At 43.3% G+C, this 144179-nt stretch overlaps 3 protein-coding genes across 7 annotated transcripts; all 3 read left to right on the plus strand.

Moving 5' to 3' along the window:
- The first annotated feature begins 476 nt into the window (after positions 1-476).
- On the plus strand, positions 477-27957 carry LOC135523727 (zinc finger protein 420-like). The gene is made up of 7 exons (XM_064950572.1): positions 477-629; positions 20108-20310; positions 20421-20522; positions 20677-20769; positions 24845-24955; positions 25061-25184; positions 25290-27957. Exons 1-7 carry the CDS (start codon positions 602-604, stop codon positions 27770-27772), a joined length of 3144 nt encoding a protein of 1047 aa, XP_064806644.1. The 5' UTR covers positions 477-601; the 3' UTR covers positions 27773-27957.
- Positions 27958-42124: 14167 nt separating this feature from the next.
- Positions 42125-57220, plus strand: LOC135523728 (diacylglycerol lipase-beta-like). The gene is made up of 15 exons (XM_064950573.1): positions 42125-42862; positions 43361-43512; positions 43751-43925; positions 52977-53244; positions 53335-53457; positions 53559-53686; positions 53882-54008; positions 54118-54201; positions 54287-54364; positions 54473-54553; positions 54637-54764; positions 54879-54947; positions 55423-55495; positions 55632-55879; positions 55999-57220. Exons 1-15 carry the CDS (start codon positions 42768-42770, stop codon positions 56192-56194), a joined length of 2025 nt encoding a protein of 674 aa, XP_064806645.1. The 5' UTR covers positions 42125-42767; the 3' UTR covers positions 56195-57220.
- Positions 57221-59106: 1886 nt separating this feature from the next.
- spag9b (sperm associated antigen 9b) lies at positions 59107-107570 on the plus strand. Of its 5 annotated transcripts, none has more exons than XM_064950575.1 (29): positions 59107-59751; positions 72846-72966; positions 81329-81399; positions 83195-83292; positions 88901-89045; positions 90689-90757; positions 91462-91945; positions 92150-92240; positions 92496-92632; positions 92979-93036; positions 93262-93414; positions 93560-93620; positions 95267-95397; positions 95639-95695; positions 97512-97691; positions 97880-98012; positions 98125-98220; positions 99558-99725; positions 99886-100057; positions 100169-100384; positions 102865-103033; positions 103116-103244; positions 103327-103475; positions 103575-103723; positions 103873-104044; positions 104277-104390; positions 104583-104756; positions 104834-104971; positions 105106-107570. In XM_064950575.1, the coding sequence occupies exons 1-29, from the start codon at positions 59452-59454 to the stop codon at positions 105216-105218; spliced, it is 4248 nt and encodes a 1415-aa protein (XP_064806647.1). In that variant the 5' UTR covers positions 59107-59451; the 3' UTR covers positions 105219-107570. The 5 variants fall into 5 exon arrangements, with proteins under 5 accessions (XP_064806647.1, XP_064806648.1, XP_064806650.1 ...); XM_064950576.1 differs by having other exon boundaries at positions 92153-92240; positions 95639-95696; positions 97510-97691; XM_064950578.1 differs by lacking the exon at positions 90689-90757 and having other exon boundaries at positions 59108-59751.
- The last annotated feature ends 36609 nt before the right edge of the window (positions 107571-144179 follow it).

The following is a 144179-nucleotide window of genomic DNA, read 5'->3' on the forward strand; positions in this document are numbered from 1 at the left end:
CATGGCAGCAACATATGACAACACAGCATGGTTGCAACACAACAAGACAACATGGTAGCAACACAAAACAGGGTACAAACGTTATTGGGCACAGACATCTGTGTCATTGTGTTGCACATTTTCGAGTGGCCTTTAATTGTCCCCAGCACAAGGTGTACCTGTGTAATGATCACGCTCTTTAAATCGGCTTCTTGGTGGATGGATTATTTTGGCAAAGGAGAAATGCTACGAGCATGGATGTAAACACATTTGTGCATAGAATTTGAGAGAAAATAAGCTTTTTGTGTGTATGGAAAATGTCTGGGATATTCTATTTCAGGTCATGAAACCAACACTTTACATGTTACGTTTGTATTTTTGTTTAGTATACAGTATACCGAATGATTCTGAACAATTCGAAGTCCCAATTTTGGCAGGCAAGTTTCAAACTCTCGCGGGAATTTGACATAACTTCGACATAAATTGTATCCCTTCTAGCAACGACCCGCTTCCAGGGAGGAAGAGGAAAATATTTGGCGCTTCACATTCAAGAACTTTGATAAACCTTACAACGTCACCCCCAGTTCCTAAGTATAGACGTGACTGCAGCTTGGACCGCACGATGAGAGGACACGTTTCAGTAAAAAATGGTAAAATGCAGTACAATTTGTATTCATTCTGATCCTAGCTAGTTAGTACAGACACGCTATCGTTAGCTTTAGGAGCTATTTAGCTAACGTTATCAGTTAAGTTCACTTCCTTTTCTATTTGCTAAGTTTAGGGAACAGTTCGGGTCAAATGGCTTTTTTTTAATCAGCGTATTGTCTTACCAGATAAATACAGCTAGCTAGTCATGTATTGGCAATATTATACTATTGGCTGAACCAGACTGTTCCGACCTGATTTAGGCAGCAAATACATCTGAACCTCAGAGTTAGGCCGCGATCCTTTGCCAGGCGTTGCGGACGTATGCCAGCTCTTACAACGCCCGTAATGGTATTTTACTTATCAGCTAACCATTTATGTTATAGCAATCTGTTGCCTGACTGCGCAGTCGATGACGTTGCATGCTACCATTGGTTGACGCATGTAATGCCTGAACAGGGAAACATACCTTTTTAAATGTTATGTATTTAACCTTGGCTATGAACGCTGGTTTAAAGTTCAAGTGAAGTGGGAAGGAGGTATTTAACACAAACAGGGAAAAATCCACCTGAACCCCCTCGAGCTGGTAAATACTACTAATTATCATTCCTGAGCTCTGACTTCTCCCACATGGTGTCCTTTTGACTTCACTTATTAAGGAAATTACCTTACATTTTCAGCAGTTAAATGCAACAACAAAACATATATAAAAATCTATGTTTCTGAACACTAATTTGTTTACCAGCAGTACTTTTAGTTTATGGTTGACACCGCTTGTTGGCCATTAGCCAGACGGGTGTGTTTCTCAATGAGTTCCAAGCACTTGCATTTATTAATTTTATTTAACTAGGTAAGTCAGTTAAGAACAGATTTTTATTTACAATGACTGCCTACCCCGGCCAAACCCTCACCGGGACGACACTGGGCCAATTGTGCGCTACCTATGGGATTCCCAATCACTTCCTATTGTGATACAGCCTGGAATTGAACTAAGGTCTGTAGTGAAGCCTCTTGCACTGAGATGCAGTGCCTTAGACTGGTGCGCCACCTGGGAGCCCTGCAACTGACTGGTGTTTAGGACTTACCACTTGGTTGGCAGAAATTTATCTAAATTAGGCAAAAGAAAAATCACTGATTGTTCCAGCTCTGGCTGTAGCCTGCAGCGCATTTTCTATATTCGTGAGTTAGGATTTGGTGGGGGCCTCAGTTTTTCACTTACTTATATAAATGGGCTATTAGCAATTGGGTGCGGGTTAACAAAAAGCTGATTCTTGCATCGAACCGCATCGATTTGTTCTAACATTTGTTGCATGAACACATTCATTTTCCATTTTATAGTTTTACAATCTGCTACTGTGGAGCACATGAGCTGGGCCTCTGTGCTGGATCTATCTGAGCTTGACTTCTGTGTAGGGCTGGGCTATTTATTTATATATATATATATATATATATATATATATATAGTTTTAATGCATATTGAATTGCACTATTTTTATTTTTTTCTTGCTCATGACTTAAGGGTTTACCTTTTAAATATTTGATTAATATCGTGATTATCATTGTTATCTAATGAAATAAAATATATATATTTTATTTCATTAGATAACAATGATAATCACGATATTAATCAAATATTTAAAAGGTAAACCCTTAAGTCATGAGCAAGAAAAAAATAAAAATAGTGCAATTCAATATGCATTAAAACTGTTAGACTAATGGCACATCACAGTTTGTTGGGGTAGTTGTCTTACAAGCAAGAATGACAAGTCTGTCTACTGTCTCTAGCTTTAATGATAATTATCACAATTTTGATCAAATGTTTAAAAGGTTAATTTCTGCTGAAGACTCAAGCCTGCCTGAATAAACCTTTCATGTTTCAAGGCTTTCATGTTTCTTATTAATTGTCAGAAGTAGAACTCACATAACATTACCTCCACTTTTTTTAAAGCTATAAAGCCTTACAAGTTATGAACAATAAATAAAATAATTGTGCAAGTCAATATGCATTATAACTATAACTAATGGCACATCACAGCTGAAGTTGGGGTAGTTGTCTTACAAGCAAGAAAGACAAGTCTGTCTACGGTCTCTGGCTTTAAAGCTGCCCTATGGCAGGTCATCATGATGCCACCTGTGCTAAAAACACTGAGGGCGAGCTGGTTGCAGGAATGCATAGGTAGCGCTTTGCCAGGTGGCTGACTTTGGGAAAGTTTATTTTGGTGGATATTCCACCAGTCCAGTGGATTGGTTTCACGGTCAGCATCAGTAGACTGAAGGTAGCAGCTGAGTTTTCAGTAAGACCTGTGGTGGTGTAGCATGGCTTTTGCAAAAATCTGCCCGGTGACTCTTTTTAGCTGGCAGTTGAGGTGAAGTAACAGCAACGTCTCCCTGTGCTGGGCTTGGGTTTTCATGTCCCTCATTGACTATCTCTGAGACAGCTTTGCTTTTATGTGGCCCACCTTTGATGTAATGTGTTTTAAACCGAGGGTCGACCAACGAGCCTTTGTCCAGGAGGTCATCTGTGGCTAGGTCATCATATTTCTCTTGCCGATAGTCCATGACCAACGTTTTGATGGTTTGGGTGAGCTCTGTTTCACCATCATCAGGTTTGACTGAGTCCCCAGGAGGCGAGAGCGTCAATGAGCTCCTCTGCTATAGCTTCACCCGTGTGGTTGTCAGGAAAGTATGTTTGAAGGCATTTATTTTGAAGATTCCACCCTTTGTCAATATAGTGTATAGTAAGGATAATATAAGGCTCTGATGTGCGACTAGACCACAGATTGGTGGTAGTAGTAGCAAAATACGTCATCTGTCTTGATCTGTTCCTCAACTATTTCGCTACACTTGGCGTAGAGTTTAGGCAGTGCAGTGTGAGAGAAATGTTTGCGGACAGGGAGCATGTACCCGGGGTCAATTAAATTGATGAACCTCTTAACCTTTGACAGCTAATTGGTAGCATGTCCTTAGCAATGCAATGCATAATAGCATTTGTGATGTCTTTTCGATGTTTGCTCGTAAGGCATAAACGCTGTCAGCGTTGACTGCTTCGGGGGAACATCCCTAGATTGGCTGGTGCTTGGTTTTATCAATATCGTGGCTCAAACTTTCCGCGTGTTAAGAGTGATTTTGCTTCAGATTGTGGAAAAGGTTTGTTGTATTACCAGACTTGGTAGCCACCTGTCTACGGCACAATTTGCACCCAACATTGCTCTGCTCTTTGTCGGACTTCAAAAAGCCAAACCACTTCCAAATAACTGAAGCAGTTTAACCCCTTTTTTATCAATTTCTTTGTTGGAAGCTGCTCCTTCTCCATGGCTCAGTGCTGCTGTTTTTGCCTACCATCATTCATTTTTTGTGCTTAAGTGGCTACTCCATCACTCAAGGTGCTAAGTGGTTTTTAGTGGACGTATACCTTTCCATGCTCATGTTGTCACTTCTCTGCACGTTCCTGCTGCTTCAGAGGTGAAATGGACTACTGTACCTAATTAATGTCGATATAGAATAATATGATAATGTTTTTATATTGTTATTGAGGTAAGTAATTCCCTCTAATTATTGATTTATCGCCCAGCCCTACTTCTGCGTGTGTAAATGGTGTACGCTCAGTAGCAAGTTTAACATCTGGGATATGTGGGACACTTGCGTCCCACCTGGCCAAAAGCCAGGGAAAATGCAGAGCGCCAAATTCAAATAAATTACTATAAAAATTAAACTTTCATTAAATCACACATGCAAGATAGAAAATGAAAGCTACACTTATTGTGAATCCAGCCAACATGTCAGATTTCAAAAAAGCTTTTCGGCGAAAGCAAACAATGCTATTATCTGAGGATAGCACCTCCGTAAACAAAAGAGAGAAAGTATATTTTAACCCTGCAGGTGCGACACAATGCAGAAATAAAAATATAATTCATGCCTTACCTTTGATGGGCTGTTTTTGTTGGCACTCCAATATGTCCCATAAACATCACAAATGGTCCTTTTGTTCGATTAATTCCGTCTATATATCCAAAATGACAATTTATTTGGCGCGTTTGATCCAGAAAAACACCGGCTCCAACTTGAGCAACGTGACTACAGAATATCGCAAAAGTTACCTGTGAACTTTGCCAAAACATTTCAAACTACTTTTGAAATAAAACTTTAGCTATTTTTTAATGTAAATAATCAATAAAATTGAAGACTGGATGATCTGTGTTCAATACAGGAAGAAAACAAACTGAAGCATGCTTTCTGGTCATGCGCCTCTATCTAACAGTACACTTCAAGTGACCTTCGTTCAAGATGGCCGTACTTCTTCATTACACAAACGAATAACCTCAACCAATTTCTAAAGACTGTTGACATCCAGTGGAAGCGATAGGAACTGCAAGAAGGTCCCTTAGAAATCTGGATTCCCAATGAAAACCCATTGAAAAGAGTGACCTCAATAAACAAAACAAAAATCTGAATGGTTTGTCCACTGGTTTTTTTCTGCTAAATAAGTTCTGTTATACTCAGACATGATTCAAACAATTTTAGAAACGTCAGTGTTTTCTATCCAAATCTACTAATATGCATATCTTATATTCTGGGGATGAGTAGCAGGCAGTTGAATTTGGGCATGCATTTCATCCGGATGTGAAAATACTGCCCCCTGCCACCAAAAAGTTTAATATATATATTTGTAAACTTCTATTAGATACACCACCCTGTTCACGAAAATGGTTAGTTACAGACAGCGAGTCATTTATAAAGCATGCAGACAGAGGCATTCAGTTACTGTTCGGTGGAATGTTAGAATGGGCTAAATGAATGACCTAGGCATATACTATGTAGGCACCTTATCAGAGCTGTAAAGGAGATTAGGCATCTACCACTCCACTACCACTGTCAGATTAGGGGGGCAATATAGCCTGTTATTTATTTTATTTTATTTCTTTGTCCCCTTCACTTTGGTTCTGAAATCACCATCACCCACTAATTAACTTGCCACTTTTGCAGATATTTATCCTATACAAATTAGCTATGATATAGATAATGCCTATACACGGAGTGTACAAAACGTTAGGGACACCATCCTAATATTGTGTTGCACCCCCATTTGCCCACAAAACAGCCTCAATTGGGGGTGGCAGGTAATCTAGTGGTTAGAGCGTTGGGCCAGTAAGAGCGTTGGGCCAGTAACCGAAAGGTTGCTAGATCGAATCACCGAGCTAACAAGGTAAAAATCTGCTGCTGAACAAGGCAGTTAACCCACTGTTCCTAGGCCGTCATTTTAAATAAGAATTAGCTCTTAACTGACTTGCCTACTTAAATAAATAAATTGTTGGCATGGATTCTACAAGGTGTCAAATGTTACACAGGGATGCTAGTACCTGTTGACTATATGCTTTCCACAGTTGTCAAGTTGGCTGGATTCCCTTTGGGTGGTGGACCATTCTTCATACACAGGAAACTGAGCGTGGAAAGACCCCGCAGCATTGAAGTTCTTGACGCACTTAAACCGTTGCGCATGGCACCTACTACCATACTTTGTTCAAAGGCATTTAAATATTTTCAAGCCCATTCACCCTCTGAATGGCACACATGCACAATCCATGTCTCAATTATCTCGAGGCTTAAAAATCCTTCTTTAACCTGTCCTCCCCTTCATATACACTGATTTGAAGTGGATCATAGCTTTCACCTGGTTAGTCTGTCATGCAAAGAGCAGACTGAACACAGCAGTGCAGATCACTTCAAGATAAAAACGTAATATTCAAACTCTGACTAAATATTAGCACTTCACTCCACATACTCATGGGTAATAACCTTCAATCTGGATAACAAATAAGGCTAGAGAAATGTATCTACCAAAATAAACCAATCAAACATGTCTGAGAAGCATGGAGAACCAATCCCCAAAAGAACACGAGACTCTTCAACGGACAGACGATTTATGCTTTTTCACCACCCGGAATGCTAAGGGTGGAAACTGATCTGATGATAAACTGGGCATTCTTGAATTAGTCATTCAAGCTATAAAGAAGTTGAAGGCGAGCCTCCAAGATGAGTGACACAAGCTGTGACGATGAAGGAAATGGACAAGCTAAAAGGTACATTCAATAAGATGGAAACGGACTTTTAATGAACTTCAAAAAGGAGAACATCTTTGAGAGATGCCTTGACATACAGACAAGATTTATGAGAGAATCTGTTACTTACTGGTATCAAAGAAAAAGGTGCAAATCGTGGTGAAAGAGTTCTTTCTTAGTGCTGCAGATCCCAGACTATGTTGTAGACAAAATCCAACTCTGAACGTGTACACCGTTTAGGACTGGGATATGAGCACCCAATCATTGCCAATATTTTTTTGTCTGTTTAAAAAAAAAAAAAAAACTGGTTAAAAGCCTGGGTAAAAGACACACTGACACGAAGAGGCATGAATGATCAGTTCCTGAAAGAAGGTGCAGAACGGTGCAAAGTTCTGCACCCACTCTTCAAGGAGAATAGATTAATAGGGAAATGTGTAGCTCTCATAGTCGATAAACTGTATATTGATAACATAATGTTCACACACCCATACTACTCCATGGCTATTCTAAATATTTAAGTTCCCATGGAGTTGAACAATGGAACACCCAATACTATCCATGGAAGGGATTGTAATAAAAATGGGGAAAACAAAATACAACAATTAATAAAGAAATAAGCTACAACTACACCATTCAAGGAATGTTGTAACATAATTAGTATTTGACTTTTTTTTTTGTAATTTTTTTAACCTTTATTTTACTAGGCAAGTCAGTTAAGAACAAATTCTTATTTTCAATGACAGCCTAGGAACAGTGGGTTTAACTGCATGTTCAGGGGCAGAACGACAGATTTTGTACCTTGTCAGCTCGGGGATTTGAACTTGCAACCTTTCAGTTACTAGTCCAATGCTCTAACCACTAGGCTACCCTGCCGTGTTTGACTTAATATTTATAATATTTTATAAATAGATAAGATTTCATTAGAAGAAAGGATAATTAACTAAATAATACATCAAGTATAAGGAACTGGAACAAAAGTACTCAACATGGTAGGGATAAGAACACTGCAAACAGGGCATAAAAAGCACAGTATGTGCAGGTGGATTGTGATGGAAGGTAGGGTGTGTTTTTGCAAAAGGAAAAGTGTGGAGTTAAGTGAATGAAAAAGGAAAATGGTTGCGAATACCAGAGTTTATATGTCTGCGAGCAGGGCTTGTTTATTTTAATTTTACCTTTATTTAACTAGGCAAGTCAGTTAAGAACAAATTCTTATTTTCAAAGATGGCCTAGGAACAGTAGGGTTAACTGCCTGTTCAAGGGCAGAATGACAGATTTGTAACTTGTCAGCTCGGGGTAATGAACTTGCAACCTTTCGGTTACTAGTCCAATGCTCTAACTACTAGGCTACCCTGTGAGAGCTCTTTAAATTTTGTGCAGATATGAGTTATACATTTTAAAATGTAGTTTAGCTATTGTCCTATCATGACTGAACAGTCCCCAACCTTATACCCTAGACACCCACCTGAGCGACCCATACACTAAGGAGAAGTCCTTCTGTTTTATGGGCCTACTGTAAGTAGCCTATACACAGCCAAAACAAAGAAATTCAGAGACCCACTAAAGCACCACCCCTCAAGATTGAGTCTGCCTGGCAGTGTTGGTCCTACAAAGCCAAAGGGTGAGAAACTCCCTTAAGGACTCGTGAGAGGCGACGGTCAAGAGCAACGCATCCTCCGAAACACACAACCCAACCAAGCCGCACTGCTTCTTGACACAATGCCCACTTAACCTGGAAGCACCAATGTGTCGGAAGAAATGCCGTACACCTGGTGACCATGTCAGCATGCACTGCGCCCGGCCTGTCGCTAGTGCGCGATGGGACAAGAACATCCCTGCCGGCCAAACCCTCCCCTAACCCAGACGATGCTGAGCCATTTGTGCGCCGCCCCATGGGTCTCCCTGTCGCGACCAGCTGCGTCAGAGCTTGGACTCGAGCCCAGAATCTCGAGTGGCACAGCTAGCAGTACAATGCAATCAGTGCCTTAGACCACTGCGTCACTCGGGAGGCCCGACCCCAAAGCAACTCTAAAGTATAATACATCCTGTGTGATTTCAACAGATTTGTTAACATTTGTCTTTGGATAATTTCTATCTAACATTCCAACCTCGTTTAGCATGATCTAATTAAATGATGGCGTTCTACTATTTGTATTAATTTGCACCACTGTCAATGACAGACTTTTATTTTGAAGTCTAATTGCAAAGTCCACTATTGTGGCTAGCTTCACATATGGGTCCGACCACCATTAATCAAATAAGAACTGTCTTATGAATTTGGGTTATTTTAGATGACACCTAGCTATATAGTTAGCTAACTATAGCTACTGAAACAGATGTCATTTTGCTATGTTTTTGGGGATGAACATTGTTTGCATCCATGAGCTAGCTAGTTTTTATTTTATGACCAGCATTGTATATGTGGATATATTGAAGAAACATCTCAAGACATAAGTTAAAGCTTGGTTGAAAATGGGTCTTCCAAGTGGATAATGACCCCAAGCATACTTCCAAAGATGTGGTAAAAGCCAACAAATTCAAGGTATTGGAGTGGCCATCAAATCCCTGACCTCAATCCCATAAATATGTGGGCAGAACTGAAAGTGTGTGCGAGCAAGGAGGCCTACAAACCTGACTCCGTTACACCAGCTTTGTCAGGAGGAATGGGCCACAATTCACCCAATTTATTGTGGGAAGCTTGTGGAAGGCTACCTGAAATGTTTGACCCAAGTTAAACAATTTTAAAGGCAATACGACCAAATAATAATTGAGTGTATGTAAACTTATGACTCACTGGGAAGGAGATGAAATGAAGCTGAAATAAATCTTCCTCTCTTCTATTATTCTGACATTTCACATTCTTAAAATGAAGTTTTGATCCTAACTGAACTAAGACGGGGAATTTTTACTTGGATTAAATTTCAGGAATTGTGAAACTAAGTTCAAATGTATTTGACTAAGGTGTATGTCAACTTCTGACTTCAACTGTATCTAGGCAAGTCAGTTATGAACAAATTCTTATTTACAATGATTGCCTACCCCGGCTAAACCCGGACAATGCTGGGTCAATTGTGCGCCACCCTATGGGACTCTCAATCACGGCCGGATGTGATACCGCCTGGATTCGAACCAAGGACTCTAGTGATTCCTCTTGCACTGAGATGCAGTGCCTTAGACCGCTGTGTGTGTGTGAACTATTTAACTGTACCAGAATGCTTAAATGGCCGCATTTAAATATTTAAAAAAATCAGTATTGTTTTTTTTGGCAAGGAAAGTATCGGCCAAAAATGTGTGTGTGTATATTTTTGGCCGATACTTTCCTTGCCAAAAAAACCTGTGTGTGTGTGTGTGTGTGTGTGTGTGTGTGTGTGTGTGTGTGTGTGTGTGTGTGTGTATGTATATATATATATATATGTATGTATGTATGTATGTGTATGTGTGTATGTATATATATATATATATGTGTATGTATATGTATGTATATATGTGTGTATGTATATATGTATATGTGTATGTATATGTGTATGTATATGTGTGTATGTATATGTGTATATGTATGTGTGTATGTATATGTATATATATGTGTGTATGTATATGTATATATATGTATGTGTGTATGTATATGTATATATATGTATGTGTGTATGTATATGTATATATATGTATGTGTATACATACATATATACACATACATATACATATATATACATACACACATACATATGTATATGTATGTGTATATATGTGTGTATATGTATGTATATTTGACTATATTTTGCACCTCCCCCAATATATATATATATATATATATATATATATATATATATATATATATATATATATATATATATAGGGAGGTGCAAAATATATTTCTCCCATGGGCAAAAAAAATCTAAAGGATTGATTATTAGCTATTTTGATCTGTCTGTCCAAACAGATCTGCAAAGTAGATGGATGATATAAGTATGTTATTGAACCATGAACAGATATGGCTCATTAATAGTGGATTATATTGCCACTCCTTTTTGCCATATGTTCAATCGAAGCCTACAATAAAGTGTGTGCCCTCAGGCCTGGGGGGAAGCTATAGTCATTCTGCTACCCAAGAATAGTAAAGCCCCCTTTACTGACTCGAATAGTTGACCAATCAGCCTGTTACCAACCCTTTGTAAACGTCTGGAAAAAATGGTGTTTGACTAGATACAATGCTATTTTATAGTAAAGAAATTAAGACTTTCAGCACGCGTATATAAGGAAGGACACTCGACAAGCACAGCACTTACAAAAATGACTGATTGGCTGAGAGAAATTGATAAAATTATTGGGGGGGCTGTCTTGTTAGACTTCAGTGCAGCTTTTGACATTTTTGATCATAGTCTGCTGCTGGAAAAATGTATGTGTTGTGGCTTTACACCCCCTGCTATAAAGAGTTACTTGTCAGAACACGGAGGTTGTTCTTTAATGGAGTCCTCTACAACATAATCCAGGTAGAATCAGGAATTCCCCAGGGTAGCTGTTTAGGCCCTTGCTTTAAAAAAAAAATTCTAACGACATGCCACTGGCTTTGAGTAAGGCCAGTGTGTCTATGTATGCGGATGACTCAACACTATACACGTCAGCTACTACAGCGACTGAAATGACTGCAACACTTAACAAAGAGCTGCAGTTATTTTTGAAATTTGTTGCAAGGAATAACGTTGTAATTTTTTCCATCAACCTAGAAATACTACCAAAATGAATTTACTGAAACTTGTTACAACTGTAGTCGCCCATGGTTCACCAAATGTATTTTGAGGCAAAGTACTTAAAGCACATTTTTTTTTCGTATGTCCCCATCTCCACTAAATGTAGATAATTGTAAATATAAAGATCTAGTCCATTTGAAAAAAATGGAGGCCTCTTACAAATTTGAGCAAAGTGCATAGAATGAAAAGCTATTGTTGGATATTTTTAATCCTAATCGGTCAGTTTTTTGCATGGATGATACATTTGGAGATAATATAAGACAAGTACTGGAAACAATAGAACACTATGAAAAATCTAGGAAGCCTGGCTTTCTATTCATAGCTGGCTGATAAAGTATGACTGGAATTTACTTATAAATGCCTGGAATATTTCCATTTAGGTGCATCTTATGAAATGGGTTTGCGAAAAGTTATGCATTTTGTATTTATTATGGATCCCCATCAGCTACTCTTCCTGGGGTCCAGCAAAATTTTAAGGCAGTTTATACAAATTTAAAACATTACAATACATTCAGATTTCACGACACACCGTGTGCCCTCAGGCCCCAACTCCACAACTACCACATATTTACATGACTAAATCTGTGTGTTCCCCCCCCCCCCAGAAGTTTACTACGGGTTGGTAACCGGCTGATTGGTCGGTTATTTGAGCCAATAAAGAGGGCTTTACTATTCTTGGGTAGCGGAATGACTTTAGCTTCCCTCTAGGCCTGAGGGCACACGCTCTCCAGTAGGAATACATTGAAGATGTGGCAAATAGGAGTGGCAATATCGTCTGCTTTTATCCTCAGTAATTTTCCATCTAGATGGTCCGATATACTTGGATGTGTAGTGTCAGCGTTTTTGTTGCTGGCATGTCATCCCTATGTTTGCTTATCTTGCCAATGAAAAAGTAATTAAAGTAGTTTGCAATATCAGTGGGCTTTGTGGTGAATGAGCCATCTGATTCAATAAACTGGGGTGGAAGAAAAAGTAGGTGGGCGTGGGTTCCCCAGTAGCTTATGTAGGTTTGCTACTTGCTTGCTAAGAGTAGCTACTTCGCTCCTGTCGTCCTCTGCAAGGAGTTGCTACATTGAAAGTCAACACAGGCCACATTGTCTTGGAACAAAACAAAGTAAACGCAGCTCCTGCAACATTGGAAACGTTCCATAGTGGCCACCGTTTGAGACAGCCGAGCCAGCTAGGCTAGCTGGGCTTTCGCGCCTCTCCCCCTATATGGAATCTGGCAGGATCCCGGGTCCGATAGCAGCGCTCGCAGCAATTTAGCCCAACAGACGCATGATTCAAAATAAAAGTATATAAAAACACTTCCAGCTTTTAAACCGAGGTCTTTTAGTTCAGGTTTCAGCTTTCAACAACAAACATACGTCTAGTAACCCTAGGTGTAAAATAGTAGTTAATGGCTACTTAAAGTATTAAACTGTCAAGAGGAGCAAAACAAGTTAGTTCACTATCAGCATATCTATTTAGTATGGTCATCAATGTTGATATTAATTGTTGGTTCTGATTTTAATAGCTAAGGGCTTAAAAACAAAGGTCATTGTATGCTGATTCATGCGTTCTTTTAAATCCACAATTTGGATCCCTCCACAGCTCTCTAATAGAGGCTCTAGATACTTTTTACAACCAAATTATGATATGCATCGGATCACCAAAAAATAAAATATTTACATTACTGTGTAGTTAATCAGACCATTTTATTGGTATTCTACATATCCTGAAAGAAATGATCTTACAACAAACAGGTCAGATTTTGCTACCATGAGAAGGAAAATACCTGTATTTGTGGGAAAATCACCCTGATTCACTCTAGTCATATCCCAGTTGACCTATTTGCTTATGGTCTTGCCTTCATATAACGACTTGTTTTTTAAAATTATTTTATGAGCAAAGAATACTCACTTATTTGGAACGGCAGGCCAGACAATTTCAACTAGGCATTTTATATAATTAATGTGAATTCGGTGGGCAGAAATTATTATATATATTAAAGCATTAGACCTTTCACTGAAGGTTTCAGTCATACAAAAGTTATTCTTAAATCCGAACTGGTTCTCCTAGCAAATTGGGGTGAGACATTACTATGTTCAAGAATGGCCTTTTTCCTTTTATTCAGATTACAACCTCTCACTTTCAGTTATTTGAAAAGGAAATAATCTCTCAAAATATCTCTTTAAAACAAGCCATAGAAAGTTTGTTGCAATTTCAGTTTAACCAGAAAAGACAGAACAAATAATATAACAAATATAGTGGTTAAACTCAAATATACTAATTTATATTAAAAATTAAAAAAAAAAAAAATCATCTTTGTAAGGGATATCATAAATAGGACTGGTGGCATTGTCACACATGCAGCTGCTAAAAAATATATGGACATGTTTACCAAAATTACAACCAACTAATTGCAGCATTCCCGCAAAAATGGAAGCGGCAAGTAGAAGGGGAGAAAGTAAAGAAGTTGTCTGTCAGCCCTGCATTAAAGACCAAAATTGGGTTCTATTTTTTTTGTTTTTATAAAGTATACCGGCTTCATTTAAGGACAAAATTGGCAGCTGTGCCATATAAATTGCAAAATAGGAAAGAGGATAAGTTCATTAGAGTTACCAGAGTCCAAATTTGAGATTTTTGGTTCCAACCGCCATGTGTTTGTGTGACGCAGACTAGGTTAACGGATGATCTCTGCATGTGTGGTTCCCACCGTGAAGCATGGAGGAGGTGGTGTTATGGTGTGTGGGTGCTTTGTGGTGATGCTGTCTGTGATTTATTTAGAATTCAAGGCACACTTAACCAGTATGGCTACCACAGCATTCTGCAGCGATATGCCATGCCATCTGGTTTGGGCTTAGTGGGACTATCATTTGTTTTTCAACAGGACAATGACCCAAACACACTTCCAGGCCGTGTAAGGGCTATTTGACCAAGAAGTAGAGTGATGGAGTGCTGCATCAGATAACCTGGCCTCCACAATCACCCGACCTCAACCCAATTGAGATGGTTTGGGATTGGTTGGACCGAAGAGTGACGGAAAAGCAGTCAGCAAGTGCTCAGCATATGTGGGAACTCATTCAAAACAGTTGGAAAAGCATTCCAGGTGAAGCTGGTTGAGAGAATGCCAAGAGATGGCAAAGATGTCAAGGCAAAGGGTGTGGCTACTTTTGAAGAATCTCAAATAAAATAGATTTTTATTTGTGGAACGCTATTTTGGTTACTACATGATTCCATGTGTTATTTCATAGTGAGATTAATTGTGTGTCGTCTGCATAGCAATGATAGGAGAGACCATGTGAGACCATGTGAGGTTATGACAGAGCCAAGTGACTTGGTGTATAGCGAGAATAGGAGAGGGCCTAGAACAGAGCCCTGGGGGACACCAGTGGTGAGAGCGCGTGGCGAGGAGACAGATTCTCGCCACGCCACCTGGTAGGAGCGACCTGTCAGGTAGGACGCAATCCAAGCGTGGGCCGCGCCGGAGATGCCCAACTCGGAGAGGGTGGAGAGGAGGATCTGATGGTTCACAGTATCGAAGGCAGCCGATAGGTCTAGAAGGATGAGAGCAGAGGAGAGAGAGAGTTAGCTTTAGCAGTGCGGAGCGCCTCCGTGATACAGAAAAGAGCAGTCTCAGTTGAATGACTAGTCTTGAAACCTGACTGATTTGGATCAAGAAGGTCATTCTGAGAGAGATAGCGGGAGAGCTGGCCAAGGACGGCACGTTCAAGAGTTTTGGAGAGAAAAGAAAGAAGGGATACTGGTCTGTAGTTGTTGACATCGGAGGGATCGAGTGTAGGTTTTTTCAGAAGGGGTGCAACTCTCGCTCTCTTGAAGACGGAAGGGACGTAGCCAGCGGTCAGGGATGAGTTGATGAGCGAGGTGAGGTAAGGGAGAAGGTCTCCGGAAATGGTCTGGAGAAGAGAGGAGGGGATAGGGTCAAGCGGGCAGGTTGTTGGGCGGCCGGCCGTCACAAGAAGCGAGATTTCATCTGGAGAGAGAGGGGAGAAAAAGGTTAGAGCACAGGGTAGGGCAGTGTGAGCAGAACCAGCGGTGTCGTTTGACTTAGCAAACGAGGATCGGATGTCGTCGACCTTCTTTTCAAAATGGTTGACGAAGTCATCTGCAGAGAGGGAGGAGGATTCAGGAGGGAGGAGAAGGTGGCAAAGAGCTTCCTAGGGTTAGAGGCAGATGCTTGGAATTTAGAGTGGTAGAAAGTGGCTTTAGCAGCAGAGACAGAGGAGGAAAATGTAGAGAGGAGGGAGTGAAAGGATGCCAGGTCCGCAGGAGGCGAGTTTTCCTCCATTTCCGCTCGGCTGCCCGGAGCTCTGTTCTGTGAGCTCGCAATGAGTCGTCGAGCCACGGAGCGGGGAGGGGGAGGGCCGAGCCGGCCTGGAGGATAGGGGACATAGAGAGTCAAAGGATGCAGAAAGGGAAGTGAGGAGGGTTGAGGAGGCAGAATCAGGAGATAGGTTGGAGAAGGTATGAGCAGAGGGAAGAGATGATAGGATGGAAGAGGAGAGAGTAGCGGGGGAGAGAGAGCGAAGGTTGGGACGGCGCGATACCATCCGAGTAGGGGCAGTGTGGGAAGTGTTGGATGAGAGCGAGAGGGAAAAGGATACAAGGTAGTGGTCGGAGACTTGGAGGGGAGTTGCAATGAGGTTAGTGGAAGAACAGCATCTAGTAAAGATGAGGTCGAGCGTATTGCCTGCCTTGTGAGTAGGGGGAAGGTGAGAGGGTGAGGTCAAAAGAGGAGAGGAGTGGAAAGAAGGAGGCAGAGAGGAATGAGTCAAAGGTAGACGTGGGGAGGTTAAAGTCGCCCAGGACTGTGAGAGGTGAGCCGTCCTCAGGAAAGGAGCTTATCAAGGCATCAAGCTCATTGATGAACTCTCCGAGGGAACCTGGAGGGCGATAAATGATAAGGATGTTAAGCTTGAAAGGGCTGGTAACTGTGACAGCATGGAATTCAAAGGAGGCGATAGACAGATGGGTAAGGGGAGAAAGAGAGAATGACCACTTGGGAAGGATGAGGATCCCGGTGCCACCACCCCGCTGACCAGAAGCTCTCGGGGTGTGCGAGAACACGTGGGCGGACGAAGAGAGAGCAGTAAGAGTAGCAGTGTTATCTGTGGTGATCCATGTTTCCGTCAGTGCCAAGAAGTCGAGGGACTGGAGGGAGGCATAGGCTGAGATGAACTCTGCCTTGTTGGCCGCAGATCGGCAGTTCCAGAGGCTACCGGAGACCTGGAACTCCACGTGGGTCGTGCGCGCTGGGACCACCAGATTAGGGTGGCCGCGGCCACGCGGTGTGGAGCGTTTGTATGGTCTGTGCAGAGAGGAGAGAACAGGGATAGATAGACACATAGTTGACAGGCTACAGAAGAGGCTACGCTAATGCAAAGGAGATTGGAATGACAAGTGGACTACACGTCTCGAATGTTCAGAAAGTTAAGCTTACGTAGCAAGAATCTTATTGACTAAAATGATTGAAATGATACAGTACTGCTGGAGTAGGCTAGCTGGCAGTGGCTGCGTTGTTGACTTTGTAGGCTAGCTGGCAGTGGCTGCGTTGTTGATACTACACTAATCAAGTCGTTCCGTCGAGTGTAATAGTTTCTACAGTGCTGCTATTCGGGGGCTAGCTGGCTAGCTAGCAGTGTTGATTACGTAACGTTACGTTAAAAGAACGACAATAGCTGGCTAGCTAACCTAGAAAATCGCTCTAGACTACACAATTGTCTTAGATACAAAGACGGCTATGTAGCTAGCTACGATCAAACAAATCAAACCGTTGTACTGTAATGAAGTGAAATGAAAATGTGATACTACCTGTGGAGCGAAGCGGAATGTTGACCGGGTTGTTGAAGTTCAATTCGGTAGACGTTGGCTAGCTGTTGGCTAGCTAGCTAGCAGTATCTCCTACGTTAAGGACGACAAATAGCTGGCTAGCTAACCTCGGTAAATTAAGATAATCACTCTAAGTCTACACACTCTAAACTACACAATTATCTTGGATACGAAGACAGCAAAGACAACTATGTAGCTAGCTAACACTACACTAATCGAGTCGTTCAGTTGAGTGTAATAGTTTCTACAGTGCTAGTGGACGTTAGCTAGCTGCTGGGCAGATAGCAGTGTAGACTACGTTAGGACGACGAAATACGATAATTACGCAATTATCTTTGATACAAAGACGGCTATGTAGCTAGCTAAGAAGAAATTGCTAAGATTAGACAAATCAAACCGTTGTACTATAATGAAATGTAATGAAAATGTAATGAAAAGTTATACTACCTGCGGACCGAAGTGTAGATGCGACCGCTCGCTCCAACCCGGAACCGGAAGTTACACCCAAACAAGGGCACTGCGTTCATCCACCTCTGGCCTGCTCGCCTCCCTACCACTGAGGAAGTACAGTTCCCGCTCAGCCCAGTCAAAACTGTTCGCTGCTCTGGCCCCCCAATGGTGGAACAAACTCCCTCACGATGCCAGGACAGCGGAGTCAATCACCACCTTTCGGAGACACCTGAAACCCCACCTCTTCAAGGAATACCTAGGATAGGATAAAGTAATCCTTCTCACCCCCCCCCCTTAAATGATTTAGATGCACTATTGTAAAGTGGCTGTTCCACTGATGTCAGAAGGTGAATTCACCAATTTGTAAGTCGCTCTGGTTAAGAGCGTCTGCTAAATGACTTAAATGTAATGTAAATGTAAAATGTCTTCACTATTATTCTACAATGTAGAAAATTGTATAAAAAAATAAATAAAAAAACTTGGATGAGTAGGTGTGTCCAAACGTACGACTGTACTGTGTGTGTATTATAACAAAATATATTGGGGATTGGAAATGATGCAATTACATTGATGGAAGCTACAATCTATCTGTGCTATTTAAGCTGATCTGACCCCCCCCCCCCCCAAAAAAAAAAAATGTTTAGTACAACTTTGGATTTCACCTCCCCATCTTGAAATCAAATGGAAGTTTGGAAGTTGAGCTTCTTTTCACCTCCCGCTTTGGCCATGCAGTGTGCCTTGAAAAAGTGATTCCTCGTCATGAAATTATCAACTTTACCCTGTTTATCTAAAAATGACCATATACACTTTGTATAAAGCTAAACTTGTCGATGGTGAACCTGAACTGTCGAAATCAAATCTATTGTAAGCTCCTTTTCAGCAGGTAGGATATGTATCTGGTAGCTGTCTCTGGTAAAACAACAATTTTCGAAAGCACCAAGATAACAATTGCAGCTTTCAAAACAACTCAACTCTGGGGGGGAATAGCTCCGACTGGGGGAAAAATCGTTGGTCATTCAACTCGAAATTCCAAGTCAACTCTGGTATATTTCCAGAGATCGGACATTCTGACTGGAAGATTACCAACATGATTTGACCCTGTATTTTTCCCGAGTTGCCATTTGTCTTGAAAGCACCCCAAAATCTAGAAAATGACATGGGTCAGTCAACTAATAAAACCTAATGTAATGCAAGCCATTGTCACATTTGAGTGCTGAAGGTGCCATGCAGATGATCAGGCTGCCTGCATTGTGTTGGGCATAGTGCGCAGTTTGACTATGTTACTGATATTCCCTAGGGTTGTTTGGCATGCAAAATGATACGTAGATCACTGAGTATCAACACCGTTATATGCTGAGTCTGACACTGAAGGAAAGGATGCATGAGTTGTCACAATATTTCGTATTTTTGGTAGGTAGGTAGGTAGGAAACTTTTATCAGCAAAACATTTGAGTGAATTGGTGATTTGCAACGCTATAATACATTTTTCTGACTGACGCAAGCTAAATTTGGATCGGTTTGGGGTCCGTGGACCGACGCAGTACTCTCAAACATTTGCATCAGGGACTGATGTGTATTGTTAAAGCTGTAACGATTCACCGAGTGGACATGTTTCTAATGTTTGAGGCTATTGATGCCACAAATATACTGACACACAACAAATAATATTAATGGATACACCTGGGTCTAAGGAGATACACTATGTAATGTTTGACTTTTGTTGTTTTGTTTAGGGCCTATACAGGATGCAATTTAGGAAACTTGTTTTTCCAATGTTGGGTCTCAGGGTTAAGGTGGGATATGGCAGGGAAAACTTACCTCAGTCCAGAGATGGAAGATGTCGCTAGCATCCTAAAATGAAGATTGAAATACTGCTAGTTTGTAATTAAACTGCCCTTTTCATCCTCATGCTAGGTAGCAAAGGCCATTTTGGGATAGCCCATATAACTTTGTGCTGAACAACAAAGGAGCCTGTCTGACTATCCTTTGTTGCTCAACGCAACGTGCCATTCTAAAATAGCTGCTGTGGCTTCTGCTACCTAGCATGAGGACAAAGGCAGTTTGAAATACTGTTAGTTTTTAATTAATCTTCTTGATGTCATTTTGGATAATGAGATAATTAGGAGTACGGCGACATCTTCCATCTCTGGATGAGGTATGTTTTCTCAGCCATATCCTGCGCCGGCTCCACACTTCCCTCATTTTAGCAGCCGTGCGTTCTGACCTGAGTTTTTGTATTTACTGCCTGAATCTCAGGTCAGAACGATCTGGCTAGTATTGGCTCAAACACATTTTCTTTTTACCACTAGCACCCATTTTTGCATTGTTCAACCCTGACTGTAACTGAATCAATTGTAACAAAGGGCATTGCTGTCCTCATTAAAACCAAATGCTCTATTTCAGTTCCCCCTCTTCCTCTCCCCGCTCTGCGCCTCATGGTCCCACCACTGCGCCTGGTCTCAGCAGCCATCTGGCAAACAATCCAGCAGAGTCACGTGATGGATTATGGGATGCTGGAGGAGTTTGTTACCATGGTCACAGATGTGGTTCCAGAGCTTCTGACTGACAGTCAGAGGGCCCAACTTATTCTGGGTCTTCGAGCACGGGTGAGAGGGAGGGACGGAGCTAGTGCTCTTGTGCGGAAAGATGAGATGAACATATTTAGTCATGCATGTCGTCCCCTCTACATTTTCTGACTTGGATGCTCTGCTTTCAGCTGGTCCTGGAGTTGTGTCGCTCGAAGCCGTTCACAGACCTCCAGACCATTCAGCCACACCTGGACAGGATAAAGACCCTTACACCTCTCTGGGGGACACAGGTGAGCTCCTCACGGGCAGAGAATCCGCTAATGTCTGTCGGTCATAAATATTTCTGATATGACTGATCCATTAGGTCAAACATATGCAGCATAAATGAAAAGCTATCATTTAGGATGTCCTGATATAAGGCAACATTTATATTCTGTGTTTAAGGCTGATGCAGAGGTGGGATTATCTGAATCCAGCTTCCTGGGGCTGGTTCAAACCCTTCTTAAAGACCCAGATGAGAGGGAACATTTCTTCCAGGTCAGTGGGTATGGAATAGTTGTCAGTTCCATGTGACTGTATGTTTCCACAAATGAAAAATAATTTATTATTTATCACAAATGAAAAAGATTATTTAATAGATGGCTTATATTCCTTTACTCATAGGAATATGAGTAAAAATATCATCCTGACCAACCTGCCTTCTAAATACACCTCTGCTGTCTTCAACCAGGATCTCAGCGATCACTGCCTCATTGCCTGCGTCCGTAATGGGTCCGCGGTCAAACGACCACCCCTCATCACTGTCAAACGCTCCCTGAAACACTTCAGCAAGCAGGCCTTTCTAATCGACTTGGTCCGGGTATCCTGGAAGGATATTGACCTCATCCCGTCAGAGGATGCCTGGTTGTTCTTTTAAAAGTGCTTTCCTCACCATCTTAAATAAGCATGCCCCATTCAAAAAATGTAGAACTAAGAACAGATATAGTCCTTGCTCTATCGTCTTCGCTCTTGACCAGCACAAAAACATCCTGTGGCATACTGCATTAGCATCAAATAGCCACCGCGATATGCAACTTTTCAGGGAAGTTAGGAACCAATATACACAGGCAGTTAGGAAAGCAAAGGCTAGCTTTTTCAAACAGAAATTTGCATCCTGTAGCGCAAACTCCAAAAAGTTATTGGATACTGTAAAGTCCATTGAGAATAAGAGCACCTCCTCCCAGCTGCCCACTGCACTGAGGCTAGGAAACACAGCCACCACTGATAAATCTACGATAATCGAGAATTTCAATAAGCATTTTTATACGGCTGGCCATGCTTTCCACCTGCCTCCCCCATTTCACCTTCACCCAAATCCAGATAGCTGATGCTCTGAAAGAGCTGCAAAATCTGAACCCCTACAAATCAGCTGGGCTAGACAATCTGGACCTTCTCTTTCTAAAATTATCCACTGCAATTGTTGCAACCCCTATTACTAGCCTGTTCAACCTCTATTTCGTATCGTCTGAGATCCCTAAAGATTGGAAAGCTGCCGCGGTTATCCCCCTCTTCAAAGGGGGAGACACTCTAGATCCAAACTGTTAGACCTATATCCATCCTGCCCTGCCTTTCTAAGGTCTTCAAAAGCCAAGTTAACAAACAGATCCCCGACCATTTCGAATCCCACCGTACCTTCTCCCCTATGCAATCTGGTTGCCGAACTGGTTATGGGTGCTGCTCAACCATGCTCAAGGTCCTAATCGATATCATAACCGCCATCGATAAGAGACAATATTGTGCAGCCGTATTCATCGACCTGACCAAGGCTTTCGACTCTGTCACTCACCGCATTCTTATCGGCAGACTCAACAGCCTTGGCTTCTCAAATGACTGCCTCGCCTGGTTCACCAACTACTTCTCAGAGTTCAGTGTGTCAAATCGGAAGGCCTGTTGTCCGGACCTCTGGCAGTCTCTATGGGGGTGCCACAGGGTTCAATTCTTGGGCCGATGTATACATGAATGATGTCGCTCTTACTGCTGGTGATTCTCTGTTCCACCTCTACGCAGACGACACCATTCTGTATACTTCTGGCCCTTCTTTGGACACTGTGTTAACAAACTTCCAGATGAGCTTGAATGCCATACAACTCTCCTTCCGTAGCTTCCAACTGCTTTTATATGCAAGTAAAACTAATTGCATGCTCTTCAACCGATAGCTACTCGCCCGTCTAGCATCACTACTCTGGATGGTTCTGACTTAGTATATGTGGACAACTACAAATACCTAGGTGTCTGGCTAGACTGTAAACTCTCCTTCCAGACTCGCATTAAGCATCTCCAATCCTAAATTAAATCTAGAATCGGCCTCCCATTTCACAACAAAGCATCCTTCACTCATGCTGCCAAACATACCCTTGAAAAACTGACTGTCCTACCGATCCTTGACTTTGGTGATGTCATTTACAAAATAGTCTCCAAAGCAAATTCGATGTAGTCTGAGTAGAGATATCACAGTGCCATCCGTTTTGTCACCAAAGCCCCATATACTACCCACCACTGCGACCTATGCTCTCGTTGGCTGGCCCTCGCTTCATATTCGACGCCAAACCCACTGGCTCCAGGTCATCTATAAGTCTTTGCAAGGTAAAGCCCTGCCTTATCTCAGCTCACTGGTCACCATAGCAGCACACACTCCAGGAGGTATATTTCACTGGTCATCCCCAAAGCCAACTTCTCCTTTGGCCACCTTTATTTCCAGTTCTCTGCTGCCAATTGCAAAAATCACGGAAGCTGGAGACTCATATCTCCCTCACTAACTTTAAGCATCAGCTGTCAGCGCAGCGTACCGATCATTTACCTGTACACAGCCAATCTGTAAAGAGCCCACCCAACTACCCCATCCCCATGTTATTTATTTTTTGCTCCTTTGCACCCCAGTATCTCTACTTGTACATCTATCACTCCAGTGTTTAATTGCTAAATTGTAATTATTTCTATGGCCTATTTATTGTGTCTATATATATATATATATATATATATGTGTGTGGTGTGTGTGTGGTGTGTGTATATGTATATATACAGTGCCATGCGAAAGTATTCGGCCCCCTTGAACTTTGCGACCTTTCGCCACATTTCAGGCTTCAAACATAAAGATATAAAACTGTATTTTTTTGTGAAGAATCAACAACAAGTGGGACACAATCATGAAGTGGAACGACATTTATTGGATATTTCAAACTTTTTTAACAAATCAAAAACTGAAAAATTGGGCGTGCAAAATTATTCAGCCCCTTTACTTTCAGTGCAGCAAACTCTCTCCAGAGGAGCACTGTGCAAGCGATAATATTGAAATGGAAGGAGTATCAGACCACTGCAAATCTACCAAGACCTGGCCGTCCCTTTAAACTTTCAGCTCATACAAGGAGAAGACTGATCAGAGATGCAGCCAAGAGGCCCATGATCACTCTGGATGAACTGCAGAGATCTACAGCTGAGGTGGGAGACTCTGTCCATAGGACAACAATCAGTCGTATATTGCACAAATCTGGCCTTTATGGAAGAGTGGCAAGAAGAAAGCCATTTCTTAAAGATATCCATAAAAAGTGCTGTTTAAAGTTTGCCACAAGCCACCTGGGAGACACACCAAACATGTGGAAGAAGGTGCTCTGGTCAGATGAAACCAAAATTGAACTTTTTGGCAACAATGCAAAACGTTATGTTTGGTGTAAAAGCAACACAGCTCATCACCCTGAACACACCATACCCACTGTCAAACATGGTGGTGGCAGCATCATGGTTTGGGCCTGCTTTTCTTCAGCAGGGACAGGGAAGATGGGAAGATGGATGGTGCCAAATACAGGACCATTCTGGAAGAAAACCTGATGGAGTCTGCAAAAGACCTGAGACTGGGACGGAGATTTGTCTTCCAACAAGACAATGATCCAAAACATAAAGCAAAATCTACAATGGAATTGTTCAAAAATAAACATATCCAGCTGTTAGAATGGCCAAGTCAAAGTCCAGACCTGAATCCAATCGAGAACCTGTGGAAATAACTGAAAACTGCTGTTCACAAATGCTCTCCATCCAACCTCCCTGAGCTCGAGCTGTTTTGCAAGGAGGAAAGGGAAACAATTTCAGTCTCTCGATGTGCAAAACTGATCGAGACATACCCCAAGCGACTTACAGCTGTAATCGCAGCGAAAGGTGGCGCTACAAAGTATTAACTTAAGAGGGCTGAATAATTTTGCACGCCCAATTTTTCAGTTTTTGATTTGTTAAAAAGGTTTGAAATATCCAATAAATGTCGTTCCACTTCATGATTGTGTCCCACTCGTTGTTGATTCTTCACAAAAAAATACAGTTTTATATCTTTATGTTTGAAGTCTGAAATGTGGCAAAAGGTCGCAAAGTTCAAGGGGGCCGAATACTTTCGCAAGGCACTGTGTGTGTGTGTATATTTTATTTATTTATTTATTTCCTATTGTGTTATTGACAGTACGTTTGTTTATCCCATGTGTTCTTTTTGCTGCACTGCTTTGCTTTATCTTGACCAGGTCGCAGTTGTAAATGAGAACTTGTTCTCAACTGGCCTACCTGGTGAAATAATACAATTTTAAAAACTCTGTTTTAGGATGTTTTTCCTGTAGAATTTGGTTCCAGTTATGATGCAGCCATACAGAAACTCATGTGGCAATTCCTTTCGAGACTGGAGAAGCTACTTCCTGTGTCAAACTTCCAACAGGTACTAGTAGAAATACAATTATACAGAGGAACCATGGGCTTGACACTTACGCAATTGTGAATTCTACCTATATTCCTTCTAACTCTGTATTCCTCATTGTGTCAGGCTGCCTTGCTGCTCAGCGACTCTCCCTCTCTTCTGGAGGAATGTGTTCAGTCTGTGTCTCACCCTCAGCAGCTGAAAACCCTGCTTCAGTACCACAGAGACCTTGGCCAGCTGGACAACCATGGTAGGCAATTTCACAGGACCCATATAGATGTTGGCTTTTCTTCTGTAGGGACAAAAACATTTTCACTATACAAAGTTTCTTTCATTTATCCTCTTCCCTTTCTAGATACTCTGTCTTCTTCCGATGGGGACTGCATTCTCTCAGCTCTCTGTCTCCCTCCAGTAGAAAGGGTGGTGATTGCAACTGAACAGACAGATTCAGAAACACACGTATCATCCTTGAACGTCTTTATGGATACATTCACCAAAGAGTTGGAGGTGGACTCTGCAACACTGGCAAAGTACACAGAGCTGGAACCCGGGATGAATGTGGATGTAATAGCAGAGGATAGGGTGGAATGTAAGAGAAAGGAAAAAGCATCCTCTGTTATTAATGACGAGGAAGAGGATAATTCAGAGTTTGCTGAGACTGAAGAGGTGGAACCAGCGTATGAAACAGTGTTGGTTTTAGGGGAAGATGGGAAGATGGCACCTTTAGTCAAAACCAATAAACTCAAAGGGCTCAAAAGAGACAGAATTGACACCAGTGGCATGCCTGATGGAAAAAAACACAGAACACCTAGCCCTCCACAAATGAAAAGCATAGACCTGTCTGATACGATCATATCGTCCATGCTTCACAAGCCCTCAGTGGAGCTACAAAGGATTGACACCGCTAACCTGACGTTGCCCTTAGAACCAGTGAGAAGAAACAGGGGTCGTAAGATGAAGACATTGCTAGCACGAGAATTGAAGCAAACCAAAACTGAATTTTCAGAACAGAAAAAACGTGTCTGCAAGAGAGTTAAAATACCCCAAAACCCCAATATGTGCACAGTGTGTGGACGTGTCTTATCCCGCTTTTCAGACATGAAAAAGCACATGCAGACCCATAAGAACGGTCGCACCTATCAGTGTCGCAATTGTCAGAAGACTTTCAAGCACTTGTACACTTTGCAAACTCACAGAAAGTCATGTCTGTTTGGAACTGGGCAACAAGAGGAGATTCCCTCTGTAGAGGGCAGTAGTGTTCCATTTACTATGTGTGAGGCAGAATTCGCACAATCCTCAATAGACCGTAGAACATGCAAGGTGTGCGGCAAGATTGTGCATCGCATTGGATACTTGAGTACCCACATGAAGATTCACTCTGCGAATCGTCACTATTCACTCGGAGAAGCAAAAGCAGTCCAGAAAGCATCACCTAAGGGAGAAGACACCGAGCCGTCCAGTGGTGTTACTATTGAGGCAACGCCTGAGGACAGTGACTCATCCTCCACCAGTACTCCCCAGGACCCATCTTACGACCCAGAACTCAGCCAGATCAAAAGACCAAAGTGCTCCAGCACAGCAAAGAAGTCAAATCGAAAAACCTTCCAAAAACCAAAACATATGTGCCGTATTTGTGGTAAATACGTGACTGCTGGAGCCTTTGAATATCACATGAGAACTCACTCAGGCGAGCGCCCTTTCTCCTGCCCTCATCCTCAGTGTGGGATGAAGTTCATACACAGCGGAGGTTTGCGGGTCCATCTCAGACGCTATTGCAAGGTTCGGACAGTTGACGCTGCTGAGCTCGACAGCTTCAACATACGTTTTGAGTGTGACAAATGTGAGAAGACATTCACGATCCAATCAAAACTGAGGAAACACAAACTTATCCACGGCCCGCTCTACTGCACAGGGTGCAGGAAGGTATTGCCTGACTTAGAAACTTTAACCAGACACAAGCTTTGGCACAGGCCCGTTCAGTGCAGCATGTGTGAGGAGAGCTTCATGCTCACAAACCTCAGAACACACTATCTGGATGTCCATAAGTTCAGCGGACCGTTCGTCTGCACCCACTGTCCGAAAAGCTACAAGAAGTTCCATTCCCTCATCAAACACGAGATGGTTCACACCGGGAACCTCCCCTTACAGTGCTCCCAGTGTCCAAAGAGATTCATCTACAATTACGACCTAGTTGAACACGAGAAAAGGCACTCTGACGACAGGCCTTGTCTCTGCTGGGAGTGTGGCAAGGCCTTCTGTACCAACATTGACCTGAAACAACACATGCAGAATAGCCACGGTGAAAAATCCACAGAGTGTCGTTTCCCGTGTCGCCATTGTGGGAAACCCTTCAGGCTTAGTAATTCCCGTGCGAACCATGAGAAGACTAAGCATGGTGGGGTGCGCTACCCGTGTACGTACTGTGGCAAGCAGTTTGTTTGTGCAAATGCATTGAAAAGGCATGATCTGATTCACACGGGGGAGAGACCTTTTAAATGCAACCATAAGAGTTGTGATAAGGCTTTCAGGTCGAGAGCTGAACTGAGGATACACACGAGATACCATACTGGAGAGCGGCCGTTCAAGTGCAACGTCTGTGGAAAGGGCTTTGTTCAAGCCAATTATCTCACTACGCACTACCGGACTCATACAGGGGAAAAGCCGTATTCATGTTCCGTCTGTGACAAAAGCTTTAACTACCATGACTCCCTGAAGAGACACATGTCTACACACTCAAACGAGAAGCCTTATAAATGCTTGGACTGTGGAAAAGCTTTCGAACGTAAAACTCTGTTGAATGTACATAAACGATCATGTACATCATTAATGAAATGTTAATCCCTCCTTCCCCCAATTGTGCTTTAATGTAACAAGATGTACATTTGATAAGATTGTGGCCTGAGTGCATTTCCCACTTTATTTTTGTAATTTTTTGTTGTGGCCAGTCAATGTTTTCCCTTTTCAAATAACTACAGTTATGTGAGAAAAGTATACGTGAAACTAAATAAAAGTAGAATAAAATACTTGGGGTATGGTTTTGTGTATGTATAACACTGTTCTTTCAGTTCCTCTCCTTGTCTCAACCTGGTTAGCCATTTCACATCGGCTACTGTTGCCGAAAGGCTGGCAAATGGCGATATTGAGTTGTTTCATCTTACCGTCCAAAAGGAATCAATGCAAGTAGATTCGTAATGAAAGTATGCATGCTTTCTATTTTTTTCACCTTCTCGCCATTAGATCGAGTAAATGAGGAAATCCATACCTTTGCAGCCTGAATGGAGAATGTTTTATGTACAACCCAGCCCACAGGATATGAGTGTACCGGCTACATAAATTCCCTTTGGATGATAAGATAAAACTACTCAAAATCGCTATCTGCTGGCCTTTGGACTATAGATTGTTTTCGTGATGATGTTAGCTAAACCATGTGCGTGCTTCCATGGTGCAGAAGTCAGCGTGTTGTGATTCTGGATTGCTAGCAAGAATGACAAACTGCCATGTGGGGTGGGGTATCGTAAGTGGCTCGTTTCATCATGTTTTTGATACCATGTCTTGTTTTGACTGATTTCATATCAATGCTAATGTGGCTAAATTTAGCTAGCTAGCTAATCAACAACTGTAGTGATATGAGAGAAGTGCTTATTGTTGCAAATGCTTTCAATAAACATTGGAGATGAAATGTAGATTACATGTCAACATTATAAGCCAACCCTGTCTGTTTTTCACAATAGTTGCTCACGAGTTGGTCTTGTTGCTAAACAACCAACCCGTCTATGGCTACATATGCGCACACATCCCTGTCTAGGTTTGTAGTAATCACATGTATGGTGTCAAATCCAATTCAAAAGTTGAACGCGCACAAAATGGGACGTGAGCAAGATGAAACCTCATTGCCCGACCATTGAGAGAGAAGAAATATGATCATGCGAGCAGAGGTGTCCTGCAAGTTGTTAGGGTTGCGTCAATTCGAATCTGGTATCAGGATAAATATGACATTGAGTCACCGATTGTATACTATGTATTTTTATTAGCTAAGCAATAAGTGGTAAATGCAATTTTCGTATATACGGGCTCTCTGTTCCACCTCGCTCGGCAAACAGAACTGACTTGTTCCTGACAAAGATATTATAAATATACTCTGACAGAGGTAGTTCCTGCTTCCGAGCCGACCTGTCCGAGTAGAGACTGGGTGTGGTTGAGACTCACCTAGCCTATCGTTGATTGTTGGCGCAGAGGCTGGTCCCAGCCCCCTAAGCTCTTCAGCGGTCAGTCGTTGTAGTTGTGTAGAATATACAGTTCTCAGGCACCTGGCTCCTGTTATCTAACAAAAGACTGTTTGTTCTCGCAACACTAGGTTCTGAATGTGCCCCCCCAACTCATTGCACAGTTCCTGTCTTCATGTCATTCTGTATTTTTCCATCATGAGAACGGCCCATGGCCCTGAAACTGTTAACAATATCTCAAGTCAGCAATGTTGCATGACACATACATCCACACAAACCAACAGCAAATCATATTCAATCACATATGGTAACGGGCTATAGTGCATAACACAGAACCTGCGCAAGCCAGTCGGGAGTGCAAATTGAACTTGAGAGCTTGCAGTGTGGCTGAGCGAGCAGAACATTGTCACAGATCAACAACAAAAAAGTTCAATTCCACCTAAAACAATGACAAGAGCACTGTCCCAATTAATCTCTGCTCAACTCCTTACTACTCACATCCTCCTCAACTCATTGGAGGAGATCTGAGGCGAGGAACATTGGGTCGTCTCCAATGGGGTTTTAGAAGGAAGCGCAATGGTCAGTCCTTGTATCCATAGCTCTCTCTATGAATTTGAGTGGTTACATTTCTCCAACCCCATCCCTCAGATCCAGTGTAGATCTCCAGGTTCTTCAAGTGGGGCATCCGCATAATCTATAGAGGTCAGAACAATACAGGAGATGGAATTAGATTTAATATGGAGTTGAAATCCAAATTGAGAGTACTTGTACAATCCATAGATCTTGGTCAAAAGGTCAACAAAAGTAGGGCACTGGAGTTTGAGGAAGGTGGAGCAATACATGCAGTATGTGCTGAGTTGTGTAAGACATAAGATGAGTTGGTGACTCACTGGTCCAAACTTAGTGTTCTCTGCCTCATTGGTGTTGTGGTCCAGGGTGATGAAGTAGAAGCCTGACTCCACCTTGTCAAGCATTGTTCTCTCAACACAATGACTGGACTCCTGAAAACAACTGGAGTGAGCGGGAGAAAAAGGAAATGTCACAGAGTTCAATTGGAGTTTACATGTTTTAACACCTTAATGTGCATTCAAGGTAACAGTCCAAGACCGCTATGGATAATAATTTAGCCAAATAAATGATAACTCACGATGTGGGACTGGATTGAGCTGAGCTTCAGGGCAATTCCATGATAACAGAGATGCTGATGCTCAGATTACTTTTCTTTAAAATCTGGCAAACAACCCACACCCCACTCCCCTGTATCTCTCACAGAAATCATTTTCATGATCTCTGCTCTGATACAAAGTAAAACAACCGAGGAAGAGGCTTTTGGCATGAATGCATCGGCCATCACTGGAGAGTGAGCTGCACATTTGAGTCAGTGAAACAAAAGCATTTTTAGGATTATAATGTCCTCGTATCTTACAATGCGTGTTGCCACACAGCAAGGCCTAGGCTATTGATGGAGTCAAGTCAAGGTTGTTTTTTAATTGAGCTCAGATTTTGTGTCAAAGTAGCCTGTGAGGTACTGCACTGACACAAATGACTGACTTGGTTGAAAAATTGATAATAAAAAGATTGTGGGAGCTGCACTGTTAGATTTCAGTGCACCCTTTTGATATTATTAACCATAACCTTGTTGAGAAAACGTATACTACTGTTCAAAAGTTTGGGGTCATTGAGAAATGTCCTTGTTTTTGAAAAAAAAAAGTACATTAAAATAACAGCAAATTTATCAGAAATACAGTGTAGACATTGTTAATGTTGTAAATGACTATTGTAGCTGGAAACGGCAGATTTTGTTATGAAATATCTACATAGGCGTACAGATGCCCATTATCAGCAACCATCACTCCTGTTTTCCAATGGCGCGCTGTTAGCTAATCCAAGTTTATCATTTTTAAAAGGCTAATTGATCATTAGAAAACCCTTTTGTAATTATGTTAGCACAGCTAAAAACTGTTGTACTGATTTAAAGAAGCAATACAACTGGCCTTTAGACTAGTTGTAGCATCAGCATTTGGGGGTTCGATTACAGGCTCAAAATGGCCAGAAACAAAGACCTTCCTTTTGAAACTCGTCAATCTATTCTTCTGAGAAATGAAGGCTATTCCATGTGAGAAATTGCCAAGAAACTAAAGATCTTGTACAACGCGGTGTACTACTCCCTTCAAAACAGCGCAAACGGTCTCTAACCAGAATAGAAAGAGGAGTGTAGTTTGAGGAACAGACACCTCACAGGTACTCATTAAATAGTACCCGCAAAACACCAGTCTCAACGTCAACAGTTTAGAAGGGACTCCGAGATGCTGGCCTTCATCCCCGTCATTCACAGGTGAAAAAGATGGAGATATCGAGGTTAAAGGTCGGGATGCCTTGTAAGGATCTGGCAGCGAGTGGATAATTTGCCTTTACCATTGGTCCTAATTGTCACACCCTGATCTGTTTCACCTGTCTTGTGCACTCTACCTTCTGGATTCTGACCTGGTTTATGAACTTCTGCCTGTCCTTGACCTGCCCTCTTGCTCGCACTTAGTTTTTCAATAAATAGCAGAGGCTCGAACCATCTGCCTCCGGTGTCTGCATCTGTCTCTCGCTCTGTGTCGTTATACTATTAGCCAACGTGCAATAATTGGATTATAAAATAGACGAACTACAAGCACGTATATCCTACCAACGGGACATTAGCTGTAGTATCTTATGTTTCACCAAGTCATAGCTGAATGACGACATGAATAACATACAGCTGGTGGGTTATACACTGTATCGGCAGGATAGAACAAGGCGTGGCGGTCTATGTATATTTGTAAACAACAGCTGGTGCACGATATCTAAGGAAGTCTTGAGGTTTTGCTCACCTGAGGTAGAGTATCTCAAAAGTTGTAGACCAAATATTTACCAAGAGTTTTCATCTATACTCTTCGTAGCTGTCTATTTACCACCACTAATCGATGCTGGTATTAAGACCACACTCAATGACTTGTATACGGCCGTAAGCAAACAGGAAAACGCTCATCCAGAGTTTTACCTCATTTCTACCAGCATGTTAAATGTGCAACCAGAAGGGGTGAAAAAAACTCAACCACCTTTATTCTACACACAGAGACTCATACAAAGCTCTCCCTCGCCCTCCATTTCGGCAAATCTGACCATAATTCTGTCCTCATGATTCCCGCTTACAAGCAAAAACTAAAGCAGGAAGCACTAGTGACTCGGTCAATAAAAAAGTGGTCAGATGAAGCAGATGTTAAGCTACAGGACTGTTTTGCTAGCACAGACTCGAATATGTTCCGGGATTCTTCCGGTGGCATTGAGGAGTGCACCACATCAGTCACTGACTTCATCAAAAAGTGTATCGATGACATCGTCCCACAGTGACCGTACGTACATACCTCAACCAGAAGCCATGGATTACAGGCAACATCTGCACTGAGCTAATGGCTAGATCTGCCGCTTTCAAGGAGTGGGACTCAAACCTGGAGGCTTATAAGAAATCTCGCTATTCCCTCCGACGAACCATCTCACAGGCAAAGCGTCAATACAGGACTAAGATCAAATTGTACTACACCGACTCTGACGCTCGTTGGATGTGACAGGGCATGCACACTATTATAGACCACAAATGGAAGCACAGCCGTGAGCTGCCTGGTGACACGAGCCTACCAGACGAGCTAAATTACATGCGTTGACCAACTGGCAAGTGTCGTCACTGACATTTTCAACCTCTCCCTGTCCCAGTCTGTAATTACCAAAATGTTTCAAGCAGACCACCATAGTGTTCTTGGGCACAGGGACTAAGGTATCCTGCCTAAATGACTACTGCCCTGTTGCGCTCACTTCTGTTGCCATGAAGTGCTTTGAAAGGCTGGTCATGGCCCACAGTAACACCATTATCCAAGAAACCCTAGACCCACTCCAATTTGCATAATGCCCCAACAGATCCACAGATGGTACAATCTCTATTGCACTCCACACTGCTCTTTCCTACCTGGACAAAAGGAACACCTAATGTGAGAATGCTGTTCATTGACTACAACTTAGCGTTCGACACCATATCGCCCCCCTGAGATAAGGCGGGGCTTTACCTAGCATGGACTTGTAGATGACCTGGAGCCAGTGGGTCTGGCGACGAATATGTAGCGAGGGCCAGCCGACTAGAGCATACAGGTCGCAGTGGTGGGTGGTATAAGGTGCTTTAGTAACAAAACGGATGGCACTGTGATAAACTGCATCCAGTTTGCTGAGTAGAGTGTTGGAAGCTATTTTGTAGATGACATCGCCGAAGTCAAGGATCGGTAGGATAGTCAGTTTTACTATGGTAAGTTTGGTGACGTGAGTGAAGGAGGCTTTGTTGCGGAATAGAAAGCAGACTCTAGATTTGATTTTAGATTGGAGATGTTTGATATGAGTTTGGAAGGAGAGTTTACAGTCTAGCCAGACACCTAGGTACTTATAGATGTCCACATATTCTAGGTCGGAACCATCCAGGGTGGTGATGCTAGTCGGGCGTGCGGGTGCAGGCAGCGAACGTTTGAAAAGCATGCATTTGGTATTACTAGCGTTTAAGAGCAGTTGGAGGCCACGGAAGGAGTGTTGTATGGCATTAAAGCTCGTTTGGAGGTTAGATAGCACAGTGTCCAAGGAAGGGCCAGAAGTATACAGAATGGTGTCGTCTGCGTAGAGGTGGATCAGGGAATCGCCCGCAGCAAGAGCAACATCATTGATATATACAGAGAAAAGAGTCGGCCCGAGAATTGAACCCTGTGGCACCCCCATAGAGACTGCCAGAGGACCGGACAACATGCCCTCCGATTTGACACACTGAACTCTGTCTGCAAAGTAGTTGGTGAACCAGGCAAGGCAGTCATTAGAAAAACTGAGGCTACTGAGTCTGCCGATAAGAATATGGTGATTGACAGAGTCAGAAGACCTTAGATAGGCAGGGCAGGATGGATATAGGTCTGTAACAGTTTGGGTCCAGGGTGTCTCCCCCTTTGAAGAGGGGGATGAATGCGGCAGCTTTCCAATCCTTGGGGACCTCAGACGATATAAAAGAGAGGTTGAACAGGCTGGTAATAGGGGTTGCGACAATGGCGGCGGATAGATTCAGAAATAGAGGGTCCAGATTGTCAAGCCCAGCTGATTTGTACGGGTCCCTGTTTTGCAGCTCTTTCAGAACATCTGCTATCTGGATTTGGGTAAAGGAGAAGCTGGGGAGGCTTGGGCGAGTAGCTGCGGGGGAGGGGGCGGAGCTGTTGGCCGAGGTTGGAGTAGCCAGGAGGAAGGCATGGCCAGCCGTTGAGAAATACTTGTTGAAGTTTTCAATTATCATGGATTTATCGGTGGTGACCGTGCTACATAGCCTCAGTGCAATGGGCAGCTGGGAGGAGGTGCTCTTGTTCTCCATGGACTTCACAGTGTCCCAGAACGTTTTGGAGTTAGAGCTACAGGATGCAAATTTCTGCTTGAAATAGCTGACCTTTGCTTTCCTGACTGACTGTGTGTATTGGTTCCTGACTTCCCTGAACAGTTGCATATTGCGGGGAATATCCAATGCTATTGCAGTCCACCACAGGATGTTTTTGTGCTGGTCGAGGGCAGTCAGGTCTGGAGTGAACCAAGGGCTATGTCTGTTCTTAGTTCTGCATTTTTTGAACGGAGCATGCTTATCTAAGATGTGAGGAAGTTACTTTTAAAGAATGACCAGGCATCCTCAACTAACGGGATGAGGTCAATATCCTTCCAGGATACCCGGGCCAGGTCGATTAGAAAGGCCTGCTCGCAGAAGTGTTTTAGGGAGCGTTTGACAGTGATGAGGGGTGGTTGTTTGACTGCGGACCCGTAGCGGATACAGGCAATGAGGCAATATAACAGGCGGTGTCAGAGGAAGGCCCTAAAAATTGTCAAGACTCCAGCCACCCGAGTCATAGACCATCACTGACCCCCTTTCCTGTCTGTTCTCACCCTCTTCTGCCACTCAGTCATGCTGGTCTTCAAAGTCCTACTCCTTTACTAAACCCAGGCATCCTTGACTTCACTACAATGTTCTTAGTTAAACCAGAGATGGTATAGAAAACAAAACCACATTGGCTTTGGTTAAACATTAGCTAACTAGCTAAAGTTAGTTTCAAAGACAGTACAACAACTCTGTGGTTAGTTAGCTTGCTAACGTTAGCTTTCTAGTGAGCTGATATTAACCTATATTGCCCCATCAATAGCGGCTTTAATAGCAGACGTTCAAATAACTACCTATTTTAATATTGAAATCATAGTTGATTAGCTAGCTAGTTGGTAAGCTAGTTTCTCTACTGAAAAACTATCCAACTTAGGCTGACTTCTTTGTCAGCCGTTCACCTTTCACTGTACTCTTTCATCTCTCTGGTAAAAAGAATCTGGTTAAAGAGCAGTGAAGCTGTGATTGGACCAAAAACCTAGCCAATTGTGTTATAGTAGACTGCTACAGGCCATGTTCTTTGGCTAGAATTTCCCCTATTATAAAATTAGAGTAAGCGGTTGCGAGAGCAAATGGATTTTGGAGACCAAACTGGTTAATTGGTGTGAGAGGAAGAAAAGACATCAGTGTGTGGATATGGAATATTTAAATGTGCAGTCATTTCTGAGTCTTGACATGTAAGTATTTCTTTAGGAAAACAAAAATCTCTGTTTTCATTCATTTACTGTGTGTGGCAATGCAGTTCTGCTCACACAAAGTCACACAGATTCTCTCCCTGTGCATTCGCTCCAACAATAAGTACCGTTTATCTTGTCTTGATTTAGCTGGAGGAAGTTGTGAGCAATCCAAGTATTTAAATCACTAATACAGTCGTATTTATATGTGAAGATAAAATCCTCTGGTGACACAGAAATGAAAAGTTGTGTATTGTCTACATAGCAGTGAAAATCAAATCAATGTATTTTGTTTGAGTTGTGTTCACCAAGGTTGACAAAATCTCAACTGGTTAAAATCCCCACCGGGCCTTCATAACTGGACTGCCGACGTTATCTACCCGAAGGAATTATCCGGCTGGCTCCTCCGTCGCGACGTTACCTGAATGCCCATCTGCGGCCTACTAACCGTTAGCTGTCTTATCGGCTGCTATCTGAATAGACAATCGGACAATTTATTTATTTATTTTTATTTATTTTTTTTTCTTCTTGGGCCTCTAACTATATATATCGTTTTTCTTTTTGTTGTTGTTGTGTGATTTGGATTAATCCCCTCTACCACACTAAACCCCACTAATCTACTGACGGAACGCAAGAGGTGGCTAATAACAGACGTCCATCCTATGCTAGCTTGCTACCGATGGCCTGGCTAGCTGTCTAAATTGCCGTGACCCCCAACCAACGTCTCCACTCACCGGACCCTTTTGATCACCCGACTAAGCATGCCTCTCCTTAATGTCAATATGCCTTGTCCATTGCTGTTCTGGTTAGTGTTTATTGGCTTATTTCACTGTAGAGCCTCTAGTCCTGCTCACTATACCTTATCCAACCTATTAGTTCCACCACCCACACATGCAATGACATCTCCTGGTTTCAATGATGTTTCTAGAGACAATATCTCTCTCTTCATCACTCAATACCTAGGTTTACCTCCACTGTATTCACATCCTACCATACCTTTGTCTATACATTATACCTTGATGCTATTTTATCGCCCCCAGTAACCTCCGTTTACTCTCTGTTCCAGACGTTCTAGACGACCAATTCTTATTGCTTTTAGCCGCACCCTTATTCTACTCCTCCTCTGGCGATGTAGAGGTGAATCCAGGCCCTGCAGTGCCTAGCTCCACTCCTATTCCCCAGGAGCTCTCTTTTGACGACTTCTGTAACCGTAATAGCTTTGGTTTCATGCATGTTAACATTAGAAGCCTCCCCCCTAAGTTTGTTCTATTCACTGCTTTAGCACACTCTGCCAACCCGGATGTTCTAGCTGTGTCTGAATCCTGGCTTAAGAAGACTACCAAAAATTCTGAAATTTTAATTCCAAACTACAACATTTTCAGACAAGATAGAACTGCCAAAGGGGGCGGTGTTGCAATCTACTGCAGAGATAGCCTGCAGAGTTCTGTCCTACTATCCAGGTCTGTACCCAAACAATTTGAACTTCTACTTTTAAAAATCCACCTCTCTAAAAACAAGTCTCTCACCATTGCCGCCTGCTATAGACCACCCTCTGCCCCCAGCTGTGCTCTGGACACCATATGTGGACTGATTGCCCCCCATCTATCTTCAAAGCTCGTGCTGCTTGGCGACCTAAACTGGAACATGCTTAACACCCCAGCCATCCTACAATCTAAACTTGATGCCCTCAATCTCACACAAATTATCAATGAACCTACCAGGTACCTCCCCAAAGCCTTAAACACGGGCACCCTCATAGATATCATCCTAACCAGCTTGCCCTCTAAATACACCTCTGCTGTCTTCAACCAAGATCTCAGCGATCATTGCCTGCTTTCGTAATGGGTCAGTGGTCAAACCACCTCCACTCATCACTGTAAAACGCTCCCTGAAACACTTCAGCGAGCAGGCCTTTCTAATCGACCTGGCCGGGGTATCCTGGAAGGACATTGATCTCATCTCGTCAGTAGAGGATGCCTGGATATTTGTTTTAAATGCCTTTCTAACCATCTTAAATAAACATGCCCCATTCAAGAAATTTAGAACCAGGAACAGATATAGCCCTTGGTTCTCCCCAGACCTGCCCTTAACCAACACAAAAACATCCTATGGCGTTCTGCATTAGCATTGAACAGCCCCCGTGATATACAGCTGTTCAGGGAAGCGAGAAACCATTATACACAGGCAGTTAGAATAGCCAAGGCTAGCTTTTTCAAGCAGAAATTTGCTTCCTGCAACACTAACTCAAAAATGTTCTGGGACACTGTAAAGTCCATGGAGAATAAGAACACCTCCTCCCAGCTGCCCACTGCACTGAAGATAGGAAACACTGTCACCACTGATAAATCCACCATAATTGAGAATTTCAATAAGCATTTTTCTACAGCTGGCCATGCTTTCCACCTGGCTACTCCTACCCCGGTCAACAGCACTGCACCCCCCACAGTAACTCGCCCAAGCCTTCCCCATTTCTCCTTCTCCCAAATCCGTTCAGCTGATGTTCTGAAAGAGCTGCAAAATCTGGACCCCTACAAATCAGCCGGGCTAGACAATCTGGACCCTTTCTTTCTAAAATTATCTGCCGAAATTGTTGCCACCCCTATTACTAGCCTGTTCAACCTCTCTTTCGTGTCGTCTGAGATTCCCAAAGATTGGAAAGCAGCTGCGGTCATCCCCCTCTTCAAAGGGGGGGACACTCTTGACCCAAACTGCTACAGACCTATATCTATCCTACCATGCCTTTCTAAGGTCTTCGAAAGCCAAGTCCACAAACAGATTACCGACCATTTCGAATCTCACCATACCTTCTCTGCTATGCAATCTGGTTTCAGAGCTGGTCATGGGTGCACCTCAGCCATGCTCAAGGTCCTAAACGATATCTTAACCGTCATCGATAAGAAACATTATTGTGCAGCCTTGTTCATTGATCTGGCCAAGGCTTTCGACTCTGTCAATCACCACATCCTCATCGGCAGACTCGACAGCCTTGGTTTCTCAAATGATTGCCTCGCCTGGTTCACCAACTACTTCTCTGATAGAGTTCAGTGTGTCAAATCGGAGGGTCTTCTGTCCGGACCTCTGGCAGTCTCTATGGGGGTGCCACAGGGTTCAATTCTTGGACCGACTCTCTTCTCTGTATACATCAATGAGGTCGCTCTTTCTGCTGGTGAGTCTCTGATCCACCTCTATGCAGACGACACCATTCTGTATACTTCTGGCCCTTCTTTGGACACTGTGTTAACAACCCTCCAGGCAAGCTTCAATGCCATACAACTCCTTCCGTGGCCTCCAATTGCTCTTAAATACAAGTAAAACTAAATGCATGCTCTTCAACCGATCGCTACCCGCACCTGCCCGCCTGTCCAACATCACTACTCTGGATGGCTCTGACTTAGAATACGTGGACAACTACAAATACTTAGGTGTCTGGTTAGACTGTAAACTCTCCTTCCAGACCCATATCAAATATCTCCAATCCAAAGTTAAATCTAGAATTGGCTTCCTATTTCGCAACAAAGCATCCTTCACTCATGCTGCCAAACATACCCTTGTAAAACTGACCATCCTACCAATCCTCGACTTTGGCGATGTCATTTACAAAATAGCCTCCATTACCCTACTCAAAAAATTGGATGCAGTCTATCACAGTGCAATCCATTTTGTCACCAAAGCCCCATATACGACCCACCATTGCGACCTGTACGCTCTCGTTGGCTGGCCCTCGCTTAATAATCGTCGCAAAACCCACTGGCTCCATGTCATTTGCAAGACCCTGCTAGGTAAAGTCCCCCCTTATCTCCGCTCGCTGGTCACCATAGCATCTCCCACCTGTAGCACACGCTCCAGCAGGTATATCTCTCTAGTCACCCCCAAAACCAATTCTTTCTTTGGCCGCCTCTCCTTCCAGTTCTCTGCTGCCAATGACTGGGCCGCCCCCAGGTGGTGAGGGTAGGTAACAACATCTCCTCCCCGCTGATCCTCAACACTGGGGCCCCACAAGGGTGCGTTCTGAGCCCTCTCCTGTACTCCCTGTTCACCCACGACTGCGTGGCCACGCACGCCTCCAACTCAATCATCAAGTTTGCGGACGACACAACAGTGGTAGGCTTGATTACCAACAACGACGAGACGGCCTACAGGGAGGAGGTGAGGGCCCTCGGAGTGTGGTGTCAGGAAAATAACCTCACACTCAACGTCAACAAAACTAAGGAGATGATTGTGGACTTCAGGAAACAGCAGAGGGAACACCCCTATCCACATCGATGGAACAGTAGTGGAGAGAGTAGCAAGTTTTAAGTTCCTCGGCATACACATCACAGACAAACTGAATTGGTCCACTCACACAGACAGCATCGTGAAGAAGGCGCAGCAGCGCCTCTTCAACCTCAGGAGGCTGAAGAAATTCGGCTTGTCATCAAAAGCACTCACAAACTTCTACAGATGCACAATCGAGAGCATCCTGGCGGGCTGTATCACCGCCTGGTACGGCAACTGCTCCGCCCTCAACCGTAAGGCTCTCCAGAGGGTAGTGAGGTCTGCACAACGCATCACCGGGGCAAACTACCTGCCCTCCAGGACACCTACACCACCCGATGTTACAGGAAGGCCATAAAGATCATCAAGGACATCAACCACCCGAGCCACTGCCTGTTCACCCCGCTATCATCCAGAAGGCGAGGTCAGTACAGGTGCATCAAAGCTGGGACAGAGAGACTGAAAAACAGCTTCTATCTCAAGGCCATCAGACTGTTAAACAGCCACCACTAACATTGAGTGGCTGCTGCCAACACACTGACACTGACTCAACTCCAGCCACTTTAATAATGGGAATTGATGGGAAATGATGTAAATATATCACTAGCCACTTTAAACAATGCTACCTTATATAATGTTACTTACCCTACATTATTCATCTCATATGCATACGTATATACTGTACTCTATATCATCGACTGCATCCTTATGTAATACATGTATCACTAGCCACTTTAACTATGCCACTTTGTTTACATACTCATCTCATATGTATATACTGTACTCGATACCATCTACTGTATCTTGCCTATGCTGCTCTGTACCATCACTCATTCATATATCCTTATGTACATATTCTTTATCCCCTTACACTGTGTATAAGACAGTAGTTTAGGAATTGTTAGTTAGATTACTTGTTGGTTATTACTGCATTGTCGGAACTAGAAGCACAAGCATTTCGCTACACTCGCATTAACATCTGCTAACCATGTGTATGTGACAAATAAAATTTGAATTGATTTGATTTGGAACAAACTACAAAAATCTCAAACTGGAAACACTTATCTCCCTCACTAGCTTTAAGCACCAACTGTCAGAGCAGCTCACAGATTACTGCACCTGTACATAGCCCACCTATATTTTAGCCCAAACAACTACCTCTTTCCCTACTAGATTTAATTTTATTTATTTTGCTCCTTTGCACCCCATTATTTTTATTTATACTTTGCACATTCTTCCATTACAAATCTACCATTCCAGTGTTTTACTTGCTATATTGTATTTACTTTGCCACCATGGCCTTTTTTTGCCTTTACCTCCCTTATCTCACCTCATTTGCTCACATTGTATATAGACTTGTTGATACTGTATTATTGACTGTATGTTTGTTTTACTCCATGTGTAACTCTGTTGTTGTATGTGTCGAACTGCTTTGCTTTATCTTGGCCAGGTCGCAATTGTAAATGAGAACTTGTTCTCAACTTGCCTACCTGGTTAAATAAAGGTGAAATAAATAAATAAAATAGTTCCTAAACCAATTTAGAACTGGACTGGAGAGGCCAACCCACCTCTTCAAATTGTCCAGAAGGACATCATGGTCAACAGTTTTGAATACAGCACTTAAAGACAAGAGTACAAGGACAGAGAGCTGTTTGGCATCTGGGGGGACAAAAATGCAATTTCAGAATGTGGATGGGACATGTTCCCAGTGAAAGTTGCGCCCCTACTCATAGTAATATATTCAGTGCGATTAAAAAGGTCTGGTTAACATAATAACAACCCTCTTCTTCACCATGCATTTAAAGAGTTTACATCGTCAACATGTAACTCATCTCTGATTGTCTTCATTTCCTCAGGGACCATCAATAATCCGAGCCCAGCGCTCCATCCCGGTGCTGGTGTATGTGCAGGCGAAAAAACAGATTGGAATTTTTCCACATACAGGGATTAATCAACATATTCAATGATCTGATTCTATATTAGATATTTTTTTAAACAATAGTAATGTTACAATCAAGTATTTTTAATTGTCTTGGCCTAGACCACAAAACAGTGGAAGCAACTGATAACGACACGAGAAGCGGAACTTTATTTTCACAGCACGTCGTTCGACAGGTTTTTTTTAATAGACACAATCACTAGAAGAAAACAAAATATTTCGAGCAGCTTTGTTTGCTACTGTACTGGCAGCCTGCTACCTATATTAATTATTTTGGGGAGTTTTTCCTCAGATAAATATGTAAACCAATGTTGTTGACGATGGCTTCCAGGAATTTAATGACCGGTGAAGATTGTGCGCAATAACAATGGTATCGTTAGCCCACTAGCTGACGTAGCAAACCGAATTCAACGAAGCAAAATAATCTAGCTTTATTTTTTATTTATTTTTACAAATCCGTGACATTACAATTAGATTGTGAACAGGTGTGCGGTCATTTAGCTATACACGGGCTCTTATTGAAGGGACATGCTAGCTAGCCAAGAGGTTCTAGCTAATAGCTAGCAAAGCGCGTTAGCCTAAATTTGACTAAAGCAAATGGCAACAAAGTAACGACCTTCCCTTTTACATCAATAACCGTAATTTCACGATCGAAGGTGTTGCGAAATGGCCATCTTAAAAAAGTAGTATTGCTTCTCCGAAAGATAACCGATCAGAACGTTGTCAAGTTAGCTAGCTAGGTAACGTTATTTATCTCTTTCCTGACGGTGGTGTAGTGTAGCTATTTGTCATGCCTGGAATGATAGCGTTTGGTCGGCGATGGGGCATCGCAAGCGACGACCTGGTCTTTTCCGGCTCTTTTGAGCTGTTCGTCAGGGTTCTATGGTAAGTGAACTAAACATTAATGGAACGATATTCAAAGCAAAGGGAGGGATGATGCAAAACATTTTGTCATATCATACCAAGTGCAGTAAATGACAGCTGTAAACGTAGCTGCCAGTAGTCGTAGCTACATAGATCCCCACACTCAGTAGCACCTTGTTGTATTCTCTCATTGTTTGTATTTCACTTTGATTTATTATACAAGCATGAAGAACACAACGCTATCCTCCCTGCTGTGCCCAACTCACAACCTGGTAAAGGTTGCTGCACTGACCTCTATTGGGGTGTATTCATTATGCCGAATAAGTTGCAAAACGTTAAGCAAAAGGAGAGAAACGGGAGGGTACCAACAGAATTTGTCTAATAGAATTTGTCCAATAGAAACTTGTTCTGTTTTGCAAGTGTTTGGACTAATGATTACAGCCCTAGTATTGCTTTGATGTATTTTAATGATCTAAAAAATTTGAATCAATCATGCTGTACCTCTACACTACCCTACAGGTGGATCTGGACGCTGGCTCTGTACTCTCTCCATAAGGGGAAGTTTGACTGTTCTGGTGGGAGAGTTCTACACAGCTACCTGGTGGTTTTACTGGTCCTGTTGGCTTTCATCATCCTGTCTTTATGTGCCATCGTCTACGTCAGCGCACAAGGTGAACCTTGCACTGTTATGACATGTTGAAAGGAATTGACAATCATTTTCTGTATTATACACTGGGTTTAGAATTGGTGTGATATATATTATTTAAAAAAATATATATATACCACTTTTAGTAATATATTCAGTGCAATAAACAGGTCTGGTTATCATAACATATGACATAATCCTCCTCTTCACCATGACTCAGAGTTTTACGTTGTCAACATCTCTGATTGTCTTTGTTTCCCCAGGGACCATCACTAACCCGGGCCCGCGACGCTCCATCCCGGTGCTGGTGTATGTGCGGGCGATGCTGTACGTCCCTGAGCTGATCTGGGCCATCCTGGGGGCCATCTGGGTGTCTGATGACAGCCAGGGCTGTGAGCCTGCTGAGGTGGGGGCCGTCATTGCAGCAGTGGTCGCCAGGTGGGTGGGAAGAATGTTTTTTTCCTGTACGTATACTGTGGTATGATTTTGGGGATTTTCATGAAATTTAATCCATAGAAGGGACCTTTTTTGACTCCATAATGTTTCATCTGTATGTGCTACAAAGGAAAATTGGTGTCATATGAAGCTTTACCACTTTCTCTGTATTATGAGAAATATTTTAATTTCAATAACAATGCCCTTACATTAATATATGGATATTGAAAAATCTATACATAAATATTGAAAATATACAATTTTTGATTAGGAACATATTTCATATTGTTGAACATAATATACTCTACGAGCATATCAAAGTGCGATTTCTGCTAGTTTTTATGGCCCATTTTTATACAGAGACATTTGTATAGTAGGCAATCACAGCCCTCCTTTTATATGTATCAAATCATATTTTCATTGGTCACCAACACATGGTTAGCAGATGTTATTGTGAGTGTTTTGCAAAATGCTTGTGCTTCTAGTTCCAACAGGGAAGCAATATCTAACAAGTAATCTAACAATTCCACAACAACTACCTAATACACACAGCTAAAGAATGGAATAAGAATATATACATAAACTCAGCAAAAAAAGAAACGCCCCATTTTTAGGACCCTGTCTTTCAAAGATAATTTGTAAAAATCCAAATAACTTCACAGATCTTCATTGTAAAGGGTTTAAACACTGTTTCCCATGCTTGTTCAATGAACCATAAACAATTAATGAACATGCACCTGTGGAACGGTTGTTAAGACACTAACAGCTTACAGACGGTAGGCAATTAAGGTCACAGTTATGAAAACGTAGGACACTAAAGAGGCCTTTCTACCGTCTTAGAAAAACACCAAAAGAAAGATGCCCAGGGTCCCTGCTCATCTGCATGAACGTGCCTTAGGCATGCTGCAAGGAGGCATGAGGACTGCAGATGTAGCCAGGGCAATAAATTGCAATGTCCATACTGTGAGAAGCCAAAGACAGCGCTACAGGGAGACAGGGTGGACAGCTGATCGTCCTCGCAGTGGATGACCACATGTAACAACACCTGCACAGGATCGGTACATTCGAACATCACACCTGCGGGACAGGTACAGGATGGCAACAACAACTGCCTGAGTTACACCAGGAACGCACAATCCCTCATCAGTGCTCAGACTGTTTGCAATAGGCTGAGAGAGGCTGGACTGAGGGCTTGTAGGCCTGTTGTTAGGCAGGTCCTCACCAGACATCACAGGCAACATCTCCTATGGTCACAAACCCACCGTCACTGGACCAGACAGGACTGGCAAAAAGTGCTCTTCACTGACGAGTCGCGGTTTTGTCTCACCAGTGTTGATCGTCGTATTCGCGTTTATTGTCGAAGGAATGAGTGTTACACCGAGGCCTGTACTCTGGAGCGGGATCGATTATTTATTTTTTTAAAGGGGGAGGATCCGTTGTGGTCTGGGGCAGTGTGTCACAGCATCATCGGGCTGAGCTTGTTGTCATTGCAGGCATTCTCAACGCTGTGCGTTACAGGGAAGACACCTTCCTCCCTGGTACCCTTCCTGCAGGCTCATCCTGACATAACCCTCCAGCATGACAATGCCACTAGCCATACTAGTGGCTCGTTCTGTGCCTGATTTCCTGCAAGACAGGAATGTCAAGTGTTATGCCATGGCCAGCAAAGAGCCAGATATCAATCCCATTGAGCACGTCTGGGACCTGTTGGATCGGAGATTGAGGGCTAGGGCCATTCCTCCCAGAAATGTTGGTGGTAGAGTGGGGTAACATCTCACAGCAAGACCTGGCAAATCTGGTGCAGTCCATGAGGAGGAGATGCACTGCAGTACTTAATGCAGCTGGTGGCCACACCAAATACTGACTGTTACTTTTGATTTTGATCCCCCCCTTTGTTCAGGAACACATTATTCTATTTCTGTTAGTCACATGTCTGTGGAACTTGTTCAGTTTGGCTCAGTTGTTGAGTCTTATGTTCATTCAAATATTTACACGTTAAGTTTGCTGAAAATAAACGCAGTTGACAGAGGACGTTTCTTTTTTTGCTGAGTTTATACATGTATGGATGAGCCAATGACCGAGCAGCATAGGCAAGATGCAGTAGATGGTATAAAATACAGTATATACATATGAGATGAGTAATGCAAGATAGTTGAAGTCAGAAGTTTACATACACCTATGTTGGAGTCATTAAAACTCATTTTTCAACCACTCCACAAATTTCTTGTTAACTAACTATAGTTTTGGGAAGTCGGTTAGGACATCTGCTTTGCATGACACAAGTAATTTTTCCAACAATTGTTTACAGACAGATTGTTTCACTTATAATTCACTGGATCACAATTTCAGTGGGTCAGAAGTGTACATACACTAAGATGACTGTGCCTTTAAACAGCTTGGAAAATTCCATGATCATTTTGGACTTCCTGTGACATTGGGTGCTGTAGGTGTCCAGGAGGGCAGGTCATTTGCTCCCGGGCAGGTCATTTGCAGACCGCACCACCCTCTGGAGAGCCCTGCGGTTGTGGTTGTTGAAGTTGCCGTACCAGGCGGTGATACAGCCTGACATGCTCTCAATTGTGCATCTGTATAAGTTTGAGGGTTTTAACCTCTCTGGGAGGTTGAAAAGCCAGGGAAAATGCAGAGCGCCAAATTCAAATAAATTACTATAAAAATTAAACTTTCATTAAATCACACATGCAAGATAGCAAATTAAAGCTACACTTGTTGTGAATCCAGCCAACATGTCAGATTTCAAAAAGGCTTTTCGGGGGAAAGCAAACGATGCTATTATCTGAGGATAGCACCTCCGTAAACAAAAGAGAAAGCATATTTCAACCCTTCAGGCGCGACACAAAACGCAGAAATAAAAATATAATTCATGCCTTACCTTTGACGAGCTTCTTTTGTTGACACTCCAATATGTCCCATAAACATCACAGATGGCTCTTTTGTCCGATTTAATTCCGTCTATATATCCAAAATGTCCATTTATTTGGCGCGTTTGATCCAGAAAAACACCGGTTCCAACTTGAGCAACGTGACTACAAAATATCTCAAAAGTTACCTGTAAACTTTGCCAAAACATTTCAAACTAATTTTGTAATACAACTTTTGGTATTTTTTTTAACATAAATAATCAATAAAATTGAAGACTGGATGATCTGTGTTCAATACAGGAAAACAAACTGAAGCATGCTTTCTGGTCACGCGCCTCTATCTAACAGTACACTTCAAGTGACCCTCGTTCAAGATTGCCGTACTTCTTCATTACACAAAGGAATAACCTCAACCAATTTCTAAAGACTGTTGACATCCAGTGGAAGCGATAGGAATGAGAACCCATTTGAAAAGAGTGACCTCAAAAAACAAATCTGAATGGTAAGTCCTTGGGGTTTTGCCTGCTAAATAAGTTCAGTTATACTCAGACATGATTCAAACAGTTTTAGAAACTTCAGAGTGTTTTCTATCCAAATCTACTAATAATATGCATATCGTTTCTTCTGGGGATGAGTAGAAGGCAGTTGAATTTGGGCATGCATTTCATCCGGATGTGAAAATACTGTCCCGTCACCAAGAAGTTAAGTGACAAGCCAAATTTCTCCAGCCTCCTGAGGTTGAATTATAAAAAATAAAAAATGATTTAACCTTTAACTTGGCAAGTCAGTTAAGAACAAATTCTCATTGACAATGATGGCCTTCCCCGGCCAAACCCTGTGCGCCGCCCTATGACGTTAGGAAACAACATCTTCACTTTGCTGATCCTCAACACTGTGGCCCCACAAGGGTGCGTGCTCAACTGTTGCGCCATCTTCACCACACTGTCTGTGTTGGTGAACCATTTCTGTTTGTCTGTGGTGTTTACGCCGAGGAACTTAACTTTTCACCTTCTCCACTACTGTCCCGTTGATGTAGATAGGGGGCTGCTCCCTCTGCTGTTTCCTGAAGTCCATGATCATCTCCTTTGTTTTGTTGATGTTGAGTGAGAGGTTGTTTTCCTGACACCACACTCTGAGGGCCCTCGCCACCTCCCTGAAGCCTTTCTCGTCGTTGTTGGTAATCAAGCCTACCACTGTAGTGTTGTCTGCAAACTTGATGATTGAGTTGGAGGCGTGCATGGTCACGCAGTCATGGGTGAACAGGGAGTACAGGAGGGGCTGAGCGTGCACCCTTGTGGGGCCCCAGTGTTGAGGATCAGCGAAGTGGAGATGTTTCCTACCTTCACCATGCTGCCGTATATCCACAATTTCTGGTTAAGGTAGGTTGTAATTGTCAGTGGGTACAACATATCCTGTGTACTTCCTTATACACCGATTCGGTGGGTGAGTTTATATGTTGATATTTTTCTCTGAAGCTACCCGGGAACATGTCCCAGTCCGCTTGATCAAAACAATCTTGAAGTGTGGATTCCGATTGGTCAGACCAGCGTTGAATAGTCCTTATCCCGGCTCCATCCTGTTTGAGTTTCTGCCTAGAGCAAAATGGAGTCTGGTGTTTTGCGGGTACAATTTAATGAAGCTGCCAGTTGGGGACTTGTGAGGCGGCTGTTTCTCAAACTAGACACACTAATGAACTTGTCCTCTTGCTCAGTTGTGCACCAGGGCCTCCCACTCTTTCTATTCTGGTTAGAGCCAGTTTGCGCTGTTCTGTAAAGGGAGTAGGTCACAACGTTGTACTAGATCTTCAGTTTCTTGGCAATTCCTTGCATGGAATAGCCTTCATTTCTCAGAACAAGAATAGACTGACAAGTTTCAGAAGGAACGTTTTTTGTTTCTGGCCATTTTGAGCCTGTTATCGAACCCAGAAATGCTGACGCTCCAGTTACTCAACGAGTCTAAAGAAGGCCAGTTTTATTGTTTCTTTTAATCAGCAGTTTTCAGCTGTACTAACATAATTGCAAAGGGGTTTTCTAAATATCAATCAGCGTTTTAAAATGATCAACTTGAATTAGCTAACTCAATGTGCCGTTGGAACACAGGAGTGATGGTTGCTGATAATGGGCCTCTGTACCCCTATGTAGATATTCCATTTTCAAAAATCTGCAGTTTGAAGCTACAATAGTAATTTACAACATTAACCATGTCTACACTGTATTTCTAATTAATTTTATTATTTTAATGGACAAAAAATCTGCTGTTCTTTCAAAAACGAGGACATTTCTAAGTGTACGGTAGTGTATATATTTACCCCAAAAATATATGGGGCATTGGAATTGATGCGGACAATTACATTGATGGAAGCAACAATCTATCCTCAATTTTAAAGCTGATCCACCCCCGAAGTTATTTGTTTATTTTAACTTTAAAAAATTGGCTATGGTAACGTTTATAAATTGGATCATAACTCTACATCTAGTAGAGATCCCACTCTGGAACTTTGATATGCCTGTAGAGTATGTTATGTTAAACAATATATTTAAAAATGTGCCAATCTAAGAATGGAATATTCTTCAATATTCATTTTTTAAAATCGAAATCAAAATACTACTCATATTACAGAGCAAGCGTTAAAGCTTCATGACACGTATTTTTGCTTTGTAGCACATACAGATGAAACATTATGCTATTATGTCTTAAGGAGGCCTGGGTAAATTAAATTAATTATTTCTCAATAATGCTTTACGATACAAACTGCAAATATTTTAGGAAGGGAATAACCTGTTTTGGCGATTTTTATGGTATATCATAAAAATCAATCAATCACAGGGAATTTTTACTCATTCAGCAGTTTTTACCAGATTAAGTACAATACCATTGGAAATGTATGTTAAAGTTCTATTTATATTCCTGAAACTTAAGTTGAAAATGATGCTTTTGCTGCTTCCTGTTAACAAGACATATTGATAATAGCCCAATGTCAAAACACAGTTTTAATGTCCAAATCAATAAACGATATTCAGAAAGTTTGTGCTATATTGAAAACCTAAAGTATTCTATTTACACATATAATCATTTTACTTGTATTTTTTTCTAACGAGCAGCATATAAACTGGACACAATCATTTTGTTTTGACAAATGGCAAAAATCACTCATCAATTAGGGGGGATGCGCTGCTGAAACTACCACAACGAAAAAAAACAACAAAAAAACATCACTAGTGAGAGGACAACCTGCAGAACAGTCGGTTACATTTTGAAATGTTGCATTTTGATACGGGCAGTGGTGTAAAAATACTTTAAAGTAATACTTAAGTAGTTTTTGGGGGTATCTGTACTTTACTTTACTATTTATATTTTTGACTACTTTTACTTCAATACATTCCGAAAGAAAATAATAAACTTTTTACTCCATACATTTTCCCTGACACCCAAAAGTTCTCGTTACATTTTGAGTGGCTAGCAGGACAGGAAAAGAGAACATCCCTGGTCATCCCTACTGCCTTTGATCTGGCGGACTCACTGAATGCAAATGCTTAATTTGTAAATTGTGTTGTGCCCCTAGCTCTCCGTACATTAAAAAATAAGAAAATGGTGCCGTCAGGTTTGCTTAATATTGGGAATTGGAAGTTATTTATACTTTTACTTTCAATACTTAAGTATATTTTAGCAATTACATTTACTTTTGGTACTTAAGTATATTTAAAACCAAATACTTTCAAGACTTTTACATAAGTAGTATTTTACTGGGTACCTTTCACTTTTACTTGAGTAATTTCTTTTATTAAGCTATCTTTACTTTTACTCAAGTATGACAATTGGGTACTCTTTCTACTTTTGGTTCGAGCATTGGGCCAGTAACCGAAAGGTTGCTCCATTGAATCCCCAAGCTGACAAGGTTAAAATCTGTCGTTCTGCTCTTGAACAAGGCAGTTAACCCACTGTTCCTAGGCCATCATTGTAAATAAGAATTTGTTCTTAACTGACTTGCCTAGTTAAATAAATAAATTCCACCTCTGGATACGGGGTCACCAAAACAGAAAGGGAAATACAACACTGTTTTGTCAATTAATCCTATCGATTACCACTTTGAAATCAATCGTGCGAGAGGGGGGGATATGAGGTTGCACATCCTGTTAATTAACACAGCTAAAAAAAACACAATCTGGGAATAATTTGTACGTCACTGGTTAGAGGATCATTTTTGGTGTAACACTTACATTTAAAAAAAAAAATCACTTCCATCAATATCACTCTGAAATCAATAAAACAGGCAAACGTTTGTAGCGCTGTTTAAGCTAACACTATTCAAAGGCCACATGGAGTAACCTATACATGTTTGGTTAGATGAGAATTTGTAGAAGGCTTCTATTTATATTTTGGAATGGAGGATGTTGATTTCGGGAGGCTGCCATCACTGAAAAGTTAACTTGTGTTAACTTCAATGAATCACGACCCGCCATAGGATATCAACAGTGACAACGGTTGGCTGTTATTTAAGGGATAGTTGGACTGTCAAATTCGTTTATTGGTGTGTGTGACCAGCAGCTTTTATAAAGAGACCGCCCAGAATTATTTGTACCGTTTGAGAAAGGAATTGATATCTGCATTCTATATCCTGCGAACCCCCACCGCCCCCAGTGCATATGACAAAATCAACAGTACAAAACCAAAGATAAGATCGATTGCAGATCAATGTGTCACCATGTTGACTATAAACTTTTACACTAACATCACCAATCTGAGGTAAATGGGATGTGTAATTCGCCACAATTCAATGTGGTCAAAACGTCAGCTTGTGTACACTGACATAATGTGTCCAACCGACCTCACAGCCGCAGACCACATGTATTGTGTCATGTGGGGGTGAGCGCTTTGCTGATGTCAAAGGTTGTGAATAGAGTGACCCATGGTGGCGATGGGGTTATGGTATGGGCAGGTATAAGCTATGTACCACGAACACAATTGCATTTAATCGATGGCAATTGGAATGCCAATTGTCGTGCCATTCATCCGCGGCCATCACCTCATGTTTCAGCATGATAATGCACGGGCCCCATGTTGGAAGGATCTGTACACAATTCCTGGAAGCTGAACAAGTCTGTTCTTCCGTGGCCTGCATACTCACCAGACATGTCACTCGTTGAGCATGTTTGGGATGCTCTGGATTGACGTGTATGACGGCGTAGTCCAGTTTCCACAAATATCCAGCAACTTCTCAGAGTGGAACAACATTCCACAGGCCACAATCAACAGCCTGATAAACTCTATGCGAAGGAGATGTCGCGCTGCATGAGACAAATGGTGGTCACACCAGATACTGACTGGTTTTCTGATCCACGCCCTTACCTTTTTTTAAGGTGTCTGTGACCAACAGATGCATATCTTTATTCCGAGTCATGTGAAATCCATAAATTAGGGCCTAATGAATTGATTTCAATTGACTGATTTCCTTAAATGAACTGTAACTCAGTAAAATATTTGAAATGGTTGTTTATAATTTTTGTTCAGTATAGTAACACATCATGGAAAGTAGCGTTGTATACATTTTTTAGATATGGCAAGATAATTCAAATGAAAACTCACAGATTTGTTCAATAATCAGACTTCTTACTAATTGAACCATTTAGAGATTAAAAAAAATATCTTATGCACAACTTAACCTGGCATCCGAGAAAGAGCTCCCATAGTGACTGTGCAGCAGCCCATTAATTTGACATCTCTAAATATTTTTTTTATTTAACCTTTTATTTAATTAGGCAAGTCGGTTAAGAACAATTTTTTTTTTTTAGAATGACGGCCTACCCCGGCCAAACTTTCATCTAGACCGGACGACGCTGAGCCAATTGTGCGCCGCTCTAATACACTTCCTAATATTTAGGTGCATGGCCTTTTGCCCTCCAGAACAGTCTCAATTCGTCCGGGCATGGACTACAAGCATAGCTTTCACCTGGATTCACCTGGTCAGTCTTTGTCATGGAAAGAACACTCAGTGTATGTCAACAATCCTTCCTCCAAAGGACCCTTCTATAGATTACATTTATTGAAAATCCAAAACACCACGGTCCTGTTTTGTTCTAGTTTTGCGAGGTATCGCCCGTTTCGCCCTACATCCTACCTGAATATACAGTACATTGGCAGTTTACAATGTGTTTACATTCATCTCCCTCCCTGGCAGTTGGATCTTGCTGCTGTCCACAGGGGTGGGAGTGCTGTTTGTGTTCGACCCACTGGGCAGCCGCCTTCCTGGGCCTCCGACCCAGGAGCAGCTAGGGGTAAGGGACCTGGAGAGCAGTGAGGGCTCCCAGCTCCTGTCCACCGCCCGCTCCGTGGCTGTCAGGGTGTGGGAGAGCAGGCTAAGGCTGCTCTGCTGCTGCCTGCCTCAGGATGAGAGCCACAGAGCTGCCTTCTCCAGCATAGCTCAGCTTGTCAGCGGATTCTTCTCAGTGAGTAAGGGAAACAGGGTGTGTCTGTGTACATCTTGTTGGTCAGTGTGAGACTTTTTAAAAATTAATCATGTTTTCATTGTGTGTTAGGATACAGACCTGGTTCCCAGTGACATCGCAGTGGGTCTGGCTCTGCTACATCAGGAGCAGGATAAGAAGGAGCAGTGTCGGGATCCAGACGAAGTCCTGTCTCACAGCCCCTCATCACCTATCGTAAGTACCGGAGTCAGTCAATAAGTCTGTCAATCCATCCAAAAATAATCAGTGCGTCCATTAAATTAATCAATTACAATTTGTGTGCGTTTGCTCTGCAGGCAGAGGATCTTGAGGCAGAGCTGGAGAAGGCAGCCCACTGTATGCTATTTGCTATAGCAGCGTATGGCTGGCCCATGTATGTCTACTCCAACCCACTCACGGGAGCCTGTAAACTCAGCGGGGACTGGTAAGACTGTTACACCTTTTAATATAACGTGCTCATCCTTCTCGATTTTTGAGCCGGGGTGTGAAAGTAATTTGGCCACTTTGTTAACAGCAATATCTAGAGGAGTGGACACCACTTGCATAACTACATAAACAAAAACACAAGCATTCCTACATATGGACTGTAAATACTTATATGCCCGTCTGTGTGTTTCAGCTGTAAGACCCAGTCTGCTGAGTATGACATTGTCGGAGGAGACAACATGGGCTGCCATTTCTCCTCCATCCTCCACAGCACCGGCCTACAGTACAGAGACTTCATCTACGTTAGCTTTCACAACCAGGTACTTTGACTCAGGGCAAATCTCAAGTGAGATCCTATTCCCCATTAGTTTGCAACCTTTGGCCAGTACTGAATTCTCTACTGATGAAATATAACCCTGTGTGTTCCAGATCTATGAAATTCCATTCTTTGTGGCTCTGGACCATAAGAGAGAGGCAGTACTGGTGGCTATCAGAGGAACACTGTCACTCCGGGTGAGACTCCTTCATCACTCCGTTCCACCTATCTATCTATCGATCTCTATCTCTCACTCACTCGTTCATGTACATTTCTGTGTAGGATTTGCTGACTGACCTGTCTGCAGACTGTGAGAACCTCCCAGTAGAGGGAGTGTCAGGAACATGCTATGCTCACAAGGTGGATAGAATAATTACATTACTTCATCTATTGAATGTACATGTCTATGTATTTCTATCAGAACATTCTTTATTTGTAGATAGGAGCTGTAACCTCTGTGTTTCACAGGGCATGTCTCAGGCAGCCGGCTACATCTATAAGAAACTCCTCAACGATGGCATTCTAAACCAGGCTTTCACCATCGCACCTGTAAGTCTCCTTACCTGTCCTCTCTCTGACAAAGTACATTCGTTGTAACCTTAGAAGCCCTAACTGTGTGTGTGTGTTTTCAGGAGTACAAGCTAGTCATCACAGGCCACAGTCTTGGAGGGGGTACAGCCTCTCTCCTGGCCATTCTATTACGTAGCTCCTTCCCCACCCTACAGTGTTACGCCTTCTCTCCACCAGGGGGACTCATGAGGTACCAATACACATTCAAATAATTCATGCTTAGCATTATGTCAAGTGAGGATTTAAGTTTGTGTAATGTACATAGTATTATTCCGATTCGTTTCCCTTTGTGCTCCCTCTGCAGTAAAGCCCTGGCGGAATATTCCAAAGACTTTGTGGTGTCTGTGGTGTTGGGGAAGGACTTGGTGCCAAGGTGAGGAGAGGAGCCACTTTAGACTGAGATGCCCCCCTCCTCCTGTCATGTGCTCTATACTCCCATGTTTGTCTCAGACAAAAGGTTACCCTGAAACAGACTGTGTTCTATTAATGAGTTTCTCAGTATTACACATTATTATACTAGTACACACAGTGGACCAGGATAGGGATTCGGAAACTCTTGTTTTATTCATGTGTCAGTGTGTCAACTCAAGTGGAAAGTCCTGGTTTCTGAGTCTGAATGTGAAAGTGCTGTGGTGTAGAGGCTATTCCTGACTCTGAACGATGGAGACGCTATATTTAGGATCTGCCCCCTTATTACAGGCACACAGAAAATGAGAGCAACTCTCCCGCCCTCTCACTATCTTTTCCCTCTCGCTCTCCTCTCTGAGTTAGTTCAAGTGCTTGATCTGTGTTTTGGTGAAAGCACAGATATTAATTTTTCCTCTCTCCTCCACTTCCATCTCTCTCAGGTTGAGTTATCCCAACATGGAGGACTTGAAAAGGAGAATATTAAAAATGGTTTCTAATTGCAATAAGCCCAAGGTGAGAACATTAAAATTCAAATCCAAAATTGAGTAAATGAATCAAATAAGTTGGGCAGAATCCTAACTTTGGAGAGGGACCCTTATGATTTCTGATGACTTCTCTCTCTCCCCCTCTCCTTTTCCCTCTCCTTCAGTACCGTATCCTACTCCAGGGCTGTTGGTATGAGTTGTTTGGGGGAGATCCTGATGACTTCCCCACTGAGATGGACAGGCGGGAGGAGGAACTTAGCCAGCCGCTCCTGGGGGAGGAGACACTGCTAATTCGTGGCTCCTCATCCTATCAAAGCCTGGCTTCTGAGGACTCGCCGGTACACTGCGCCCACCTGCCACTTTATTTACCGGGACGTATACTGCACATTACAGAGGACGGCCCATCGCGGAGGTGTGTGGCACAAACACACACACAAAATACATTACACCCATGTCTGCCTTTGTCATTGACCAAAGTTTTTGTCTTCTACTTTTTCTTTCCCTTCCTTCCTTCCTTCATCGCTTCTCCAGGTCCTGTTTTTCCCAGGTCCGTTACCGGGCGGAGTGGTCCAGTGAGACAGCATTCCGGAGTGTTCTCATCAGTCCTAGGATGATCGCCGACCACATGCCTGATGCTGTACTCCGATCTCTCCAGAGTATGACACAGGACAGGCCCTTCAACCTCTGCCCCTCGTCGCTTAGCAACAGCCACCTCAACGTCATCTGAGTCACACTGCAACACACGTACACACACCTGGACAGGGCGAGCCTGACTGTCTGTTGCGAAGGCTGTCCCCAGTCCTTTGGTTCTAGTTTCATCTCTTCCCGCCCCATCTCAAGTCCCCCCCCCCCCCCCACACACACAGTTTCTGTCCCTGTTTTGTCCCTACTCCATGACCAGGATACTCAACAGCGAATACAACGGGACAAGACAATTGGACTCCTCGATTAAAGGACTGTGCAGGTTTGTCTTTCTCATTAGGCCTTTGGAAAGGGTGTTGTCATTTGATTATTTATTTATGTAGTAAACATTTGTTGCCATTTCATTGGTTATTGCTATCTTCTTCTGAGTAATTCCATGAACTGTCATTGTGTCCTTATCATCCATTGTGATCTGTGTACATACCTAGATTGCAGTGTTACTGTAATTCCAAAAGTGTACATTCAGATTTTATTTTATTTTGTATATTTTTTTAATTTAGGCTGCTGATTTTGAGATTATTTTTTGATTATGTATCTATGCTTTGTCTTGTGTGGAATGTCTAAGACTTTTTTTTTTTGCTTGAGGTAGAATTTGTCCTGGACCACAGATCTAAGATCAGATGACCCCCCCTCCCCCTCTCTTTACCCTAACCATAAGGGTGAAGAGCAATATCTGACCTTGCATCAGTGTTAAGAGGACATTTCTACCTACTCAAAAAACCAGGGCCCTATAGGCCTATGCATTGCAGATCAACAAGTCTCACCAATACTCCCAATGCTTGACCAGTTTGTTTTGCCCCATATATGCTGAATGAGTAGTGTATGAAACAAATGAGTTAATTGGCATGAAAACAACTTCTAGGTGATATGAGGTAGCCTAAATGACTCCAGTTTCATGACACATGTTCTGTTAACATGCTATATACATACTTTATAAGGTAATTAAATATTGAAAAATGAAAGTCAAAGTAATGGTTTACATCTTGAATTGTGTATTTGTGATGATGGGGACTCATCATACAAATAAACTTGTCATTACTCACTGCAGTTATTTTTGTATTTGGAGGCTGGTTTACTTACACTACCAGTCAAAAGTTTGTACACACCTACTCATTCAAGGTTTTTTTTTTTTTTTACTATTTGCCACATTGTAGAATAATAGGGAAGACAACTATGGAATAACACATATGGAATCATGTTGAAACCAAAAAGTGTTAAACAAATCTAAATATATTTGATATTCTTCAAATAGCCACCCTTTGCCTTGATGACAGCTTTGCACTCTTGGCATTCTCTCAACCAACCTCTTGAAGGAGTTCCCATATATGCTGAGCACTTCTTGGCTGCTTTTCCTTCACTCTTGTGGAGGACAGGTCATCTGATGCAGCACACCATCACTCTTATTGGTCAAATTGCCCTTACACAGCTCGGAGGTTTGTTGGGTCATTGTCCTGTTGAAAATCAAATGATAGTCCAAATAAGCCCAAACCAGATGGGATGGCATCGCTGCAGAATGCTGTGGTAGCCATGCTGACAGTATCACAAGCAAAGCACCCCCACACTATAACACCTCCCCCTCCATGCTTTATAGTGGGAAATACACATATGGAGATCATCTTCACCCACACTGTGTCTCACAAAGACACGGCGGTTAGAACCAAAAATCTCAAATTTGAACTCCTCAGACCAAAGGACAAATTTCCACCGGTCTAATGTCCATTGCTCGTGTTTCTTGGTCCAAGCAAGTGTCTTGTTATAGGTGTCTTTTTACTAGTGGTTTCTTTGCAACAATTCAACCATGAAGGGGCGGCAGGGTAGCCTAGTGGTTAGAGCGTTGGACTAGTAACCGAAAGGTTGCAAATTCAAATCCCTGAGCTGACAAAGTACAAATCTGTCATTCTGCCCCTGAACAGGCAGTTAACCCACTGTTCCTAGGCCGTCATTGAAAATAAGAATTTGTTCTTAACTGACTTGCCTTGTTAAGGAAAATAAATAAAAATGAAGGCCTGATTCACACAGTCTTCTCCAAACAGGTGATGTTGAGATGTGTTTGTTACTTGAACTCTGTGAAGCATTTATTTGGGCTGCAATTTCTGAGGCTGGTAAAACGAATGTAACTGGGTCTTCCATTCCTGTGGCAGGCCTCATCAGAGCCAGTTTCATCATTGCGCTTGATGGTTTTTGCGACTGCACTTGAAGAAACTTTCAAAGTTCTTAATTTTCCGTATTGACTAACCTTCATGTCTTAAAGTTATGGACTGTTGTTTCTCGTTGCTTATTTGAGTTGTTCTTGCCATAATATGGACTTGGTCTTTTACCAAATAGCCCTATCTTCTGTATACCACCCCTACCTTGTCACAACACAACTGATTGGCTCAAACGCATTAAGGAGAGAAATTCCACAAATTAACTTTTAAGAAGGCACACCTGTTAATTGAATTGCATTCCAGGTGACTACCTCATGAAGCTGGTTAAGAATGCCAAGAGTGTGCAAAGCTGTCATCAAGGCAAAGGTTGGCTATTTGAAGAATCTCAAATATAAAATAGATTTTGATTTGTTTAACACTTTTGGTTATTACATGATTCCATATGTGTTATTTCATAGTTTAAATGTCTTCACTATTATTCTACAATGTAGAAAATTGTAAAAAAAAAGAAAGAAAAAACATTGAATGAGTAGGTGTCCTAAAACTTTTGATCGGTAGTGTACCTTATTTACTAAACATTTGAAAAGTCCCCAAGCAATTTTTAGAGACTACATGTTGAGTTAAAGCAACGGTACAGTGCTGAGGCATGTTGAACAAAGTTGGCAAATTAGAGATATGAACAATATTGATGTGGACAGTGTTATTGAATGAAAAACACGTAAAACGGATTAGCAGTACATTTTCTCCGCTAGATCCCTCCCAGCCCTTTTATAGCGTGTGACGTCACTGTGACGGGCCAGTCATCAACAAGAACACAGAAGCTCATCTGTTGGGAAGTAGGGAGGAGAACTAACTGAAAACCCGGAGCCAAGTAGAGACTTTTCTATTTAGCCCCCCTTATAAGTCAACCGTCCATAGGAGAAAGGGGTCGCAACTTGTTTAACGTCGTTTGTTTTTCTCTTTAAAATAAAGAAAGTAGCTAACGGTAGCTCAGTTAGCTATATTTAAGCGACACTATTTGGTCTCGCTTCACAAATAAGGATAAGGCAGGTTGCTGCTGGCAGGCTTTCTCAAGTAGCTTTTTCCTCGGCTAACCTGCTAACCTTAGTTTGCGAGAAGAAAAGGAGACAAGAAAATGGAGTTGGACGATGGAGTACTCTACCAGGACGACTCTGGTAGTTCGGCGATGATGTCCGAACGGGTGTCGGGTCTGGCGAGCTCCATTTACCGGGAGTTTGAACGGTTGATCGGTCAGTACGACGAGAACGTTGTGAAAGAACTCATGCCGCTCGTCGTCGCGGTGTTGGAAAACTTGGACGCGGTGTTCGCGGAGAACCAGGAGCACGAAGTCGAGTTGGAGCTCCTAAAAGAAGACAACGAACAACTTGTTACCCAGTATGAACGGGAGAAATCGCTCAGAAAATCTGCAGAAGAGGTGGGTTTGAGTCCTCGACTGTCAAAGAAAGGGGGAGAGTAAGACAACTTTCGCAGACAGACCACGAAACTGATCTAAAAACTGCTTACTACTGCTAGGCCACTCAAGCTAGCTTTGACAGTTCAAGCGCAAGTAATGTTCAACAACAAGCACAGACTGTACCCAATACTGTAGCTACTATTCCCATAGGGTTAATTTGCACATAGCAGTGCCTATTGCCTGTGAGAATTTGCAAACAATTATGCATGGACTGCTTGCTAGCTTTAAACCCTGAAAGGCAATGTTGGTAAACTGCACAGGCTAATCTTAAAAAGCTATAGCATTCTGAAGCTAGCAGGACATGTCATCTGGTTGCAACAGCTGATGACAAGGTTACATATTACTCATTTGACACTGTTGCTAATATTTTGGCTCGTGACATTACTTAAGTCATTTGATTCATGGGTGGTTTTGGATGCACATTTCTCTTTTGTAGACTAACTTGCTTAATTTCATGCCCACTGTCCAAACTGGATGCAAACTCCTGCAGCCATGCATTAGTCAGCATACACATGGAGCTACACCCAAAATGAATTACTCTGACAGTATATTCCAAACCTGTCAGTGTTTCTCAAATAATGGGTCAGGACCCAGTGGTGGGTCGTGGCTGACTCCCTTTAGGTCACTGCTCTAGATAGTTTGAACCTAGCCGTACAGCTTTCTGGCTAAAAACATTTGTCTGCTTGACTTGGTAGAGTCAGATCGACCATAAGAGCAGTTGCCAAATGAGATTTGGTCATCCCATCCAAATCCAAAACAGGAGTGTCATTGGAAGTTTGAGTGCCACCTTGTCTCTTTTCTCTCTCTCCTGTTTGTTCTGCCACCACATACTGCAGTCACACCAGACAATGATACTACTCACTTTCTGTCCCGCTCTCGATCCACCCTCTCTCTTTCTCCCCCATCCCCCTGCCTTTCACCCACTAGACCAAGGGTACTCAACTACTATTTGAGAAGGTCCAGTGACATATATTTCCTAGGTGGCAAAAGCCTGGCTTGATTTCATCCATTATCGGTGCTGTGTTACGACGTAGTAACAAACATAGTCGTCTACGACTTAGCAAACATGTTGTTATATAAAGTGTACATTAAATGAGACTAAGAATTTGAATTAATTGCAACTTTATTTTGAATGTAAACATGTGCAACATTGCTGAAGAACAAAGGCGGATGCATAATTGCCATTGCATATGGGCCTTGAATTAAAAAAAATATATAAATTAAATAAAGTGCCTCTTTTCTGGAGAACAAAGGAGAGTTGAACCAAAAATAATTATCTGAATGCACAGAATGTCACTGTTGGCCATGCAATATTAATGTGTGTCACTCTGGGCCTTGCATCAATGAGAAATTACACTTTGTCTCCTGCCAATACTTTGAACCTTGCCACAAATGGTGTGAAAGCAACTCTGAGACACTGATGCAGGTGTTTATTGGTGAGCCTGGTGCGTATTTGTTTTTAATAAAGTTCAAAAAGTTAGGCACAGCGGTCTAAGGCCCTGCATCTCAGTGCTAGAGGTGTCACTACAGACCCTGCTTTGATTCCAGGCGGTATCACAACCGGCCGTGATTGGGAGTCCCATAGGGCAGCGCACAATTGGCCCAGCGTCGTTAGGGCCGGGGTAGGCCGTCATTGTAAATAAGAATTTGTTCTTATTAACTGACTTGCCTAGTTAAATTAAAACTAATGTGGAGAAGGCTGATTCACAGCTGTATGTGGAGCCAAACATGGTCAGGATATATAGTGCCAGGTTCTTGAGAACAGGGAGATCGGCTGCAGGAACCATCCTTTCCCAGAAAGTGACAGGGTCACAATCACCAGCCTACTCCTTCAAAGACACATTTTCTTGCAGCTCAATCAACTCCCTTTGCAGTGATGCAGCATCTTCCCATCTGAAGATCTGTTTTTTGTTTCTTCTGACAACTTTGTCACATTTGTGACCAATAAAGGGTTCTGTGGATGAGCAGCAGCAGCTCTTGTCCAACAGTGATGTCATCAAAGCGAGCCTTGAAGTTATCCATCAGCTTCTGGATGAAATCAACATGGTTGGGAACGTCTTTGTCTCCCTGCTTTTATATGAGAAGATTGGGAAGTGGACACATTTTCCCTCGAGATCATTCTTGAAAAGCTAATTTCTTCTGCAAAGCCTGGACTGCTGTTACCATATCACACACGGTGTTGTCCCGTCCCTGCAGCTTAACATTCAGTTGATTAAGGTGTGATGTAATGTCTGTCAAAAATGCAACTGTTTTCGTCTTCTCCTCATCTTCCAAATACTGAGTTGCCTGCACATTGTTGTGCAGTATGTGGAGTCATCAACTGGTATTGGCCTCTCAGAATGCCTCGTACCAGGCGGTTTGGTAGGGATGCTGTTGCTCTCAAAGTTGATCTGTTTCATCATCGTTGTCATGACTTCCGAATACTCTTTTCCCAGACTGGCACACAGGACAGTGATGGATAATGCAGTGTTATGATATCAGGTCAGGGTGGTCCTCTTTCAAACGTGCAACCAGTCTCCTCCCTCTTCCTATCATGGCTGGAGCTTCATCTGTGGTGATGGAGACCACTGACTTCAGAGCTATCCTCCTTTTTGTCATTATCCCTTTGATGGCCTCATGGGTATCCTCTTCCCATGTTGGTGCTTCTAGATGTTAAGCCCAACAGCTCCTCACAGAATTCCTTCTTTGTTTTGTTATAAAATCTGACAAACACCAGAAGCTGGGTATTGTCAGTGTTATCTGTTCATCCACAGCTAATGAAATGCATGCTGAATTTCTGAATGGCCTGGAAGTTGTGAAGTTACATCTTCAGCTAATATTCCACTTCTCCTCATTGCTGTGGAATCTGACATCTGACAGTCTAATCTTGTTTGTTCTCACCTCCGTGTTCAGGGGATACGTCTGCTCAAAATTACTATGCCTGCTGTCATAATGGCGCTTAACATTGACACTTTTCATGAATGCTGCGGACTCAGTCAAATCTTTCTGTTTCTTTCTGCTTGCTTGTCCCAAGCTTCTGCAGAGGATATTTGGATTGATGTGATTGGGTAAGACGTGGCCTCTAGTATTTGCATATAACCACATGTTTGGATTAGACGTGGCACTAGTAAATTTGGGCGTTGCTTCGAGAGAGAGAGGTTGCCGAGTTAGAGGCCGCGGCGCCCGGTTGATTTTCTTTTTTATAAAGCTGTCCAAAAATAATTTATAGACTTTTTATATAACAAAATGCGATGTCCGGTCCGTATTGACCCGCTTTCCACCCGTTGAGTTTGGCTGCACTAGGCTGCACTAGGCTATCTGCATGTCTGTCTCTCTGTCTCATCACACTGTTCTAGTGCTGTTGTGATTCAAACCCCCCCGCCCCCCCATGTCATTAATGTCTTTATTCCCATAACTGCCAAAGTGAAAGCTCCTATCCTCTCCTAAAGATGGGTTAACAGGTCAAGTGATCCTTTGTTAGCAGCAGCAGTGCTGTAGGCTTGTCCTGCATCTGTGTTTTTAAATCTGTAATTTAGCCATGTTTAGCTTTCTCTCAGCCTGCCAGACAATACTGTACATGAACACGGCTTAGGAGACCTCTGTTGTAGTGTTGGTTATGGCTTGTGTGTGTCAGGTGCTCTGCCCTTTCAACTTCCTTCACATCAGCAAGGTGTGCATTTACAAAAATAATGGATTAGTGTTAACTAGTACATTATGACACAACTTAGACAGCAATTGAAGGTCACAGTGGTAATGTTACAAATCTGTCTGATCCTTCACTTTGTCCTGTCAAAGGGCATTGCTAGCGCTGACTGCTTTCCTTGCCACCAAAATGGGAGCTTATCTAGTACATTGAGTACAAGGCCTAGTTTTGATTCGACATGTCATGATTTGAAATCTAGGGTGGGGCTGGGTGGGGACTGATTAATGTGTTTGTGTCTTCCTGAGGTAATTTGCTTTGCACTGCACAGGCTTGACTTTCTCCTCAGAGCTGCAGTTCAGTGGAGTGTGGAAAGACGAGCTCAGAGTCTGATCATAAAGCTTCATAAGTAGTTAAAGCTGCAATCTATATGTAACTTTTTAGATGACCTGACAAAATTCACATAAATGTGTTAGATCTGTCATTCTCATTGAAAATAAGTTCAAGAAGTGGTAGATCTGTTCTATGCTTCCTGTGTTGTTTTTTTTTGTACACCAACTTCAAACAGCTGAAAATACTAGATTTTCGATTCTGGAAAATATATTTCACTGTGGTTTAGATGGTACAATGGTTTTCTACACTCTACAGTTGAAAAGATTTGCGAAACCAGTTGTCCTGTGTTAGATTGTTCACCTGTGTTAGGCCTAGGTGTTTACTTTGAGGTTGAAAAACACTGTATGCTTAATTGACTTTACACACGCCTGGCTAACTCAATGACATCAGTCATGTTGGTCATTAGGCTCTAGAAAACCATCCGATCCACATGCTCATGGCTGTAAAAACCCAAACACCTGCCTATTAGACTATAAGTAAAGACAATATGGTTCTCAGCCAGTAAACAACACTGCAGACAGATGCCCCAAGTACTTCTTGGGACAACCCATTAAATGCTGTTGTGACTCACCTGCCAGACAAACAGTCCTAGTAAGTCCAGTGTACCACTGATTTCTCCCAGAGCTGAGCCCAGTGTAACTCTTCCTAGACGGACTGTGACTCTACACTATAGACAGGGAGAGGAAGAGGGCAGGGCCAGGCAGGAAATTGCTGGGAAAACAAGACTTAGTGAGTTCCTCTCTGCAGCCAGGATGCTCCTCGCACCCATTCCCCCTGACATCAAAGGGTCACGGTTCAGAATGATAATGTCACAGGGTGATGTCAGTCGTGTCATTCCTGCCAATGTCAGTCAGGCTCTAACCAAAAAGCCCCTGTTTCCTGTGCCAGGTATCTGTTATCACACAGCATTTATCAGGAGCAATTTGAAAGCTTAAAAGCATGTCATTGAATTGGGGATGGAAAACAGAGGTCGGGGGGTGTTTATCGAAAGTGCATGGTTCAAGAGTCAACTGTAATAGGCTACTTCCCCATTCCTTCTCCCAGAAAACAAAACGTGACGTGGATCTTTATTTTTCAAGCGATATCACACTATTTTACATACAGCAGGTTTTTAAAGGAACAAAGAGTACAGTCTGCTTCATGTTTTTATTTTTGCCAAGGAAAAAATATTGAGATACTGGTATTATCACAGCCCTCTATTGAACCCGGTTTATTATTTTAAATCAAGACCGAACCTGTTAGCCCCACAATTGGATGTCACGGCTCAGACCATTTGTATGGTTTGTTGATTTGGACAATTTACCCGGATGTTCGATGTTGATCTAAGTTATGATTTAATATTAAATCAATTAAATGTTTATTTGTCACATGCTTCGTAAACAACAGGTGTAGACTAACAGTGAAATGGTTACATACGGGCCTTTCCTAACAATGCAAAGACAAATAATTAGAAAAATAATAACAGAAGGACTAAATAAACAATGAGTAAGCATATCTTGTCTGTGTACTTGTGGTACCAGTACCGGCTCAATGTGTAGGTAAACAAGGTCACTGCGGTAGATATGTACATATGTAGGGATAAAGTGACTAGGCAACAGGAAGGATAATAAACAGTAGGGATGCACCGATATGACATTTCTGGCCGATACTGATGTTTTCCTTGCCGAACAAAATCCCAATACCGATATTTACAATTTTAGTGTCCTTTTAAGCATTCTAGTACAGTTAAATAGTTACACACACACACACACACACTGACCAAAAAGTTATGTTGTTGGCATTTACCTATGTCCCCATTACCAGTAAAACATAATCAAAACCTATTTCTTTCACTCATTGCTGTGCTCTTTCGTTGTTAATTTGTTCAGTCGTTACATTCTCATCCAGGTTTTCAGCATACATGTCAAGCAGTGACGTTTCAGCTCTGTCTGTGGCCTTTTCTGTCGTGGGTTCTCTTCCCCGGTGCGCACTGGCACTGTGTCCATTTCCGTCTTGTCCAGCTGTGTCTAACATTTCACAAATCCTGTTTCTTGTCTGCATCGAAGTAGCGGTCCTTGTACCTAGCGTCCAGCATGATGGCGACACCGTAAAGAGGCTCGGAGAGAATGCCACCGAATCGCTTGTTCACAGCCTCTACTAGAGTACTTTTGTAAGTTTTAACCTCACGGTCTGTCTGCAGTTTTGTTGAGCAGGCGTTTCAATGCCATGACAGAGAATATCACGTCTCTTCTGCAGGCACAGTTGATGTGCTTATTTCTCCAGCCAGTTGTTCAAACGGAGCTAAGCATATCTGTTCATGTTTTCAATGAGAGTCCATTGATTTGTATTGATTGTTGCAGGTAACTCATAGTCGGTTGCGTACTCGCCAAGCACTTGTTTTTGTTCCAGCAGGCTCTCCATCATGTAGAAAGTACTGTTTCATCTGGTGGAAACGTCTAGCTTAAGCCTTTCTGTTTTCACTCCAAGCTGCTCCTGTATTGCTTGCAGGCGGCTGTATGCTGGCTGTGAGTGTTTAAAATTACACAGTATCTTCATACCTGTTGCCACTGTGTCAGATATGCTGCGTTGGGTCAAAACACCTTCTTTCACAGCCAGTTGCAGTGGGTGTGCCTTGCATGGCAAACTGGCGACTCCGCATTATTGCAAAACCTTTGTCATGTTCCGTGGATTATCACGTAGCACAGCGTGTACTTTGTTCTTGGGGATTTTCCAAGTTTCAAACATGTTCTCAAATGCCATTGAAGTGGCAGCAGCGGTATGACAACCAGCACATTCCTCAGTACGAAATCCTCGTCGACCCACTGTGTTGTCAGACTCCGCATGCTCGTGGGGTCCATCGCTGGTCCAAATGCTAATAGCAGTGAAGCCCATAGCAAGTCGCTCATGGATGTGGTTTTAACAATATTGTGTAACTTCGGTAGGGCAACATCTGAAAAATAGCACCTACTTGGTAGTGTGTACCGGGGCTTGAGGTGCTCGACCAGTCGGCGAAAGCCAACATCATCCACGACAGAGAACGGTTGATTGTCAAGGGCAATGAATTCTATTATCTTGGCGTTAATGGATTCTGCCTTTTGAGTTGTCTCACTGAAATGGTCTTACTCTTTCAAATGACTGCTCGACTTGAACTTGTTTAGTTGTTGGAAGTGTGAGCTTAGTTTTAGTCGCTGAACGTCTGTGGGTGAAGAACTTTGAAATGAGTAATCAGGTTTGTGGTATTGAAATATTTCACTTTCTCCCCTCTGGAAATAATAGCAGCACAAACGTTGCATATGGCTTTTCTGTTATCTTCCTTTGAAATGTCAAAATAGATCCACACAGCAGACATTGTGGACTAGGTTAGGAATGCTGTGTTGCACGTGTAGCGCTGTATTTTTCGTGGCGTCATTGCGTCATCTACCTACGTTATGCCATCGGTTTTGCACATCGGTGTTTAAACCATACATAGAGCCGATGTTGGCATTTTGAGCTAATATCATCCGATTCCGATATATCGTGCATCCCTAATAAACAGTAACTGCAGCGTATGTGATGAGTCAAAAGAGTGCAAAAAGGGTCAATGCACATAGTCCGGGTAGCTGGTAGTTGACTGTTTATTTAGCAGTCTTATGGCTTGGGGGTAGAAGCTGTTCAGGGTCCTGTTGGTTCCAGACTTCAGGCTTGTTGCAGTAGCCACGCTTGCCCTGCAGTAGCGGCGCGAACAGTCTGATTTTGGTGACTCAAGTATTTGATCATTTTTAGGGCCTTCCTCTGACACCACCTGGCACAGAGGTCCTGGATGGCACAGAGATTGGCCCCAGTGACGTACTGGGCTGCACGTATTAATGTCTGCAGCACCTTGCAGTTGGCTGCCAAGCATTTGCCATACCAAGTGGTGATGGAGGCAGTCAACATGCTCTCAATGGTGCAGCTGTAGAACTTTTTGAGGATCTGCGGGCCATTGGAAAATCTTTTCAGCCTCCTGAGGGAGAAGAGGCATTGTCATACCCTCTTCACGTGTGTGTGTGTGTGTGTGTGCTATGAAAATTCCTTAGTGATGTGGATACTGAGGAACTTGAAGCTCTCGACCCGCTCCTCTACAGCCCCGTTGATGATGTGGGTGTGCTCGGCCCTCCATTTCCTGTAGTCCAGGATCAGCTCCTTTGTCTTGTGGACGTTGAGGGAGAGGTTGTTGTCCTGGCACTAACCCCCCCTGGTCTCTGACCTCCTCCCTATAGGCTGTCTCATCATCGTCTGTGATCAGGCCTACCACCTTTGTCATATGCAAACATAATGATGGTATTGGAGTCGTGTACAGCCGTGCAGTCGTGAGTAAACAGGGATTTGGGATTTGAAGACAAGCACACACAAAATGTTCTGCCTTTCTCTGATTGAATACCCCTCCTTTGTTTTTACACTGCTGCTACTTGCTGTTTATTATCTATGCATTGTCACTTTACCAATTACCTTGATTAACCTCTACCCCCGAACATTCACTTGGTACCGGTACCCCCTGTATATAGCCTTTGTAAATGTATTGATTCGATTTAAATTTTTATTTATTTATTTATTTATTGAACTGCATTGTTGGTTAAGGGCTTTTCACGGTAAAGTCTACACCTGTTGTATTCGGCCCGTGACAAATAACATTTGATTTGAAATCTAACCCTGACTGACAAACTTACACTCTTGCTAACCACAGATGCATGGCCCTTTTTAGTGACTTTCAGTATCTCTTGGCCAATCAATCTCCTACCTTTTTTGTCAGAACCGTCTTGCTATCCCAGCCGCCCAGTTATACCCAGGCGAGACCCAAAGAAGACGCAGTGCACTTAATAAAACTCCCTGTCAATAGAATGTTCATACACTGGGGCACTGTGTGTGTGAAGGGACAAAGGGAGCATTATGTGTGTTCAGGAGGAGAGAGGGAAGAGGCAGATAGCACACCAGAGAAAGAGTTCTACTCGTTATCGTATGAACACCCAACTATGGGTCATATGATCAGCATCACGGAGAAAGTGTGTGTGTGTCAGTCAATAGGAGAAGGCGGTTAGGTTCCCGGGGGGGATGTTAGGCATTATGGTTTTATGATAGTAATTTCTGTGTGTGACTTGCAGCCTTGTGTTTAGTGCTGTTTATAGATTAAGTCCCAATACCCTCTCCCCTTCTTCCTCTCCCAGCCCCCTTGTTCAGTCCAGGCTTCATGTAGCCTAATGCTCTTATTAGATTTACTATGAAGTCTGTGCCTTTACTGCCTTTCAGACCCTTTCTCAAACCTTCCCACGTTCCCACAGTTTGTTTTTTTATCCCATTCTCTCTCTCGCTCGCTAGGCTTATGCTTTCATAACCATTTGAACACGGCCTTGACTACGCCTACAGCCAAAATGTTTTGCTTTATATCAGTGTAGGCAATTAAGCAGGTCACATAGACATTCTCTGAGCGCCTTTGGCCTAGCTTACATCTGCTCTTTGACACATAGAAAGTGGTGTTCATGTAGAGAAGAGCCGATTAGTTCCAGTAGGCCTCCGGCGGAGCAAGGGTCTCTGGTGATAGTCTCCACCAGCAGATGCCTGCTCATCCCAGCCGATGGGCTGGCTGAGCTCCATGATCACAAGACTCAACTGTTTTGCGTGTGTCGTGCTCATGAGCGCAAACTTTAGTTCCAGCCTAGTGTTATAACACAAGATTCAACTCAGTCTAGCGTCAGGTGTGTTAGTGCCGGGCTAGGACAAAAGCCTGCAACACTGCTCTAACAGGTCTCTATTAACAGTCACAGGCCGGTTCAGCTCATTCTGTATGTTTCTAATGAGCTAGGTGATACGCAGTTCTGTGTGTGTGCGTGTTTCTCTCTCATTCCCATGGAAAATGGTTGTGAGTTTTGATCTGAAAGAAGTTACTGAGATCTAACAGACAACAAGAATAAGACTCACTGCCTGACACTGATATTGTCGGTACAACGCATAAACGCACTCAAAAGCTGTGGCTGTGTGCACATGTGTGCCAAGGGGTTAGCGTTCCCTCCTGTCTGTTGGCTAGAGGTCAATGATCTTTCTATCAAGTACTTAAAGGTCCAATGCAGCTCTTTTAATCTCGATATCTATCAAATCATTTCTGAGTTACAAGTACCTTACTGTGACCATTTTAAGTGGTGAGGTGAAAACGAGCTGGTATTGGGAGAGATGTTTTGGAACGCTTTCTAATTGGTCTATTAACTAATTTACCACCTGGTGATGTCACCAGGCAGGCCAAAACACCATCCCACCAAAAACACTGAAATTTCAGGTGGTATTTTCAAACGGCTCTTTCACAAAAAGGACATTATCATAATTTTACAATTTCACAGTATTATTCCAACCTCGTAGTGTGGAAATATACAAGTAACTGCTTAAATAAAGGCAACAGCAACATATAGTATGTAATACATACATACATACACTACCGTTCAAAAGTTTGTGGTCACTTAAAAATGTCCTTGTTTTTGAAAGAAAAGCTAATTTATTTGTCTGTTAAAATAACATCAAATTAATCAGAAATAGTATAGACATTGTTAATGTTGTAAATTATTATTGTAGCTGGAAATGTCAGTTGTGCACCGGGGCCTCCCACTCCTCTTTCTATTCTGGTTAGGGCCAGTTTGCGTTGTTCTGTGAAGGGAGTAGTACACAGCACTGTACGAGATCTTCAGTTTGTTGGCATTTTCTTGCATGGAATAGCCTTGATTTCTCAGAACAAGAATAGACTGAGTTTCAGAAGAAAGTGCTTTGATTCTGGCTGTTTTGAGCCTGTAATCGAACCCACAAATGCTGATGCTCCCGATACTCAACCAGGCAGTTTTATTGCTTCTTTAACCAGACCAACAGTTTCAGTTGTGCTAACATAATTGCAAAATGGTTTTCTAATGATCAATTAGCCTTTTTAAAATGGTAAACTTGGATTAGCTAACACAACGTGCCATTGGAACACAGGAGGGATGGTTGCTGATAATGGGCCTGTGTAGATAGTCCATAAAAAATGTAATTTCCAGCTACAATAGTCATTTACAACATTAACAATGTCTACCACTGTATTTCTGACCAATTTGTTATTTTAATTGGCAAAACCTGTGCATTCAGAAACGAGGACATTTCTAAGTGACTCCAAACTTTTGAAAGGTTGTGTGTGTGTGTGTGTGTGTGTGTATACAGTAGAATTCGGAAGTTTACATACACCTGAGCCAAATGCATTTAAACTCAGTTTTTCACAATTCCCGACATTCAATCCTAGTAAAATTTCCCTGTCTTAGTTCAGTTAGGATCACCACTTTTATTTTAAGAATGTGAAATGTCAGAATAATCGTAGAGAGAATTATTTATTTGAACTTGTATTTCTTTCATCACATTCCCAGTGGGTCAGAAGTTTACATACACTCAATTAGTATTAGGTAGCATTGCCTTTAAATTGCTTAACTTGGGTCAAATGTTTCGGTAGCCTTCCATAAGCTTCCCACAATAAGTTGGGTGAATTTTGGCCCATTCCTCCTGACAGAGCTGGTGTAACTGAGTCAGGTTTGTAGGCCTCCTTGCTCGCACACTTTTTTTCAGTTCTGCCCACAAATTTTCTCTGTGATTTGAAGTTGTGCTTTGTGATGGCCACTCCAATACCTTGACTTTGTTGTCCTTAAGCCATTTTGCCACAACTTTGGAAGTATGCTTGGGGTCATTGTCCATTTGGAAGACCCATTTGCGACCAAGCTTTAACTTTCTGACTGATTTATTTTTATTTATTTAACCTTTATTTAACCAGGAAGGGCCCATTTGAGATTGAAAATATATTTTTCAAGAGCATCCTGGCCAAGATAGGCAGCACCAAGTCATTACAAAAATTACAGACAAACAACATGAAAAACTACAAGTAATCTAGTAAAAACCATAGACTTCACAAGAGTATAACAAAATCAAAAACAGAAAATTAAAAACATTGACATGTCAATGAATCTGTCTCAAGATCATTCATCTGTGATTTAAAAACACCATTCGGGACAAGTTTCAAGAACTTTGAAAGTTTCTTCAAGTGCAGTCGCTAAAACCATCCTGCGCTATGATGAAACTGGCTTTCATGAGGACCACCACAGGAAAGAAAGACCCAGACTTACCACTGTTGCAGAAGATAATTTCATTAGTTACCAGCCTCAGATATCGGCAATTAACTGCACCTCAAATTGCACCTCAGAGTTCAAGTAACAGACACGTCTCAGCATCAACTGTTCAGAGGAGACTGAATCGTGAATCAGGCCTTCGTGGTTGAATTCCTGCAAAGAAACCACTACTAAAGGACACCAATAAAAAGACACTTGGGCAAAGAAACACAAGCAATGGATATTAGACCGGTGGAAATCAGTCTTTTGCTCTGAGTCCAAAGTTCAGATGTTTGCTTCCAACCACCGTGTCTTTGTGAGATGCAGAGTAGGTGAACGGATGATCTCTCCATGTGCTGTTCCCACTGTGAAGCATAGAGGAGGTGTGATGGTGTAGGGGTGCTTTGCTGGTGACACTCAGGGATTTATTTAGAATTCAAGGCACACTTAACTAACAGTATGGTTGCCACCGCATTCTGCAGCGATACGCCATCCCATCTGGTTTGTGCTTAGTGAGACTATCATCTGGTTTTGTTGATGGTGGTGGAAAATGCTGTCTCAGGAGCTGTTCCAGAATCTCCCATAAGTGTTGAATTGGGTTGAGGTCTGGTGACTGAGACGGCCATGCCATATAGTTTGTTTTCATTCTCATCAAACCATTCATTGACCACTTGTACCCTGTGGATGGTGGGTTATTGTCATCTTATGGGGCCATGGTAGTCAATGGGCTGACCAGTATTTTTATACATGACCCCCTACACATGATGGGATGTGCTTTTCTTAATTAGCTCAGGAACCACACCTGTGTGAATGCACCTGCTTTCAATATACTTTGTATCCCTCGTTTACCCTCATCCCTCACGTTTTTGACAGCACTGGGCCTTTAACGCATACAGACACATGCCGTTGTGTTATTCAGTGTTTTAATATCTTTCTGTTTCTGTCTGTAGAGGTACATGGTGTTTGAGGACAGTCAGGAGACGGAGAAGAAGGACCTTCAGAGTCGACTGGTCATGCTGGAGTCACAAACACGTCAAATGGAGCTCAAAACCAGGAACTACTCGGACCAGAGTGAGTCAATCATTATGGCTTCTAGGACTGGAGGGGTGAACCCTAATGGAAGGAATACTGAGAAAGACATTACAAGTGAAGGGCTCAGGATTGTGCGCATAACTTGGGGCTGGAAGACCAATATATTTACTGGGTTATACTGTATCTGCAGGCCATAGAAACAAACAACCCACACGATGCTGCCAAACACACCCTCACAAACCGTGGGAAGGTCATTACATAAGGAATAAACTCAAGAGGTGACAGTTTGGAGGTGTCTGTAAGTGCAGTCTAAGGGAGTCTTGAGTGGAGATTTTAATTTCATTTTTCAATCCTTGCATCACACCTCAAACTCAAGTTTATTCTGATCTGCTGAGTTGGTGTTTGACTGTGAACGATCAGGACTGATTGGGTTAAGTAGCTACTTTATGGGTGTCTGTCAGCTGACCCTGACTGAGTACACACACGCGTCACCTGACTTGATATTCACTCGTGCTCACAGCCAAGTCCACAGTTCTTGTTCTTTCCTATTCAGTTTTTCTCTCTTCCACTGTCACTACGTCTTCTTTTTTTTCCCACTTTCAGTTCTTTCCTACTTGAACAGTTTTCACTCTCGGTCTTCTCTCTCCTTAAACTAGATAGGGAGAGACAGAGCAGTAATTCTCTTGAGTCATTTTGATGTGAAATCCAGGCTAGCTCATAGTCAGCAGATGTGTGTAGACTGTAGCTGATGAACCGAACAGTTATAATAGACTGCAAGCCGTAAACATACAGTACTTCCACTTCCCTTTTACTATCCTTGTGGGGACCTTCAGAATCCTTTTTTCCCTAAGCTAAAAATAACCTTTGTCCTCATGAGGACCTGGGAAGGGTCCCCACGAGGGAGAATTGTCTAGCATAGTACCAATGAGGATAGTAATAAAAGGCCACCCTCGCACACCAGGTGGTTTCCTAAAGGGTTATTTCTGTCTGTACATTCTCTAGTTGGTTCCTCATTGTCTACTGATAGTCATTAGTCATGGTAACAAATAACTTGAAAATCACACAGCCATCTGAGGTAATTCCTAGGCATTCTCTAAACCACCTACGACGGTCTGCGTTAAAAGCCTGCCCTAACGAGTCTCTTTTCTGTTGTTGTGAATCAAATCCCTGCCGAATGTCTCATTCTACTAAAAGCCAACTCCAAAATTCCAATGACAACAGTCTGGTGTTAGCAAGGCTACCATAGAGATGTTTTGGAGGTAGCAGATTATATTAGATAACTGTGTTGGCAGTTAGTGACATTAACTCCTGATGCTGTGTTGGGAGGGTCATTGTCAATGAGCAGATGGTAGTCCTGCTTGGGTTAGTGTCTCAGTCTCACACACACTGCCTTTGTGAGAGGATATTGTTAGGCTGGGCAATCATCATCGCGTACACACACCGTTGTCAGGGTGTTTTCACTATAAACAGTCCATGCCAGCCAAGTTGCCAACAAAGTGGAATAAGTAACAGGGCTCAAGACCTATCCTTTACTCAAATAGAGTGGATTCTAAAGTCTGTTTCTAGTGTGTTTGGGTTTCTGCTTGTGCATTTTAATCTTAAAGTTTAAACATGGCTGGTGTGTGTGTGGGATGACTGGACAGAATAGCTTAGAATTCCTAATGTTTTCCATAGGATTATAGTTACTCTGACCCATAACCCAAAATATTTGAGTGTTTGAGCCAGCCAGTGTATTTTTTTAGTGTGCTAATGACACCTGGTGGTCATATGTTGCTACTACAACTGACAGCAGTTTAAAACCGTACTTGGTTCCTCATCTGAAGCCTCGGCCATGTTCAGTTCGAAAACGTTGAATGTTGTGGATAGAAATACCATGACGAGAGCTTTTCTTTTAATTTAACCTTTATTTTACCAGGAAGGGCTCATTTAAGATTTTAAACTTTTTTTTTTCTTTTTTTTAAAACTTTTTTTTAAGAGCGTCCTGGCCAAGATGGGCAGCACCATGTCGTTACACAATTTCAGACAGACAACATGAAAAACTACAAGTAATCTAGTAAAAACCATAGGATTCACAAGAGTATAACAAAATCATAAAACAGCAAATTAAAAACATTGACAGGTCAGGGAATCAGTCTCAAAATCCTTCATCGGTAATTTAAAAACACCAATTGGTACAAGTTCTTCCAGTTTACAAGTATTTTGTAAGGCGTTCCAAGCCGATGTCGCAGAGTACATAAAAGCTTTTTAACCAAATTCAGTTCGGACATTTGGAACAGTTAGCAGGATAAAGTCCTGCGAACGAAGAGAGTACCAACCACATTTCTGAACAATAAAAATGCCTAAATAAAATGGTAGTAAACCCCAAATGGCTTTGTAAAAATAAAAGTGTACCAGTCACTGAGCCTACGAGTGACTAGAGAAGGCCAGCCATCCCTGGTATATAAAAGTGCAGTGGTGCGTAAGGGTTTTGCAGTTTAAAATAAATCTCCATGCGCCATGGTAAAGGGTGTCAATTGATCTCCAACACTGAGCTGAAGCATTCATATTTAAAATATCCCCATAGTCTAGTAAAGCCATAAATGTAGCTCATACTAGCCTCATTCTGGCTTCAAAAGAAAAACGGGCATTATTCCTAAAATAAAATCGCAACTTCAGCTTTTTTTGTAAGTTGTTGAATATGCAATTTAAGAGAGGCCGTCATCAATTAAAATTCCAAGATTTTTATGAGGTTACAGTCTCAATCTCATTACCCTGACAGGTAGTAATAGGTGAAAGGTTCAGAGGTCTATTTCTTGCTTTAGAAAACACCCTTAGTTTAGTTTTGTCAGTGTTGAGGATAAGCTTTAATTGACAAGGTATGTTGAACAGAATAAAAAGCAGTTTGCAAGTTCTGGAAAGCTTTTGTGAGAGATGAGGTACAACAATAAATAACAGTATCATCAGCATAAAAGTGAAGTTGTGCATTTTGCACATTTTTGTCTACATTTTTTATATAAAGAGTGAATAAGAGGGGACCAAGTACAGAGCCCTGGGGTATACCATTACAGACAGACATGAGCCCATCAAATTGAGTGCTATCAGACAGATTGTTAGCAAACCATGCAACTGCATGCTCCGAAAGACCTACACTCGACAATCTCTGCTTCCAGTATAGCGAGATCAATAAAAAGTGAGACACAGTGCTGTTTTTTGTCAAGGGCTTCAGTGATATCATTTCAAACCTTCATGGCTGCTGTAATTGTGGTATGCTTCTTCCTGAAGCCCGATTAGTACATTTATAAAATCGAGTTAGTACATAACTTTTTTTTTTAGCTGTTCACTCAAGGGTTTCAAGTATTTTCACCAGGGGTGACAGCCTTGAGATGGTGGTAGGACAAATGCTGAATTCTAGATCTTTGGAATTTCATTACATTCCAGGGTTAGATTGAACAGATATGTAAGTGGTTCAGCTATGAAATCAGCTGCCAGATTTAAAAGGCATGGATCAAGAAAATCAGGACCTGCAGGCTTTCTCTGATCTAACAATTTCAGGGCTTTATGTACCACCTGCACTGAGAATGGCAAAAAGCTAAACGTTTGACCAGCTCTCACTGCTTCATCCACACAGGGTTGTACAGAGAGAGAGGACACTGAATCAAACAGCCTACCAGATGATACAAAGTGCTCATTGAAACAATTCAGTATTTCAGTTTTGTCATATATCAACAAAGTCCTTCAGTACAAATGACGGTAATTCATTAACATTATTGTTTCCAGGCATAAACTTAATATCCTTCTAAAACTTTCTAGGGTCATTTAGGTTCAGTCGTAACAGAAATAAAATATTCAGACTTGGCCTTCCTGAGAAGAAAAGAACACTTGTTTCGTAACTGCCTAAAAATAAGCCAATCAGCATCAGAACATGATTTCCTTGCTTTAGCCCACGCTAGATTACGGTCGTGAATAATACAAGACAGCTCAGAAGAAAACCATGGATTATCCCGCCCTTTAACTCTGAACCTGCGGAATGGGGCATGTTTGTTTACTATTTGGAAAAAAACATAATGAATGAATTTCCAGGCAGTTTCCACATCAGGAATAAGCTCAATCTAGCTCCAGTCAAAATAAAACAAATGATGAGAGAGCCTACTCTTCAAATTTCTCTTACGAGTAAAGCGTGGGTTTGTCTCAGTATTTCTAACAGCAACAACAGCACAATGGTCACTTAAATATTCTGCGGTGGGTTTTTTTTTGTCAATATCAAATCAATCAGTCGGTTCCTCTGGACATTTTGAGATTTGGGCGAGTGGGTTAGTTAATCAACTGGGTAAGATTCATAGAATTACAAAACATTTTTAAATCATTAGACACCGGCTTTAACCAACACCAGTTGAGATCACCAACCAAGATAATTTCACTGTAAAGAAGTTTAGATGTAAGGTGCATCAGAGAAGACGATGCATCACCAAGAGCAGAGGGGGGTCTATAACAGACAATCACAGTTATAGAGAGACCCTTTGAAACCTCAATATTCAAAGCAAGAAATTTCAACTGTTAAAAATAGAGCTGACGTGATTCCTTATCCCAAATACCAAAGAGGTATATCTGTTCTACATCATACATTCCTATCTGAACGTTGGCCAATGTTGTGTCCTGCTAAACATGGCCCTGGTTTGGGACAGATATTACTGATTGGCATCCAGTAATTGGACCGCGCTCCCACCCATCCAGGACATCTATTCGAAACGGTGCCTGAGGAAGGAACGCAGCATCAAGGACCCCACACACCCCAGCCATGAGCTGTTCTCTCCCTTACTGTCGGGCAGACATGATCAGAGCATGAGGTCTGATACCAACAGGCTCCGAGACCATTTCTATCTACAAGCCATCAGACTGCTGAACAGTTGAAATGGACTGATCACCTGCTCTGGTTCTTCGCACCTTAGAACACACACACACACACACACACATATACATTCATGCTACACACACCACAACTGCTGCTGCCAGACTCTTATTATACTGCTCAGTTTATACACTGCCTCCCTTCCCCAATACACTTGTAAATAAATATTGGACAATAAATTGTGCCATCCTGTGTTAGTTATGCTAAAAAGGTATATTCTACTGAGCTATTTGCTTTGTTCGTATTCTTTATTGTTATTGCTTTGTCAAAGGAACCTGCAAGTAAGCATTTCGTTGTACGATGTATCCCGTACATATGACTAATAGAACTTGAAACCTGGTCACTGACAGATATGACTAATGTTCCCAGATTGCATTCAATGATTACTTCAGGATTTTGGCAATGAAGCCCTTTATCTACTTCCCCAGAGTCAGATGATTTGGAATTTTAAGACTCTTGAAGTATAAAAAAATATATATATATTTGGCCTTACTGCTATTAGCCCATACAAACACATTGAATAACAGATTCACTACATGGAACAACAGATCCTGAAAATCTGTTTGTTCTGAAGATTCTATCCTATATTTGAGATGCTCATGTAAAAAAAAAACTTGTATTAAACACCTTATTTTTGTCACTAAACAGTCTCCATATACAGTGGGGAGAACACGTATTTGATACTGTCGATTTTGCAGGTTTTCCTACTTAAAAAGCATGTAGAGGTCTGTAATTTTTTTTATCATAGGTACACTTCAACTGTGAGAGACAGAATCTAAAACAAAAATCCAGAAAATCATTGTATCATTTTTAAGTAATTCATTTGCATTTTATTGCATGACATAAGTATTTGATCACCTACCAACCAGTAAGAATTCCGGCTCTCACAGACCTGTTAGTTTTTCTTTAAGAAGCCCCCTGTTCTCCACTTATTACCTGTATTAACTGAACCTGTTTGAACTCTTTACCTGTATAAAAGACACCTGTCCACACACTCAATCAAACAGACTCCAACCTCTCCACAATGGCCAAGACCAGAGAGCTGTGTAAGGACATCAGGGATGAAATTGTAGACCTGCACAAGGCTGGGATGGGCTACAGGACAATAGGCAAGCAGCTTGGTGAGATGGCAACAACTGTTGGCGAAATTATTAGAAAATGGAAGAAGTTCAAGATGACGGTCAACCACCCTCGGTCTGGGGCTCCATGCAAGATCTCACCTCGTGGGGCATCAATGATCATGAGGAAGGTGCGGGATCAGCCCAGAACTACACGTCAGGACCTGGTCAATGACTTGAAGAGAGCTTGAACTACAGTCTCAAAGAAAACCATTAGTAACACACTACGCCGTCATGGATTAAAATCCTGCAGCGTAAGCAAGGTCCCCCTGCTCAAGCCAGCGCATGGCCAGGCCCGTCTGAAGTTTGCTAATGACTATCTGGATGATCCAGTGGAGGAATGGGTGAAGATCATGTGGTCTGATGAGACAAAAATAGAGCTTTTTGGTCTAAACTCCACTCGCTGTGTTTGGAGGAGGAAGAAGGATAAGTACAGCCCCAAGAACACTATCCCAACCGTGAAGCATGGAGGTGGAAACATCATTCTTTGGGGATGCTTTTCTGCAAAGGGGACAGGACGACTGCACCGTATTGAGGGGAGGATGGATGGGGCCATGTATCGCGAGATCTTGGCCAACAATCTCCTTCCCTCAGTAAGAGCATTGACGATGGGTCGTGGCTGCGTCTTCCAGCATGACAACCCGAAACACACAGGCAGGGCAACTAAGGAGTGGCTCCGTAAGAAGCATCTCAAGGTCCTGGAGTGGCCTAGCCAGTCTCTAGACCTGAACCCAATTGAAAATCTTTGGAGGGAGCTGAACATCCATATTGCCCAGCGACAGCCTCAAAACCTGAAGGATCTGGAGAAGGTCTGTAATGGAGGAGTGGGCCAAAATCCCTGCTGCAGTGTGTGCAAACCTGGTCAAGAACTACAGAAAACGTATGATCTCTGTAATTGCAAACAAAGGTTTCTGTAGCAAATATTAAGTTATGTTTTTCTGATGTATCAAATAATTGTGACGCAATAAAATGCAAATTAATCACAGAAAAATCATACAATGTGATTTTCTGGATTTTTGTTTTCGATTCCGTCTCACAGTTGAAGTGTACATATGATAAAAATTACAGACCTCTACATGGTTTGTAAGTAGGAAACACTGCCGATTTGGCAGGTTGTCAAATACTTGTTCTCCCCACTGTACATGCTTCCGTGAAACAAATTGACTGGGGACCTTCAGACGAGTCTTGTGAGGCCTGTGAGCATTCCTAGAGCAAAACAACCAACATGTTTGTGAGTCTCACCTTTACACAGAAGGCTACAGACAGAAGTCTGTGGGAGTCGGAGAACACCTGCGTGTTCGTGAGGCTCATCTGTCCAGAGTGGTCATCATCGTTTGTAGGCCAAGCCGTTCAGACGCTGAAGACTATTTTGTGAGAAGACTTGATTTTCGGGATGTGTCATGGTCTGACAAACCCAGCTCTAGCTTTGTTACCTTTCACCTCAGAAGTGTTGCATAGGCGGATGCGGTGGATTGAGATGCATCCAATTGAAAAAATAGAATAAAAACATCTCTCTTAAACTGACAGATTTCTAAAAATGATGCTAATTAGATTTACGCTGGGGCACGGACATCGACCATAGGGGGTTTTAACTGCTTGGCTACCTGCCTCCACTTTCTGAAGGCACTGTATGTATGAAAAGTATTTGTTCAAATCGTGGTCAAAAAGTGGTTGAAATCAAATGGAATGACTAGGGTTGCAAAGGGAGGGTATATTACTGGAAATTTTACCAGGAAACTACCCAAATTTGGGTACTTCAGATTATCACAGGTGTCTGCAATTCTCTGGCCCTCTGTGGCCTAACCACATTGAAAAAATATCTGAAAACATTAAATAAGTATTAAACATTTGAATGACAAAGCTGTAAAACATCCTATAAACCTAGTGAATACCAATTGGTGTTTTAATGAGGGTTTTCAGCATGAAATATAAAATTTCCCCGAACAAAATTACAATTTATTTTACTATGTCTATGTATTTGTTGTCAATGTTTTGGCATCAAACAGGTGGCAGTTGTGGAAACAAAATTCAATAGTTGGATGAGTTGAGGTGATTGAAAATAATGCCATTGTTGATTTGATGCTTTTCTTTCGTTAATTAGACTATATGGTTCAAGAGAAAATTGCCTATCTTCTAGAAATTCGTGGACATAGAGAGAAAAAATAAAATGCATTTTTTAAAAAAGTTATTCAAAGTATAAATTACCTAAATTACAATAGATTGCCATAGATTTTCTGTTTATTACCCAAATTATTGAAGGTTCCTGTAACTTCCGCAAATTACCGGTTGCTTTGCAACCCTTGGAATGACCCTATAAGTTGTTTTAGGGCTCTTTTCCCTCATTAACCATGTAGTTCTGTTTGACTGAGATCACACATCGACCTGTTTTCTCTCTCAGTTGGCAGATTGGAGGAACGAGAAGCCGAGCTGAAGAAAGAGTACAATGCCCTCCACCAGAGACACACAGAGGTATGGGGGGGGAAAGAGAGTTTTGTGTATTTAAGTGCGTGTTGGGACTGTTCCTTTTGTAGGTCTACTGGGCAAACTATACTGAACAAAAATATAAATGCAACATGTAAAGTGTTGGTTTCATGAGCTGAAACAAAAATCCCAGAAATGTTCCATAAGCACAAAAAGCTTATTTTTTTTAAATCAAATTTTGGGCACAAATTTGTTTACAATCCTGTTAGTGATCATTTCTCCTTTGCAAAGATAATCCATCCTCCTGACAGGTGTGGCATATCAAGAAGCTGATTAAACGGCATGAACATTACACAGGTGTAACTTGTGCTGGGGACAATAAAAGGCCACTCTAAAGTGTGCTGTGTTGTCACACAACACCACAGATGTTTTGAGGGAGAGTGCAATTGGCATGCTAACTGCATCAATGTCCACCACAGCTGTTGACAGACAATTTAATGTTAATTATTCTATCATAAGCCGCCTCCAACGTTGTTTTAGAGAATTTGACAGTAGGTCCAACTGCCCTCACAACCGCAGACCACGTGTATCCACGCCAGCCCAGGACCTCCACATCCAGCTTCTGCACCTGTGCCCCTGCCCAGACATGTGAAATCCATAGATTAGGCCCTAATGAATTTATTTCAATTGACTGATTTCCTTAAATGCACTGTAACTCAGTAAAATTGTTTCATGTTTCATTTATATTTTTGTTCAGTAGAAATCATGTGAAACTCCGGGCTTCATGATTGGTGCAGCGTTTTAAGGCACTGCGTCGCAGTTCTTGAGGCATCACTACAGACCCGGGCGGACTCCTTGTGGCTGACTTCGATCGTTAGTTGAACTGTTTCCTCCAATACATTGGTGCAGCTGGCTTCTGGGTTAAGCGGGCGGGTGTTAAGAAGCGTGGTTTGTCTAGTCATGTTTTAGAGGAATTTTGACTCAACCTTTGCCTTCCGAGCCCGTAGGGGAATTGCAGCGATGAGACAAGATCTCAATTGGATATCACAAAATTGGAGGTAAAAAAAAAGGCAAGTGAAACTCTAGTATTGGTAAGTGTCTGTCAAACATAATGATGCTGTTGGAGTCATGTGCTGCCACACGTTGGTGGGTGAACATGGATTTGAAGACACACACGCGCCTGGATGGCAGGTTGCCTGGGCAGCAGGTAGCCTAGCGGTTAAGAAGGTTGGGTCTACTAAATGGCTAAAATGTATGTATAATATGGTTTAGACATGGGTCGGCAGACTAGTGGATCCCATTGATGTTTGACCGACAGCGAACCAAGACAAGATGCTATTTCCAGCTTACATTCAGGGAATTCACTCTACAACAGAGGACGGGTGGAGGGGGGGATGCGGATGGTGAGGGATGGAGAATGCAAGACGCAGGAGAGCGGGAAGGAGAAAGAGTGAGTTAGAATTGGGTCAGTTTAAGGAGATTGGAGCAATTTTCCCAGTATTAAGTATGTTGTCAAGTAGCCTCAACTCAGTCTGCCTAAAGTCTGTTCTCTAATCTATTACTAACACATTGGCCCAGACACCAACACAAACAAGCCTGCGAAGAGACCATGACGTTTTAAATATGGACGGAAACGTGATTTTAGAAGCTCACAGAAACGCATGGGGACAGCTGAATACCCCACATACCGGGAGGCTGTCTGTTCCAGCTGTACATCCACACAAAAAAACTCATCTAAGAAACAACAGGCATTATGGCCATGTTCAAATAAGCATTTGAATAGGACCACTCCCTGTCCACGCTAACCCATCCCGGATCTCCCTATGTGGTATGTCCCATGCAGATGATCCACAGCTACATGGAGCACTTGGAACGTGCCAAACACCAGCAGCACGCGGCGGTGCAGGAGGCGCCTACAGACACAAGCACAAGCAGATCACGGTAAGGTCATACAACTATTCAAGTCCCATACGGAGATCACTGTGTGGACAGTATCTGAAGTTGTACACGAACACTCTCATATAACAGTGCTTCCTTAATGGTGTATTAATAGTGGCTCATGGCCAGTTCATCCTGGGTACTGTGTAGGTGTCATTGGCTTAGTTGGCTCCTCACCCTGGTTCAGTGTGTTTGTGAGAGAGTACGTTGATGTAAAGTGCTTCATCACTGCAGGCGCCACTCCTGCGCTCTCTGCTCTCCATGGGCACGATTTCCTTTTAGGTCAGAACCTGACAGAAGATGAGAGATGTGAGGTAGGCATGAGGGGCTGGGCAGAAGGAAGGGAAAGGGGGGAGGAGGGGATGGGAGGAGAGGAGGCAAAAGGGATGGAAAAAAGAGGGGACGGTGGTAGGAGGGGGGGATATGTGTGTGGGGGGGAGGAGGATTAAGAGGAGATTAGGATAGATATTGAGTGGGATTATGCCATGGAATCGGCTGTATATAAATCAGAGGTTTGGCAGTGGTCAGCTGCAGTAATCCCACAGTGTGATGGAGATGAGTGATTCAGAGCTGTTGTGTTTTAGTCAGCTGATCAGATTAGTGAAACAGCAGTACAAAGAGGTCATGGTCTCCTACTGGGTAAACCTTCATTTTGAACAGTCCAGAGACTGGTGTTAGTTTGACTAGTACATCAGATCAAAGCAGTTTGTGTAGCTTTTTAGATTTAAACAGCATTTGTGTTTGTGTTCACAAGGAACTCATTTGTGATTTCTGTGGTTTTCCTAACAGAAGTGTGGTACATTTATTAGCGTGTGTGTGTGTGTGTGTGTGTGTGTCAGCAGCCCTCTTCAGTCTCTCAGTAGCAGCAGACGCTGTCAGTTCCCACAGGGTTTTCCTCCTCCCTGTCTCTCCATGGCTCAGCCAATCAGCATCGAGCTGAGGGGAGGGGAGATGTTACCAGCTCTGATGCTGCCTCAGCATCTGAGAGGGGGAGGGGAGAGAAAGGGAGGGTGAGAGTGACGGCGACAATTCTCGACTGCTCAGCGACATCGGTGTCGCAGTTTAGGAAAGAAAGAGCATCGTCTGCCAGAAAGAGGATACAATACATCAAGAAAAGTGAGGCGAGGAGTGTCCACCCTCTGTCTTTCTCTCTCTGGATGATGTCATAGCAGTGTTGAACTGAAGCCGGCATCTCTCTACAGTAGCAGCTGCTGCTCTGTCTCTCTGCCTCCGCTGCTCCTGCTCATGGGATTACTGCTGCTGTTGTTTCTGTGGCCGTCGCTCGTTGGCCCGCTGGTCTGAACACACACCGCGCCACACACTCTACTCTCCAGCCCGAGTTCCAGATCTCCTGTACCTGAGCATTCTTCTCTTCAACACACGGCAACAGAGTGTGTATGTGAGGAGTACTTTGTCGACAGAGGGAGAAGGAGTATGCTCTAGTTTGCGTCGTCATCCAAGCGACAGTTTGTAAAAGCCCCAGAGGCGTGTGTTTTAGCCCCCTGGCGGTCGGCCCCTTCCCCTGGTCCCAGCAGTGAGAGGCGCTGGGCCATGTTCAGGGGGGGGTCATGAGCCCGAGGTGTATGCTGCTGTTTGTCTTTGGCTTCGTTGGGGGGGCCGTTGTTATTAACTCTGCCGTGCTGGTCTCTCTGTCTGTCCTGCTGCTGGTGCACTACTCTGTCTCCACTGGCCTCCCTGCCCTGCCCACCCTGCCACGACCCAGCAGGTAGTGTGTGTGTGTGTGTGTGTGAATGAAACAGCCTACTGTAAGTCACCCTCACTCCTGCAGGTAACTCTCTGTGAAAGGGATGGGTGTGTTTGTTTACCTCCTTTCTCTCTTCTACATGTCCTCTTCTCCAGTCTTTTCTCTCTCTCTTCTCCTACATCTCTCATTTCCTCCTTTCTTCACTCTTTCCAATCTCCTCTTCAATCACTTGTTATTTTATATGGTTGCTTACCCCTCCGATTGACTCAGTCTCATCCCTCTTCCCCTTGCTTGTTTACTCGCTGTGGGCTAAAGCCCAGTTGCCATGCTTTTAACATATGGTTGCTGTGTTGGAGACAAATAGCCAGGCAGTATGTTTCTGCAGGCTGAAAGTAGGTCAGGAGAAAGCGCCTTCTCAGCCAGTAAATCACAGCAATACTCATATCCATGATAACATTTTACTTGCTTTCATTTATCCTTTACAGTGCCTTGCGAAAGTATTCGGCCCCCTTGAACTTTGCGACCTTTTGCCACATTTCAGGCTTCAAACATAAAGATATAAAACTGTATTTTTTGTGAAGAATCAACAACAAGTGGGACACAATCATGAAGTGGAACGACATTTATTGGATATTTCAAACTTTTTTAACAAATCAAAAACTGAAAAATTGGGCGTGCAAAATTATTCAGCCCCTTTACTTTCAGTGCAGCAAACTCTCTCCAGAAGTTCAGTGAGGATCTCTGAATGATCCAATGTTGACCTAAATGACTAATGATGATAAATACAATCCACCTGTGTGTAATCAAGTCTCCGTATAAATGCACCTGCACTGTGATAGTCTCAGAGGTCCGTTAAAAGCGCAGAGAGCATCATGAAGAACAAGGAACACACCAGGCAGGTCCGAGATACTGTTGTGAAGAAGTTTAAAGCCGGATTTGGATACAAAAAAATTTCCCAAGCTTTAAACATCCCAAGTAGCACTGTGCAAGCGATAATATTGAAATGGAAGGAGTATCAGACCACTGCAAATCTACCAAGACCTGGCCGTCCCTTTAAACTTTCAGCTCATACAAGGAGAAGACTGATCAGAGATGCAGCCAAGAGGCCCATGATCACTCTGGATGAACTGCAGAGATCTACAGCTGAGGTGGGAGACTCTGTCCATAGGACAACAATCAGTCGTATATTGCACAAATCTGGCCTTTATGGAAGAGTGGCAAGAAGAAAGCCATTTCTTAAAGATATCCATAAAAAGTGCTGTTTAAAGTTTGCCACAAGCCACCTGGGAGACACACCAAACATGTGGAAGAAGGTGCTCTGGTCAGATGAAACCAAAATTGAACTTTTTGGCAACAATGCAAAACGTTATGTTTGGCGTAAAAGCAACACAGCTCATCACCCTGAACACACCATACCCACTGTCAAACATGGTGGTGGCAGCATCATGGTCTGGGCCTGTTTTTCTTCAGCAGGGACAGGGAAGATGGTTAAAATTGATGGGAAGATGGATGGAGCCAAATACAGGACCATTCTGGAAGAACCTGATGGAGTCTGCAAAAGACCAAGACTGGGATGGAGATTTGTCTTCCAACAAGACAATGATCCAAAACATAAAGCAAAATCTACAATGGAATGGTTCAAAAATAAACATATCCAGGTGTTAGAATGGCCAAGTCAAAGTCCAGACCTGAATCCAATCGAGAATCTGTGGAAAGAACTGAAAACTGCTGTTCACAAATGCTCTCCATCCAACCTCACTGAGCTCGAGCTGTTTTGCAAGGAGGAATGGGAAAAAATTTCAGTCTCTCGATGTGCAAAACTGATAGACATACCCCAAGCGACTTACAGCTGTAATCGCAGCAAAAGGTGGCGCTACAAAGTATTAACTTAAGGGGGATGAATAATTTTGCACGCCCAATTTTTCAGTTTTTGATTTGTTAAAAAAGTTTGAAATATCCAATAAATGTCGTTCCACTTCATGATTGTGTCCCACTTGTTGTTGATTCTTCACAAAAAAATACAGTTTTATATCTTTATGTTTGAAGCCTGAAATGTGGCAAAAGGTCGCAAAGTTCAAGGGGGCGGAATACTTTCGCAAGGCACTGTATTTATGCAGTTGTTCCTATTGAGGGGAAAACATGTCCTATACCAGAGTTATTTCTGAGTTATTTCAGAGTTTTTCTATTTCTGGTTATTTTGGATATTTCTGTGAGTTGAAAAATGTTGTTACCATCCAATTTATGTCAAAATGGCAGGCATTGATGGTGCCCAAAGTTTGACCTCTGAGGCCTCTCCCTGTCACTCTCTCTCTCTGTCCCTCTTTTGCAGTCTGTGCTCTCTCTCTCTCGCTCTGTTGCTCTCGCTCGCACTGTTGCTCTCGCTCGCACTGTTGCTCTCGCTCGCACTGTTGCTCTCGCTCGCACTGTTGCTCTCGCTCGCACTGTTGCTCTCGCTCGCACTGTTGCTCTCGCTCGCACTGTTGCTCTCGCTCGCTCTGTTGCTCTCGCTCGCTCTGTTGCTCTCGCTCGCTCTGTTGCTCTCGCTCGCTCTGTTGCTCTCGCTCGCTCTGTTGCTCTCGCTCGCTCTGTTGCTCTCGCTCGCTCTGTCGCTCTCGCTCGCTCTGTCGCTCTCGCTCGCTCTGTCGCGCTCGCTCTGTCTGTCGCTCGCTTGGTCTCTGTCGCTCCCTCGGTCTGTCCCGCGCTCTCGCTCGCTGTCCCGCGCTCTCTGCCGCGCTCTCGCTCTCGCTCTGTCTCTGTCTCGCGGTCCCACACTCGCGCGCTCTCTGTCCCGCGCCCTGTGCCTTGCTCTGTCCCGCGCCTTGTGCCGTGCCGTGTTCCGCACTCTGTGCCGTACCCTCGCTCTCTGTCCCGCACGCTCTCTGTCCCGCGCGCTCCCGCGCTCTCTGTCCCGCGCTCTCTGTCTGTCCCTCAATTTCAATTCAAGTGGCTTTATTGGCATGGGGCACATATGTTAACATTGCCAAAGCAAGTGAAGTAGATGATAAACAAAAGTGAAATAAACAAAAATGTTAGTCTCTCTTTCTCTCAATTCAATTTAAGGGGCTTTATGGGCATGGGAAACGCTCTCTGATTCTCTCTCTTTAGGAATCAGCCTGTAGTGGTGTGTATTGTCTATGGACTGCTACCATTCCATACAGCCTGCTCTTTTCAACATGGAAGCCTTTGTTTCTGCCTACTGTACCTTTTTGATAGCTCCTCATTGATGTGGGTGGGTTGATATTGTGCTCCACTTCCATTGATGTTCAGAGGCTGATAATGTTTGATGCTTAAAGCAAGGGAATATTTGTTCACTTCAGAGATCTATAGGGTCTATGGAACATGTGACAATGAAAATCCTTGAAAGTGTGTGATGTATTGGGTCATCAGAGAACTGTGGGTGCTGAGAGAGAGCATGGAAGTGTGGAAGCTAGCAGGTGAGTGTGTACGCTGTGCATGAAGGATTAGTTTTGTCATTGGAGGGGAGCTAGAGAAAGGGCGCAATGTGGAAAAGACGAACCACCACTGTGGGAATCTAACAGCTCTTCAGTCACTGGCCTGTTATAGAGACGCAGAGGTTACTGAGAGACCGATGAATCAGTGATGTCACCCCTCGTACTAAAGCACCCAATAGAAACCGCTGTAGTGCCTCCTTGCAAAGTCTCAAATGATTAATGTCTTGTTTTTCTTCATGATGTTCGCTAGCTTTCATGCTTGCAGCAGGAGTATTGACTTGCGTTTTTAATCACAACACACTGACCAGCCTCTGTAAGGCTTATAAATCAGCTCAGTGACTCCATTATGAAATCCTTTATTACAGGGCACACCTCACAGTCTTACACTATCCAACACTGTCACACATTTCTCTGTGGATTTCACCTCACCCTCCTCTTATCTCTCTGAATCCAGGAAGGAGCGTCCCATCTCAATGGGGTTATTCCCATTACCAGGATATGATTTGACCAGTGACTCGCAGAGGGAAGCTGTTGAAACACCGTCTGAAGCCTGGAGATGTAAGGACCTGAGCCACCCTCGCTCCAACACCAGCCTCAAGGTATCAATATACTCCTCACCTGCCAGTCACTTTAAACTGATGCAGAAGTTATTCTAACATTCGCTGTCTGTTTTGGACATACTTTTCAGGAATTCACTGTGTGAGTACAAAGTGAACTCGGTGGTTTGAATCTGGAGCCCACCCCCCTCCATGCCTCCTCTTAGCTTTTCCCAGGAATCTGAAGGGTGACATAAGATGTGTAATTTGGCCCAAACTAGATAGTTTGTGTGGAAACAGACACTTTCAACCGTTCACTCTGCCAGAGGACGGGAAGGCTTGTTGAAAAGGAAGTTTGATACAGTGTGTACCAAAGCACGATTGAGAGGTAAACTTGGATCAGTGTGGCCGGAATGCCTAAGAAGGCATCGAGGTAGGGTAGGGGGGCTGTGTGTAAGTCTGAGGGCCCATGGAAGTGGTACCATTCGGGGCCGGGAGGAGGGGAACTGAGGAGAGAACAGAGGAACAGGACAGAGTGTCTGAGCAGACCAAAGGGACGCTTTCTGCTGGGGCCACACGAGAACCTCACCATGGTTGCCGCGAGCGAGGTTCCGTCATGAATATTAATAAGTGATCGGCTGATTAAGTATTCATTTTGTTGTGATATTTTACTTGTCGTGGCCAGATAGAAATGATTCAGATACCAGGAAGAGGGGGGTTCATGTCAGAAGTTACAAGACAACATTTGGCATAAGATACGAGACCAGTAGAAGAAACTCAACTGCCGATGTTTCAGCTCAGCCCTGGCTGCTACTAAATAATATTTTTACTTAATCCTCCTCTCTATCAAACCTCTTTTCTTTCTCTGTCCCTTATCCCACTAAACAATCCCTTTCTCACTTACACGGTGGATCTCTTAAGCTGACTTTTAAGCACACACACTGCCACACACACTGCCACACACACTGCCACAGTTCAGACTCACAGGGGCCCCTTTGTTACAGCCTCTGACTCGACATTTCCCAAAGATTTATAGTTTTCGGTTACAGTCCCCCCTCCCACTTTCTCTCTCTTTCTCTCTCACCCCCGCCAATTATATCTCCCTCTATCTCAGGTTTGTATACAGACACACACTGTGTCAGCAGAGCTTAGAGTTTTTTGTCATGGAAAAGCATCAGCTTTATCAGTCTGATGGACAGAAGAGAAGCTAGGCTCTGATAGGCTGACAGGTGATACTATGGCAACGGCAGAGAGGATGACGCCAGCGAGGGGAAAGCGGGGGGAGTCCACCCAAGGGTAGAGGAAAAAGTAGAAGGGAAAAGAGAGGTGGGTAGAGTGAAGGACAGAACATGAGAAACTCTGGTGAAGTGGATGTCAGCCAGTGTTTTGTCAATGGTCTTTTCTGAGGCTATTCTTAAAAGCCATATAAAGTATGTAATGCAATCAGTTGAATGGTTGACTGCAGTAGAAAGCCTGGGTAGACAACCTCTGGAAGTGGCTGCTCATCAGAACATCTAACCTGTTTGTCACCTTCAGTCCAACACGTCGGACTCCACCAGCCCTTTCACTTGATCCACTGTCTTTATACTTAATTCATGATTTGCAATAATCTTTTTCAACATAAATCTACTGCTCCCCCCCTCCCCCTTTCCAGTTGTGATCACTGCTCTAAAACGGGCCTTCACTGTAATTTTTCTCTAAACCAGTTGGGGGCACCAGACTCCCAGAGCAGAGGACAGAGGCTTTCGGCCAATCAGCAGGCTGAACAGAACCAGGTCCAAACTACCGCCTGTAGTTGTTGTGTTGTTGACCATTTAGTCTCCATAAAAGCTTCCTCGAGCCTTTGTGCCGCCATTAAAACACAGTTCACTGCCAGCTGTATGCCACCCACGCTGCTTACTCACCTGGACGTCAATGGAGTGACTGTGGGGCTGAATCTTAAATGATCCCTATTCCCTATGTAAGTGCATTACTTTCGGCCATGTGGGGCTCTGACCTAAAGTAGTGCACTATATAGGGAGTAGGGTTCCATTTCAGATGCAACCCTGACTTTCAGGGTTAGTCGGCTTGCTAGGATTACTAATGCATAGAGCGTTCTCTCGACTTCAACCTAATCAACTAGCCTTAGCTGTAGAATTGACTAAAATTGATTTGTTGTGTTCTAACAACTTTGTTGTGAATTGAGGTGGTTTTCACTTTGCCTTTTGTTTCAGTGGAAGATGTTTCATTTACTGCGTTTGGGGGGGGACTTTGTTTTTGTTTTGTGCACTTTATACCATTGCCTTGTGAATGTTTGATTATTCAGGGATGATTTTGACTGGGTATTAATGGTTGTGTTGGATTGGCTAACCTTTTTTCAAACATCCTTATTTATTTTTGAGGGAAAGAAGCGAAGACTGTAGGAAATATGGCCCTTGTGTCCTTGACCATCTGTCAGGATCTCATTTATATTCCTCTTCCTCTTCTTTCTCTTCTGTAGGATGAGATGTCTAATGCGAACCGTGGAGGCTCCAAGTCCAACATGCCCATGTCTCCTAAAGGGGGCTCCAAGTCGGGGACCTCATTTGGGGCTCCTGCTCAAGGAGGTTCCAAAATGTCCTCACAACAAGGTGGCTCTAAATTAGGCACCCCCATGTCATCTCAAGGAGGGGACTCAAAGTCGCTTACCCCATTGTCCACGCAAAACGGTGGCTCTAATTTGGTCATTCCACTGTCTTCTCAAGGGGGCGGGTCTATTTCGGCCAGTCCCATGTCTACTTCTGAGTCTGATGTTGCCATGGCATCGGTGAGCACGCCACTCCAGGAAGAGTTTGAGAAAGTGGGCAAGGGTCTGAACAGGAACCTGGACAGGAGCAACAGAAAGCCAGAGAACATCAGCAGTAAGAACACCACAGTACCAGAGGGTCAGGAGGGTCCAGAAAGACAGAACTTAGAACTGAGAGGAGGGTCAGGACCTCGCACAGGTCAGTACTGCAGCTCCAGGGCATAAACTGTGATAACATGGGGATTGGCTATGTTGGGGACTTGGATTTGTTGTATTGTAAAACCTACCAAAAATGTGTTTGGCATCACATTGGCCTCACTAATGTATTCACCATGTCAAATGTGCTGTATGTCCCACAAGAACAGTAATCTAACATGTTGTTCTCTTTCCTCTCCACACGCAGCAGATGATAACAGTGAGTCGTTGGAGGTGCAGGCCATCATAGAGTCCACTCCTGAACTGGACATGGACCTTAGTGGCTACAGAGACGCCAGGTAGGGTCAACTGGAAGCAGCATTTCTATCTCGATCTCTGCATCTCTATCCTGAACACTCAATCTCCATTTATGTGTCAAACTGTACAGAAAATCCCTTCAAGCTTGGTCCTTTTGAGCCGGATATATAAAACAAATCTATACAAATTGTATTTTATGATGGAATGTATTGTAGCTGTGTTCACTCAGATGACCTGTCTCCCTCCCTCCATCCATCTCCCCCCATCCCTTTCTCCCTCCTCACATCCCTCTCCAGTACTCCTACGAAAGGAGTAGGAATAGAAAACATGGCGTTCGACAGGAATACTGAGTCTCTGTTTGCGGAGCTGTCCTCTGCAGGACCCGACATGGAAATAGATATAGCAGACATGGACGAGGGGGCTGACCTGCTGGGTAAGACATTCCCACCCTCCCTCTAGTTCTCCCCTTTTAGCTCCCAAACTCCCAAATTATGTCTAAAATATACAGTGGGATCTCCCTCTTGGTGAGGTTGTAGGTTGTGTTCTTTAGGCTGCGTAAAAGACCTGTTGGAGTCCCCGTAGAGTCATGTGCTGTTAGGTGATCCTCAAGATGATCTGTTTTTGTTTCCCACCTCACATTGCCAGCATGGGTCTCAGACCTTAACTTCCTGGGTAAGACTGAAGGAGTGTATGTATCATGCGGTTTATATCATTCCATTTTAGACAGGAGGAATTTCCATTTCTTCTTTCCCTTTTCATCCCTCCTTTCTCCTCCTAAGGTATGGGCCGTGAAGTGGAGCATCTCATCCACGAGAACACTCAGCTGCTGGAGACCAAGTAAGTTGTTTTCAAATCACCGGCGTCCATGCTCCCGAAATCAACGAAACATGAATTTATCAAGCGCAACAATGTTCCATGTTGTGCAGTAGACAGCACACTACTGCCACCTGTTGTTCACAGAGGGATTTAGCTTCCATTAGAGAGAGTTCACCCAGATCCCAGAGGAAGTATGTGTAGGGCCGAATGATCATGCCGTCCAATCTTTGTTCTCCGTCTTGTCAGAAATGCATTGAACCTGGTGAAGAATGACCTGATGGCGCGTGTGGATGAGCTGTCATGTGAGAAGGAGGTGCTGCAGGGAGAGCTGGAGGCTGTGACTCAGGCCAAGACCAGACTGGAGGAGAAGAGCAAGGAACTGGAGGAGGAACTCAAGAAGTCAGTCTCCACTCTACCCTACCTTTCTCTGTCTGTTTTCTTTCCCTGTTTAGGTGAATATAGGGTCCCCAGGCATCTCCAGTGTGTGTTCATCTCTAGTGTGTGTGTGTGTGTGTGTGTGTGTGTGTGTGTGTTTCTCTCGTAGGGTTCGGGCTGAGGCGGAGGAGGCCAAAACAAAGACGAAGAGTGAGAACAATGAGGAAGATGTGAGTTCTGTGCGTGTGTATGTGTTTGCTGAGATATACAGTTGAAGTCGGAAGTTTACATACACTTAGGTTGAAGCAATAAACTCATTTTTCAACCACTCCATAAATTTCTTGTTAAAACTATAGTTTTGGCAAGTCAGTTAAGACATCTACTTTGTGCATTCCCAACAATTTTTTACAGACAGATTATTTCACTTATAATTCATTGTATCACAATTCCAGTGGGTCAGAAGTTTACATACACTAATTTGACTGTGCCTTTAAACAGCTTGGAAAATTCCAGAAAATGACGTCTTGGCTTACCTTTCAAACTCAGTGCCTCTTTGCTTGACATCATGGGAAAATAAAATGAAATCAGCCAAGACCTCAAAATGTTTTTGTAGACCTCCACAAGTCTGGTTCATCCTTGGGAGCAATTTCCAAACGCCTGAAGGTACCACATTCATCTGTACAAACAATAGTACGCAATTATAAACACCATGGGACCGTGCAGCCGTCATACCGCTCAGGAAGGAGACGCATTCTGTCTCCTAGAGATGAACGTACTTTGGTGCGAAAAGTGCAAATCAATCCAGAACAACAGCAAAGGACCTTGTGAAGATGCTGGAGGAAACCGGTACAAAAGTATCTATATCCACAGTAAAAATGAGTCCTATATTGACATAACCTGAAAGGCCACTCAGCAAGGAAGAAGCCACTGCTCCAAAACCACCATAAAAAGCCAGACTACAGTTTGCAACTGCACATGGGGACAAAGATCGTACTTTTTGGAGAAATGTCCTCTGGTCTGATGAAACAAAAATAGAACTGTTTGGCCATAATGACCATCGTTGTGTTTGGAGGAAAAAGGGTGAGGCTTGCAAGCTGAAGAACACCATCCCAACCGTGAAGCACGGGGGTGGAAGCATCATGTTGTGGGGGTGCTTTGCTGCAGGAGGGACTGGTGCACTTCACAAAATAGATGGCATCATGAGGTAGGAAAATGATGTGGATATATTGAAGCAACATCTCAAGACATCAGTCAAAGTTAAAGCTTGGACGCAAATGGGTCTTCAAAATGGACAATGACCCCAAGCATACTTCCAAAGTTGTGGTATAATGGCTTAAGGACAACAAAGTCAAGGTATTGGAGTGGCCATCACAAACCCCTACCTCAATCCCATAGAAAATGTGTTGGCAGAACTGAAAAAGTGTGTGTGTGAGCAAGGAGGCCTACAAACCTGACTCAGTTACACCAGCTCTGTCAGGAGGAATGGGCCACAATTCCCACAACTTATTGTGGGAAGCTTGTGGAAGGCTTCCCAAAATGTTTGACCCAAGTTAAACAATTTTAAAGGCAATGCTAGCAAATACTTATTGAGTGTATGCAAACTTCTGACCCACTGGGAATGTGATGAAAGAAATAAAGCTGAAATAATTCATTTTCTCTACTATTATTCTGACATTTCCGATTCTTAAAATAAAGTGGTGATCCTAACTGACCGAAAGCGGGTTATTTCTACTAGGATTAAATGTCAGGAATTGTGAAACTGAGTTTAAATGTATTTGGCTAAGGTGTATGTAAACTTCCGACTTCAACTGTATGTAGGTGTGTGTTTGCTGAGGTGTGTGTGTGTGTCTGAGGTTGCTGATACCACTTCTTGCAGGCGGATGTTCCCACTGCCCAGAGGAAGAGGTTCACCAGGGTAGAAATGGCCAGAGTCCTGATGGAGAGGAACCAGTACAAGGAGAGACTGATGGAGCTACAGGAAGCTGTACGATGGACAGAGATGATACGGTAGGGAGGAGGAGGGAGAGGAATCATGTGACAAGCTGAGCTAGTCCAAAAGAAAATTATGCATATTGAATAGTTTTTGTATTCCAACCACACAATGTGCTTACTGATAAACATGCATCCCTTCTAGTTTGTGTTTTTGTGTTTTCTCTCCTGGGCGATTCTAGCTAGTTGAGTAACAAGATTGTTTTTGTCTCAGCTGAATAGTGATAAGTCATTAAATGTGTTGTAATCTTTCCCTCAGAGCATCGAGAGAGAATCCAGCCACCGCAGACAAGAAGAAATCCAGCATCTGGCAGTTGTAAGCGTCTCTCCCTTCCTACCGTCTCTCCCTTCCTACCGTCTCTCCCTTCCTACCGTCTCTCCCTTCCTTACCGTCTCTCCCTTCCTTACCGTCTCTCCCTTCCTTACCGTCTCTCCCTTCCTTACCGTCTCTCCCTTCCTTACCGTCTCTCCCTTCCTTACCGTCTCTCCCTTCCTTACCGTCTCTCCCTTCCTTACCGTCTCTCCCTTCCTTACCGTCTCTCCCTTCCTTACCGTCTCTCCCTTCCTTACCGTCTCTCCCTTTCCTACAGTCTTTCCCTTTCCTACCGTCTTTCCCTTTCCTACCGTCTCTCCTTTCCTACCGTCTCTCCTTTCCTACCGTCTCTCCTTTCCTACCGTCTCTCCTTTCCTACCGTCTCTCCTTTTCTTCACTCCAATCCTTCGCCTTTACCACACATCTCTCCTTTTTTGCGTGCTCTCCTTTTCTCTTTACACTCCACATCTAGGAGCTGTCATACCACACTTATAGCTAAAACCACTGTAAGATTGTTGATGATCATTTAATCTGATTTCCCCTTTTTTCTTCTTTCTTTCCATGTTTTGATCTCTAGTGTGTAGGTAAACCTTTGACAGGCTAATGGGTCATTTTTGATTTTGGTTCTTAACAAACAAATCAACAAACCAGGGAGTGTCTGCCTGATCAGGGAATGACTTTCAAAAACGATTCACCTACAAATGGAAGACAGAAGTGTGTTTGTGTGTGAGCGTGCACGCGTATCAGTGTGCTTCAGCGTAGTACACATATTACATATATTTTATGAAATGTCTTGTAAATTGCCATTTCCTGATCTAGGCTCCCCTGTTGGGTTTCAGCAGGAATGATTATGGTGTGTAATGCATCTGACTAATGATGAATTTTTATTTGGGGCAGGGGATATAGCATTAAGCTGTTGGAGAGGGGTTGCGTGTATTGAATGCATGTTTATTTATGAAGAAATCCCTTGTCTCTCCTGTTGCCCTCTGCTCCTTTGGTCCCTCTCTCTGTTGTATCCTGTCTGATGTTGTTGTTGTCCTATCTGTATGCAGGAGGTGTGTTGGGAGTGGTTGGGATGGGTGATGGGCGTGGAGAAAGAGGGTATAACTAGTGGAATGGATAGTTGTATTCTAGAGTCAGATACTGTAATCAGAAAGGCATATGTGGTTGGACATTTTTCTAAACTGATACACTGAGTTTAGTCTTGAGGCTACTTTCTGCTACATGGAGAGGGTCATACAGTCATCTATACATTTTGACCTGATGATCTGTAGCTATTTGATCTTCAACTGAAAAAATCCTGATTATTTATGGACCTAGTCTTTTCATCTCACTCTGTTACTAAACAAGCATCGTCTCTAGAGCTGGAATAAGCAGCAATAGTTTGTAACTGTGTTGTGTTTGGTGTTGAATTGCTAACTGCCTGGTTCGTGTTATAGTACTAACCAATGCATTCCCTGCTCTCCCATCCCCTGTCAAATCACAGAGTGGAGACTCGCTCGCTGCTTTTGGTCGGTGTAGTCTGACCTAACCAATCTGATTGAGAAAGGTTTCTTTGCATCATGGCACTGGAACAACAAACATTGTTCTGACCTTTTTTTAAAGTATGCCAAGCTCTGTATGGTTCTGATTTTTCCTGTGATTTGGGTACTGAGATGGGTACTGAAGGTGTGATTTTGGGGGGCGTAATTAAACCTTAATTTGATTATTTATCCCTTAAACCCTGCTGCTGCTGCTTTGTCTGCCCCTCTATATGTGTATGTGTGTTCTTTCTTTCCACCTCCTTCCTTCTCCCTCCATCCCTCCCTCCGTCCTCCAGTTTCAGTCGGTTGTTCAGTTCGAGTGGAGGAGCGGCTAAGAAGCCTGCGGAGGCTGCGCCAGTGAATGTGAAGTACAACGCCCCCTCCTCCCAGGTCCAGCCCTCTGTGACGAAGAGGAGCGCAGCTCTGCAACAGCTACCCAGCGACAAGAGCAAGGCCTTCGACTTCCTCAATGAGGAGTGAGTGTTGGAGACATCTACCCATCTGTCCATTTCACTCATGATCCAACCAGTCTTTCACACATCAAGGATTCAATCATCATTTGGCCCCACCTCCATGCCACCATCCATTCTTCAATTCATTTACCCATCTACGCTGGACAGTATGTCCAGAATAGATTAGATGTTTTTTTTCTCCCCCAATTCAGGTCTGAGTCAGGCAACATGGTGTCTCGCAGGGAGCAGAAGAGAGCCCAGTACAGACAGGTGAAAGCCCACGTTCACAAGGAGGACGACGGCAGGGTACAGGCCTACGGGTGGAGCCTGCCCCAGAAATTCAAGGTAGGACAAGTGTCTTAGTGCATTACTTTATACTAGACTTTATACTAGACGAGGGCTGCATATTAAGTTAGGTTCAGTGACTCCAGGTATGCTGACCACTGTTATATTACAGGTGGCCAATGGTGGTCAGACGTTAGAGAACAAGATGAAGAATCTACCTGTACCTGTCTACCTCCGACCACTGGATGAGAAAGATGCTACCATGAAGGTGTGTGTTTACCTTTCCTTACCTTGTATTTCTCTCCATACAGTACGTTCAGAAAGTATTCAGACCCCTTGACGTATTTAAAACAGATACCTTATTTACATAAATATTCAGACCCTTTGCTATGAGACTCAAAATTGAGCTCAGGTGCATCCTGTTTCCATTGATCATCCTTGAGATGTTTCTCCAACCTCATGAGTCCACCTGTGGTAAATTCAATTGATTGGACATGAGTTGGAAAGGCACACACCTGTGTATATACAAGGTCCCACATTTGACAGTGCATGTCAGAGCAAAAACCAAGCCATGAGGTCGAAGGAATTGTCCGTAGAGCTCCTAGATAGGATTGTGCCGAGGCACAGATCTGGGGAAGGGTACCAAAACAATTCTGCAGCTTTGAAATTCCCCAAGAACACAGTGGCCTCCATCATTCTTAAATGTAAGAAGTGTGGAACCACCAAGACTCTTCCTAGAGCTGCCCGCCCGGCCAAACTGAGCAATTGGCGGGAGAAGGGCCTTGGTCAGGGAGGTGACCAAGAACCCGATGGTCACTCTGACAGAGCTCCAGAGTTCCTCTGTGGAGATGGGAGACCTACCAGAAGAACAACAATTCTGCATCACTCCACCAATCAGGCATTTATAGTAGAGTGGCCAGACAGCCACTCCTCAGTAAAATGCACCACAGCCCACTTGGAGTTTGCCGAAAGTCACCTAAAAGACTCTCAGAGGACTCTCGTGAGAAACAAGATTCTCTGGTCTGATGAAACCAAGCTTTAACTCTTTTGCCTGAATGGCAAGCCTCACATCTGGAGGAAACCTGGCACCATCCCTACAGTGAAGCATGGTGGTGGCAGCATCATGCTGTGGGGATGTTTTTCAGTGGCAATGCATGGGAAATTCGTCAGGATCGAGGGAAAGATGAATGGAGCAAAGTACAGAGAGATCCTTGATGAAAACCTGCTCCAGAGCGATCAGCACGTCAGACTGGGGCAAATGTTCACCTTCCAAAAGGACAACAACCCTAAGCACACAGCCAGGACAATGCAGGAGTGGCTTCGGGACAAGTCTCAATGTCCTTGAGTGTCCCAGCCATTATGCACATTTTGATATTTCATTTATTTAATTTTTTATAAATTAGCCAAAATTTCTAAACCTGTTTTTGCTTTGTCATTATAGGGTATTGTGTGTAGATTGAGGAAAAAAAAAAAACATTGAATCAATTTTAGAATAAGGTTGTAACGTAACAAAATGTGGAAAAAGTCAATGGGGTCTGAATACTTTCTGAATGCACTGTACTGTATTTTTGCGTATTGCTAACTGTGTGTATTTATCTCCTGTAGTTGTGGTGTGCTGCAGGTGTGAACCTGTCGGGGGGTAAGACCCGTGACGGCGGGTCTATAGTAGGTGCCAGTGTGTTCTACAGTGACCTGACCAGCCCTGGTCCTGAAAGTCCTCTCAGGAAGACGGGATCACAGAGCAGTCTGGACAAACTGGACCAGGACCTAAAGGTACATATACATCACACACAGTCACATGGTCATACAGCACACACATGCTTGCACTCATACAACAGACAGACAGACAGGCTCATAAGACACATGTGTACGTACAGTAAAGACACACACACTCATACAGTCTTTTCCGGTGTGTGTGTGTGTGTGTGTGTAGGAGCAGGAGAAGGAGCTGCTTCACCAGGAGGAGCTGTCCTCTCTTGTGTGGATCTGTACCAGTACTCAGGCCACCACTAAGGTCATCGTCATCGATGCCAACCAGCCTGGGAACGTCCTGGAGAATTTCTTTGTCTGCAACTCCCATGTTCTCTGCATCGCCAGTGTGCCAGGTCTGCGTGTGTTCGTTTGTGTGACGTAAACTGAAGACAAAGCTAAATGTTTTTGTTTTGATTGTAGCCAATCATACCATGTTTGTTTATACATGTTTATGTGTGTGTCAGGTGCCAGGGAGACAGACTATCCGGCAGGGGAGGAGGTGCCCCATGACGCAGAGTCGGGTGCTGAGGGCAGGACTCTGCAAGCCAGCACAACCAGTATTTGCTCAATGGGTGAAGCTGGAGTGCTGGCAGGGATCAATGTGGTTGGCTGCTCTACAGAGGGGGCAGTGGCTACCCCCCAGACAGCAGGAGCAGAGAATGACACCGACACCGACACAGGTAAGATTAGTACACCCACGCAGGCATACAGTTGAAGTCGGAAGTTTACATACACTTAGGTTGGAGTCATTAAAACTCGTTTTTCAACCACTCCACAAATTTCTTGTTAACAAACTATAGTTTTGGCAAGTTAGTTGTGTCATGCACGAAGTAGATGTCCTAAGTAATTTTTCCAACAATTGTTTACAGACAGGTAATTTCCCTTTTATAATTCACTGTATCACAATTCCAGTGGGTCAGAAGTTTACATACACTAAGTTGGTTGTGCTGTTAAACAGCTTGGAAAATTCCAGAAAATTGTGTCATGGCTTTAGAAGATTCTGATAGGCTAATTGACATCATTTGAGTCAGTTGGAGGTGTCCCTGTGGATGTATTTCAAGGCCTACCTTCAAACTCAGGCCCTCTTTGCTTGACATCTTTGCAAGACCTCAGAAAAAAAATGTAGACCTCCATAAGTCTGGTTCATCCTTGAGAGCAATTTCCAAACGCCTGAAGGTACTATGTTCATCTGTACAAACAATAGTATGCAAGTATAAACACCATGGGACCATGCAGCCGTCATACCGTTCTGTCTCCTAGAGATTAACATACTTTGGTGCAAAAAGTGCACATCAATCCCAGAACAACAGCAAAGGACCTTGTGAAGATGCTGGAGGAAACCGGTACAAAAGTATCTATATCCACAGTAAAATGAGTCCTATATCGACATAACCTGAAAGGCCGTTCTGCAAGGAAGAAGCCACTGCTCCAAAACCGCCATTAAAAAGCCAGACTACGTTTTGCAACTGCACATGGGGACAAAGATCGTACTTTTTGGAAAACTGTCCTGTCAGATGAAACAAAAATAGAACTGTTTGGCCTTAATGACCATTGTTATGTTTGGAGGAAAAAGGGGGATGCTTGCAAGCCGAAGAACACCATCCCAACCGTGAAGCACGGGGGTGGCAGCATCATGTTGTGGGGGTGCTTTGCTGCAGGAGGGACTGGTGCACTTCACAAAATAGATGGCGGTAGGAAAATGATGTGGCTATATTGAAGCAACATCTCAAGACATCAGTCAGGAAGTTAAAGCTTGGACGCAAATGGGTCTTCCAAATGGACAATGACCCCAAGCATTCTTCCAAAGTTGTGGCATAATGGCTTAAGGACAAAGTCTAGGTATTGGAGTGGCCACCACAAAGCCCTGACCTCAATCCCATAGAAAATTTGTGGGCAGAACTGAAAGTGTGTATGTGAGCAAGGAGGCCTACAAACCTGACTCCGTTACACCAGCTCTGTCAGGAGGAATGGGCCAGAATTCACCCAACTTATAGTGGGAAGCTTGTGGAAGGCTACCTGAAACGTTTGACCCATGTTAAACAATTTAAAGGCAATGCTACCAAATGCCAATTGAGTGTATGTGAACTTCTGACCCACTGGCAATGTGATAAAATAAATCTTTCTCTCTTATTATTCTGACATTTAACATTCTTAAAATAAAGTGTTGATCCTAACTGACCTAAGACAGGGAATGTTAACTAGGATTAAATGTCAGGAATTGTGAAACTGAGTTTAAATGTATTTGGCTACAGTGTATGTAAACTTCTGACTTCAACTGTACACACGCACACACACGTATCTTTTTTGTTGTTGTGTGTTTGTCTTTTTTGTCTCGTATCCTTCGCTCCAGACACCAAGCCCCTCCCCATGCCACTCACCACAACAACGAGGAAAGCTCATCTCCCTCCTACAACAAGCAGTCAACTCATATGGACACCGAAAAACATTGAGACATTTTACTGTAATAGAGGAGAACGTAACCTTTGTAACTATGCCCTTTTATGTCTCAACTCCCAAAATGTAGAACAGAGCAGACAATACTAAGATGGGAGTATCCATTAAAGTGATTGTGGAAAAGGAATGCTCAGTTTCTGTACAGCTCGCTGCATATTATCCACACTGTATGCTAGCTGTCTAGCCTGTGTTTTATAAATGTGCAAAGAGCATAAAAATACGCATTTAAATACGGAATTGGCAACTCGTTCTCATTCTGCGAAATAAGCATCTTCTTATCCAGGTATGCCACTTGATTTCAACATCCTAAACTCAGTGAACAGGCTGGGTTGTTCAAACAGTTGGAGACGGACAGGAGGGTGTATTCATAACAGATCAACTGTTCTAACATGTTGGCAAGCAAATAGATCCATGTAAAGCTAAACTTTAAATATAAAGATTAGCTACTCACTAGCAGGTGGGCCTGTGCTTGAGAGATTGTTAACGTCTGCTACCAGAAGGTAGCCATTTATTAGTGAATGTGCATTTTGCGTGGTTCTGGTTAAATGTGTAACAAAAAGGCTGTTTTCATAGACCAGATCAGTGATTATGGCAAAATAAAAGCAATAATATTTACTTCTCCTGTCCTTCCCTAAGTCAAAAGTGATTATCTATTGAATACTCTGCTCTTACACCTACAGTATCTCCTTCTCTCCCATCTGTGTAGACGCCAAGGCTGCAGAGGAGGCTACTGAAGCTACAGAGGCCAGTGCGGGTCCTGCAGCCCCGGAGCATGACTTAAGTCAGAGGGGAGTCTACACGGAACATGTCTTCACTGACCCTCTGGGAGTACAGAGCACTAGTCCCGGGGAGACGCCAGCCAACTACACACAGAGGTATGGGATACAGGGATGCACACACACCACACATACACACCACACACACACACACACACTAACATCCTGTTTCTGTTCTCAGGGAGTCTGATCTGGTAAAGGATGGTGTTAGCTCCAACCCTAACCCAGAGGAACAGGACCTGATGAGAGAAGAAGCCCAGAAGATGAGCAGTGTTTTACCCACCATGTGGCTTGGGGCACAGAACGGATGGTGAGACGCCGATCGATTTAATCAATCAGATCAGTTTATCACTCTCATATTGATCTCATCAGTCAAATGTGTGTGTTTCCAGTGTGTACGTGCACTCGTCAGTGGCCCAGTGGAGGAAGTGTCTCCACTCTATAAAGCTGAAGGACTCTGTCCTGGGCATCGTCCATGTGAAGGGGAGAGTGTTGGTGTCTCTGGCTGATGGAACACTGGCCATCTTCCACAGAGGAGTGGGTAAGGCTGATATGTTTTTTAGTTTCTTGTGTGACTGTGTCCATTTAAAGGATTCCTACATTGGTGCTTACACACCGCTCTTACTCTCCCTCTCTCCAGATGGTCAGTGGGACCTGACTAACTACCACCTACTAGACCTGGGCAGACCCCACCACTCTGTCCGCTGTATGACCGTGGTTCACGACAAGGTCTGGTGTGGCTACAGGAACAAGATCTACGTGGTCCAGCCCAAAGCCATGAAGATAGAGGTATGTCTGACCCGTTCATGGACGCAAGCACGCACAAGAACCCCCCCCCCCCCACACACACACACGGACTCACAGACTCAGTCCACAGATTATAGTTGAAATCCTTCTCTCCTTTTCCATCCCTCCCCTCCCCCTCTCCTCCACTGTAGAAGTCGTTTGATGCCCACCCCCGTAAAGAGAGCCAGGTGAGACAGCTGGCGGGGGAAGGAGATGGTATCTGGGTGTCCATCCGACTGGACTCTACTCTGAGACTGTTCCATTCCCACACACACCAACACCTGCAGGACGTTGACATAGAGCCCTACGTCAGCAAGATGCTGGGTGAGGAACCAAGGCCATTTACACCTGTTGCAGTTGATGTAGGTATTGTGTGTTCTACGTTCTATGCTTCTAAAGCAACTTGATTGTGGTGTTTGTGTCCTCATTGTTAGCTAGTTTTGACTGATATGGGACAAGGGTTTACAGCATTAGCAAGCCCAAGTGACATACAGGAAATACAGACCCATACTTCATTATTCCTCTTTTCTTAATGTGTCATGTTGGTCTCCCTCAGGTACGGGGAAGCTGGGCTTCTCCTTTGTCAGGATCACAGCTCTCACGGTGTCCTGTAACCGTCTCTGGGTCGGCACTGGCAATGGAGTCATCATCTCTATACCTCTCACTGACAGTAAGGGGAAGTAATGTCTCTCTCCCACTCTCCATCCCCCTCTCTGCCCACTACTCTCTCCCCAATCTCTATTTAATGATACATCTCTCTCTACATCCTTCTCTTTCCCCTCCCATTCTCTATTTAATGAAAAATCTCTCCATCCTTCCATCTAGCCACCCTCTCTATTTAACGATTCATCTCTTCCTCTAGCCGATAAGGTGATGGCAGGGCCAGGTAAACCTGGCGGAGTGATCCGTGTGTATGGTGATGAGAACAGTGACAAGGTGACGGCTGGAACCTTCGTACCCTTCTGCTCCATGGCGCACGCTCAGCTCTGTTTCCATGGTCACCGAGACGCAGTCAAGTTCTTCACCGCTGTCCCAGGTAACTTCACTTCTCTTCCCTCTCTTCTTCTCCTCCTCGTCCTGCCTTTTAACTGATTAAGGTCCCCCCTCCCCCAGGTCATGTGATCCCTTCAGGTGCAGGCGGAGCAGCGGAGGCTGGGGGTGACAACGGGGCAGAGGAGCACCCTCAAAAGCAGTTTGGCAAGTCTGTTCTGGTGATGAGTGGAGGAGAGGGATACATCGACTTCAGGATGGGTGAGTTGGCATGGACCATCACATCACACTGAGAAGTACAGTCAGTATATGGCAGGGCATGAAAACATAGATATTTGTATGAGATGAAGTGGCTTAATGTGTGTGTGTCTTTGTGTGTGTGCGTGCGCGTGTAGGTGATGAGACTGAAGAGCCACTGGACGAGCCCACTCTGAAGCTGCAGCCGTTCCTGGCCAAAGCTGAGAGGAGTCACCTGATCGTCTGGCAGGTCATGGACAGCCAGGACTGAACTGTAACCTCTGACCATGCCACGGCGATGAGGAACCTATTTAAAGCAGGAACAAGCTGTCCATTGATTCACTCTTTTGCATGTTTATTTTTGTTTATTTATTTTCTAATTTTGGTTTTGTATCTTTTTTTATTTTTTTTTATTAAATGTTTTATTCTACTTATTGTATTGTATTTTAAATCTGATACAAGCCCGTCGCGCTTCTATTATTACTATTATTATTATTACCGGTATTACTACTAGAATGATTATTAGTGAAAACAAAAAAAATGGTGATTTAATTTTCTTAGATCATATTTTGCACCTGGTTTTCTATTGGATGCTTAGGGTCCAACCCCTCTGTCCAAATACTGTGTGGTAATTGGTGGAATCAATGCAGGGTCAGGGTGTGTCTTTGGCCTCCCCTCTGCTTTCTTTCAGATAGACAGAGAGGAGACAATAGTGTATAAGAGACCTGCTCACAGGAGAATAATGATGGTTTATTGGTTATGATGTGTTTTGAAATGCAAAACCAAATCAACCCCATGATGTCTCACATCGTCCAATAAGAAAGAAGGGATTACAGGACAATCCAGCAAGTGAGCCTATCTTTTGTGTCCTGAATGACACAGGCGTGCTCTTCTTGCGTGATAGATTTTATTTTGTGAAAACATGGCTCTTGATTGTATGAAAGACCGTTTTTAATCAATTGTCAGAGTTTTCTGGACCTGGGATCAGTGTTGTCCTCCATGACTGGGCTTATGTTTAGGCTAACCTAATAGATCTCTGATCAATCCTGTCCGTAGCTGCTGGGGCAGAGACTCGCTTTGATTCAATACTTTGGAAATGCCCCTTTTCTTTCTAGGGGTAATGATTGACAGGATTTACATATAGATTAATAATTTATTACCTCACGGAAGGAAGGCAGTGTTTCATTGCTGTTGGAACTGTTGGAACAGGGCTTCCGTCTTTGGTTTCTGGGCCGCTGCTCTCCCGCCTTCCCTCCCTCCCACCAGCTAGAGCTTGCAGACACTTTACGAAAATCAACGGCTGCCTTATGTTTGAGAGTTGAGAAAAAATATGTTGAAAACTACATTATGGACTTTAAGTGTGACAGATTTATTTATTCCTATGTGAAAGAATGTTACATGGCCGGTTACCAAATAAAGTAAATGTGTGGCCTTGTAGCAGCATGTTCAGCCCCGTCTCTCTGTAAATACAATAACATTTTGCCAGCCCGTCTTTGTTAAAATGATCATGGTGTATAGAATAGAGATATATATTTTTAAGCTGTCATCTCTGCAAATGAACTTCGAGCACTCTCCGGGAGCAGAGATGTTGGTGTATAATAGCCAGCTTCTCCGCTTCTGGAGTCTTTTGTACGCTGAGAGTAGATGTTACCCATAGGCACAGATCTAGGATCAGTTTATCTTCTCTAAATCCCAACATGAAACATTAAGGGGAACAACTCAACACTGACCTTAGATCAGCGTCTAGGAACAACTTCTTTCTTCTACCTTTTGTACACTAGAGGGCATGGTGGCTCCCCCATAGGTTGATATGATACTGACGTTTTCAGACTCAGACTATTTTTATGAACTTTTTGTACATTTAGTCTTTTTAGACTCTGGTTGCATCTAAAATGACACATTGATTCCCCATCTAGTATGCTATTTTGGCCAGACTAGTTGAAAAGTAGTGCACTAGAAAGGGGGTACGGTTTCATGTGTCTCTGGTCTGTGCATCAACAGATTTAGCTGGTGTCTGTCCTGAGGGTTGAAAGTGTGTGTTTCTTTCCAGAAGATCCCCTCATATTGCAGTTCAGCCATTTCAGTATTTATTTCTATGAAAGAGTCTTTGTAGTTCAGAATGTAACTTTGTACAATATGAAATATCAACATATATGTGAGCGACCGACTTGATTCGGTCTTATGTAGCAACATTTGAAATTGTGTTTTTTACATTAGATATTATTTTGACAATGATTGCTATCGGAATGGTCAATACATGAGTGGGTGAATTAGAGAGAGAAACTACTGAGCTATGCACTACATTCACAGGGGAAGGTTGAGTGCTGGGTAGGAGTTGTCACTGGGCAGTGATCTAGGAACAGCTTATCCTTACAAAATCCTTCATTACGGTTCAGGTGAAAGGTGTAAAACATCAGTGCCTAAGATCAGCTTCTTCCTACTCGAACCTGGAGGTTAATGAACAGGTCACAGTCGTGTGTTTGTGTGTGTGTCCCCCCCCCCCACCCCATCGCCGCCCAACAAAACTGTTTTGTTCCTGTGATGCATCACCTATGTACTGATACAGTGTCTCAGCCTTATTCTTTTAGCATTCAATTAAACTGACTTTTTGGTGGGGGGGAAACTCTTGTGTCCTCTCGTTATTTGGCTTTTTCCAACATTGAAATCATTCCTAGGTGCTCTTGACTTTACCAGACATGGCTCTTTCCAATACATGAGGTGCACTTAAAATCAACCTCTTAAAAGAGAAGAAAACATTCATTGTACATATGTGTAAACCAAACACAATGGCGGTCCATGTTAAGCAGTAGCCAGCACCCTGGAGAATGACTGACCAGAGGTTAACTCTGCAGGGAGATAGAGGGTTGGTTTTATTTTATGGCTGTGGAGCGCTGCCTGGTGAAGGTCAAGGAATACCTCTGGAAGCACCCTCTCTCGTTCTCTTTATTTCGTCCTCTCTTCTCTCTAATGCTCTGCCACAGTATCGATTGCTTTAGGATAGGCAGAAACCAACATACAGCACAACTCTGTCTCATGCTGCCCTGAAATAGTATCTCTGCTGTATGTGTGGCTACATTAACTGGATAGATGATAGCCTTGCAAGGCCAGACAGAGCGCCTGTAATCAATGAAAAACCTTGATTTCAATGCGGTGTTTAATTACTGACTTTTTACATATAGCACCATACCATATCACACCTGTAGCCTAGCCTACTGCTATAGAGGGGTGGTAGGTAGCCTAGTGGTTAGAGCGGTTGCAAGATCGAATCTCTGAGCTGACAAGGTAAAAATCTGTTGTTCTACCCCTGAACAAGGCAGTTAACCCACTGTTCCTAGATTGTCGTTGAAAATAAGAATTTGTTCTTAACTGACTTGCCCAGTTAAATAAAGGTAAAAATCGGACAGGCTCTATTTGAATTCCTGAATAGAGATCATCCTTCACTGAAGAAAACACACTTTTCTTCCTGAGCACCAGGTGTCAGTGTTGCCTCACAGTCTGGTGGCATCTGGAAGGGGGTATTACTTGAAGCCAATTGAAACACCTCTCCCTTTGCTCTAATTGGCTTTTAACTGTTCTTTTCATGGATTTAATGTTCCATTCCATCCCAATAATGTACAAAATCTGCGATGGCACTATAGCCATGTGTGAAATTAGGTGCCTCTATCGCAAAAGCCACAATTGTTTCACTTACCTGCTAGACAATACGGATGTCATAACATTTCTGTTGGTGCATATTAGGGTGTGAGGATGGATGGTGATAGTAATGGTCACGCATGCCTGGCCTGCTGCGCTGCCCCCTGGCCCACACATTTACACCACCCATATCAGCAGATCATACACACCTCCTGCTTCCTTGCTCTCTCAGGGTGTAGTGGTTATGTAATGAGCCAGCTGGTGTCTCTAGGGGAGGTTGACTTGGCCCCATGACGCTTGCAATGCCAGGGTTCTGGGTTCGATTCCCACGGGGGACCAGTATGAAAATGTCGCTTTGGATAAGCGTGTCTGCTGAATGACCAGAATGTTTCAGCACACACCTTCCCCCGCTGCCCAGGCCTCTCTGTCTACAGTCCAACCAATAACACTGTGGGGATCACTCTTTCTATTTTATGTAAAGAGTAATATCTCAGGTGCCTGAAACAATCCTGCATTGGCTGCAGTGCATGCATGCGTGTCTGTGTTGTCTGCCCAAATGTTTCATTGCAGGGCCAGATGGGTGCAATGAGGTGAGTGCTGAATCTGTTGAATGGTGTATTTCTACCACAAGGTATAACTCATTGTCATTATCATACTCACAGAAAATACTCCACATATAATGTAGGACCCATATCAATTCATCATTAGCTCTGTCCCTCTGCTGAGGGCAGTTTGTGTCTGGGTGTCACAGTTATCATCGGGTCTTTCAGATCATAGGTGTCACTGAACCCAAACACACAGCTGCAGTCTCTCCCTTTCTTATTCTCTCCATCTCTCTGCTTATCTTCCTCCTCTGTGATGTCTGAGTGTTCCTTCCCCAGCTCTGTCACCAAAGGGGATTTGTGTGTGTGCGCGCTGACACAGCACATCAAAGGGTCTACTAGAGACGGTGTCTGGGAGAATGAGCTTCAGAATGCAGGCTGCTCACCCTCGGCCTAGACACACCACACACTTAGACATAGTCTGGCAGAGGACAAAACCGATTTTTAGAGTAGACAATCAAATAGAATCCTCACACAGACATTTCAGAATAGAATACACTGGGCATTTTGAAAGGAGAGGTCAGGTGATTGGAATCCATTGTCCAAAACATCCTTCCTCTGCTGTAGTGGAGAATCAGCAATTGCTGACCAACTCCTAAATTTGGACCTGAAAATGGATGCCATAGACAGATGAAATTCAGGTTTGGTTTGCCTGCCATTTGCTTCTGCTGGGTTAGTGAAATAGAATACCCTCTCTTCCATACACTCAGATGTCTGTGAAAGAGGCTCCTAAAGCCACTCAAAGCTGCACAGACTCAGTGGTTTGAGATAATGCTAACATCTGAAGTCAGGGTCCAATTTCAGCTGTCATGTCCTTATTTCAAGGTCTTTTACGCTGCCCTGCCCTTGAGCAAATAAGTTTAAAACTCTAAAAATAGATGTTTTCCCTGATACGGTAGCGGAGAAGATAGCCACGAGGCTGGAGGAGCTACCAGAGGTGTAATTCCAGACCCTGTAACTATGCAGAAGGCTGTAACAGTCAAATATGCTGGCTTTGATTAATCACTTCAAAGATGTTCCAAGGGATTTGTAAAAAAAAAAAAAAGGTATCATGGAAAGAATTTGCTTAGATCTCTAGGTACCACAAGGACCACGGATGAGACTAGAAGCTAGATACTATTCATAATAGAACTTCAGGTATGTTTGTTTTTGTGTTTTTCGTGCTTGCCGCTACTTTTTTCAGTAGCATATGACTGGGGGAAATTAGCATGAAAACATAATCTGCATAAATTCAATGATCAGATAAGGAAGCTTGAAGATAAATGGCTTCGATTTCATGTAATTTAATCCATGCAAAAAATTATGCTTGAGGAGAGAATGTTCCAGAACAGCTCTTTCAAAAGCTGCGGATAAATATTCAGAATGTTCTGCTGAGTCACAATGACCCAATGTATGTATGTTTTGATATTACTCCATAGTAAACATTAAATAAATCGATTTTGGTAGCTATATAGTTGAATTTATTAATGTCTACATTCGTTTTTGACAATTATATCCTATTACCACTAAATGCATACTTTTAAATTATATTATGGGAACTGAACATCAAAAAAAATATAAAACATAATTTTTTGTAGAGAGTACCTATGCTACTGCCCCACTAAAACAAATACATACTTAAAAACATATCATTTTGTTATTGAAACATTTGATTGAAGTAATGTAATATTCCATTCATTACTATGGAGTACTCAGAGCCTCTCATTGACCATTACATAGCATCAACTATTGGTCAATATTCATAGGTTGCACCTCCGTCACTCGGTAGCGTCACGCCATTGTTATGAACGTTCTCCAGCTGCCCTCTGCCATTGCGGTGCCCAAAAGTCGTGATAACCATAGAGAATGTATGTAGCCTCTTCAATGTTACTTTATTTTGTCACTTTTTATCATTATTTTCTGAACTCTTTCTTGAACTGAACTGTTTGTAAGTAAAGGCTTGTAAATTAAGCATTTCATGGTAAGGTCTACACTTGTTGTTTTCGGCGCATGTGACAAAAGTTGGATTTGATTTGAATGATAGAGGCCTCTTGGCAGTTTTAGCATGGGCAGCACCATTGAGGGCTCCCACTATGCTTCTGTCATTTTAAAGTAACCAAAGATATTAACTGGGGTGGGGATTCCTATGGGTTGTAGCCTCAGTGGCGATGCCCGTGCTGCCACAGATGCTATAATGGCACAGATATAAAGATGAGTCCTCTATCTCTATGTGATAAACCCAGTCATTCTGTGAAGGCAGGCTAATGACTGTTTCGTCTGATTTACAGTATAGTGGACTGGAATAACCATGGCATTGCTAAAGTAGGCAAATATTTAGTAAGAAACAACTTTGCCATCCTTATCATGTGGTCAAATTGACTTTAGACAAATGGCAATGTTGTCATTAGCTAGCAAAGTTAGTCAAAAATAGCTAACCGTGCTAAATCCAGTGGTCTCCTCTCGATCTTAGCCAGCTAGCGAGCTTTATACTTCATCTAAAGTCAACCTGGCAACATCAAAATGATGACAATAGGTTTTCTTACCAGTTATTTGCCTCCTTTTGAAATGTCATTGTATTTCCAAGCCACTGTGTTGCACTTTTGACGAAATCTTCATCAGTGCTCATTGAGAATGCACTGAGTAGAATGCTCAGTCCTAAAACGAATGTTCAAAACAGTATTGTGAGGAAACATGCAACCCATAGTGAGTTAGAACAACATATTCAGTCTGTTAACACACCAAGGTTTACCTGAAGTGAACCAAGACTCCTTGAAACTTTCTTCATGGGATTTCCCCAGACAGTGTTGTGAAAGTTGTTTACTTCCTAAAATGAACCAGTGAGCGCAAATAGCGAGGCATTTAGCACGCTCGGGGTGATATGTAGTAGAATTTCAAACTATGTTTACTGCTGGGGTTAATGGTTCATAACAGAATTACAAACCATCCAAAAAATACAGTCGAAACCCTAAAAGTAGCCAGATGGTCACCGTTTGATAATGATACCTATGTGTGAATAAGATGCTTGTGAACAACCAACCACCATCAACCAATGACTGTATATTCAAGCACATAGGAGTAGGTAGGCATGGTTAGGAGCAACGCTGACAGTGATGGCTGTTTCCGAGCCAAAGGCTGCTAAGTCCCTCTAACAGGCCTGAGGTCCTGACCCCCACAAGTGGGCAGAGTAAGGAATAGTGAGGAGTAACTCTCTCTCTCCGGAGGTAGGAGATGGGATGAAGGTGAATGGTTGAATGTAGGAGAGAAGGGGTAGAGGAATCGAGGGAGAGAGGTTGTGGAGGGATTGAGGGAGGGAGGGGAGTGATTAGGCCTATAGGAATACAGGGGGCCAGAGAGAAGAGAGTTGTTGAAAGAAGAGTTTAGGACTGACTATAGGGTCACTGCTGCCACTTTCCTGTGTTGGTAAGAATCCAGAGGAGTCTCCTGATGTGTGTGTGTGTGTGTGTGTGTGTGTGTGTGTGTGTGTGAGAGAGAGAGAGAGAGAGAGAGAGAGAGAGAGAGAGAGAGAGAGAGAGAGAGAGAGAGAGAGAGAGAGAGAGAGAGAGAGAGAGAGAGAGAGAGAGAGAGAGAGAGGTGATCCTGGAGTTTGACCCACTCCTGAGGAAACATATTGGACAAATACTTAATAAGCAAGAGGTTTGTATGAACCTTGCTGTCTGCCTTTCCAACCTTAGAGGCAATTTAGAAATGCAATAAGGCACCTCAGGGTTTATACCAATATACCAACGGCTAAGGGCTGTAGTCAGGCACTCTGCTTCGCGTCGTGCATAAAAACAGCCCTTAGCCGTGGTACATTGGCCATATGGATTTGCAGCAAGAAGAAAATATTGGCTGCTGTATTAATAGTTGTACTAATATGCCAGACATTAGTGAAAATAGACGCATGCACAAATGTACACACTGTTAGAGTGTTCACTGACCCATCGGCCCAGAGCAGGAGGATTGGGGTCGGTTTAGTATGTGCATGTGCGTGCGTGTGTGTGTGTGTGTGCGTGCGTGTGTGTGTGTGTGTAACAGAGAGAACATCTTAGAAAGAAGATTAGCTATTAGGCTAAGACTGGTCTATATCTGCCATTGATATAGGTGTGTGTGTGTGTGTGTGTGTGTGTGTGTGTGTGTGTGTGTGTGTGTGTGTGTGTGTGTGTGTGTGTGTGTGTGTGTGTGTGTGTGTGTGTGTGTGTGTGTGTGTGTGTAGCAGATTTATTCTCTGTGTATGCATGTGTGCGTGCCTGTTGCAGCGAGGACATCTTTGAAAGTTAGCCGATTAGCCGTGTTAGACTCTGTGCTAAGACGGGCCGATATATGCCATTGATCCTCAATGGGACCATATGTTCCCATACAGAAAGGGAAGCCTCTACACTAACAAGCTTATGTCACTGTATGTTATGTGTCTTCCTCTCTCTCTCTCTGATCAGACCCATTAACACAACTGATTTATAGCCTCACCAGCCGATATTTAGAGACCGGTCTTCATCAGCAACTACGGTTGAAAGGGGAGGGTATATTACTTGAAAAGTTCATATTTTACCAGTAAACTACCAGAATTTTGGTGATTATCAAGGATTTGATGTAATCCATCACAATGTATTTTAGTGGCTCTTTTGGGTACTTCTGATGATCACAGGTGTCTGTATTTATCTCTGGCACTCTGTGTGGCATAATCACATGTACAATATATGAACTAATAAAATTAGTTTATTTAACAATAAATAGAATGCCAAAGCTGTAAAACATCTTAAATATAAACCAGAAACTTAGTGAAAACCATTGGTGTTTAATATGAATGTTTCAGCAGCATGAAATATCCTTTATATATATGTATTTACATACTTTTATTTATTTTACTGCCAATATGTATTTTTTGTCAATGTTCTGTCAATTGTTGGAAGAGTTGCAGAGTTAATTGAAAATAATGTCATTGTTAATTAGATATAACGACACAAGACGAGACCCAGATGTAGACACGGGAGGCGGATGGCTTGAGCTCTGATATTTATTATAATCCAAGGAGTAGGAAAAAGGCAAGTCGGGGACAGGCAAACAGTTCAGTTCATAACCAGGTCATATTCCAAAACAGTACAGGGCAGCAGGCAGGCTCGAGGTCAAGGGCGGTCAGAATGGTCAGGTGTGCTCAGAGTCAGGACAGGCAAGGTTCAAAACCAGGAGGAAGAGGAAAAACAGAGACTTGGAAAAACCAGGAGCTAAGAGAAGAACCGCTGGTTGACTTGGCAAACAAGATGAACTGGCACAGACAGACAGAAAACATAGGTATAAATACACAGGGGATAAGTGGGGAAGATGGGCGACACCTGGAGGGGGGTGGAGACAAGCACAAGTGAAACAGATCAGAGTGTGACATTAGATGCTTTTTTCATTAATTTGTCTATTTCCTCTTAAACTATCTCTAGAAACTAATGGACAATACAGACACAAATATAACAAATGTATACTATACAGTGCATTCAGCAAGTATTCACACCTCTTCCATTTAACCACATTATGTTACGTTACCCTTGATGAAAACCTGCTCCAGAGCGCTCAGGACCTCAGACTGGGGCCAAGGTTCACCTTCCAACAGGACAACAACCCTAAGCACACAGCCAAGAAAATGCAGGAGTGGCTTCGGGGCAAGATTCTGAATGTCCTTGAGTGGCTCAGCAGGAGCCCGGACATGAACCCGATCTAACATCTCTGGAGAGACCCGAAAATAGCTGTGCAGCGACTCTCACCTTCCAACCTGACAGAGCTTAAGGGGATCTGCAGAAAATAATGGAAGAAACTCCCCAAATACAGGTGTGCCAAGCTTGTAGCGTCATACCCAAGAAGGCTCGAGGCTGTAATCGCTGCCAAAGGTGCTTCAAAAAAGTACAGAGTAAAGGGACTGAATGCTTATGTAAATGTCATATTTCAGTTGTTGTTTTTTTAGAAAAGTGCAACAACTAAAAAAGGATTTCTGGAAAAACCAGGGAATTTATTGAAAGTTTCCAGAATGTTGCAAACCTAGTGACTTCTACCTGCAGATACTGTCATCTCTCCTTCACATTATTTCCCAATTTTAAAAGTAGGACCTGCACCCTCAGATGTTACCGGTCACTTTTTCAAACTTGGGTTGCACAACTCAAGACTGCCTAGGCATTAGCTCAAGGAGCTAACACAAGTCAGTCTTCAGATCTCAGAAGGTTAATGCGAGCATAGTTTTTATGATCATATGGTCCTATCATTAGGACGTTGAGAGGTCACTGCCCCTATCATCGTATCCTCCACGGTGTTGTGTGCCTTTCTGCACACTGAGAAATGTTGGCCATACAGGAAGGGCACTGTGACACCAGGATGACACCATGGTTGCACAACAACAAGGGCACTAAGCTGACACACACACAGGCATCATGTTCTACTATAGTTCAATCACCCCCACAGTCCAGTCTCATGGAAAAGCACAGTTGTAATTAAGATTTGAAATAAATATGTGGTACATTACCTCCTGTTTTTGGCTCTGAACCCTTTGCTCTGATCTTGGAGAGAGAGGAGTGGAGAGGTTCAGGAGAGATCGTGTGCTTGTTTATGACACACAGCTGTTGGTGGGAGTGGTCGGAGGGTGGGGGTTGGGCTGGGTGTTGCACAGTCGGGACATCTCTCTCAACTTTGCCCTTTGATGGAGGCCCCCACCTGACACCCCTCACCCTCTCCTACTCCTCTTCTCTTCTCTCCTCCACTTTCGTCACCTTCTTTCCCCTGACCCTGCCAATCTCAGCTGCCTCAGGAAAACCTGTAAGCATTTCCCCTCTCAGTGTGTGTGCATGTGTGTGTGCGTGCGTTCCTGCGTGCGAGTGTGTGTGTGCGTGCCTCTCCACCGTTCTCTGGGTAAATCTGTGACTTTGCTCCCAGTGTGAAGACACCTCATCTGTTTGTGTGTGTGTGTGTGTGTGTGTGTGTGTGTGTGTGTGTGTGTGTGTGTGTGTGTGTGTGTGTGTGTGTGTGTGTGTGTGTGTGTGTGTGTGTGTGTGTGTGTGTGTGTGTGTGTGTGTGTGTGTGTGTGTGTGCGTGTGTGCGTGTGTGTGGGTGTGTGTGTGTGTAAGAGGCTCAGCGCATTACCACCCTAGTGATATAGTGGTAGAGCCTCTCTGGCCCTGGTCTGAGGTACTGTTAGGCCAGGATTCAATCAAATTAGTGCTAACACGATAGTCGATAAAAACGCAGAGCTTTTCATTGCTCTTGTTGAGGCAGTGTCAGAGGTATAACTGTGTAGGAGCTGCCAAATCCACAAGATGCTCCTGTGGCCTCATTAATAAACTGTGCTTACTTACAAATATAGCCTCAAATGTGTATGCGCCAGTTTTCATTTATAAAAAAAATGTACTTGAAGTGAGAATGTGCTCACCTCCCAGCAAACTTAAGACCACATCTGCTAGTGGTAGAGATATTGTATTGCAAGCTGTCAAGTAAGTATTTTGTGCAAATGGGGGATGTGATGAAAAGCTGATTCATAACAAACTAAAAACATATTAACAAGAAAGAAACGACTTGCCATTAGTGAGAAGAGAGAAAATCTGTGTTTTTTTGTTTTTTAAAAATCTAAAACAATTAGACATATGAATATTATAATTAGACATAGGTAAATGTTATACATTAAATACATTTAATTTGATTTTTCCTGTTTTATTTTCATAACCTTTCTAGAATATATTCCTCACCTTTTCTGGCCATGATGGGTTCATATTCACGAAGGAGCCATACAACAAATTCCATGCGCATCTCTCATTTAATAAGACCTGTCTCGTATGCCAAAATAGATAGTCTATAGGCTATGTATTTCAAGTATTGCAATATCATAGGCAACGTGGATTATAATACCGGTATACACTGAGTATACCAAACACTAGGAACACATTCCTAATATTGAGTTGCATCCAACCATTTTGCCCTCAGAACAGCCTCAATTAATCGGGTCAACTTACACACAGCTCTGACACAAACACTTACCCCACCAGACATACCACCAGGGGTCTTTTCACAGTTCCCAAATCCAGAATAAATTCAAGAAAGCGTACAGTATTATATAGAGCCATTATTGCATTGAACACCCCTTATTTGACCTAGATATTTTGTGTGTATGTACTGATATGTTGACTATATGTTCTGTTTTTAAATGTATGTAGTTCTGTCCTTCAGCTGTTCTTGTAATGTTCTGTATTATGTCATGTTCTATGTTTTGTGTGGACCCCAGGAAGAGTAGCTGTTGCTTTAGCAACAGTCAATGTGGATCCTAATCAAATACCAAATACAAGGGTTCAAAAGCGTTCCACAGGGATGCTGGCTCATGTTGACTCCAATACTTCCCACTGTTGTGTCAAGTTGGCTGGATGTCCTTTGGGAACCTGTTGAGCGTGAAAAACCCAGTAGCGGTGCAGTTCTTGATACCAGTGTGCCTGGCACCTACTATCATACCTCGTTCAAAGGCACTTAAATATTTGTCTTTCCCATTCACCATTCACATACACAATCCATCTCTCAATTGTCTCAAGTCTTAAAAATCCTTCTTTAACCTGTCTCCTCCTCTTCATCTACACTGATTGGTGGATTTAACAAGTGACACCGACAAGGAATCATAGCTTTCACCTGGTCAGTCTATGTCATGGAAAGAGCAGGTGTCCTTAATGTTTTGTATACTCAGTGTACAGTTGAATTTAACAGCTGATAGACCTATGTATCATGTTTCCATTTGATATTGTCACTTGCACCAACTTGCACAAGTAGGCCGACAGTGAAATGCTTTTCTTGCTCTTTCCTAACAATGCAGTAATGAATATCAGTAGTACTATAATATATATATATATATATATATATATATATATATATATATATATATGTATTTGAGGTCAAGTAGAACAAAAACACATAAGTATTATAACTGTGACTACTGTAAGTATTGCAATTGCTTTTTTTGTAGCCTACTCTACAATGTCTCAGAATTCGCAGGCCATTTTCTGGTCGAGTCACAGTAAATATCCCATGCAGCCGCATTACAAGTTCGAACCCTGGAATGTGATGTATTTTACACCTCGATTAGTGTGATATAAAGCACTATTATTTTGTTTATGATAATGCATTTTTAAAAATGGTCATAATTTCTCTATATAGCCAAGACTTTCGTGTTCTGAACTTCTCACCCCAGTAGGATATAAGAGGGGTGTTATTTCATGACAATAACCACAATAGCAGCTGCTCGCAGCCTAAACAAAAGCAATGAAAATCTATGCATTATGTTGGCTAATGCGGGTTACTGCTGATCTGATTGAATCCTGGCCTTAACAGTGGTTGAAGCTTTGCTGTCCTTGGCTTACCTTTCTATGCCCTTTGGTCCACCTGCTGTCCCTCTGAATGACGGACTGTGTGTGTCTGTGTGTTTCTATATCTCTTACACAACCCTTGGGCAATGTTTTCTTGCCGGAGGATTACAATAACACTACTCTCTCTGCTCCAAGCACTAACAGCAGTACTTTAATTCCTGTTGTTAGGATACTTACACTGAACAAAAATCTAAACGTAACATGTCAAGTGTTGGTCCCATGTTACAAGAGCTGAAATAAAAGATCCCAGAAATGTTCCTTGCTCACAAAAAGCATATTTCTTTCAAATCGTGTGCACAAATTTGTTTATATCCCTATTAGTGAGCATTTCTCCTTTGCCAAGATAATCCATCCACCTGACAGATGTGCCATATAAAGCTGATTAAACAGCATGATCATTACACAGGTGCACATTGTGCTGTGGACAATAAAAGGCCACTCTAAAATGTCTAGTTTTGTCACACAGCACAATGCCACAGATGTCTCAAGTTTTGTGGGAGTGTCCAATTGGCATGATGACTGCAGGAATGTCCACCAGAGCTGTTGCCAAAGAATTGAATGTTCATTTCTCTACCATAAGCCACCTCCAACGTCCAACCGGCCTCACAACCGCAGACCACGTGTGACCACGCCAGCCCAGGACCTCCACATATGGCTTTTTCACCTGCGGGATCGTCTGACGCCAGCTACCCGGACAGCTGATGAAATTGTGGGTTTGCACAACTGAAGAATTTCTGCACAAACAGTCAGAAACGTCTCAGGGAAGCTCATCTGCATGCCTATTGCCCTCTCTTGGGTCCTGACCTGACTGCAGAATAGCGTTGTAACCGACTTCAGTGGGTAAATGCTCCTCTTTGATTTGCCACTGGCATGCTGGAGAAGTGTCTTCTTCATGGATGAATCCTGGTGTCAACTGTACCGGGCAGATTTTCTGATGTCACTGTGACATCTGTGAACAGTGCCCCAATGGTGGAGGTGGGGTTATGGTATGGGCAGGCATAACTGCCCATTGTCGTGCCATTCATCCACCACCATCACCTCATGTTTCAGCATGATAATGCACGGCCCCATGTTGCAAGGATCTGTACACAATTCCTGGAAGCTGAAAATATCCCAGTTCTTCCATGACCTGCATTCTCACCAGACATGTTGACCATTGAGCATGTTTTGGATGCTCTCGATCGACATGTATGATAGCGTGTTCCAGTTTCCTCCAATATCCAGCAACTTTGTACAGCCATTGAACAGTAGGACAACATTCCACAGCCTGATCAAATCTATGTGAAGGAGATGTGTCGCGCTGCATGAAGCAAAATTGGTGGTCATTCCACCCAGATACTGACTGGTTTTCTGATCCATGCCACTACTTTTATTAAGGTGTCTGTGACAGACAGATGGATATCTGTATTCCCACTCATGAAATCTATAGATTGGGGCCTAATGAATCTATTTAAATTGACTGATTTCCTTATATGAACTGTAACTCAGTCAAATCTTTGAAATTGTTGCATGATGCGTTTACATTTTTGTTCAGTGTACATACTGTACAGACTTGTCCTACTCTCAGACTTGTCTCTCTTCCTTCCCTCTTTCTCTCTTTTAGAATACTGCAGACTTGGAGGTCAATACTAATGCCCTCTCTCTCTCTCTTTCTCCCTCCCTATCCCTCTCTCTGTCTTCCATCAGGCAATCTAAGGAGTCATCAGTAGCAGAGATAGATTTTAATACAGTACAGTATCTCAGCCACCATAATCATATTGCTATGACCACTGGCCATGCTAAGTTGCTGATGGTGAGATTCAGAGGATAATTCTGTTTACAGGCCGTATATCTCACAGATGATTAATGTTCGCATTTACCTCGCTCCCCTGCCTCTCTCTTTTCTCTCTTCCTCACTCTTTCTCTACTGTAGCTCTCTCTCTTCTCTCTTTTCTCTCACAATCTCTTTCTCTCCATCCCTCTCTCTCCATCCTTCTCTCTCCAACCTCTTTCTCTCCTGCTCTCTTTTCTCTCTCCCTCTCTCTCTCTTCTTCCTTAGAGGAAGGTTAGTTCAATTACAGTGCACTTGTTATACTAATGATGAGAAAAAAAGAAAAACTAGTCAAAACTCTCACATTTACAAACATGCACACGCACGCACGCACGCACGCACGCACGCACGCACGCACACACACACACACACACACACACACACACACACACACACACACACACACACACACACACACCTGTGATGCACGTCTCTGGTCTTTAATTGAGACGTACACTTCTCTAGTGGGCCAGGAATAGCAGTCGCTCCCTTTCTTCATCCACATCCTTTCATCCTTTTATCTCACACACAGAGAGAAAAAGAGATGGAGATATTGAGAGGTCCTTCAGCTCACGGATGGAAGAGAAAAGAAAAGAGGAAAATGGTTGAAAGCACAATGGTGCATTAATTAATCTCTTATGGTTTCAATTCATATGATAATGTAAGTCTTTTCTAGTTCATATAATGCCTCCTTGATGATGTGGGTGTTTACGAAAACAGGTGTGGGTATGTTTGTGCCTGTAAGGCAGGGTGGCAGCCGGGGTCGGTCACAGGACCACAAGTGATTTGTTTTGACCCCACGCCACCCCCTTGCCTTCCAAAGTAAAAAAAAAAAAAAAATCTATATATATTTTTTTTGTGGTGGTAAAAAAAAGACTGTAAAATCACCAGGAATTCAGCTAATAATGTGTTTAATTTAGGACATCCATTCGCTAGAAACATATGTGATCGTATGATTCTGTTACGGCTTTCTAGGTGAGAAGGAGAGTCGGACCAAAATGTGGCGTGTAGATTGCGATCCATGTTTAATAAACAAACCTAAAACACGAATCAATTACAAACACTACAAAACAAAGAACGTAACGAAAACCGAAACAGCCTATACTGGTGTAAATAAACACAGACCAAGGACATCAGGACACTAAGGACAATCACCCACGAAACACTCAAAGAATATGGCTGCCTAAATATGGTTCCCAATCAGAGACAACGATAAACACCTGCCTCTGATTGAGAACCACTTCAGACAGCCATAGACTTAACTAGAACACCCCACTAAGCTACAATCCCAATACAAACACACCACATACAAAAACCCATGCCACACCCTGGCCTGACCAAATAAATGAAGACAAACACAAAATACTTCAACCAGGGCGTGACAGATTCAAGGTCTGAAATATTTTTGGGCTTAGTTGTGATTCATTTGCAGTGTACAAATTATTATAATTATGTTCCGGACCTCGTGACAAAAATCAGCCCGCGGCTGAATCTCGTTGCCTACCCCTGCTGTAAGGTGCATCTTAATTGCAAATTATTTTTGCTTGTCCGAAAGAGCTTGTTGGGAAACAGCTACTGACAGCTCAATTAACAGCACAGAGTTGTTTTGTAAACAAACAAACTCACTCATTCACACACCCATGTATACACAGGCTGACCATTTTACCATTTTTAAATATGTAGGTCAGAAATATAGTGGTTTTTCACTCGTGACTGTCATGTCACAAGGTCAGGGGTCATTCAGGAGGTTCAGGGTCTGAAGGTGGATCATCTGTTGGCCTCAAAACTACTCTGACCTACCAAGCAGTGTCAGCAAGGTGGGGGACATCTGGGTCAGTGGGGTACTGGCCACTGAGTCACATCACACTGCCGACTACGCCATCTACAGACTGACCGGTAGGCTGGATCATATGTCCGACATCTCTGTGATCTAATCCTCAATGTGTCTTTTGTGAAATAATCTCTGGAACAGCATTCATTCTTTCTATCATAGCAGCATCTGAAGGACAAGTTGGAATAAAAGCAAGCGAAACCGAGACAGGTTGGCATTTAATTTCTCATTCCGAAAGTCCTAACATGGTGCTGTCACATTTCTGACTTCACTCGTTGTTGATCAATTTTTGACAGAGCAGAGTGGTCTGTCTGTAACACAGCAGGTTGTTGGCTCCTTAATTGGGGAGGACGGGCGTGTGGTAATGGTAGGAGTGGAAGAAGTGGAATGATATCAAATACATCAAACACATGATTTCTATGTGTTTTATGCCATTCTATTTGCTCCGTTCCAACCATTATCATGAGCTGTCCTCCCCTCAGCAGCCTCCACTGGTCTGTAAACTGCCTTGGAAACAGCACTGTTGTTTACCAACAGTTAGTTCTGACAATATCCTAGATACTCTACATTCCACGCCATACTGAGCTTACCAGTACAATACATTTTGGGTATGAAAAAACAGGCAAGGGTCAGAAGGCTGTAAACGGTATAATGTTTACTATATTTTAAACCACATAGTACAGCGGCTTTATGCTCTGTGAGTCATGTTACATTATATTCATCTCAAAAACATCCCTGGTGTTAACAGAGTATGAAAGGGCAGGGGGACACATGTAAGAGAAACATGCTGTAGGGGTCTATGTATGATGACAAAGCATAGTCACTGTGTCTCACTGACCTGACATCTATATATTATTATATATTTCTGACCTTAACTCTAACACTTGTGCATGGACCCACACATGCACATACACATACACTCTCCCACTATCTCCTTGAATTGTACATCTCTTGAAGCAAATATGATACCAGCTGAAGGTTAAAGAGATTCTCCAGCTGCCGCCAAATTGGGATGTATTTATCTTTATGGTAAAAGCATCGTGTGCCTGCCTAATATCAGAACAGCTAAGTGGAGCAACAGAAGGACTGTAAGCCTTAGAGCTCTGGTATGGTAGGCCTGTACTCTGCTGCATGATGCTTTGCAATGTGTCAGGTTTCTCTGACGGAAAAAACACACAAATAAGTGACACTCAAACAACAATTTAAAACAACCAACGTGTGAATTCAGATGTTTCCTTAGTGTTGGGATGTGTTGAAGATATCTGTTGGTGGATTGGTAGGACAGCAACTAGTTTCCCCATCAAATCATTGGATGTGGAGAGCTTTGTAGTGGTATTGATCACAGCAAGATCAGAGGGCCTGGGGCATGGCTGATATTCAGAATGTTATTACCTCTCTCTCACAATTGGGCCCCCTATCACTTCTATAACTCACACGGACACACATGTACACACACACACACACACACACACACACACACACACACACACACACACACACACACACACACACACACACACACACACACACACACACACGCACACAATAACTCGAAGGGACTGAGAGGATTAAGTTCCAAACACAAATTATTAATCCATTTCAATTACCTTTCCTGTGATCAATCATATTCTCATTATGGTCTGGAGCATTCATCACTATACTTTACTGTACAGACTGTTTCTCCAGCAAGGAACCTCAGGGTTCATACTCAGTTGTTGTGTAAATAAGAAACACAAAAGCATACTTTGGTTCAAATGTATGAGGAAATATTGACTCAGACAGAAATGTTGAAGAGATACAGTAAGGAGTTCCTGGGCATTCAATAAATGGTTCTGGAGGGAAGGAATGTTCTCTGGAAAATTGTCAGAAAAATCTAAAATTGGTGATAATTGTTATAATTTAAGTTTGAATGATTCTGTGTACAGGCCTTGCTAAAAATGGGCTCCTGCCTCCTGCAGGCTTGGTTGAGTCTGTTGATGTTCAACAGCTTTTTATCATGTCACTAGACGTCTATTGCCAGTTAAAGAGACCAGGGACAGCAAGTAGACTGCTGCTGAGGCCAGGATTTTCCAGACCACCTGCCTAAAGACTGTATATGCGGAGGTCTGAAAAACACTAATAAGAAAAACACTCACACACCCCTGCAATAGAAGATCCTTTTGCAAAATAAGAATGGTCAACAGTTCTCATCTAAAATAATAATTTTGTCATTATTAATGTTTATTATACAGCTTCGGGAGTAATACCAGAGACAGTAGAGAAAGCAAGACATCTGACAGGTACTTTTTTTCTGGTCTGGGTGGGGCAAGGGGGAGGGTAAACTAATAAGGTAGTGAAAAATGAGGAGAAATAGCACCATTAAATTCAGTACGTTTGCAGTAACTCCACTCTCTGAGGTTGTCTCAGGGGGAGTGGGATATTCAAAATCACTACACTGTACAGGTTACATACAAATATAAGCACCCCCTATTTGATCTTTTTTTTTTACATTCACAAGGAAGGAGCAATGAACGTAAGCTCTTCACGGATCCATCTATACTCGAATACCGAGGGACCCAAGCGGGTCCAGATCCAGAATTCTAAATAATGTCATGCAACTGGGTTGGATCTGATATGATCGTCTCGGGTATGTGTCATTTTAACTGACTAGTCCAGAAGCAGCTGTACAGATCTGAATGTGACTGCCGCAGTAGAGAGAGAGATAGGAATTGTATGTGTGATGTGGTAAGGTTGGACCCAGGTGCAGAGAAGAGACCAGATGAGGAATCAGTGGGTAAGGATAAACATAATAAAACATATGAAAGCCCAGGATCACAGTACACTTGAAAAAACAACAAACACTAACAATTCACCGTAAACACCGTCAACAATTCACACTTCTGCAAAGGACCACAGATAACACACCTCTTTTAACAGGGACACAATCATTAAATAATAAAAAGTCTAAGGGGTGTCTCTACCGCCCTCTGGGGCCAGGAGGAACCATGACAGCCCCCCCCCCCCCCCCCCCCCCCCCCCCCCCCGTTTGGAGTGGCTCCAGCCAACCACCACGTTGTTGTTAGAAGTCTCTAACAAGACCCGGATCCAGGATGTCCCGGGCAGGCACCCACACCCGCTCCTCAGGACTGTAGCCCTCACAGTCCACCTGGTACGGCTGAGTTCCTCGGACCCGACAAGCCTCCAACAGACGCCGGACTGTGTAGGTCAGGCGGCAATCCACAAGTCGAGGGGGCGGAGGAGCAGGTGTGGGGGGAGAGAATCGACTGGTCCTTACCAGCTTGAGACAGGAGGCATGAAAGGACGAACAGACCCTCATGGACCTGGGAATCTGGAGATGATGTGACCGGGTTGATGCGACTCAGGATCTTGAATGGTCCTATGGAGCGAGGAGTGAGCTTCCATGAGTCCACTTTTAAGGGAAGATCACAGGTGGACAGACACACCCATTGGCCTGGTTGGAGGAGTTGAAGAGGTCTTCGGTGCTGGTTTGCCTAATGTTGGTGTTGGGCAGAGGAGCAGAGCAAGAAGGATAGCGCTCTGATCCAGGTGTGGCGACATCGTCGAATGAATGCATCAGCGGATGGCACCTCCACTTCGGGGGGGTGAACCCGAACTGACACTCAAACGGTGATAGTCCAGTGAACGAGTTCGGCAGTGTGTTATGAGCATACTCCGTCCAGACGAGGAACCCTCTCCAGTTGCTGACCTATGGAGAAGTAGCATCGGAGGAACTTCTCCAGCTTCTATTTGGCCTGCTCAGTTTGCCCATTCGACTGAGGGTGGAACCCCGAGACTCATAGATGCACCCAACAGGGAACAGAATGCCTTCCAATTCCATGCGACGAACTGGGGCCCACAATCTGAGACAATGTCCTGGGGAAGTTTGTGTCGTCGAAAGACATGGATAATCATTAGATCAGTGGTCTCCTTCGCTGAAGACAACTTGGGTAAGGCGATGAAATAGGCTGCCTTGGAGAACCACCAATATAGTGGTAAGCCCTTGAGATGGAGTTAACCCTGTGATAAAGTCTACAGACAGATGAGACCAGGGCCGGCTGGGGATGGGCAGAGGTTGGAGCAACCTAGTCGGTCGCTGACGTGAAGACTTGCTTTGGGCACAGATGGAACAGGCCGCAACAAAGGATCTCATATCCTCCATCACCCCTCAACAACCCACTTAACTGACAAGAGCTCCAGGTTGCCTACATCGCAGTTGCATTACGCTGGCGAGAACCGCTTGGAGAGAAAGGTGCACGGGTGCAGTTTCTTGTCCTCCTCTGTTATGAACTTGAGTGAAGACCCAAAAGCGGTTTTAACAGAAAACAGAGTTCTTTAATGAAAATACAGGAATGGCATAAATCCTCTTCCAACGTTGTCAGCGGAACAAAAGAACGTTAGTATAGTGCAGGATGCTCCTGCCAGGCAGACTCCGACAGGACAGGACAAGGTGGAAGCAAACGAGACGACAGCTTGCTTCTGGCATCAAAAAACACAAACAAGAATCAGACACTGAAAGTAGCAGGAACAGAGAGAGAAATAGAGACCTAATCAGAGGGGGAAGAGAGAACAGGTGGGGAAGAGTGAAAGAGCTAGTTAGGGCAGATGTAGAACAGCTGAGGAATGAGAGACAGAGAAGGTAACCTAAAAAGACCAGCAGAGAGAGAGAATGAAGAGAAAGGACAGGAACAGACATAACAAGACATGACATCCTCATTCTGCTGTGAAATGACCACCCTGCTCCGGTGTCCGAGGCATCCACGAGGCGTCCACATCCATCACATGAGTCGGATCAGGATGAACAAGGATGGGTCCAGAAGTGAAACATCCCTTGAGCTCCATGAATGCCCTGTAAGCCTCGGGGGTCCATCAAAAACGGGTTTGGGACTTGCAGGTTAGGACCCTGAGGGGCGCTGACACCGCACCAAAGTTGCTTATTAAATGCCTGTAAAAATGGGCAAACCCGAGGAAATGCTGGGCCTGCTTGCGTTAGGTGGGACGGGGTCAGTCAGCAACCGCATCTTTACGGGGTCCATTTGGATGCCTGTGGTAGAGGTAATGCGACCCAGGAAGGAAACCTGGGATACATGGAATTCACACTTCTCTATCTTGACATATAGTTGACTCTGCAGGAGGCATCTCAGGACTTGACGGATGTGCAGTATGTGTTCCAGAAGGGTCTTGGAGGAGATCAAATTGTTGTTGAGGTAAACAAAGATTAAACGATTCAATATATCCCTCAGGGTGTCATTTACCAATGCTTGAAAGACTGCCGTGAGTTCGATAATCTGAAGGGCATGACTAAATACTCATAGTGGCCACTAGGGATGTCAAAGGCACTCATCTCCCTCCCTGATTCTCACCAGATCGTGAGCGTTGTGAAGTTTGGACCTCAGGGGTAGGGGGTAATGATTCTTAATCGTAATCTGGTTCAGCCCTCTATAGTTGATGCAGGGCCTCCATCCTTCTTACCCACAACAGAAGAAGCCTGCACCAGCAGGGGATGTAGAGGGGTGAATGAACCTGCCTCCAGCCTCCAGCCTCTTACTGAAGGCCTCCCGGAGGTCGAAGTCTTCGGAAGGGAGAGCGGAAAAGTCTTGGACTTCAAGGGATGCAGGACGACATGGCGAGGCTCTTGGTGGGGGTCTTAGACATGGCAGTCCTTTCCCCAGTCTAGTAGGTGTCCCATGGACCAGGAAACTAGTGGGTTATGTAGAGCTAGCCAGGGGTACCCTAGATAAGAAAACTATCAACTGAAAACTAAGAGTCTCTGAGTGGTTCAGCCCAACCTGCAGTAGAATGGGCTTGGTCGGATATTCCACCTGACCGGAGTCAATGGGGCATCAATCGAGGGCTTGGAGCTGTAGAGGGATGGGACATTTCAAGCAAGGGGATCTGTAACTCTCCTGCGAAGTATTGATCAATAACAATATCTGCGGCCCCGGAGTCCACATTGGCTTGAATCTCGTGCTGACGGTTGTCCCAGTGGAGGGTTGCGGGTAGTAAGAGATGGTGACTGGGTAGCCGGGAGGTAACTGCACAGCTCATCAGAGTCTGTCCTTCTGTCCTGGGGAGTCCTGGGGTTTCCCGTCAGCTCTGGGCAGGTAGCAAGCAGAAGGCCGAGACCGTCGCCATAGAGGCAGCAGCCTTCGTTCATTTGCCTGGCACACTCCTCTGTGCTCAGACGTGTGCAACGCAGCTATATGGGATCCTCCATGCTGGGCTCGGTGGGCTTGGGGTGCCCAGGAAACCAGAATGCTGGAGTGGTGTCAAAAGAGCGCTGTCTCATCCCTTCCTGGATGCGGTTGTCCAACCTGATTTTCAGCATTATCAGGGACTCGAGGTCCTCTCTCAATTCCTGTGCGGCCAGTTCATCTTTGATGGAGTTAGACAGACCCTGGTGGAAAGTAGTAACCAGTTTCTCCGTATTCCACCCACTCTTGGTGGCGAGGGTGCGGAAATCAATGGCTAAGTCATGCACTGGTCTGGCCCCTTGGCAGAGGTTGAACAGTCGGCTAGCCACTTCTCGTCCGCCAACTGGGTGGTCGAAGACTCGTCAGAGAAGGCTACTATGGATCTGCAAGATGGTGGCTGCTGTTCCCACACCGCCGTTGCCCACGCCGGGGCCTTGCCCGAGAGTAGAGAGATGATGTAGGCGATCATGGCTGATTGGTGTGGAACGAGGAGGACTATAGCTCAAACACCAGAGAACACTGAGTGAGGAACCCCTTGCATCCTCCTGGGTGGCTGTCATACTGCTCAGGGGCTGGGATCTTGGGTTCCCGGTACAGTTTCACTGGAGGAACCACGGTGACATCTGTAGCACTGGGCGATGAGACCTGGGCGTTGGCTCTTCCTGGGGCGTGTCGTGGTTGGAGGGACTCGGTAAGTGCCCAAAGGGTCCCGGAGATTTGGGAGAGCTGCTCTTGCTGCCATCCTAACAGTGCTCCTTGGTGGGCTACCACATTCCAGATCTGGGTGATCTCTGCTGGGTCGATGTTGTGGCAGAAGCTTGCTGTGATGTGGTAAGGTTGGACCCAGGTGCAGAGAAGAGACCAGACGAGGAATCAGTGGTTAAGAATAAACATAATAGTTTACTAAGATACGGTAGCAGCAGCACCACAGTACACAAAAACGAAGCACACAAACAATTAAAGTTTCTGCAAAGGACCACAGAAAACACACCTTTTAATTAACAGGGACACAACCATGAAATAATAAGATACACACAGTCCAATAAAAGTCTCTAGGGCGGTCACTGCCGCCCTCTGGTGCCAGGAGGAACCATGACAGTATGATACTTCTGCTCTTGCTTTTCACGAGAGTGGAGCGTGTAGCTTGTTGTTGGCCAATCATATGTCATCATTGTACATGAGAATTTCTTATTAACTGACTTGCCCAGTTAAATAAAGGTTAAATAAATAAAATAAGAAATGTCATCAAAGTGGCTGTTCCACTGGATGTCAGAAGGTGAATTCACCAATTTGTAAGTCGCTCTGGATAAGAGCGTCTGCTAAATGACTTAAATGTAAATGTAAATGTTAAATGGATGTCTACCCTCAAGCTCAACATCAACAAGATGGAGCTGTTTTTCCTTCTGCCAGGCACTCAGAGATGCATGTTGTCACCTGGGTGTCAGAAGAGGGGAAGGAGAAAGTAGTTGAGTGTCATCCGCATAGCAATGATAGGAGAAACCATGTGAGGATATGACAGAGCCGAGTGACTTGGTGTATATGGAGAAGAGGAGAGTACCTAGAACTGTGCCCTGGGGGACACCGGTAGTGAGAGTACGTGATGCAGACACAGATCCTCTCCACGTCACCTGGTAAGCGCGGCCTGCCACGTAGGATGCAATCCAAGAATGTGCAGAGCATGAGACACCCAGCCATGAGAGGGTGGAGAGGCGGATCTGATAGTCACGATGTCGAAGGCAGCGGGTAGATCTCAGAGAATGAGAGCAGAGGAGAGAGAGTCAGCTTTTGCTGTGCGGAGAGACTGTGACAGAGAAGAGCAGTCTCGGTTGGGTGACCCGCTGTGAAGCCGGACTGGTTAGGGTCGAGAGAGAGCGAGATAGTTGGTCAAGTGTTTTGGAAAGAAAAGAAAAAAGGGATACTGGTCTGTAATTTCTGACATCAGAGGGGTTGAGTGTTTTTTTAGGAGGCGAGCAACTCGGGCCATTTGATATAAAATAAAAGTTAACTATACCTGACTAAAATAAATAAATAAATAACTATAGTGGTTTAGGTTCATTTCCCCCCGTTTGTGGGCTCTGCCAGTCAAGAAACAGAAGGGCGCATTTGCCGATAGAAACTTTGTACAGTTGGCTAAACATAGGGGTAAGAAGACCTAATGTACTTTTTTTCTCCAACCAACGTAGGCCTACCTAGCGAAATTACTGTAGCTGACATTATCCCCCTTTCAACATTGTTTTTGACAGACTACCCCATTCATAGATGCTAACTGCTTTAGCGCCTATTGACAATAGTATCTTTTTTAGGGGGGGCTTTATGAAGTTCGTTCTGATCATTAACACGCATCTCTTGCGGTACTGTTTTGGAAACATAAGGAGCTTATTTTTTATATCAGCGTGAAATCGTTTTCAAAAAACAAAAAGTTAAATTGATACACACCTTGATAGGGTTGATGTTCCCACACGGCCATATCTCCATGTTACAGTGCTTGTTTACGGAGGACAAGAGGCAACCACCTAAGCTAATTAGCTATCTAGCATAGTCCAAACACCTGTGTGTAAGCGTAACTCGGCAAGTGTAGCGTAAATGTAGTTTTGTCAGATGGAGGCACCCATACCTTAGCTGTATGGATCTGTTCAAAACTGCTACAGTAAGTGTATGTTTTTTATTTTAAGGATTTAAGGACTTTCTTGCCGATGAAAGATAAGCTGTATCATAAGTGATGGTTATTGAGGTTTCTAAACTTTAAAACACAGCGCCAGGATTGTAGTTCACACGAGGTAGTCATGGGCTAAGCTAATGGCCGAAAGCTGTAGGGAGAAGGCAGAATGCCGACCTAGAGAGTTCGAGAGCTACTGGAAGACATGATAGGCTACATGGATTGATGGACCACGTCTTCTTCTTTTCCTTTTTCTTCTTTGGTATCATGACGTTGGCACCTTTTGTTTGTGCATGCTTCCACCTAATGTGTGTGGTCGACCATGTTACATTTTGTTTGTGCATGCTTCCACCTAATGTGTGTGGTCGACCATGTTACATTTTGTTTGTGCATGCTTCCACCTAATGTGTGTGGTCGACCATGTTACATTTTGTTTGTGCATGCTTCCACCTAATGTGTGTGGTCGACCATGTTACATTTTGTTTGTGCATGCTTCCACCTAATGTGTGTGGTCGGCCATGTTACATTTTGTTTGTGCATGCTTCCACCTAATGTGTGTGGTCGACCATGTTACATTTTGTTTGTGCATGCTTCCACCTAATGTGTGTGGTCGGCCATGTTACATTTTGTTTGTGCATGCTTCCACCTAATGTGTGTGGTCGACCATGTTACATTTTGTTTGTGCATGCTTCCACCTAATTTTGTTTGGCATCGACCATGTTACATTTTGTTTGTGCATGCTTCCACCTAATGTGTGTGGTCGGCCATGTTACATTTTGTTTGTGCATGCTTCCACCTAATGTGTGTGGTCGGCCATGTTACATTTTGTTTGTGCATGCTTCCACCTAATGTGTGTGGTCGACCATGTTACATTTTGTTTGTGCATGCTTCCACCTAATGTGTGTGGTCGGCCATGTTACATTTTGTTTGTGCATGCTTCCACCTAATGTGTGTGGTCGACCATGTTACATTTTGTTTGTGCATGCTTCCACCTAATGTGTGTGGTCGACCATGTTACATTTTGTTTGTGCATGCTTCCACCTAATGTGTGTGGTCGACCATGTTACATTTTGTTTGTGCATGCTTCCACCTAATGTGTGTGGTCGGCCATGTTACATTTTGTTTGTGCATGCTTCCACCTAATGTGTGTGGTCGACCATGTTACATTTTGTTTGTGCATGCTTCCACCTAATGTGTGTGGTCGACCATGTTACATTTTGTTTGTGCATGCTTCCACCTAATGTGTGTGGTCGGCCATGTTACATTTTGTTTGTGCATGCTTCCACCTAATGTGTGTGGTCGACCATGTTACATTTTGTTTGTGCATGCTTCCACCTAATGTGTGTGGTCGGCCATGTTACATTTTGTTTGTGCATGCTTCCACCTAATGTGTGTGGTCGACCATGTTACATTTTGTTTGTGCATGCTTCCACCTAATGTGTGTGGTCGACCATGTTACATTTTGTTTGTGCATGCTTCCACCTAATGTGTGTGGTCGACCATGTTACATTTTGTTTGTGCATGCTTCCACCTAATGTGTGTGGTCGACCATGTTACATTTTGTAATATAAAAATCAAAAGGAATGGGGGAAACAAAAAAATTGCACCAACTAACACCACACCTACAGTGCATTCGGAAAGTATTCAGAACCCATCAATCTACACACAATACCCCGTAATGATGAAGTGAAAACAGGTTTTTAGATTTATTTGCAAATAGAAATATCTTATTTATATAAGTATTCAGACTCTTTGCTGTGAGACTCGAAATTAAGCTCAGGTGCATCCTGTTTCCATTGATCATCCTTGAGATGTTTCTACAACTTTATTGGAGTCCACCAGTGTTAAATTCAATTGATTGGACATAATTTGGAAAGGTACACACCTGTCTATATAAGGTCCCACAATTCACAGTGCATGTCAGAGCAAAAACCAAGCCATGAGGTCGAAGGAATTGTCCGTTGAGCCCCGAGACAGGATTGTGTCGAGACACTGCTTGGTTGGTTGCTGTCTCAAGCCTCTCCCTCCTCCCTGCTCCCCATGTCACTCGTTCACACTCACACACAGCCTACACACACAGCACGGACCCTGCTAGAGGGACCTCTCTCTACCTCCTCTCCCTCACGCTTTAAAAATTGTGGTTTGTTCTGATCTGATATAGAGCTCTGACCAGCTCTATACGTAACGAGTCTAGTTTTCCTCAGGTCCGTTCGGAACTGGTCGCTATATTTAAAACAATTCTTTATTAGGTCTGAGTGGGAACGCCCTAAATCCATTTCAGAACGGGTCTAACTATTTGGACCCATGAAGGCCTCTACAAGGAACAGGAGAGTGACATGGCAGGAGATGGCCGGACATTGTCTGATGAGTAGGTAGGCTGACGGGAGAAGAGAGAGCCAGAGAGCCTAAATCCTAACCCTAACTTTCGAATCCACTCCACTCAGCATCACCTGTCTGGCGATGAACGCCTCCCGGACCATAGCCCAGAGAAGAATTTCCGAATCCAGGTGGAAAGCCAAACTCAAGACCTTAGCTCCACTTGGCCTGAATGGGCAATAAATATGAATATCTAACCTTGACCTGTAGGGGTCGGTCAGGGTCAAATTAGGAGATCCAGAGGGGCCACCAACACCAGGAGTAAGTTCAGGAAAAATATGTATTTATGTATATATGTATTTATTTGCCCTGCCTTGTTTTGTCTCTAGTTTTTGCAACGACACGCTAGGTATGGCTGGTAGGAAGGCATCGAGGAGGAACAATGACAGAAGTCCAACACACAGGGGCACAGCTTAAACCAGGCTAGGCTGGCATAATTATTCAAAATAAAAGGTTCACAGAGCTGGTTCTCAAACAATAACTGAAAACAAAACACTCTCCAACTCTACTTAACCTAACCTAGAGTTAGCCTTAACTTTAAAGAACATTTGTTGGACAGCTACACAGCTTACGTTGAGGTCCAGTCCCTTCTTCCAGTGAAGAACACAATGTCCAGGGCTTTAAACAAATGTCTGTAGCGGTCAGCCTCCGGCATCCAGCCAGGAGCTCCCCTGTACTGAACTACAGCAGCCCCTTAGATTTCCTCAGGTGCGTTGCAGCCTAACAAGGCCATGTGGCATCTGGGGGTGGAGTCCTGCAGCCTAGCTTGCTGCAGCCTACAATGCTGGTTGTGGGGCGTGAATAACTCTCCAAACAATGGTTTTCCACATTTTGTCTTTTATATTTATTTATTATATTAAGCACTTATTTTTGCAGCCCTTAATCCCTTTATTTTAATATAGTTTTACTATATTATTTACTTATTCAATTATTTATCTATGAATTTACTGTTCCAGCTTGCATGCATTATTATAATAATTTGTTCTACTTGTTTACCCTCAACACTTAATCAATCCTTGTCTTTCTCTCATTGAACCATCGCAGGTGACCCCTCTGAGCTCTCGGCCTCTATTGACGCCTCAGGCAAACAACCAGCCCATGTTCCCCCACCCTCTCCAGACCAGACTGACCGGTCATATACATACACAGACATAGCAGGAAGTTGCAATAGGCCTGTGCAACACAAGGTTTGATACAAACAGAAACCCTCTTAAACCTAAACCTAACCCTAGCTTCATGTCCACATCCTGGTTCAACCCTAACCCAAACACACACCCTGGCATCTGGGTCAGGGGAGAGAAGCCAGGTCAGAGATGGACACACACCGACAGGCCATACAACCACAAATATTACCTTATTTTTCACCTCTCTATATTATATTCTGCTTTAGAACCACTGTTGTTAGGTTTGTAATAGAATAGAAGAGTGTAGAGAAACCTAATTGAACACTCAATATGCAAATGTCCCTTGCCTTTCAGTTGACAGAGACATATAATCCTAATGATGAGACCAATGTAAAGATGAGCTAAGGTCGTGTCCTGGTGTATCCAATAACAGATGGTGCAATTTAAAATGGATTTGAGGCTCATTGAGAAGTACCGCAGGTTTCAAGCACTTCACCCCTGAGAGCAGTAACAAGTACTGCTACAAGTTATCTCTCTGACCGCTGATGCCCTTCAAGTCATGCGCATGCACGCACGCACGCACACACACCAACACACATACACCGACACACACACACCGACACACCGACACACCGACGCACACACACAGAGCAGTCATTAGGACCTGTGTGTGCCTGTGTTGTGCTGGGACTGCAGTGAAGGCTATTACGCTCCCCAGCTCAGCTCTGTCTTAATAATGCATGATTAATTAGGCAGCTTTGAAAAAGGCAGAAACTGAGCAGAGACTGGAAACTGGAGAAGGACCCAGCAGGCACACTATCCTATGGTACACTCAGACAGTATGCACCTATGCACACACACACTTGCATACACACACACATATACACATGCATTACCATTCGCACAAAAACACACGCACATTTGAAAACATATTTCTATAGAAAATAACAATTGTGTCTCTTTTCAGAGACAACTGGTCTTGTGGAAGGCAGGTCCGTTGAAATCAACAACAGCTCCAGTGACTGAACCCAATTAAAAATCTGGGTTCACATTCACTGATGCAGCTATACAAACACACGGTTGAATTGTGAATAAGCAGTTTATAATCACAGGCTGCTGGAAGCTGGAGACCCACTTGCATAATAAAACATCATCACCCAGTTCACTGAAGAAATAATCCGACTGGAAGACAATGATGACGTTGTCTGTCTTTCATAGTATAAAACCATGTAATAATAGATTACTCCAGTCTAAAGCAGTGCACAGTATAGGGAATAGTATGCCTTGTCAGATCTAGATCTCGATGAGACACGTTTCCATCTTTCAGCGGAGGCAGTGACTCATGTCTGTCGGAGGTGTTTTTTAAACAGCTTGACAGTGACGTTGGTGCGTTAGTATCTGTTCTTCACATTAATGGCAGCAATCTGTCTCAGTCGGTGCCGCAGATGCAGGTCTGGCCCCCTTGATGAGTTCGTATACATCAGAGAGTTTTATAGCGATCAGAACACAGGAGTGTGTGCATAGATCTTCCTCTATTTTAATGCCACGAGACGATAATATCAAAAGCCATATTCATTTCATAATGCCACCTTTAATTCAACAGATATACTGTATGTTGACTGACAACAGATATTTTAGCAGGGACACGTTTGAGGGGGTTGAGCATTTGGTGTTGAGGTGATCTAATCTAATCTCACCAAATGGTAGAGTTACTTGGATTTATCTTCAGTATGAACACTACCAGACAATGATCTAATAGTTGTATTTATGAATGTGGGAAAAGCACATTCATTTTGCACTGCCATTTAAACCAAGCAGTGCCATTTATCAGGTGGCAGCATATTGATGCAACACATTTGTAGTGAGCTTCACAGACAGTTCAGTTCTTTGAAGCTAAATTCTTCTGTTTTACACGGGAATCGTTCCTGACCGGAGTCTTGGCATGTCTCATGGAACACTTTCTCCTGTTTGTTTTTCCTCCTCCTGTGCTCAACTAGCCTGCCTGGTTAAATAAAGGTGAAGTATTTTTCTTCCTCTCTCAACCAGCTTCATGAGCAATGCTTTTCCAATAGTCTTGAAGGAGATCCCACAAATGCTGAGCACTTGTTGGCTGCTTTTCCTTCCCTCTGCGGTCCATCTGATCCCAAACCATCTCAATTGGGTTGAGGTCAAGGGATTTGGGCTGTTTTTCAGCTGCAGGGACTGGGAGATAATTCAGGATCGAGGGAAAGATGAACGGAGCAAAGTACAGCGAGATCCTTGATGAAAACCTGCTCCAGAATGCTCAGGACCTCAGACTGGAGCGAAGGTTCACCATCCAACAGGACAACGACCCTAAGCACACAGCCAAGACAACGCAGGACTGGCTTCGGGACAAGTCTCTGAATGTCCTTGAGTGGCCCAGCCAGAGCCCGAACTTGAACCCAATCGAACATCTCTGGAGAGACCTGAAAATAGCTGTGCAGCGACGGTCCCCATTCAACCTGACAGAGCTTAAGAGGATCTGCAGAGAAGAATGGGAGAAACTCCCCAAATACACTTGTGCCAAGCTTGTCATGTCATACCCCAAAATACTCAAGGCTGTAATCGCTGCCCTAGGTTCTTCAACAAAGTACTGAGTAAAGGGTCTGAATACTTATGTAAATGTGATATTTCCGCTTTTTAATTATAATAAATTTGCAAAAAATTCAAAAAAACAGTTTTTGCTTTGTCATTATGGGTTATTGTGTGTAGATTGATGAGGGGGAAAAAACAATTTAATCCATTTTAGAATAAGGCTGTAACATAAAAAAAATGTGGAAAAAGTCAATTGGTCTGAATATTTCCAAATGCGCTGTACATGAGCATTCAAAATACAGCAGAGCCTTAATAATCTGCAAAATAGATCCGAATTAGAAATCATAATTTAAAACTTGAGGATGCAAGGTATTTCATTTATGAGCATTAACACAACGTTGGTAGAGTTACAAGTGATGAACTTTCTCTAGTAGAACTGTTTACCGTATTGTTACATTGAGCACATCTTCCACACTTAGGTCCCTTGTTAGTTAGTTCCCTTGTAGAGGTTGAAGGACATGTTTGGAAAACAGAATCAATTGTTGTATGGTGAAACATAAACATTAATTCCCAAGTATACTGTACAATGAGTGTACAAATCCTTATGAACACCGTCCTAATTTTGAGTTGCACCCCGTTTTTTCAGAATAGCCTAAATTCGCAGGGGGGTGGAATGAAACCATTCAACAGGGATGCTGGCCCATGTTGACTCCAATGCTTCCCACAGTTGTGTTAAGTTGGATCGATGTGCTCTGGGTGGTGGACCATTCTTGATACACACAGGAAACTGTTGAGTGTGAAAATCCTAGCAGCGTTGCAGTTCTTGACACACTCAAACCGGTACCTGGCACGTACAACCCTCTGAATGGCAGACATACACAATTTACGTCTCAAGGCTTCAAAATCCTTCTTTAACCTGTCTCCTCCCCTTCATCTACACTCATTGAAGTGGATTCTACAGGTGACATCAATAACGGATCATAGCTTTCACCTGGATTCACCTGGTCAGTCTATGTCATGGAAAGAGCAGGTGTTTCTAATGTTTTGTACACTCAGTGTAGTCTTCCAAAGAATAGTCCTTGCTGCAGGACCCAAACGGAAAGAACAGCCAGACATTAGGGTATTGTGCATGATTGGCAGACCTTGTTTGAGTAGACAGAAAGGATGTACGTGCTGACCCTATGGCACAGTGTCCTGGATATGGTCATCTGAGTGAACACACACACACACACATAGAGAGCCCAGGGGAAAGCAGGTTTGCTCAAGCTGTTTTTACTGGCTGAGCTCCAGGCACACTATGAATGAGGGGTAAGATGGAGGGAGGGAGGGAGAGAGAGAGAGAGAGAGGGGTGGAGGGATTTGGAGAAGCGAGAAGAGGGGAAAGATTAAGAAAGAGAGAGAAAAATTCAGCTGATTCTGTGTCCACTCTTTGACCTCTTCTCAGTCTGGGAGAATGTAAAATTTGTTCTGATGGATGTCTTTTCACACAGACGAGGGATCAGTCTCCACTTCCCTGTGACATTCTTCGCAGCTTGCTACCCTAGCCAAAGCTGGCCCTGGATCAGCCCTAAGGGACACCCTCAGCTCAGCAAGGCCAGACAGTAAACACGGCACTAAACAAACTCAAGGCAGCCAGCGATTTCAAAGGAGATTGTAGGCTACAGTAAGAGCCTGAGAATATTAGCTAGAGGGAATGAGTTGGAAGAAGCCATTACAGGCTTGGAAACACACTTCAGAACAAGTTCATAAGTATGCCCAATTTGGCGAGTACATTTTTCTTCAATTAAAGAGGAAAGAAGTACAATTGTAATAGTCAATATTCAACTGGTGTGACCCTAGACTGGTCTCATAGTCATTGGATGTGGGTTCTTGGTAACGGAATTTCAAGGCACAAGGCAATTAATCAATCAAATGTATTTACAAAGCCCTTTTTACATCAGCAGATGTCACAAAGTGCTTATACAGAAACCCAGCCTAAAATCCCAAAGAGCAAGCAATGCAGATGTAGAAGCATGGTGGCTAGGAAAAACTCCCAAGAAAGGCCTAGGAGGAAACATAGAGAGGAACAAGGCTCTGAGGGGTGGTCCTCTCCTGGCTGTGCCCAATGGAGATTATAAGTACGTGGCCATTAAGGCCAGATCGTTCTTGAAGATATACAAATGTTCACAGATGACCAGCAGTGTCAAATAGTAATCACAATGTTTATAGAGGGTGCAACAGGTCAGCGCCTCAGGAGTAAATGTCAGTTGGCTTTTCATAGCCATGTATTCAGAGGTTGAGACAGCAGGTGCAGTAGCGAGAGAGAGAGAGAGAGAGAGAGAGAGAGAGAAAGAGGGAGAGACAGGGTCGAAACAGCAGGTCTGGGACAAGGTAGCACATCCGATGAACAGGTCAGGGTTCCATAGCCACAGGCAGAACAGCAGAAACTGCAGCAGCAGAATGACCAGGTGGACTGGGGATGGGGACAGCCAGGAGTTGTCAAGCCAGGTAGTCCTGAGACATGGTCCTAGGGTTCAGGTCCTCCAGTAGGGGAGAAAGAGAGCGAGAGAGAGAGAGAGATGGGAGAATTAGAGGGAGTATACTTAAGATCACACAGGACACCAGATAAGACAGGAGAATTACACCAGACAGGACAGACTAACACTAGCCCCCCGGCACATAGACTATTGCAGCATAGATAGGGGGAGTGGCCCTGTGGCACTGTCCAGACAGGGCTAACCAGTCCGGATGTACTGTAACCCCACCCACTTTGCCAAAGCACAGCCCCCACACCATCAGAGGTATAGCAACAGACCACCAACTTACTACCCTGAGACAAGGCAGAGTATAGCCCATGAAGATCTCCCCCCCACCGCACGAGCCTGAGGGGGACGCAAAACCAGACAGCAAGATCACATCAGTGACTCAACCACTCAAGTCGAGTATAGCGGGGGGAAAAGCCTGGCACTACGTGATGCATCCCTCCTAGGGACGGCATGGGCAGCAGTAGCAAGCCAGTGACTCAGCCCCCGTAATAGGGTTAGAGGTAGAGAATCCCAGTGGAGAGAGGGGAGCCGGCCAGGCAGAGACAGCAAGGGTGGTTCGTCACTCCAGTGCCTTGCCGTTCACCTTCGCACCCCTTGGCCAGACTACACGCAATCATAGGTCCTACTGACGAAGTGAGTCTTCAGTATAGACTTAAAGGTCAAGACGGAGTCTGTGTCTCTCACACATGGATCGGCAGACCATTCCATAAGAATGTAGCTTTATAGGAGCCTCAAGCTGTTTGTTTAGAGATTCTAGGAACAATAAGGATGTTGTGACCGTAGCGTATGTGTAGGTATGTATGGCAGAACCAAGTCGGAGAGATAGGTAGGAGCAAGTCCATGTAATGCTTTGTAGGTTAGCAGTAAGACCTTGAAATCTGCCCTAGCCTTAACAGGAAGCCAGTGTAGGTTAGCACTGGACTAATACGATCAAATGTTTTGGTTCTCGTCAAGATTCTTGCAGCCGTATTCAGCACTATCTTTATCTGGGTAGCTGGAGAGTAATGTTTTGCAGTAGTGTAATCTTGAAGTGACAAAAGCATGGATCAGCTTTCTGCTTTCTGCTTTAAAAAGTTTCAGATTTTTGAATACAAAGATGGAAAAAAATATGATCTTTAAATATTTTGGATATGTTCATCAAAATAGAGATCAGGGTCCAGAGTAACACTGAGGTCCTTCATAGTTTTATTTGAGATGACTGTACAACCATTGAGATTAATTGTCAGATCAAACAGCAGATCGCTTTGTTTCTTAAGACCTAGAACTGGCTTCTTTGTTTTGTCTCAGTTCAAAAGTGAAAAAAATGCCACCATCCACTTCCTTATGTTTGAAACACAGGTTTCAAGGGTAGGCATTTTGGGGGCTTAACTATGTTTTATTGCAATGTACAGCAGCAGTGAAAGTTGACATTGTGTTTCCAAATGACATCCCCAAGAGGACAAATATATAATGAAAACAATAGTGGTCCTAAAACGGAACCTTGAGGAACACTGAGGAGAAACCATCCACAGAAACGACCTGATATCTTTCTGACAGTTAAGATCTAAACCAAGCAAGAACGTATTTGTGTAGACCAATTAGGATTTCCAATCTCTCCAAAAGAATGTGGTGATTGTTGGTGTCAAAAGCGGCACTAAGATCTAGGAGCATAAGGAGAGACACAGAGCCTTGGTCCGAGGCCATTAAAAGGTAATTTACCACCTTCATGAGTGCGGTCTCAATATTATGATGGGGTCTAAAACCAGACTGGAGTGTTTTGTATACACTATTTGTCTTCAGGAAGGCAGTGAGTTGCTGAGCAACAACTTTTTCAAACATTTTGGAGAGTAATTAGAGATTCTATATAAGCCTATAGTTTTTGAAAATGTTCCGGGTCAAGGTTTGGCTTTTTCAGGAGAGGCTTTATTACTGCGACTTTTAGTTTGGTTCAGCTCCTGAAGTTAGGGAGATATGTTTTATGTTCAACATAGGAGGGCTAAGCACAGGAAGCAGCTTTCAGTAGTTTAGTTGGAATAGGGTCCAGTAGAGAACTGTAAGGTTTAGAGGCCATGAATGTGTTGAGAAATACAGGATTAAAAAACTTGAGTGTCTCCATTGATCCGAGGTCCTGGCAGTTCGATGCAGACTTAGGACAAATGAGTTTTGGAGAAATATGCTTATTCAAAGAGAAGTCCGTCATTTGATTTCTAATGATCATCAAGAGGTTCATGAATTCATTACTGCTGAAGTGAAGTTCATCCTCACTTGGGGAATGTTGCTTTTTAGTTAGCTTTGGCAGTGTTGAAAATACATTTGGGATTGTTGTTAAATCTCCTCAATCAGGTTGGAAAAGTAGGCTGATTGAGCAGCAGTGAGGACGTTTACGATATTACAGGGGCACTGTCTTTCCGAACTAGTCGGAAGACTTTCAATTTGGTCATTTCCATTACACATTTCTGGATGCTTGCTTCAGGCCACTGGTATTTTTTGTATACCAGAGAGCTAGTTTCTTGTGACAAATGTTTTTTTGTTTACAGCGGTGCGACTGCATCTAGGGTATTACGCAAGGTTAGGCTTAGATCCTCGGTTAGGTGGTTAACTGACTTCTGTACTCTGTCGTCCTTGGATAGGTGGGTGGACGAGGTCTGGAAGGGCATCTATGAATCTTTGGGTTGTCTGAGAATTTATGCGCGGCTTTTGATAATCTTTGTTTGGGGTCTGAGCTAATTATTTGTTGCAATTGCAAACGTAATAAGATGGTGGTCTGATAGTCCAGGATTATGAGGAAGAACATTTAGATCAACGATATTTCACAGGACAAAACTAGATCCAGGGTATGATTGTGGAAATGTGTAAGTCCCGAGACGTTGGAGAAAACTTACTGAGTTGATGATGGCTCCGAAAAAACTTTTGGAGTGTGTCTGTAGACTTTTCCATGTGAATACTGAAGTCCAATAATCACCAAAAATGTGAATATTATCTGCCATGACTACATAGGAATTCAGGGAACTCAGTGAGGAATGCTGTATATGGCCCTGGAGGCCTGTAAACAGTAGATATAAAAAGTGATTGAATAGGCTGCATAGACTTCATGACTCGAAGCTCAAAAGAGAAAAATGCAGACTTGTTTTTTGTAAATTGAAATTTGCTGTCATAAATGTTAGCAACACCTCCACCTTTGTGGGATGCGTGGGGGTTATGGTCACTAGTGTAACCAGGGGGAGAGGCGTCATTTAACGCAATAAATTCATCAGGCTTGAGCCATGTTTCAGTCAGGCCGATCACATCTAATTTACGATCAAAAACAGGTATATTTTGGTTATTAACAGCTCCATGAACAATGAACTCAATATTTACATCTTACAGTTAAATGAGATAATGAGGAATAGGAATAAACCTCAAGGTTAAATTTACAAAAGGCAGAACATTTTCTGCTAAACTAAATATAAGTGTTGATATCAGTAGGCAGCGGTCTCTACTTCAACATTGTGTTGTTTTTTTCTAATACCTTTCATGACTTTTTCAGGTAGATGTTTGAACAATATATTCCTTCAGAAAGTATTCACACCGCTTGACTTAATCCACATTAAATTGTTATTTTTCTCACCCATCTGTATACAATACCCCATAGTGACGAAGTGAAAACATGTTTTTAGAAATGTTTGACAATTTATTGATAATGAAATACAGAAATATGAAATTTACATAAGTCACACCCCTGAGTCAATACTTTGTAGAAACACCTTTGGCGGTGATTATAGCTTTGAGTCACCTTGGGTATGTCTGTATCAGCTCTGCACATCTGGATTTGGGGATTTTCTCTAGCTCTGTTAAGTTCGAAGGGGACGGGCGGTGAACAGAAATCTTCATGTCTTTCCACAGTTTTTCAATGGGATTCAAGTCTTGGCTTTGGCTGGGCAACTCAAGGACTTTCACATTCTTGTTTTGAAGCCCTTCCAGCATTGCTTTGGCTGTATGCTTGGGGTCATTGTCCTGTAGAAATCTTTGCCCCAGTCTAAGGTTGTTTGTACTCTGAAGCAGCTTCGAATCAAGGATTTGCCTGTATTTGGATCCATTCATTGTTCCCTCTACCCTTACCAGTCTTCCAGTCCCTCCCGCTGAAAAGCATCCCTATAGCATGATGCTGCCACCACCATGCGTCATGGTAGGGATGGTGTTAGACGGGTGATGAGCTATGCCTGGTTTTCTCCAGCCATAGCGCTTTGCATTCAGGCTGAAGAGTTAAAGTTTTGTCTCATCAGACCTCAGAATCTTTTGCCTTATGCTCTGAGTCTTTCATGTGCCTTTTTGACAACTCCAGGTGTGCTGTTATGTGCCTTTTTCTCAGGATTGGCTTCCATCTGGCCACTCTCCCATAAAGCCCAGATTGGTAGAGTGCTGTAGAAACTGTTGTCCTTCTGGCAGGTTCTCCCAACTCAGCCAAGGAACTCTGTAGTTTTGTCAGAGGGATCATTAAGTTCTTGGTCACCTCCCTGACCAAGGTCCTTCTTGACCGGTTACTCAGTTTGGTTGGACAGCTACCTCTAGGCAGAGTCAGGGTAGTTCCATATTTTTTCCATTTCCCAAGAAAATTTCAACACACAA

Source organism: Oncorhynchus masou, chromosome 31, assembly GCF_036934945.1.
Source record: "Oncorhynchus masou masou isolate Uvic2021 chromosome 31, UVic_Omas_1.1, whole genome shotgun sequence".
NCBI classification, from domain to species: Eukaryota; Metazoa; Chordata; class Actinopteri; order Salmoniformes; family Salmonidae; genus Oncorhynchus; species Oncorhynchus masou.

What these genes read in the sequence shown, in the direction of transcription:
- LOC135523727 (XM_064950572.1), top strand. Translation starts at nt 602, where the DNA reads ATGAGAGGACACGTTTCAGTAAAAAATG. An exon ending in CACCTCTCTGGGGGACACAG is followed by an intron (nt 20,523 to 20,676) that starts GTGAGCTCCTCA and finishes TCTGTGTTTAAG; the next exon opens with GCTGATGCAGAGGTGGGATT. An exon ending in TGGCCAGCTGGACAACCATG is followed by an intron (nt 25,185 to 25,289) that starts GTAGGCAATTTC and finishes TTCCCTTTCTAG; the next exon opens with ATACTCTGTCTTCTTCCGAT.
- LOC135523728 (XM_064950573.1), top strand. Translation starts at nt 42,768, where the DNA reads ATGCCTGGAATGATAGCGTTTGGTCGGCGATGGGGCATCGCAAGCGAC. An exon ending in CGTCTACGTCAGCGCACAAG is followed by an intron (nt 43,513 to 43,750) that starts GTGAACCTTGCA and finishes TTGTTTCCCCAG; the next exon opens with GGACCATCACTAACCCGGGC. An exon ending in GAGGACGGCCCATCGCGGAG is followed by an intron (nt 55,880 to 55,998) that starts GTGTGTGGCACA and finishes TCGCTTCTCCAG; the next exon opens with GTCCTGTTTTTCCCAGGTCC.
- spag9b (XM_064950575.1), top strand. Translation starts at nt 59,452, where the DNA reads ATGGAGTTGGACGATGGAGTACTCTACCAGGACGACTCTGGTAGTTCG. An exon ending in CTGGAGGAGGAACTCAAGAA is followed by an intron (nt 93,415 to 93,559) that starts GTCAGTCTCCAC and finishes TTTCTCTCGTAG; the next exon opens with GGTTCGGGCTGAGGCGGAGG. An exon ending in CTGCATCGCCAGTGTGCCAG is followed by an intron (nt 100,058 to 100,168) that starts GTCTGCGTGTGT and finishes TGTGTGTGTCAG; the next exon opens with GTGCCAGGGAGACAGACTAT.